Raw genomic sequence first — 144,179 nt, forward strand, 5'->3', positions numbered from 1 at the left:
GTTTGTTGTATCATCCAAATTGAAGAAGGAATAACACCTCTTAAATGAAAATACAGTGTGATTGAAAATTCGTCAGAAGTTAGTTGGTGAGTTTTTAAGTTTTTTTGCGCCAAACAGTTTATGTGGGGAGGGGTATATAAGACTTTTAAATACTAGTACTAGTTGGTGAGTTTTTAAGTGTTATGTTCTAAGACACTGCTTAATTAGTTTTTTTTGGCGATGAGATTTAAGATTTTTGAATACTAGTATAATTTTATTTTGTTTTAGAAAAATATTATTTGTTTCAGAAGGGAAGTGAAATATATAATTAAGTTCTGATGATAAATTTGAAAATGAATAAAACTAATTTGAATAAAAAAAAAAAAACACCTTCAGACTAATTATTCTTGTTGATATATGTTATTGAAAATCAAGGTTTTTTTTTCGTTTTCTGCAAAATCGAAAAAAGTTTGTCCGAAGAAAAATTACCAATGGCACCAACGCAAGATGAATGATCGTTGCCTTATTGTGTGTTTGGCAATTAACTTAATCAAAAGTGTAATTTATGAATTCAATGGAATATAATGTTACTATTTCAGAAACATCTATCTTTTTGGTTATGATACATGTATAATCTATACTGATAATCATTTTTTGTTGAATCTATGCTGGATCGATATGATCACACCATATTTGAAGATGGTGCAGAATTCTAAGCTGAAGACAAATCATGAAACTAATATATGTTTTATGACTTGTAGAAAGTGTATACATATTTTTTTAAATGTATATATATATATATATATATCAATCCATGTCTTGTTGTACGTTTCCTTCTGAGACACAATCTTCAATTTGTTGAAGGCGGTCATTATATGGTAGAGTAGAAAAGAGTAGAATCGAATATATAAATCCCATTTTTATCGTCTTTTGCAAACTTTCGGCCATTACGAAAGGTCGAATAGGTACTAAATAATTTAGATATTTATTGTTTTACACCAAATGTACTCTTCACCTTTTTTAAACATTCATAGTTATACAAACAATATTTATCTTAGTCTCAATTTACAAACGCATTTAAAACCCATTGATTTAATATATAACAAGAATGTGTTCATATAGCATACGAATGTTCACTCCTGACTATCATTTTCTATAATCAGGGGACCGTAAAAACGGGGGAAATCTCTAATTTGGTATTAGAATTTGTAAGATCATACCATAGGAAACATGCGTACTAAGTTTCAATTTGACTGGATTTCAACTTCATCAAATACTACCTCGACCAAAAACTTTAAACTGAAGGGGAACAAACGGAAGGATGGACGGACGGACGGACGGACGGACGCACGGACGCACGGACGAACGGACGAACGCACAGACCAGAAAACATAATGCCCATAAATGGGACATAAAAACCATCCATATAGAACTGAGATTACTATCATGATGACGAATTTCATTTCTTTTTGTATTGTAACATTAACATATCATTGCGTTCTAATCTTTCTGCTTATTCAAAAGATATATGTACCAATATTTTAACATTTAGATGCATTTAATAAACTTAAACACATTATAAACCCCATCTCTGCACTTGTTTGTCATATTGGAGTCTTAATTAAACCATTGTTAGAACTGAGGGGGTCAGACCCATGTCAGACAAGTTTAATTATGATAGTTTTTTTTCAATAAATTTATAATATTGAACTCTTAAAATAGGTTCTATCATTCTATATATTATATTGTATTACATTGTATATAACTGTTTGATTGTATTGCTAGACCCTAATGGTTGTAGAGTCGGAGGTTTTCTCAGGGCACTCCGCTTCCTCCACCAATAAAAACTGCATGGCCGCAACGAAATAGCCTAAATGCGGTGCTTAAAAGTGGCGTTAAGGTGGTACCGAACACTTACACTTAAATCAATTTGGCTTGTTTACTTTTCATAAAATTTTGACAAACATTTACTTTGACCCTCTTAAAAAAATTACACTGGTTATATAGAAGTTTGACAAACACCAATTTTGATCCTTTTACAACACAGCGTAATTAAAACATTTAGCTGACTTTACAGAGTTATCTCCCTGTAGTGTTAGGTGCCACCTTAAAACACCAAAAATCAAATCAATTCAACCTTCTCCGTGTAATTTTGCAATAAAGATTATATCATGACTATAGAAGTCTCAGTATAGAATTATCCTTTTGAAATGCTATTATTTCATTAATTTAAAATCAAGTAATCTGAATACTGAAATGATACCTAACATATGTTTGACAACTGTCATGATTTAAAAAGGATAACATTTTAAGGTGCGAATATCAACTAGAATAGCCAACATCGTAATGCCAACAGTTAAAAACGGTTGTATCACATTGTTGACATCGTTTAATTCACAGCTTTATAGCAGAGCTTAATATATATAAAGCACAATTATTAACCTCAATAAAAATCCCGTAAACCCCCGATTACACTATGCTACCGGATATATTTCTTATAAAACGTTCTCAACTAATTTTGTTTATACAGGGATAGAAACATTTTTAAACCTCCCACTTCACAATTTTTCAAACCGATCCTTTTGCAAATCCTTTTTTTTGCAGATTTTTATTTTATAATTTTATCATTCTGCGATTTTTTGGGGCAAAAATTTATTATTTTATGCAACTTTAAAAAATTCGATTTTTTTAGATTATCTGCCGAGTATTTTTGTACAGATAAAATATTTATGGGACTCATGACAAATTTTATATTTTGGTTATATTTAAACTTTTTTTTTTTTTTTTTTAGAATTATTTTGAAATCTAGCAAAATGATTTTATATAGCCAGATGGGGTGGGTGATACTTGTACCTAAACCCGGATAATAATCTAATCAAATATTATTAACAATCTCGGGAGGGGCTACTTCAGTCCCTTCCACGTAGGCATTATGTGCCCCACCCTTTTTCATATGTATTCATGTACTTATGACTTTATATAACCAGCAACTTTATAATATTATTAAACATATTATAAAAATTACAGAACCGTTTATCCTTTGTAATATGATGCTCCAAAATGACATATTGCAGCGACTCTTACATAGTAAATATTTTGTTTATACCTTGCTTGATATTTCATATTTCATATTGTTATTTTATTCGCTGTTTTTATGTATAAAATCAAAAGAGAGTAAGATGAGCAGTAGAATATTAAACACATACTACATACATGTAACAGGATTAAAAGTTTGTAATTGCGCCAGACAAAAGACTCGTTGGTGAACCTACAGTTACACGGTTTTATACAACAATTTGTAATAAGAGAACACATTCGTGCTTAGTTTAAACTTTTATAATGATAAGTTTATAATTACCAACTGATTTTATAACTTTTTACTTCAATGCGAAGTTGAAAAACTGGCTTAAAGTATCGTGATGTCGGAAGCAAACTTTAAGGTACCTCGTAAAAATGTAATATGTATACTTTAAGGTACCTCGTAAGCATGTAATATGTATACATATTGTTTATTTTTTAATTACGCACTGATTTCATAACACTCGAAGTGTTACGAAGTGGCTTATACATGTAAAATTGAGAATGGAAATGGTGAACTTGTCAAAAAGACATGAAGGAGAGTAACATTTTGTATGTTCAGTATTTTTTCAAAAAAGTTTTCAATAAATTTGTTTTTTATCAAATTTTAATGAAAATTTCTTTGCGCTATTTTTAAATGTGTACTTAAACTAATTTTTTTTGTCTTGCATAGCTGACAGTTTGGTGAATTATTCGTATATGATATTCGATTCTTCAAGCCAATACTTAAGTTAATTATAGAATTACTTGACTGTGGCATTCCCTATTAACAAATAAAAGTAGAATGCATATTGCTTGTTTTGTAGAGAACAAAATCATCGGAATGTCTTTTTCAATGCACTTCATAAATATGCTAGCGTTCAGTAATCTCGAGTTGAAGATCCTATAAGATCATCTAATTTGCATTGATTTCATTAATAGGATTAGTTTGTACAATGAAAATGATCTAAGACTTGAAACCTAGTATAAACGAGAACGTTACAGACGTGTAGTACTCAATATCGAATGTGCAACATTTCGTTAAATGCATATCAGCTGAGGACCACTTCCAGGTGCGAGATTTTCTAGCTGCGGTGAAGACCCATTGGTGGCCTGTTGTCTGCTCTTTGGTCGTGTTTTTTTTTACTCTTTGACATATTCCCATTTTCAATTTTCAATTTTATATCACAAGATAACGTTAAATTAATAATAAAGTTCATATATAAATGGAGCTCCGATCCAGAAGGGTACCTCTTTTGGTAATAAGCTCACTATTGAAATTTTCGCAGGTCACCAGATTGCGTTAACGCAAATTTAAGATGGCAATATTACCTCTACTTAACGCCTAAAGGTCGCAATATTGCCTCTTCCTAACGCCCAACTATCGCAATATTGCTTGTAACTAACGCCAAACGGTCGCAATATTGCTGTAACTAACGCCCAACGGTTGCAATATTGCCTCTTCCTAATGCCCAAAGGTCACAATATTGCCTCTTCCTAACGCCCAACGGTCGCAATATTGCCTCTTCCTAACGTCCAAAGGTCGCAATATTGCCTCTTCCTAACGTCCAAAGTTCGCAATATTGCTTCTAACTAACGTCCAAAGTTCGCAATATTGCCTCTTACTAACGCCCAAAGATCGCAATATTGCCTGTAACTAACGCCCAAAGGTCGCAATATTGCCTCTTCCTAACGCCCAACGGTCGCAATATTGCCTCTTCCTAACGTCCACAGTTCGCAATATTGCCTCTACCTAACGCCCAACGGTCGAAATATTGCCTCTTCCTAACGCCAAAAGGTCGCAATATTGCCTTATTCCTAACGGCCAAAGGTCGCAATATTGCCTCTTCCTAACGCCAAAAGGTCGCAATATTGCATCTTCTTAACGTCCAAAGGTCGCAATATTGCCTCTTCCTAACGCCCAAAAATCGCAATATTGCCTCTTCCTAACGCCCAACGGTCGCAATATTGCCTCTTCCTAACTTCCAAAGTTCGCAATATTGTCTCTACCTAACGACCAAAGGTCGCAATATTGCCTGTAACTAACGCCCAACGGTCGCAATATTGCCTCTTCTTAACGTCCAAAGTTCGCAATATTGCCTCTTTCTAACGCCCAAAGGTCGCAATATTGCCTGTAACTAACGCCCAAAGGTCGCAATATTGTCAACCTAACATCCAACAGTCGAATACAGTTTTTTACCATGTTGGAATCTCACAGATGCAGAACAGGTGAGGATCCAGTCATTTTAAAATGGGGTTCCAACAATATATTCCCCTCTCAAAAGCATTGTTCGTCAAAAAGGGAGGGTTCCAAACTCCGGAACATCAACTCACTGGATCCGCCACTGCGAAAGATGTACACAGTCGAATAAAACGGAGTGTAGTCTATGTCTAACTAGTCTTGTCCCTTCTTCTTCGTTATTTTTTTTCTTTCATCATTATTTTTTAGGAATAGTCATTAGAATAGCTTTCATTTGGCTTCATATTTTCACGCTTGAATGATTTCTGAAATTTGATAATTAATAGATACAAAGAAATATCAATATCAGTGGGAGTTGTGAATCTTAACGTTAAACACAAGTCTCGTTGCAGCGTTCTCGACTCAAGTACATCCGAGAGGTCATGAGTACGTGAAAAGACCAACAATTTCAAGTAAAACTTGCATTTTCTGATTCTCTGCTAGCCTGCTTAAAGCGTCCGAGTCGGGTGAAATGTCTTTCTGTGGAATGTTATCTTGTGAGGTAGCTTGATGATAATTTGACTCAGTCTGTCTATCTAGTGCATACATTTTTTTTTTAATATCTCAATAACTTGGTACTTCCCGTTAAATGTATCATTTATTTCTCTCATAATTTAGAACTGTAGACTAGTCAAAGGAAAGTGCTGCGTATTAAGACTGATATAATCACTATCTTCAGGGACAAATCCAGGGTGTCCTGGAGTCAGAACCCCCTTTATTGACGATCAGTGCTTTTGAATGAAGACATACGAATGTACCCCCTCCCCCACACACACTTTACCCTGGGTTGGAATGATAATGGTTGGATCGATCCGACCTTGTTCTTCCACGTGTTTGAATAATAAACACGACGTGTCTATTTTGCTTAAATAAGGTTCAGTAAGAATATTTTAAAAGCTGACAAAGCACATTTTGTTTGTCGTATTATTTTTGAATTTTTAATTGGAAAACTTATATATCTTAATTGTGAATGTTTGTTGCGTATAACTATCCTTTCCTAGATTAAAAATGCATCATTCTGTTTGATCAATTAAACATATCAAACATAGACCTGAGTCTGCAACGATCCTTGTCGTGCATACATTAATTATTGTAATAAAAATGTTCCGTTTGATTTAGCGAAACATTTAAATTTCATTTTGCAACTCCAAGCATTAACTTATTTGACGTGTCAGCTACCCACGTACACGGTTTCCATACCTCAATGTAATTACAGGGGTCTCCTCGGTAGCCAAGTGGAACTGTTGTACTATACATAGACATCTGATTGTACTTATGTAAAGATATTTTCAATATTACATGTAACTTGTACGCATTTTATTAAATGATCTCATTGTTTTGTGTTTTCCGTCGCTGTTTCGCATCTACTTTTAATTAATTTCTGAGGTATAGATAAATAAATCGACGAGTAAAAAATGCCATTATCTTATATCCCAAAAGCATGATTGACAGGAACATATTATTTGAAAACTTCTAATAAGTAGTATAGAATTAAGATACCGACATGAACATGTAAATGATAAACATTAACAAAAACACTGAATACAAGGGACGTACACGACGGTATCGTCATCTCTAGCAGTTAGTGCTTTGGTACTGACATAATGTATAACATACTGTCTAGTACCTTGATGAAGATTTTAATTAAACTTGGGGCGTCAAATCATTCCGGCACAGATGACCATATCTGTTCTGTTCATTATGTTTATATCCCTTTGGCCAAACAACGTGTCTTGGCTTTCAAAGTTTTAGCTTTGCCGGACTATTCCCGATAAAGGTACACAAAGAAAAGTTACATGTCCATATCTTAAACGTCACTACCATTTAACATTTATTATTTCATGTGGTGATGTTTTTCGCCACTCGATCGTCTATAAAACATCTATTGTCGACCCGTAATTTACTGACATATTCAATCGAGCGACAAGAATTTTATAAATGTGTCACCGACAAAAAAGGTATTCAATCATATTACATTGTAGCTAAGACAATGCAGGTGTCTCATGTTTTTGTGAAACATAAAAATCAAAAAGAAAAGAAAATATTTTCTTCAAAATGCATGATATATTTGCCACTGTACGTTATTTAGACATGATTGCAACATTCACCAAAGTTGAACGGTGTTAGCAAATACACATTTTAATATAAACGAATAATATATGCATATATATCCCGATTTCTTACGATTAGTTTATTTGATTAGTTGCTGTCTCTTACCCCACATCTCCTTTTATTTGTGTGATTATTGCATATTATTCTAAATAACTGCCTCGATCGATTGTCATCAACTATTCTTTGAATTAGCTAGCTAGACGTAGTCTAAGACTAGATCTTCCATGTATATATAGGAACTATTATGACAAAAAAGGACCTAACATTAAAGAAGTATGCGCTAATCCTTTTAAGGTCAACCTAAGAGGGTTAAAACGTTAGCGTCTAAATATTTTCTAGATTTTTGAAGGAAGGATTAAAAATGAAATTATAGCAAACCCGAATAATTTTCTACTAAACAATAAAATGTTAAAACGAGTTACTAGTAACACATAACTCAGGTTGTTTGTAGAAAAGATATCTTATTTCTGTTTAAAATATATCTCAGTTCTAGATAGAGAAAATAATCCTGATGTAATGGAGTTTTAGGAAGACAAAGATATATCACAAACCACTTTAGAAATTATTAGTTTGTTTAACATAAACAGATAAATAAGAATATCACGTAAGTGACTACCTCATCTATCATTGATTGTACATTTCCTTCGTTAATACTCATTTGTCTGTTTGTATTTACTACATACAGTATATCGAACAAATAGGTCATTTTTTTTCCTTTGCAAAATTACTATTTTGACTGAATTTAATATGCAGCGTTTAAAAATACCATTGAAAGCTCTTTATTTGGTTATGAATAAGTGTGTGCGGACTTTGCGGACTTTTTGTGTTACGACGTAAATATAGGTTTTGAATTTTACATAAGAATATTGAAATCAGGAAACCGACGAGACAGGATGTATAGGCCTACACATTAATTTTGTATGAAGTTTCTCCACAAACATCAAACAAAAAGTATATATAAAATTATATAATTTCTTGGAATATTCAGTGTCTCTGACATGTATGAATATGTAATCGTGCCACTCCAACACACACGTCAGTACAGTACAAGTTCAAAGTGACTGCGTGACTGTTGACGTAAACTTATAAATAATGAATTAGGAAAGTTTTAAAGCCACTCGTTCATTTCAAATATATTCAATTTGTTTTATTTTATCAAACTTGAACTAAATTAAAACTCAAATACACGAAACACCAGAGACGAGGTAGTTTTCTTCAAAAATGATTTTTTTTTATAGCCGATCATATGGTGTAAGTTTTTTTCATTGTTGAAGGCCGTACGGTTGCCTTTATAATTGCTTACATTTCATAAGAACTTTTGTGGATAGTTGTCATATTGGCAATCATACCACATCTCGGCTTATTTTTATAATTATAAGTGCACGTCTGTAAATGTTTAGTAGGCCTATACTCGATTTTTTTCCCATTTTGGTATAATAATGTTTATAAGTGTCTTATAAACATTTCCATTCCCAAAATATTTATTTTTAATAAAAAGCAATAAAAACATTTTTATAATCTTTATTTCTTTAGAATTCGTGATAATTTTAACCCCAAAATCTACTATGTTTTCTTATCAAAAAGTGATAAAATGTTGCAATTTTATCAAGATCCCTTTTTAAATTTTACATATAAATACTCATAAAATCATTTCAATAGTTATAATAACACCTATTGTTCTTATAAACACATCTATTGAAATATTTTTGTTGGCATTCAAGGAATATGTAACATATAAAATCATGTTGGGATTCGAGGAAGACACCCTCATAACCACGTTCTCTATCGTTTGCCGTATTTATCGCCAAAGAAATCCAAAATTATATCACGTGACAGCACAGCTACACTGGATACTTTAATTAGTACCAAGCTATTTTTACAGTTTATATATTTTGTTGTTTATTCTTATAACATTGAACCTTTTAACAGTTTGGTTCAGTGAATGAAAATTGGATTAACTAATTAATTTAATTCAGTTCCGTACATTAATTTACGAATCAAAGACGGTGAAGATTCGTATCCATTGATACGTTGTATTGGAAAAAGAAGTTTAATGCATTTGAATTACTTTTGATCAGTTACTTAAGATCTTGCAATTAATTGCAAAAAGAGACACATTGAACATGGGCTCCGGGGAAATTATGGCGTCAAAGACTAAGACGTATAAAGAGTAAAGGCTTCAAATGTAATTAACGATTGTCTACCCTGGATTCCATGTCTAACGTTCTTATTATCCCGTTGACAGATTTTTTTTATTCTAATGTTTGATGATTTGTTAGTAATATATGGATTTATTAATTAGTAGCATGACATTGTCAATCACGCATTCTTTCATATAAGTGGGTACCAAATAGAATTCAGCAAAACATAAGGTTTTTTTTAAAAACATTTTCTTAGGAATAAAACGCTTCAACTCTCAATCTATTAAGCAAAACACATGGTTTTCAAAATTTTCTGAGACATAAACAAATTTATTAATATGATTAGAATCTAGATCATGTGTCCACGCTTTGACAAAAATTGTTTCTGTGCTGGTAATTTTAAAATCATCCAATGAAATATTCGCCTCCGAATTCTGAAGTTGTGTATCATTATGTCAAACCCTGAAGGTTTTTACAAGGAGAAAGTTCCTTATAGGGTTGTCAGATCTCTGTTTTATAGGGTTGTCAGATCTCTGTTTTTAAAGCGTGCACGCGGTATATTTATTTCCACCATTATTGGTATCTAGCTCCTCGAGTTTTAAACGAGGGGCATTTAGGACGAAACCCCCTCTGAAATACTCTTGGACATACTACATGTTAGAATAATATAAATACTATATTGAATGATTAATATTTAGTTTGGATATAATGCCCTTGTTCATAGGAATGAAATGTAAAGTAAAAAAAGTGATAAATACATGTACATCAATGAGACAGCAACCAAACAACACGATAAAAGAAACATAAAACCCATCTAGTTGTCAACTAACAAACTAGTGTAACCGGAAAGCTCCATAATTTATTTTGTTTTTAAATTTAACCATCCGTAGTCTTAGAATCGGGGTATGATTCAGTAGAAAGAGTTGGTAGATGGTGATTAAATCCAAGCCTTTCTCGAAGATCTTTTGCAAAACAAATGTCTTATACAAAGTTATTGCCGTCAGTAATTGAATATCCTTCGAGGGTAGGACTGTTGCACATGATCTTATGCTACCAAAAAGTAAAATAAAAAAAAATACTGACCTCCAAGGAAAATTCAAAACGGAAAGCCACTTATCAGAAGCAAAATCAAATGCTAAAACACATGAAACGAATAGACAACAACTGTCATATCCCGGAACTCCTTAACGGCTTAACGCAAAATAGTCCGATACGACATGTAAAATAAAATAAAAACAAAAACACAAGGCACAAGGCACAGATTTAAAAGTACTCACAAGTCATGAAAAAAGGAAATCTAATTTACACTAATAAATAAAGTATCTCAGAATTGAGTATCAATTAGTACACATCCGACGGATTTAGTGAAAAGACGTCAGTAACTGTCTGATAAACGCACGACCTTTTGAAATGGCTTATCTCCTTATTTTTAAGGAACTTCCTTTAGCACGAAATGATCCAAATACGGAATCAATACAATATGATAAAAAGAAAACTACGGGCGAGTGTCTAACTTGGAGGCCATTACATTGAGGTCATTGCATATCTATGCCCTTAATGTTGAAAACACTCCTATTCTGATTTTTCTTTTTCTGACGGGTTAAATGGCATCTCCTTTACTTGTGGGACGTAATTTAAGGCCACCGACAGGAAATAATTGTCCATATCCCATATGAAGCTCAAATGACAAGTATGTTTTACTGGACTTCACTTAAATCAACATTAATCACAATAGCTGATTTTTTTTGTTTTTTTTTCCTCATGGGATATGGGCTCATATACCCTGTCAATTTAATGATTGGCGGGATATTTCACTCAAGTATAATATATGTATTATTTACTCTCCTCCAATCGTGTTTAATTAGAATTGATCTGATGTGTGTATATCATGTGTTTAAAAGCTCCATCTGAACTTCTATTTGAAAAATGAGTTTACAGAATTTCAGAAGATTTCAGTAACACAGTCTCTCCATTAGCGTGGGTCGATTTAAGATTGGAGTTATATGTAAATATGGTTTTTTTTCCTAATTTTTTGTAAAATGCATTAAAATAATTCTGTGTTAAAATGCGTTCGTTAACCTTTTATTTGTTTAAAAGGCAACCGCAAACTTTTCGGATAAATCATTGTTTTACAATTTCAGATCTTTAAGCATCTGGGTGACACTATTGGTGGTTCTGTAGACTCCAGTTACAAAGCGTGCTGCTCTTCTCTGCACTATTTCTTATTCTCTGATGTTTTTCTGAGTTATTTGGTCCCAAATAATACAAGCATACTCCGTGTGGTACAAATGTATCACATTGTGCCTAGATCTTATTTGGACATGAGCTGATATTGCTTCTCAAGAAATAATTGATGTTATTGGCTCTCTTAGTTACTGTACCTAAATGGTAGTTCCATGATAAGTTGTGGCTGATATTAAGGCCTAGGCCTGAGTACGATTATCGCACTCGAAAGTTATGACCGTAAGATGTTTTTTTACTTAATGATTCACAAAAACAAATAAAAAAGAGTCAATATAATTTGCAATACTTCAATCTGTATATTTATTCTTACTCAAAGATCATCCAATAAGAATAATTGCAATATTTGACAAATTAACGTAAGATGTCGTTTTTATGAAGACTGATAATTGACGCAGTTATGAATATTGATTTTGGTGGTAAACAGTGGCATCATAACATGCCCATATAATTGGAATGGCGATATTAAGTAGATGTCTTTATGATTTGTATTGCAAAATAACAAACTTGTTCCTTTTAATTAAATAAGTTTTTATGCACAAATTTAAAACAATTAAAACTTAAGCTTTATATTATCGAAAATGTTGCTACAAATTAAACAGAGATGAAAGGAAGTGTCAGAAGTGTTTACAGACATCCGAATAACAAAATTATTAAAAATAATGGATGAAAATTAATTAATGACTTGAGTATGACACTTTTAAGTGTACCCTTTTCTTTTAAATCTAAAACAGCAAAAGCAAACAAATATAGTAACATAATTGCTCTCTTTGTTTCTTTGCGAGTCTGAGCGACGTATTTAATTTTGTACTACAAGTATATTAAAAATGTATTCAAACGAACATCTTATAAAGGACGGGTAAATATTTTCATTAAATCGTCTTAATATCCATCTTGTATCCTTCACAAAATCTGATTGTAGAACATGTCATATGTATCTAATGCTATTATCGTGCGTTCGTTTCGTTTCTTTAATAACCCTTGAGTTTGAGCGTTCCTGATGAAAGGAACTCAAGACAAGCGCTCCGAACATACCAAATTTATAGACAAGACAAATCCCTATAAAAGAGTAAGAGAGACTGATGCCTCGTTCACACGGACATTTAATTCGAATCGAATGCAAATCGAATTCGCTAATCGCGTTCACACACTCTTCTTTTTTAATTCGAATTGATTCGAATTGGCTAATTCGAATTACCCAATTCGAATTAGAAATACATTTTTGTTAATACGAATTAAAAGTTAACGTCGTTTGGACAGAAAAGCGAATTTGACGCGCATTGTAATTCGAATTAGAATTGACGTTAGGGCGTAAAACGTTTCGAATGCGAATTAAACTAATTCGAATTAGTTAATGCGAATCGAATTCGAATTACGTGTGAACTCAGCATAATTTAAACACATTTGCATACAAGAAATGTATACAAATGTACAAGTACTAAACCTACATCGACATATACAAAAGGTAAACAAACAGCTTATACATGATATATAAAGCCACTCTAAAAAAACTAATGAGAAAATGATTAAAACATATTGACATAACAGTAATGTACAAATGTATATACAACACTTTTCTTTTTGATAGTATATCGTGGGGTGATATGGCAGAATTGATTTTGAAAGGGAAAAAATTACAAAGTTTCATTTTTATCATCATCAAGTCGTATAGGCTTGAGATTAATTTGAGAATCCAAAATGCTTAATTGTTTGTAAACTTACACTCCCTTCCGGAGCACATGAAATTACCCATCAGTTTTTGGTGTGGTTCGTGTTGCTTAGTTCATTCGTCTTCTTTATCGTGTCTAACTGCATGTGTACTATTTGTTTTCTGTTAATCTTTTTCTTTTTAGCCATGGCGTTATCTATTTTTTTTTTATCTATGAGCATCCCTCTGGTATCTTTCGCTCCTCTTCTTGTGTTCGTGTTGCTTAATTATTCTTTGGTTTTATATGTTGTGTCATGTGTACTATTGTTTGTCTGCTTGTCTTTTTCATTTTTAGCCGTGGCGTTGTCAGTTTATTTTCGATTTATGAGTTTGACCGTCCCTCTGGTATCTTTCGTCCCTCTTTTACACAACTGATTTAGCCGAAAAATTCCTTTAAATGATAATGTTATAGATTTAGAAACTGAAAATTCATAAAAGAAATACCAAAACCAAAACCCTGGTTTTATGATGAATGATATCCTCGTTCAATTCGTTACATCCAAGATATTCGATATTGACGTGGTATTCATTTGTTTTCGATCGCTGTACATTAATAAACAATATTGTTTCTATATGAAATGAATTTCCCCATTATCCAATCACGGTTGATTAAACAAAGTCACATGATTTGTAATGGCGGTGTAGACATCAGAGTGGAACTCTAAGCTTTCTAAGATTATTATAGACGTTCATTAACTCATAATGTTTAATCAAGCGAGGAAATATAATTAAATGTGACAGTGTAATAAACTAACATCGGGTTTGCTTGTTTTGATGCTGTTATAGGGAAGTACCTTTTGTATATAAGTTTGCGTATACTGTCATATTCTGTTCACAAAACTTGCTGGTTACAAACTTTCTCTGATAATGACGTAAATGATGATGCCATTTCATACAGAATTTCCCATTGCTAGATTTTGTTTTATTAACTTCACGGCCTTCTTTCTGTTTAGGTTAAAATTAATTTGTGTTGTGTTACCTCGCTTAAAACACAATTTCTCAAGTTGCGAAAGAGCCTGTACATGTACATTACAAGCAACATATATATATACATTTATTGTAAGATGGTTATGAAAATTACAGTTCAAAGGAATAAAATACATGAATGACATCTAGTCTAAGAAATTTCAGAGACAAAAAAGACGTAAATTATGCTGCCATTTCAGACAGAATTTGAATTCCCCATTACAAGTACCTTAAATTTTATTAACATCACCATGACAACAGACAAACAACAGTCCGCAAAAGATCCTTAAGGTGGAACCTAACACTACAGGGAGATAACTCTGTAAAATCAGCTAGACGTTTTAATTACGTTGTGTTGTTAAAGGAATATTAAGCTTCTCAATGATCAAAATAAGTGTTTGTCAAACAGCTATATTACCAGTGTAATTTTTCTGATAAAACGGTTGGTTCAAATTTTTTAAAGTTTTTATATTTTTGTCAAAGGGTCAAAGTACATACTTTGTCAAAATTTCAAGAAAATCAAGAAAATTAAACGAGCCAAATTAAGTTTAGTTAAAGTGTTGGTACCACCTTGATAGAAAATCATGAATGAGCAAGAAGAACCAAACACAAAATCCCGTGTGATTCCGTGAGACCCGGAAGTGTAATCAGATCGACACTGAAAGCATATCATACAATATGTCAAGCTCAAAATCTTGTCAAAGAAAACAAACAAACTCGACCCCTATCAGCTTTTGAGAGGTCGCTGCATAATATAATTCATTCTAAGTAATATTTTACCAAACGTACAAATTTGTGCTTATTAATTTTTTTTATGAAAAAGTCTGTCCTTTACAAACTGAAAAGAATAAAAACATTAATAAAAAATGACACCCAAAAAATAAATGCGAAAACAAATTACTTGCGTTCGAAGCACTTTTTTTTTTTATGTACAATGTATCTTTTTTTTGAAATGCTCCAATGTTGAATGTTGAGCCTAAACATTTGAAAGCCAAGGATAAATTTATAAAAAGACATGAGGATCAAAATGCATATTACCAAAGTGGAATTTGAAATATAGCTACATTCTTCTGCGGTCAATTTTGTCTGAGGGAGTTGGAAATATAATTTCTTACTAATTTCTTAACTCAAAAAGTTTAGTAAAACACGTTATTTAACAAATAATAAAGGCAAGCTTTATTCTATAAGTAATAAGTACATGATATATCAGGTTTTCGGAACTATCTTGGACCTAAGTGCATTTTGCACTAACACTTACACTTAATATTCTGTAACTATACTGTTCCTTTTGTTTGAGGATTTGAAAATTGAGAAAATCATTAAATTATTGGTTCGTTAAAGAACAGAGAAGGGTTTCTGTTTAACGTATAAAGGCTAATTTCCTTCCATATCAACAGATATTTAACCCCACATGGAAACCTTACATTAACCAAGAGTATGTTTATTAACGAGTGCTCGAAGGAAAACCAAGGAGCAATAGAATTGTTCAGTCAGCTATAATTTGAATATTAAAGTGTTATTTTCTTCTTAATAACCATTCTGGATTTGTATGTTTTCTGTAATCTATACGATGAAACCATTTGTATTAGCAAACACTGTTATCGCTTTTTTTAATTGCATAATATAATTATAAATTAAAAAAACAAACAGGACAAAAAGAACGAGGATGAATGATAAATTCGTTTTTTGTAATACATTTTATTTTAATGCCTTCCAAAATTATCGCCTTCGTCTATTGCCCCTAACACAATTGTTTGTGACAATAAGTGATACGAGTGACGTAATTAATGTAATATTGACCGGTCAATAATCTTAAATAAATATACATGTTTTACACCTAGCGTGATTAAGCTGAATTGGTTAATTATCGTGTAATCAATATAATTAAATCTTTGCTTTATCATGAAATATGTACGCAATAATCTAATCGTGCCACGATCCAAGGATCCAAAACACTCAAGAACATATATGACATATTATTTTTCACAGTTTAGTCCACTTCTACGATTGTAATTAAATGATTTGTTAAATTTTTCACCTTGCGTTGTTTATTTCACCCTAACTGTTGGCTTATTTCCTACGACAGGATAAGCAGCTGCTAACATTGACAGATGATTGGATAAAGTAACAGGTAACCAACCAATCAATAGTCGTTCTCGACAGCTATACTTCTGCTCAGTGCACGTTCCCTTTTTGTTACGTTGACAGATTTAAATGATTCTCGTCACTTGAACGTTTTCGTGGGCTGTGATGTGAATTGTATATTTGATGGTTCCATTAGAAGTAACTTCCTTTCTCTAGATGCATTATGGTATAGAATAACGGTCCTTGGATATCATCAGTGTTGTTTTATTGCTATTTTTTCTTGCAAAGTTAAGGAATCCATTTACAGATCTACAGGTACGTTTTTGATTTAAGCATTCGATTTAAATGTTTAATTTTAAGTTTGAAAAATCAGAATAACTTCATTTATTTAATGATGTTTTAAAAATTTTCAATAGATAAATGTTTTTTTTTAATATCATAAACATTGAAAAAGAAAAAATGAAAACTAGTTTATGAGTTTGTTGTTGAGATACAAAAAAATGAAGAAAAAATTAGCGGAAAAAAATGTTTCTTGATTTTTGTATTGATGAAAACTGGGTTAAAATGAATTAAAAATAACAAGGACTTTGAAAATACTTCACTTGCAGTTTATTTGAAAGTGTGTTTTAAAAAGTTAGTAAGAAACATTTGGTTTGTTCGGGAGGATGTTCAAATGCATATCGTAGGTGAACGCCAGAAAAATTACAAAATGCATATAAGTAAAATATGAAAACGTAAAAGGAATCATCGGTATTAAATTTAAGTAAACTTTTTGGTTCTTCTTTCTATCTTAAATGATAAGCACCGAAATTCGTATCCTTCGTTTTTTCCCCGAATTTTAAATGTGGCGGTGATTTGTTTTCTCTGTTTTATTTTGAACGTTTATCAAACTTTTGATTTCCTACCAAGGACACTTAGCTTGGTGTACAGAATAATTCTTTTACAAGTGGAAAATGTGTTAAAAAGTATTACGATGTATTTATAAAAATTTGCTATCTTAATTAACACGCATTTTCAGACTGTTTCTTATTCCATCTTTGTGTCACTTAAAATTAGATAAAAAAAATCTTAATAGCAAAACTGAGAAATATTTGATGTCTGCAAACCCATACGATTACAGTTACTGCTGACAAAATGGCATAACAAAATCATAGAATTAGTTAACTAATACAATTAATCTAAATCGACATTGAATGTATTATTTATCAACAAAAATCCACTTATTGGAAAAACAGATTCTCTTATAGTTCAACACTACCAATGACTCAAGATGTTATGTTTGGGAAAAAAGGGGGAGGGAGGCTTCTGAGAATTAGGAGCTACCGGGCCGTTTTTTGACAAACAATTAGCTGTAATTTTACATATTGATTATACTTTTGTTCTGTTTAATATGGGGGTACGGGGTCTACCCCATCTGAATCAGCGACTGTTCTTGTTGGAGATCGTTTAAAAAAAAAAGTATTCTCCGTCTCTATTTTTCCGTAGGTGCTGTCTATGATTTTTTTTATTCCCTTGGTATTTTCGTAATCTATTCTACATTTATGACAGAATTATTCAAATGAAATAAAAATCATGACCCCCAAATGCATTAATTGCTTTTGAATGATTTCCGAATATCACCTCCTCGGAAGCTATCTGGAGACGCTGTCAAACTCCAGCGTAATGATGATTGTTCGATTACCGTTTTCACACGATGATCGATTGACAAACATTGTGACACTGGTGGCACTTTTATGCAACCAAAATAGTTGCTCATGGTAATCTCCTCTTTTACATACTAGGCTAATGTTAACCACACTTGGTATGAGGTGTCACCTTCAAATGGTCCTCTTTACGATTTCATCATCTTTGGAACCTACTTTCTTATTATCCGTTACAAAACTTGACAAAATATAAGCTTTGATTGTCCCGTTTATGTCACATGGTCACTATTAATCAAATTTGATAAAAAAAAAATTAAAAAAAATCGGCGTAGGAAATGTGTTTAAGCCACAAGTCACATCATTGCATGCCAACATTCATTGGTCTAACACAGAGTCAGTATGCATGGGCTGTTATCCATTGAGAACAAATTTTATAAAAAAAATAATACATTTAAGGTGGTACCTAACACTACAGGGAGATAACTCTGTAAAGTCAGCTAAACGTTTTAATTACGTTGTGTTGTGAAAGAAATATTAAACTTCTCATTAATCAAAATTATTGTTTGTCAAACTGCTATAATACTAGTAACCAGTGTATTCTTGCTGACAAAATGGTTGGTTAAAATTTTTTGCATACTTTGACAACTTTTTGTGAAAATTAAACGAGCCAAATTAATTTTAGTGAAAGTGTTGGGTACCACCTTAAGTAAATTTAAAATCTGAAAAAAAAACACCCATCACATAATATAAATTGTTATTTAAAATTTAATTACTTTTCACATATAAAAGAAACAATACTGCAGTAGAACAAATTTAAAACATTAAAATCACTGATTTATGTCATTATTCAACAGATTTTATAAAGAAATACCAACTTTTAACATTTAAAGAATTGTATCGCTGTAAGTTTGAAAGAATAAATCAACAATGTCATTACTATTGAAATATTTTGTTACGAATTTCTTGATATATAATATCTATACGTCAAGTGGATGACGAGTTGTTGTGGTTCAGATTGTATTTCTTTCAATCTTCTATTTTTTGCCTCTTCATAATCTCAAGGACAAAAGTTGTACCCTAAAATTAAAATAACGTGTACGTCATTGGTTGAAATTCTATTATTTTGGACGTTTTAGACCAATCACAACATTTTGGTGTACGCTTTTGAAAATATTGCCCAGCATGAGGTAGACTCCGAAACGGAAAGTTACCGATTTGTTTCTATGTCTTTGCAATACGCATGGAAAGGTTTTCCTGTGTCTTTACAATTTTTAATGCAGGATCACTTTTATTTTAATTTACGTTAGCTGTTTTAACAATTCTCATATCATAACATACTTTTTAGCATACTCCGTAATACAATATAAATATACATATATGAACTTTTCAAAATGCTGAGGGTGTATACCACAGGCCTGATAGACAATATCAACTTGCTTTGAATAAACAGGGAATCGATTTCTCCTACCTAAGAGTTGCTTCCTCTTTGCAAACAAATCTAATATTGAAAACTGTTAATGTCTGTAATTTAGAAATGAACTTTTTAGCCGAAAAAAACCCAAACATTTGTTACACATTAGTATAAATAACAGTGTGGCATGCTTATTTAGAATACCGACCGTGCGAGGGCTGTATAGCCAGTCAAGGTTGTTTAACACTGCCATCATCATTTTGGAAATTTAATAAAATGCAAGATGTTGTCTGTAAAGTCGGATCAATACATTGCATTTGTACTTGCATATTACCTACATACAAATGGTCATTAACACGGTGTCATTTAAGTGATATGATATAATACAAGTTTTAATCAAGTTTTTGTCTGCTTTAAAGAGTTTTCTAGACAAATTTTTCTCAGACATTAAATAAAATTGAAATGTTAACCTCAAAACAGAAAGATTAAAGCTTTGGTTTACAACTGTAATTTGCATATTACCTACATCTGGAATTGTCATTTAAGTGTTATGATATAATATAAGTATAAATCGAACTTTTTTCTCCTTTGAAGAATTTTCGAGACAAGTTTTTCTCTTACTTTAAATAAATTTGAAATGTTAACATTACAACGGGGAGATTAAGCTTTGGTTTGTTGGGAAATTTCGCGTGCCACGTAACGGAAGATGTATTGCAAATCACGGATCAGACAATCTTAAGACAAGGAAACAATTAATTGGTTTTAAATATCCAAAAAAAACAAGAAGACAAGTAGTAAGATTACAATTTTGTTTTACGTTTGAACTTAGTGCTTTATGTCGAGATTGATTGCGAGGGAAGATGAATTTGTTTTCTTCGTTTAGTAATATTAAAAGTTTGATACTAAACATCTTTATGTGGTCGATTCAATGAAGTGACGACCCACATTTAATGTTAGATTATAAAGCAATCTTGTAAAACTGGGGGAGTAGACCAGCGGATTTGTATAGTTAAATTCTACTGTACATGTCCTTGACGGAACAGAGGTTGAGAAATATAATGATTTAAGACCAAAACTTATTCGAATTGTCCATTTTCTAAAAAAAGAAATATAAATTAATACCATCGATGATTTTATTCAAAATGGATTTAACTTATTGAGAATAACAGCAATTTGTTTAAGAAGATGATGATTTGTTTTCGTTTCAATCCAATTGTAAAAGAAACAATAATCAGCGTCGATTTTTCAAAATAACAAAATTCGTGTTTCTGTTTTGCAGTGAAAAAAAAATCACGGTTTTTTTAAATTAAATATGAGAAAATAGCTGTCCTAAAGGAAAACATATAATGGTTTACTTTTTATAAATTGTTACTTGGAAGGAGAGTTGTCTCATTGGCACTCATACCACATCTTCCTGTATCTAAGGCTGACTACATAATATGTTCTTGCTGAAGTCTACTATATATAGCTATATTATAGAGACATTTTTATATTTGAAAAATCTATTTACAAGGGAATCTAATTTGTTTAAATATATTCTTTTTAATATAATATAGTTTTTACGTATTTTAAATTCTACAGAAGAATAATTGTAGAAGTATATGTCACAGATAGGAAATCGATCATAGTTCATGAAGAAGTCATCGCCTAAAGTCCTCTTTGTGCTAATTATATAAAATTTATTATTTATATGATGAAAATACACATTAACGCTAGACTACGAAGCAGTCATACTTTCCTTCCCTCTTTCTGTTTCATCTTAGTTTTTGTTTTAAAAAAAAACCCGACCACACGCTTGGAACGTACATTACCTAACACTACAGGGAGATAACTCTGTAAAGTCAGCTAAACGTTTTAATTACATTGTGTTGTAAAAAGAATATTAGCTTCTCAGTGATCAAAATTGGTGTTTCTCAAACTGCTATATAACCAGTGTAACTTTTCTGGTTCAAATTTTTTGAAATTTTTATAGTTTTGTGAAAGGGTCAAAGTAAATACTTAAATACTTTGACAACATTTTATGAAAGTCAAACGAGCGAAATTAATTTTAGTGAAAGTGTTGGGTACCACCTTAAACTATAATTTTACACTGTTTTCCACCCTTCGAAAATATTAAAGAGTCACCATAGCAAAACGTGTGTGTGATGTGACAGTTTGCTGTCTTAGAAAACACATGCACTTTTCAAAGACGATTTAGACAGTTATTGTAAATAGGGTACATGCACATAATTTTTAATACATTAATACCTAGATTTTAATGCAGTACAGTAATTATCGCAGAAGACTTTCATGTCTACATGTATAGATACACAGTCCAACCTGTTCTAATAGACTACTTTGTTTGTCTGTAGGGAGAGCAAAAAAGTGGTCACTTAAGAAAGGTGATCTTTTAATACAGGTTCAAATTATATAAAATGTACTACAGAGGGATATATAATTGGTGGTCTTTAAGCACAGGTTTTGTCTACTACACGTGGACTGTAATTAAGAAGATGTGGTATGAGTGCCAATGGGACAATTCTCCATCCAAGACACAAATTGTAAAGAGTTAACCATTGTAATGCAAAGTTCGGTCTTCAACACGAAGCTTTGGCTCATACCGAGCAGCAAGCTAGGAAGGGCCTTGTTCATGTCTATACATGTATATACGTCACAAGACTTTCATGTCTACATATATATATATATTATATATGTGACCAATAATTTATAAAATAGTTTTGAACTGACACGTGTCACATCTCTCTTCAAAACAAGTTAAAGACACTTAAAATTCAGTAAATAAATTAATAATTATGTAATATGCTCTTAAACTTCGTTATTTCAAATTTTCAATAAAATAGCAATTGAAGCGAAAATAACAAAAGAACACAATTCACTAAACTTTTTTGAAATATAATGTTTTTTGAACATCGTCGCTAATTAAACTTCATACTTAATTGAATAACATTGCAAGAACCTTATACTTAAGGAGGCATTTCTACGTTTTCTCTGGTGTAGTGTTGTTTCACAACATCGTAACTGATTAGAAGATTGTGTGTATCATTTTCTATTGAAATATTGTTCTGAACACTGTAGCTGATTAACCGATAGGATGTATCAATTTCTGTTGCAGATTCAGATTCAATATTTTATTAAAGTCTCACTACTTGCAATACATAAATATACAGTACATACAGAGTATATACACAATATAAAATAGACAATACACAAATATAAATTACAAGTACCATTCTATTAAGAATTATGAGAGACTATAAAACCATTTCTATATAAAACTAGTTAAAATACATACGATTATTAAAATCATTTCATTTTAAGAATATAAAAAGGTATTTCTTCTACTTAAAATATCAAAGCAGGTTTTGGCAACCATATCATAACAATTAATGTTTTTAAATAAATAAACAAATTTATCACCATCAGACAAATCATTAAAATCTACATTATATTTCATAGCTTCGCTATATAAACAAAAGCGCAAATCTGCATATAAAGGACATGATTGTATTACATGTTTTTCGTCTTCTATGTTATCATGACATATAAAACACACTCTTTCGTCTACATTTTTATTTTCATACCGCCCTGTTTCAATTCTCAACGGAGCTACTCCGCATCTAAATTTAGCAAAAGCACTTCTATATCTATAAGATAATGTTTTAGATAAATATAATTCACTACCATAACTGTCTTTAAACAATTTATAAGTCCGCAATTTTTTACAAACATCTTGTGTTAATATTCTATTTTGCCAATTTTCTATAAACTTATCAAGTAAAAATTCTTCTATCTGCATAATATTTTGTTTACACAGTACATTATTTAAATCAGTATACAAATCTAAATTACATTCTTTAAACTTAAACATAATCCTAAAACACCAATTTCTTCTCTTATTAAGAGCATTTCTATAACACCATTTTAAAATTCTATAATTGAATCTATCTGTGCACATTATGTTACATCTAGCCCAGTGTCGAAAAACACAAGTCCACTGCTTAACACTTGGAGGTCTCCAGCCCATATCCCCTTGAATTGCATCGTTTGGGGTATATTTACCCACACCCATAAAAGACCTGATAGCTCTGTTCTGGACAGCATTTATACATGAAAAATCTCTGGTGCCCCAAATGGCTGCACCATAACTTATTACTGGCCAGACCAGGCTATCAAATAATTTAGTAAATGTACTGTACTGGAAACCTCCATGGGCCTTACTCTTTACAATAATCAAACTTAATTTCCTGTTCGCTGATTTGGCTACGGCTTTAGCCATTACATCATAATTTAAAAATTCAGTTAATAGTAAACCCAGATATTGATAGCTTTGTACAATACATATCTGCTTATCATTAAATAAAAACACTGTTGTTGTCTGCTGTACAGAAGGATTTCTAAAGTGTACAATTTTAGTTTTCTCGTGATTAACATTTAATAACTTATTTTTACACCATATATTTAAAACATCTAAGAATAATTGCAAATCGCTTTCATTCTCTGCAATCAGTACAATGTCGTCTGCATATAACAAAATGCCAACTTTTTCACCATCAATATCAATACCAATATCTAATGCTTTAATATTTGTAACTAAGCTGTTTATAAAAATATTGAATAAAATTGGCGACAAAACACAGCCTTGTTTTAGGCCTGAATTTACACTAAACCATTCAGTCATATGCCCATTTAATTTAATAGCACATTCAACTTGAGAATAAATAGCTTTTATAACACACAAAAAATGTTTACTTATACCAAGATCATTAAGATCATTAAACAATAAATTTCTATTAACTGTGTCATATGCCTTTTTAAAATCTACAAACACTGTAAACGTAGATAATTTTCGTAATTTTCTGGTTTCAATAATCGATGTTAGCGTACTCAAATGGTCAATAGTACTTCTACCCCCCCGAAATCCGTTTTGCTCATCGTGTAAAATATTTTTAGTTTCTAACCAAGATACTATTCTATTATTTAAAATGCTACAAAATAATTTATAGCTACATGATGACAATGTAATGCCCCGATATGAAAAAGGATCCCTAGTGTCTGTTGTAGAACACTTAGGTATAGGTGTTATTATCCCTTTACTCCACATGGAGGGGATTTTACCAAATTTAAAACACTTATTAAATAAATTATGTAAAACATTTAAAAGTAAATCATTTCTATATAATTCTATAGGTATCAAATCAATACCTGGCGCTTTGCCATTTTTTGCTTTAATCAATACATTTAAAACTTCGTCCATAGTAATTTCACAATCTAAAAAATCATCTGAATTATTATTTGTTATACTTTCATTAGGCAAGTTATCTTTATCTTTACAATTCAGTAAATTATCAAAAGAAATTTTCCATTTATTCAAAACAACATCAGTATCAGTACAAATTGAACCGTCATCGTGTAACAATAAAGATGTTGCAATAAAGATCTCTAAGTTTTAGGAATAAATTTAAATTGTGACTGTGTTCGTGTATAGGAATTAAACATGCTTCAAAATTAACATACGGCTTCTTCAGCTACAATGTATCACATACACAAACGACAGAAGCAGTATACTGTCATATTTTAAAGTTTAATGTTAAAGTAAGAAATAAAATTGAGAATGGAAATGGGGAATTTGTCAAAGAGACAACAACCTGTCCGACCATAGAAAAAACAACAGCAGAAGGTCACCAACAGGTATTCAATGTAGCCAGAAATTCACGCACCTGGAGGCGTCCTTCAGCTGGCCCCTAAACAAATATATACTACTTCAGTGATAATGAACGACATACTAATTTCCAAATTGTACACAAGAAACTAAAATTAAAATAATACAAGACTAAAAAAGGCTAGAAGCCTGTCAAAATATAAATATGCCACACCGTATTATATGATTGATCGATTGGTTACGTTTAACGCCACTTCAAACAGTCTTTGCTATATCTATGCCACCAGTTTTCGTTGGTGCAAAAAAACCAGCGTACCAAAAATTCGACAGACAAACTGGCAATCCTTTAGAGACAATTTAGATCGGAGTCAAATGCTCGAGATCCGAACTGACCTTAGTAGTGTTTATTTTTTTTGCATTTAGACACTATCGTGTTGCAGAATATTCATTTCACCCTGTCTTTTACAAATTTATTTATTCTCAGCTCTTACCAGGCCATCATATTAATTTTCATAACTCCCCTCCCTAACAATAATTGTCGTTCATAAACCTGAAAGTTTAAATAGAATGCCAAGAAATACAACCTTAGACTAGAATCCTCTGATGAACTGATATAAGGATTTGGAATTTTTTTAATCATCTCTTTAAAAAAAAAAAAACCCATGGCTGTTGCATATGTTAAAAGACAAGAATCTGATACAAATGTATCTTTTTGTAAACAAAATATCGTATCAGGGTCCATTATCATTATTTGTATTATATTTGTTTTTTTTTCAAAGAAAATACATTCTTCACTTTGATATATAAAGCCGTTTGATTTTTAAATCCCGAGAAGTTATAGTAATTGAGTTTCTTTTGTTGATCAGAATAGTGTCTACACACGATATTTGTCCACAATAAATTGTATATTCTGCCATTCATTATGTTTTTGTTATGCCTGTGTACCATTGTTTCAAAAATGGCTATATCAAAATAAATCATATAAATGATATAAAGATAATGAGACATGGTATGATTTTAAATGAACCATATATCCACAGAGACCAAAGGCCGGGGATTTTAACAACTACAGGATTGTCGTATGTCTTTTAACAATGAAGGTTGAAAAAATATGAGAAAAAATCAAAAGAAAAAGCTCACGGAATTTTGAGTGAAATTAAATACAAGTTGGAAAATTCATATATTTGAAACTGCGTTTACATAACTGTAAGCACTAATTCTTTTGTGGAATAATTTCATCAAAACTTTTATGTTTCATATGACAAGACTTTCATAGAAAAACTTTAAAACTTGACATTTTAACATGTCTTAGTTTTAGACAAGAACGCATAGCCCTTTATTGCGTGAAACACAATTATCCCACTCAGTGGTGTTGCAATCTTTCCAAAAAAAATAATCGTCTGTAAACTGGACACCATTTTCCTCAACATCGATACACCGGAAATAGAATAACCGAAAACGAGGTCGGTAGCGCGTATTTTCATACTTAATTTTGATCAATTGATGGGTAGCAATTAGCAAAATTCTATTAAAGGAATAACATCTCCTGTTTGACTTATTTTCAATTTTTACTTGTGGATACGAAATTAAAACTTATAAATAGTCAATATTTTCAAACTATAGAAGAATGCATTGTTGTCTTATTTTTGACATTTAATTTATTATACAAGAAATGTCGTTAGAAAATAAAACATTTGTAATTATTCAATATCCGATGCTAATTATATAATTGCAGTTTTTTTTACAATCTGTTGACGTATCATATAAAGAAACTTGATACTTTAATTTTAATAAAATATTGTAATTAGTAAAGATAATGTCGGAACTGAAATATGAATACATTAATCAAGATTTACTCCGCGTTTAAAAAGACCGCCAGACTCTATAATCAAACTCAATAGAAAACATGTCAAACAATAACGTGGGTTTAGACACGTAAAGAGTTGTCTACCCCCGTCACACTCTTATTTTTCCAACTTCCGCAATTTACCTCAAGGCCTTAGTGGCCAAGTGGTATGCGCAGTCGAACTACTTTATCGTATCACAAGCGATCCAACGCAGTCTTACGTTGTGAGTTCTAATCCCGCATGGGTGTCGTTTACTCTCTCTGGCACTCCGGCTTCCTCAACCAATGAAAATGCATGACCGCCACGAAATAGCACAAAAGTGTTCTAAGTGGCGTTAAACACCAATCAATAATGTTCCTAACATTGTCTATGGTTACTTATGTCACGCTATATTACTTATTTTGTTATTTGTAGAAGTCAGTGTTCATGGCACATCATGGATAGTTTCTGGTCAATTGAGACAGTTACGAATTAAATATTTTTTATGTTTTTTTATGTTGCTGACGTTTATTTGAAACCGTATCGTCTTTTATTCGTTTTCATCCTTATTATTGATACTCATCTGCCTAAATTTTATTGCTAAATCTGCGGTTTTTGTTTACTGAAAACTCTGTCCTGTCTTCTTCTCAAATTCCATTTTATCCCCTTCCCCTGAAAATCAAATGGCAGCTCCATTAAATTCTGCCTCCTTCTACTAATCTTTAAATCTGAATGTTATCGTTTTGTCGAATCTCTAAATTTTTGTTTCTATTTATAGATGTTCATGCAAGTATTGTCAGATAAGCTTAATTACATTTTGCTATCCTTCCCTCAAACGAGACATTCCAAACCATTACATATGCGAAGATTGTTTGTAAGTGTGAAATTTCAAACTGTAATTGTTTTAAATAAATGTATTCAATTACGCAAATATTTCAAGCGTGACAACATTTATCCTTTATTTATTTAAAGAAATTATAGTTATCATATTTACATTGGTTTTATTGGGATCGGAGAAGAATCTTTGTTTTACCAAATGTGAGGGTGGTTGTAGCTTTTAAAAAGTGTTATTTATTTTTATGTGAAACTTGATAACTTTAGTGAGGTTTCTACACCATATAAACTGTTTTCTTCTGATATAGAGAGAGGATTGGTTTAACGTATTTTTTCAAAACAAAAGAGGCAAACGTGACTAAAAGACATGAAAAATAAACAAGAAGCATTCTAAAAATAACGTTTTCTAGAGATAAGATTACATTTTAAAGTAAATGAACAAGTTTTATTCAGAATATATCTTACCAGTTATATGATTTTATCAACTATAATAAATGTAACGAAGTGAAGAAAAAGCAACGGGCCAATCAAAAACTATAAGTTGATATAATGAATAAAACAAGAAAAAAGGAGGAACAACCGACAAACAGCAACACTACATAAAACACGAAAAATTGAACGATACACACCTAACCAAAAGCTAGAAATGATCCTAAACGCTCTGGAAATTATACAACTCAGAAACTGTTCTGCTGTTTGAAAAATATGTATGATATAGGCCATACGGGGACCTATAATTGTTAGTGTATGTGTCATTTTGGCCTCTTGTCGACAGTTGTCTCATTGGCAATCCTACCACAACTTCTTTTGTATATGAACTAACTTGAAGCATTATATAGATTTTTAACAACATTACAACCAACGGTATATGTAAACTACGATGTAACTTTATTTTGTATAATTCTGTATTCACGATCCTATTGCAGGACATTTCTGATTTAATTCGTTTTAAACACTTCAGTTATTTTTTTTTCTTCTATTTTATAGGTTTTTATTTCCACCCTATAGAAAAGACATGAACCTGAACGGAATCCAAATAGTATTAGTGTTTGTATCTGCCTTTGTTGTAAGCAAAGCAATGTTTCTCCCATCCGAAGACGACGACCTGCAATCGGATAATATAGAGACCGGAAATGAATATAGGGGAGGTGATATATCTCTACAAAAACGACGGGGCCTTTCAGTCAGGGGTGACTTAAGAGCTCTTGCACGCATGCTCAGATTTCAACAAAACAAACGACGCCAAAGTCAAACAAGTGTTGTTCTTCCGTCGCATACACAATTAATAGATCTTGGTAAAAGAAATGATTTAACTGTAGCAGACGATGAGGAAAATAGAATCAAACGTCTTCAAGATGCTTTTAACTCAGTGGTCAAACGCCAGAGATTGTCAATTAACGGTGCACTCCATTCTTTATCGGATATGTTAGCATCCAGTGGGAGAACTCGACTAAGTGAGGAAGTGTCTTCTAATAAAAACAGGCTCCTGAACCTTGGAAGAAAATAATTCAGACTTATTTATATATGAGATTTATAATAATTTAAGAAAATACTAAGTTCATTCATTTGGAATTTCGTCTACATTTTAATACACAAACTCAATTTATGCAATTAAAAGCTTACATTCATGGTTTAGTAATACAGAATTAAACAGTCCAGACTATATTACTTCTTAAAACCAATTTGATGGTATAAAGACAGCGTTGTAAACATCATTGCACATGCAAGATTTTGTGCAAGAAATTTTTCAAGGACAGACGCAATAGAATGATTATCATTTTCTTTATCTATAATTCTGATAAATTTTCTCAACTGTTTTGATGTTCCAGTTTTATAGACATTTTACCTTCAAATTTTTAAGATATTTACAATGCGCAATAAAAAAGAGTTATGAAATTTTGATAAAGCTTTTTTCCTGTTTTCTATCAGAGCTGAGAAATGGAGAAAATTAAAACAATGGTTAAATCAACCATGTAGTTTATAATCTTTTAAAGTATTTTAAAACATTGATCTTAGATATTTCAAATGTTATTAAATTTCTAAGAATGAAAAGAAATGTAATTAAAAGAAAATTAAGTATAGATTTTTTTTAGATTATCGTACTATTCATTGTCGTGCCATTGTAATAATTATAGGAAATTGAAATGTTTTTTCCTAGAAAATAAATAAACTGAATGACAAATATCCGTCAATTCACATAGATGAGATATTTTATTGAAACTGAAGGGAAGTGTCCGAAAATGTGAAATAACTTGTTACTAAATCAGATCGAACATATAATCTAAAATATTTATTTATTTACAGCCTTTCATAAATAAGTAATTAATGTGTGATTATTGGCTAATAATCTGACATTTAACATTTGGAGGATCTTATTTGTTTTATACAAATGAATAAAAGGAGGATTGTGTCGATGAGACAATATTAAACACAACGGCACGAAAAACTAAGAAGTCAAGTAGAGGTCAACATACAATCTACACCACGTGATACGTGTCTTCACGCGTAATATGCGTCTACACAATAAGCTTCAAACAAGCCTTCTACAACAGAAGCACCAATTCTAAATCTCTTTTTTCTTCTTCAGATAACGCCATATTTCACTTTAAAATATTATGTTGTTCCATACAGAATTACTAGTCTAAACAACAAGATTAAAGTAAGCCTCCTTTTTTCATCAGTTACTGCCATATGATATTTCACATTAAAATATCATGTTGTTCGAACTTCCTGAAAGAAAGAATACACGTTTTTCTATTATGCTTAAAGAAATGTATTTTTTTCAGGAAAACCCAGTGGTTCCTAAAGGGATAGATATAGTTTAGATTATACATGTTTGATGTTGCAAACTCCTCTTACGAAAGAATACACCCACCTCATTTGAACCTTGATTGATAGTTGTCTCCTTTGCAATATAATACCACACGTCTTTATTTTTATATAATAAATTTCGTCTAACGTATGTTTTGCATATTTTTCAAGCATTTTCGATGGCTAAAGAAGGAAAGCTAGTAATAAATTCTTGTATAAACCAACAAGGAAAGTGAGAAAAAGAACAGTTAACGTAGCCTTTTGTAAAACGATCTCATATCACATTACAACTTATAATAGTTATATATACCGTGCTTCGAACGAGTACGAAGTAAGTCGCATGTAAGCTTGCGATGAAACCCCGTACTGAATAAGGGACTGGTAAAAGATTAACAATGGTGTTGAAGTGTAAAAAGAGACAGAGGGAAAATGGGTAAAATGAAATATATACATATATATAAAAGTGAACACGCCTCAATTTAGATCCTCACTTATCAATTTCACAATGAATGTTTGTTGCTATAATCCAAGATATAGTCCTACCCTTGGGTCTGTTTTTGAGATACAAATGTCTAAAAAAATAAGGTCTGCTTAGGAAAAGATATCTGGTTTTTTTTCGAACGAAGTATATGTGAAGAGAAGAGTGTTTAACTGAATTAGAAATGTACTAAAAATAATAAATAGATATGTACTATTCAAATTCACTTTGAAATAAAGAACAACCTTTTCATTTTGTACAATCTTTATAAACATTTACATGATTCTGCTGTCACATTATTTTTCGTAACTTATTTTGTTATAAATGAGGACGTTAGTTTTCTCAATCGAAATATTTCATATTTGGGCATTTCAAAGCCGACCACATGGTATGGGTTTATCTCATTGCCGTACTGTTGACTATCAGTATTTACACCCATTAACTTGGTACTTAGTTGGATAGTTGTCTCATTGGCACTCATATCATATCTCTTTATTTTTATATTATTTAATTGAAGAACGCAAGGCACTTAACGGTATCGCAAAATACTGGTGATAATAACGTAACGTCGGAAATATAGCAAAAAGCTGTCTTATTTTCTTGTTTTTTACGTAACGTTTTTCTAATGTGATTTCTAATGTGTAAGCATTGATTCATTCAGGTTTTTTTTCATGGGAATATTTTTTTTCAGTAAAGATATTCATGTATATTTTATTTAACGAAAAATGTATATATATATATATATATATAAACGCCTAAAAAAGTGTACACAACAACTCCAAATACAAAAAAAGGTAACTATAAATGTAATTATTTATATATATATATATATATATTTTATATTTTTTAATTATAAGCAGAGCCACGTTGAATCATTTCATTTGAATCGGAAAGGTCTACTAAAATATTTTATGAGTGGCTAAACAACTGTACAGTGCATGATGTTTTATAATTTAATTCTTATTTCAATCCAAATTGTCCAATACAGAAAGAATGTCTAGATGGGTGTCCTCTGAAATAGTTATACGATAAGAGGCATCTACATCAGCAAGTATGTATAGCAGAGATTTCGTCGGTACCAAAGCAGTCTTTGTCTTTAAAAGTTTATATTTTAACGGATCATTGTCACTGATTTTGTCATAATAATGACCCCGGAAAACCTCGAATCCAGGGGGATATGTAGCACCCCAGCTGTCACTCTGCTGAATTCAATACGTGTGAACCTTTGGAAATTTTCATTAGATAATAGAACAGATATGTCCGCCTGTCTTTTTATAAATCCCCCCGCGGCATCTTGAGGCCCTTTTGCATGGCTTGTTTCAAAGAAATTTCTATGGAATGTTTTATATCCGAAATCAGGGATGGCAGTAGATAAACTTCCTAAACAGTGCCGCGATTTATATTGGCTAGAACAACCGTCTGTGAATTCATGCATATGATCAACTGTGTATGATATTGAATCTAAATATTCCTTAACTTTCTTTTGGACATATTTTGTAAAATCATTATCATGTTGCAGGTCCGGGGAAATTACGAAAAAATGTTCCGTAATTATTTCCGGAAATTCTTCTGTACTGTCTACACCATCGTATTCTAAAATGGCGTGTCGGTGCATGACGGTTACATGAATGCTGAATTCAGTTCTTTGGAAGTAATTGGATTGGATTTCTTCTTTCTCGACACAGCGATAATTTTCCGAATAATCGTGGATGCATATGCAATGATTGACTGGCAAGTTCTGAACAAGACTTTTAAGTTGATTGCTTTGCCAGTTTGATCGGTGCTGGTGAGCGGGGAAAGTTTCGAGAAGCTTTTTTAAATTGAGAAACATTTCGTTTACGCTAGTTTTCTTTTTTATCAGGGTCAGTCGGCGCCTTACATTTTTACCCTTCGATTTTTCAGTTATATATTCATATTTTTGCCATTCAACAGTTGAAGACGACTGTGATTCGTTGGGTGAAAGTTTGAAATTACCAACTCCGCAAAGGCTACATTTTCGGTCAAGACAATTTTTTCTATAAAATCCATTTACTTTTGGACATAGCGTAATATGTATAAGGTCTGACATTTTCTCAAATACGGGATAGTCACTTTCTTGCGAATCGGTTTCCCTGTCACACGATTTTCTGAACTTCATACATGCTTTGAAAACAAGGTTTGCTTCCACGTGATATCTACAACAGCATGTATTTCTATCTTTTTCAGATGCAGGTCTTACGAAAAACGGTCGAAGTTTCTCAAATGCTCTTTGTCCAATTTTAATTTCCGGATATTTGGCGACAAAATCTAAATACGCATCAGTTTGTGTTTTTTCCAGCACGTGTGTCATATGCGAAGTATATAAGTTTGGTCCCAATCGTTCTCTTTTGATATCGGATTTGTTGCCGGTCGGGTGTGATATGCCATCAGAGAGCCAAAAGTTATAAACTGTTTTCTTTGTTTCTTCTGAAATGGAATCTTTTCTTGTTTTCTGTTGCGTAAGAGCCCATGCAGACGATTCACTTTTAAGAATTCTAGACCTAATACGCTGGCCTCCAGCAACCCTTCTTGCTGGCAAACCTAAATTTTTACACAGTTTAATTTTACCTCTCGAGTTTGCTAAATTTTCCCCGCTGATTGATGCAGTAACAGAATTCATTACCGAACGTGCATTCTAAGATCGCTTTAATTTTGTAGATTTTATTATTTCTTGAATATCTGCAACGACGGCCATTTCAACTGGCGAAACTGAATGTTTCAGATTAGCTATTGTTGGCGATCGAGGGGATCTGCGGGCCAAATAAGTCGATATAACTGCGCATCGTTTAGATGGAGATTTTGGTAAACCTTCTTTAAATTTTCTTAGGGCTCTGGCCTTTTCCATTCTGTTTTTGAAAACATTTGAACCTTCTGGTACAACAAGTGACATTGATGAAAGTTCTACATTTTTTTTACCTCTGTGTTTACGGACATTCATTTTATTTTTCAGTTTTCTTTCATTTATTTTCTTAGATTTCTCCCTTTGTTCTCTCTTTTTTCTTGCATTAATCGTTTGACTATATGTTTTTGTCTCGCTCTCTTTATTCTTGTACAACTTTCCATAAGATTTTCTACTCGTTTCATTTTTCTGAAGCCTTTTTCGTTCTCTGTTCCTAATAAGTATTTCCTTAGCCGAAAGTTTACTTTTTTTTCTGTTATTCATATTTCTGAAAGCATATTTATATTTGAATGTACACAAAATTTTGGTCTGATTTTTTTAAGTCCGATTATTTTAATTGACTGTTGGTTTATAAATACATTCAATAATTGAATATGAGTCTTTTTTGTCTCGTGTTTTATTTTTTTGGAACTAATCATTCTCCTGAAACACCAGAGATCATTTCGGTTGTTTGAAGGGATTGGTGCCTCTTGTTTTGTCTACGAAAATTATCTAATATGGTAACTCTTCTTTTAGATTGTTTCAGAACTTCCTAAAGTCAAATAATTTTTTACGAATTTTAATATAGAATAATATTTTTATTTCATTAAGGGAGCAACCATTTGATTTTAATGGGGGGGGGGGGGGGGGATGAAAAATTTTGTCCGGCATTGTTTTTAGTTGTTATCTCGGTCCTGCCTTTTTATTTTCACTATATTTGGTCCTGCCTTTTTTTACAAGTTTATCCTGGGTTTGTTTGCCAAAAATTGCTCATCCTGCCCTTTTAACCCCACCGCAGTTCGCGCCTGTCCTAAGTCAGGTACCTATAGCTTTTGTTAGTCTTTTATATTTTTTTACTTTTAGTTCATCTCTGTGTTTCGAAGTGAAGAGTGGCGTCCATTTTCTTGATCTAGTATACATTAGGATTTCGGGGCCTACTCAAGACCTCCTCTGGGTGCGGGATTTCTCGCATGTTGAAGACCCATTGGTGGCCTTGAGCTGTTTTCTACGTTTTGGTCGGGTTGTTATCTCTTTGACATATTCCCCGTTTCCATTCTTATTCATTATTTTTTTACTCGAAACTCCTGTCTGCCTTTTTTTACACTCAAAACCCCTGTCCTCCCTCTTTTTCAAATTTCATTCTAACCCCCCCCCCCCTTAAAAATCAAATGGAAGCTCCCTAAGGCAAAAACATGCCCATATCGTTTCATGTTTGAAGATCGATTCTTTACAAGTTCTTCTTATAATTTCTTTTGCGTATTGACTCTGTGTGAAATATGACGTTTCATTATTTTTCGACGTTTTTTGTCTCATTGGACATTTTTTCTGATTTTTCTTTTCTTTATTTGCGAAAAGGATAAAATATAAAAACAGCCAGTATTTATATTATCATGTTCAGTATTTGTTGTAATTTTTGAAATCTGTATCAGTATTTTTCTTCTGATTTAATCGCGATACATCGTAGATCCCGAAATCGTCAAAATGGAATATTTGTTTGGATTTCAGATGATACGGGACATTTTTTCTGATTATAAATTTTTTCAATAGTTTTTTTTTAAAACAAGTAAACTCAAAAAGTTTGGTACCAATTTAAACAGAAATGTTTGTAATTTATATATTATAAATATAAACGATATCCTTTTAAAATTACCTTCAGTATATGAATTTGATCTTCAAAGTTTGCAGTTGGAGTCTAGATTATTTGTCACCATTACAAGATCAAAAAGTTGCTATGACGTCATTTTTCTACATGTATGACGTCATATATGTAAGTAAAATTATGTAATTCAAAACTTTACATATGGTTCTTAATTCCTTCCAAATGAGAACTACCTTTGGCTACTCAATCCATATTTCATTCTCAAAAATGTTTGGAGATCTCAATGTTCAATGTTACGCATTACACGGCAAAATTGCCTATTTCATAAAATTTCGCGCTTCAAATCGAAACCTATTCGTGAAAAAAATATCATGAAAAACAGATATTTTGTTGCCATTAGATTGGGTAACGAAAATTATTTAGCGATTCTGCAAATTGTTGCGTCCTAAACGGACAGTTAGCCTTTTCGCCGATTTTTCTCGAATCACCTTCAAATTGTCACCAGTCAGTATCTTGCGCGACGTCTAATATGTCAGCTTTACAAAGATATAAACGGTTCTATAGCACATCTTCTTCCAGTAAGCGGCCACCGTCAACTGGTTGACTATTCTGCCACATTTATGGAGTGCGCGCATGTATAAAACTTTTAAATTTAACAAAAACAAACACTAGATGAATTTTATATACAAGTGCAAATAAAAACATGTCAATTTAATTACTGACGGAGCTGAGCCTTGAAAGATTCAGGACTCGGGGCATAGACCTTACAGTTGGGCAAGGTGTTCCACTCTCATATTGTTCTAGGATAGAACGACTCCTTCCGAACTGTAGTTTTGCATGATGCAATTCTGAATGCTTTTTTGTTGTTATTCCTGGAAGGACATATATGACATCACGAGATATCGCTAGCCTACAATAAAATAAGGTTCATAGAAAATATGTTAACTTCTTATATAACTGTTTCCACCATAATCATTGGTGTTATACATTTCATCAATCAACTTTTAAAAAAGGAACATACATTTTTAAAATTTGCATAACAGGTTTTACTTGATGTATGTATGTATTTTGATGCCATGGCAATTGTTCTAAGAAAGTAAGCAAGGGTAGCAAGTTTTAAAGTACATGTAAGTCATAGATTTATTATGGATATTTATTTATCACCGACTATGACCTTTTAATAGAATGTCTGATACTACTAGCAGTAGACAGATAACATTTCAATCCAAGTTTAATCCTCACCCATGGGAGGTAAAAGTAATATTTTGTAATTGAGTGAAGTCTCCTTTTTTCTTTTCTCTCTCACTAAAAGTAAATCTTGGTACTACTGCTATTTTTGTAAAAGTGGTCGTTGACTTAGTAATGTGGGTGAATGATTTCAAATAATTCTACTTTAAGAAAAGACAACACGGATTTTGACTAGAATGTGTGATATCTCGATGTTCAATGCGGCATACAAACAATTCGCTCACCAACATGTAGCATCAAAGTCAGAATAGTTACAATACGAAAGTAGCATTATTTCAAACGTACTGAAGACCTTAAACTGAATAGTAAAAAGAGATTCGGAATGATTGCCAATAAGACAACTCTTCACAAGAGACCAAAATGACACTAGGTCAGCGTACAACCTTCCATAATGTTCAAAGCCCATACTGCACAGCCAGCTTCAATAGGCCCCGAAATGAAAAGTTTTAAAACAGTACAAACAAGAAAACTAACGACATCAATAATGTACACACAATGAACGAAAACAAAATATATAGCATGGCAATAAAGCACAACCACTGAATTACAGGAGCCTGATTTGGGACGGCACATACATACAGAATGTGGGTGGTTTAAGCATAATGTGAGTGGGATCCTCACTCTACCCCTATCATGGGACAGTGGTGTAACAGTAAGAAAGAACTATAAACATCCGTTGTAAAAGGCTTAACTGGTCAGATTTCTCGTTTTATATTATATATATTTTATACCGTTGGGTTTCCCGTTTGAAGTCATTTTTTGGGGCGACCGCCTTTTAGAGCTTGCTGTTCGGTGTAAGCCGCAAGGCTGCGTGTTGAAGACCGTACTTGACCTATAATGACTTACTCTTTATATTGTGACTTGGATGGATAGTTGTCTCATTGGCACTTATACCACATCTTCCTATATCTAAACACTAAAAGCATGACAAGCTTTCTGAGTACCATCTTTATAAATCATAATACGACCAACCTAACAAGTGTACACGGCGCGCGATTCTGGTACTAGTACATGTATCACCTTCATCATGCGTGATGGCGACATAACAAATACGACACTGTTGCCACATTTGAGACACGACTTTTATTTATGTCTGGTATCAAGAAGTGATCAAAACAAAATTTAAATATTCTGACGCGAGACATACTTTAGCAAATCGCTTGTATACATTTGTAGCGGGCTGCTTGATATATATAAAAAAACTACACATGTTGCGTGATGACAGTACATTTACATAACATGATTTGTATAATGGTATGTACAACATTTATCAGGTGACGTCATATCAAATAAAAGTTGAAATTTAAGACAGAAAACAATTTGGAACATTAATATAATAAAATCTACACAGAACAACCAAAACAGCAAAATATTGTAATGTTTGTCTATAAAGGAACTGCAACCTTAGTTGTATGCATTGGAACGTAAGTGTGACAGATGACCCGGATGTGGTCTACCATTCGTCATAACTCGGTCGATTCCGTACCTCATCTCAGGATAGAAGGAGAGTAGCTGAATCACCCGATCAAAAAGTATTTTTAGCCAAAAAAGTCATATACGACATTTTAGAAGCCCAGCGACGATACACTGTTCTTCTTTTCTCGATAATGACATAACGGATACAACGAACAGGGTCCCCGCGTGGAGTAAGACATTTTTACCTATTCCGAGAAACCTCTTTTTAATAGGTTCTCATTTCTTATTATTATAGTGTAGATTGTACGTGTATTGTTTGGTGGTTTATTTTTACCGTTCTTTAAGGCATGGTGCTTTCTGTTTTCACGAGTTGACGGTTTTATGGTGGCCTCGTTTTTTCTCCTCCTTCTTTTTAAATATCTATTGAAGGGGTTTCTGCGTTGTGGTCGGGTTGTTGTCTCTTTGACACATACCAAAATTTCATTCTCAGATCCATTCAAAATAAAGTTTCAACATTAAAAAAAATGCCCAATACATAGATAAATAAAACGAATGAATGCTTAAATTTATCAAGAACCTGACAATACATTTTAAGCTGTGTCAACATCCGTAATAGATACAGACAATTAATAAAGAATGTATTGCATTCCTTAAAGGCTTGTCTATGCCCACAAAAACAAGCTAATAAGAAGAATAAATATATTTGAGCTGTTAAAAACATTAAGAAAAAGCCATACGAGGGATGTATTTTTTGTATGATTATAGAAATCGTATATCCAGATAATTTTGAAGACGAGGTTGTATTACAACATAGTACGTGCTGCTATTGGGAATTTTATACTTTTAAAAAAAATAAAATTATAGATCGTTTATTGGAAAAGTTAAAATCCTTTGTTTTCAGTCGTATCGCTTAACATTTATACTTATAGAGTGCATTTTGTTATCATTACACTGACTTAATATTTGAATATTACCAATTGTGCTATTTTTGACATCCTATTATTTAAGATCAGGCAACCGAAACAAGAAGAGCTCTTACAATGAGTAAAAAAAGCATGTACTTGTGCAAAAAAAAAAACCCTCCTCAAACTTACACTGATCTTCATACTAATTAAAATTCCTGTGTCCACGCAATACATATATCTTTAAGGACCTGGCAACACTTAGTTTTTTTTCTGATCTGGTAATTTTATATCAGCAAATGAAATTTGAGTCTCCACTCTATTCAAGACATTGCGGCAAACCGGAAGTCAAGACCTGGATGTCTTTAATACAAAACGTAGATTCGGAAGGGTTGTCAGATCACTGTATGTGACGTGTGAACACGGAATCTGTATTTCAATCAGATTGACTGATCAGTTGTTGTATTTCATGAATTAATGGTGCATTCAATTGTGTTCCGCACCACACTGGTCAAAACGTACAATCAATCACGGACGCATTTTCGTATAAGATTGTCTTTGTTTAAAACCGTTATCCAGTTAACGATTTTTATATCTTTTATATTCATTTTTCTTATAATTTAGAATTGTATGATTCTTTTTGTTATTTTATTGAGGTGTAAAACAACCTTCAGTTGGACAATACCTCACTTTGTGCTGAAAAAGTGAAATAACAAAAATATCGAAAACTTGCTCTGGCTTGAAAGAAATTCATGGAAAGATGACAACACCTCTAGTTATTGCACTTTTTGGTGTAATTATCGAGCTCTATCAAACAGATTATGCGTATTCCGTATTTAATAATATCCTTTTCCATTACCTTCTTAAACTGACAAACACGTTCTCATAAAAAAGTTGATTTGTCTCCCGTTGATCGTGTTTATTAACAAGTGTATCTACATTAAGTTTAGTCATTTACTTCAACAAACAAGGGACCCTAATCCTGGCTCAGTATTAGAAATATGACCACTCAGGCGGTTCTCCAACTGGCAGTTTAAACCCTAACATAGTTGGACATCTGTTTGTCTAGCTGTGCGGGATGCAGTAGTATGCAGTCACGTCGGTCATAGTGGGGACGTTAAATTATATGTCTCCTGAAGGAATCATTGTAACTACTCATTAAAGGGGTTCGTAGACCAGTGGCTTGTTTTACAATAAACCCAAGTCTTATTCAAGTTTTATTAAAACATACGATTCTATCTAATCAAAAGTTCGAAACTGTCGACTGCAAGATTGCGGAAACAGTTCATTATAAGGCCAAACTAATTTCCTTCAATGTTATTTTTACCTTATTATTGTTATTGCAATATATTCTCTTGATTTAATAGACTACTTTCGAGTTCATCCGTCACCGGAAAAAACTCGTCAATTATACGCGCCTTTATCACCGTCATTTGTGCGTTTAGGGGCGTGGTCACTTCCATTCCAATGTTGAGCGAGTTGTTGGAAAGCTATAATTCTATGTTGTACGAATTATTCGGCAAATTGAATTCTCAAAATTGACAACCAGCACTGCTGTCATTAGGGAATTGTCAATAAGTACCTACAGAACAACCATTATTTCTAGTTTATCCTACACAATGACGACCACTAAGACGCTTGATAAACGTGGATAGTGCAGGAATACAGGCGACCCCTTCTATCTGGTAAATGACGTCATAAAGGTGCGTATAATTGACGAGTTTTTTTCCGGTGACGGATGAACTCGAAAGTGGTCTATTATCTAAGATGAAATATTATCATACATTTATTTATACCAATACAGTGACGGGACGGTTACGGATGATCTGTTATATATAGATTCTTACATTGATACCAGTGGATTATCGGATTTATCCAATCGAGATAGTTAAATTATCAATTTTAAAGTTCGAGCCGCCTCGGCGAGTACTTTAAAATTAATAATTTAACTATCGAGATTGGATAAATCCGATAATCCACGAGTAACTATGTAAGAATCTGTTTCTCTAATGATTAAAAAGACATTTTCTTTTTTTTGTTTAGCGAAAATCCCATTCGAGTGCCTTTCACATTGCACGAAGTTGTCAATTTCATTAACACCTGTTATCATATTTTGGTTCATCCAGTCAGCCAAAAAGGTCATGACCCTTAAAATCATCCAATGATCTTCTGAGATCACCAGCAACCACACGTTGATTAAATTTTTATATACAATGGGTTCGAAAAGGGATAAATTTCCATAGAATTAGAGAAATATAGATTCTTACATTGATACCAGTGGATTATCTGATTTATCCAATCGAGATAGTTAAATTATCAATTTTAAAGTTCGAGCCGCCTCCGATAATCCACGAGTAACTATGTAAGAATCTGTTTCTCTAATGATTAAAAAGACATTTTCTTTTTTTGTTTAGCGAAAATCCCCTTCGAGTGCCTTTCACATTGCACGAAGTTGTCAATTTCATTAACACCTGTTATCATATTTTGGTTCATCCAGTCAGCCAAAAAGGTCATGACCCTTAAAATCATCCAATGATCTTCTGAGATCACCAGCAACCACACGTTGATTAAATTTTTATATACAATGGGTTCGAAAAGGGATAAATTTCCATAGAATTAGAGAAACATTAATATACAATAAATGACAGAGTCGTAGTTCCGTCGGCTGATATCTTTTTGTGCCAAAAATGAAATCATTTGCAACAAAACTTTTTTGCACAATGCCACTTCTGCGTCAATTTGGGTCCATGAACAAAATATCTTTTGTAGACGAAACGCGCGTCTGGCTTATATACAAAATTCAATCCTGGTATGTATGATGAGTTTATTTATTTACATATCCTTTATATGCATGACAAAACTGTACAGATAAAAATAATATAAATTTACTCTGCAAGTAGTCCATTGGATCAATAAATAATATTTGTGTAAATGTGGAAATAAGCAATGTCTGCCCAATAAATGTCAAATTCTTATTATTACGCAGATAGGGTCTGTGTCCAGTTTAAAAATTAGAATAAAAATAAAAATTGCAAATGGGAACAATTTTTAAAATCCCCAGATTTGGTGGGGTTAGTGTTGCTTAGTCTTTAGTTTTGTTTGTTGTGTTTTGTCTACTATAATTTGTCTGTTTTGTTTTTGTATCTTTGAGCCATGGCGTCATTTTTTCCCGATCTATGTGTTTGAATGTCCCTCTGGTATCTTTCGCTCCTCTCATAATGTTGTAACTAAAAACATTGATGCTCTTAATACAATTTCACTTTTTCGTATCCATGAAGTGTATCAAAATAAAGAGTAGCATTACTATTGTGAAAAAACGTTAAGCCACAAAACAAATATTTTGGATCGATCAATAACCATAGATCTAAGTTGTTAAAATCATTTGAACAATATTATTGTTGTGCAGCAAAGATTAATCTCCTTTTATGTCATTTTCTATGTGTACACGTACATACTGGATTGCTTTAAATGCTTCTTTATTTTTGATGCCTGCATCTCACTATTAGGGTGCTCTAATGCCACATTAAATATGTTCTATAGAAATATTGTATATCATAGCTGGTATAAGCTTTAGCTGGTCCGGTGCTAATATCATTTGTAAAGATTTATGCTCTACAGCATGCAATCTAAACCGTGTGTAGATACCTTTGGACAGTGCTCAAGATGGTTGTGAATAAGGCCGAGGCTTAAAAAATGGTTGTAAATAAAGTTAAAAGTATTAAATTTAAAAGTCATAAATTGATAAAGAGAAAATAAATCTAGGATACAAACTAAACCTGAGGGTAACACTTCAACTATAAGAGAAACATAGCTTAACAACACTGAAAGGCACAACAAAAAAAAAAAACCCAACCTGCCAACATACGTTAAAACGAACTATTTAATATCAACTTCCATATTCGAAAGTAAATCGTATGAGGTCAACATTATCGATGATCGTAAAACAAATTAAACGATCTTATTATATGACTATAAATTTTCTGTTTTCTCATTGGCTAAAAGCATAGAAAATCCTCTTTGATAAAACATTATATTCACCGCGGCAAAAATCACGAGAGGTTAATATAAGATTTGGAACAGCGTCCGTGTACCTAAATATAGAAACGGGGAATTCTTGTTAGCTATTTAAGGGATGTATAAATAAAATGGTTTGTTAATTGAACGACCGAATAAATATCAACCAACCAGCGCTCTCGACATAAAATCGTTTCGATCTCACAGACGACAGTTACATGTTTCTGGCAACAAAGTATGGCTGGAGCAGCAGAAGTAGCTACTGAAAAACGCTTTTCATCGTTAAATAATGAGGAAACTAAGAATATTTTGATAGAAAAATACTCGCCGATCAACAGATTCTAGCGTGAGGACATTTAAATCTTATTTACGAGAGAAAAATCTACCTGAAGATTTCGAGAATTTGCCATCTAGTTTTTTATTCTGTTGTATTCAATACTGTCATGATTGATAAACATTTAATGTTTTGTTCTTTAAAAATTGAAATGCTACAATTTGCTTCTAGTTTTAATTATGCAGACTTAAATATGCCTAAAAATCAAATCCCAAGCATAAAATAAAAACAGTCTAGGCAAAATACCATCTAACCAAGGATATATTTCACAATCTAAAAATATTAAAATGACACTGAGAACTAAAGAGACATATAATAAAGCAATTGTTGACTTTTGATGAGGTGGATACAATGATTTATCAACCCCAGAGATGCGATATTCACCTCGACCGTTGACCTTGGTGAATATCACATCTCTGGGGTTGATAAATCATTGTATCCACCTCATCAAAAGTCAATAATTGTATAATAGTATTTTTAGGATTGCCTAATATTCCTTAAAATTCTACATAGCAAACAGCTGCTCAAAAGAAGATCATGGATCTCTTTCATGCATAAAAAAACTTTGAATCCCTGTCAAGGTTTGGCTATAGTTTAAGTACTCTTCGGTTCTTTAATTTCATCATTTGTACTGGTTTTTAGATTTTGACTCGAATTTCGCTAGCAACACAAGTTGTTGCAATGTACATCTGGACCAATGAAATTGCAAATTTTAATTTTTAGTATAAGTTTGGTTTGTCTCTCCTGTGAAAAAAGTCGCGAAAGCGAGACAGCAATCATACATTGTGACGTCGTAGTGACCATTTAAATTAAGCATGCATATGCGATTGATATTTTTTATCGATATATAATAACTCTGTCAAACCTTCATGGATTTTACGGAATTTGAACATATTATAAACGGGAGTTTTCTGTGTTATAATAACTCAAAGACGGATTACCGATACTTTAATAAACTTTATTAGCAAGGTCCGGACAGTACCAAACCTAACCTTAAACCGACCTCAAAATACATACAAAAGTATATAAAAAATAGTTTCTACAGAAAATGATCAGTGTCCAATGGATTAACTTCTTAGCGTCAAGGGGTTTCCATTTCGATAAAATTCTTTTAAACCATAGAATTAATCAAACACAAAGAAATATAAAAAAAGTAAGATAAACGGATTAACAAGTTGAAAATTAAAAAAAAATATTGGTTCTGTTTTTGTTACTTTCACTGTTGAAAGGATTGAGTTTATAGTTGTCAAATATATACTTGCTGCTAATTTTTAGCTTTCATTTTAGAAACTTGTAACGATTTTAAACATTCATGTATTGTGTATCGAAATTTGAAGAAGAAATTCCCTCGATCATTATCAAGAGAGCGTTCGAAGAAAAAAATGAATTTTAGAAAATATTTTTCCGACGTAGTCGGTATAGTTTCAGTTTGTGCCCTTTTAACTTAAGGACGCTTAACTATGGCAACAGAATACGGATGCTCGAAAAACTTTTCTGTGATTGGACAAAATGCTGTCATGGTGGGTGATTTGGTTGTGTTTGAAAAAACGTCTCGGTAATTATATCGTGATGGAAAGCAAGTAGAAAAACTATAACTATTTGAATTAGATCTTACAAAGATTTAAATTTTTATGAAAATATTTGTTTTTCTTAGAGCTCTCTGCATCACTAACAGCTGTTTATTCGGGACAATTATATGATTTTTTTAATGTAAACTTTGTTGTACGAACGTACATGACTTTAAAACGCACCTACGCATGTGAGATTTCCGCGGGGTTTTGGTGAATGTAAACAGAAAGATACGAGGACCTTAAGTCATTGTTCTTCTGATGGTTATCATAATGATAGTTTTAAACATATACTCAAATTCAAGTACGTTGGATATCTTTTTGAAAGATTGTTCTTGTTTTGTTTTGTAAACTGACTCATATTTTTCGAGGTCAATATTGTATTCCTGGTGCAGGTGGATCCTTAAGGGAAATTTGAACAAACAGGGGTTTGACAGTGTTGTTTCTTTTTTATTCACCCTTGTATTTTTATTGACTTATATATGCAATAGTAGTATACCGCTGTTCAAAATTCACAAATCAATTGAGGAAAAAAATCGGGATATAAACTAAAACTGAGGGAAGCACATCAAATATAAGAGGAGAACTGCGACACACCACTTAAATGTAACACACACAGAAACGAAATAATAAAATATAACACTGGCAATATTCCTGACTTGGAACCGGACATTTTAAGAAAAAAATTGTGGGTTGAACCTGCTTTTATAGCAATGTTAAATATAACATTGAAATGACATCATTACTTGACAGGACCTGAATACAAATAGATGGGAGAACACATATGACAGAGAAACACACGAATAATAGCTATCAAAAGGTACTCGTTTTATAATTTAATACACCAGACGTGTGTTTCGTCTACACGATACTAGCCAGTGACGCGCAGATGAAAAAGATCGAAAGCCAAAACAAATACAAAGCTGAAGAGCATTGAGGACCAAAAAGTTCCAAAAAGTTGTGCCTTATAGGGCAAAACGTATATCAAATCTGTTATGAATGTATTGTAAACTAGTTTGGAAACCCTTCTTTTGATTCGTTAAATTGTATTGTTTTTATGTTGGTTGAAACTGAGCCAATCTAGACTGACAACGCAATTAATCATAGCGATCTATATAAGGAAATGCCTGCAGTTGATTTCTAATCATTTGATGTATTTGATGTTTTGATTTCAACATTTGAATAGAGACTTTTCGATTTGAATTTTCATTTGGACTTCAGTATTATTTTACTCTCTTCTACGTATTTTAGTAGCGAAAATCTTATATTTTATTTTGATTATTTAATTTGTGTGGTACTGTAAAATCTTCAATCTAACATTAAGTACAAACAGTTAAAGTCATTCTATTCCCTCATATTGTAGAATCTGAACTGGTACCCTTTATGAAATTACAGCTAACATGCATTTTTATTTTTTATCTCATAATTATCTGTATTGAAAACATATTCAACAACCTAAATAAAATAATATATACTTTTGAATACAATCAGACAGGTCATCATTCATTTATATTACTTTATTTACATGCACTCACATAATATATAAATGCCGTCTTTTGTCTCCTGATCCACGCAATTGTCATATAACTTGATTTTGTTATCTCAATAAACTGTTGTTTGAAATACCCGCGCCAATATAACTTAATTGTTTACAGGAAGTTGTTATCATGTGACCATATTTACCTTCCTTGATGTGGCGACGGTTTCCTTTTGAAACCATTTGACGACCATTTCACGATTCGTAAGGTACGATTATCAATATATAATACATTTTAAATCATTCTACTCTTAATGTGACTGTCGTTTCCATAGTTTCTTTATCATACTAGTGTGTATTATAACATGTATAAGTTTTACACGAAACGGAATGCCACGAACATTACACACCCAATTAAAGTAATAAAACCTCAAATCAAAAAAAAATTAATGCATATGTTTTTTTTATAACTCAATGGACAGTTATCATTATATAACTTATGTACATATACTTTTTTGTAAAGAAAATTCTTTGATTTATTCATATTTAGAAGAAGTTTACTTTATTTGAATTGCTTAATTCCTTCCAGGAAGCAATTCCCCCGACATATTTCCCGTATGCAAAGTGACCTCAGTGTGACCCATCTCGTAAAAATCCGGTGACCACAATACGCATGGATGTCCTTAAAATAAACTATTATCTGAACAGACTTGGGGTAGTTGTAATCGTTAATCAGCTGTAATTGATTACATTTTTTCAAGTAATCATTGTAATCATTAATCAGCCAAAAATCTGATTACATGTAGTTTAATTTAATCAATTACTTTTCAAAATGCCCTGTAATCCTGATTACATTTTGATTACATTCTGATTACAATGCAAACAATCTTGAGCTGTGTTTATGGTCAATAAATGAACCTTTTTGTTATTTTTATTTAATAGATATTTAACAAGTTAAGATAGTTTGGTTTACTTTATCAAGCATGTTAATTGATTTGTAGTCTTCAGTAAAAAATAAACTGTTACAATATTAAAAGTCATCATTAGCCTAAGAAGGCCTTAGTAAAAATTATTGTACATATATTCACAATTTATAACAGATGTACATATATATATTTATTAAAAAAACTGTTAAGTTTAGGCAAAATTATATTTTCTGTAACCCTGAATTATAATCTTTTGTTAATAATGTGATTATTGTTAACTTTGAATTGACAGGTAGGACACCAATTAAGATTTGTTTTGATTCCAATTTCTGATTAGGTATAGCTGTAGGACAATATATGATAAAGATTACTCAGACATGTGGAAATTACTCTAATCATGCTAATTAGCACAAACTAAATTAAAAGTTGGACAAATATCTTGTTTAAAATAAGCAAATTTTCGTATGTACTTAGACTGGACATGTAAAATGCATCAACTTATAGTACTTATATTTTGTTTCAACAATTCTTTTAAATTTTTACATATTTTTTATCTGGTAACTTTATTTCATCCATATATTAACTTCCAAAAACTGCACCTTGACATACATATAAAGTCTGGCAGAGGTCAGAAGATTAACAGCAAACTCTTTATAAAGGCTTTAAGTCATATTCAATTGAAGTCAAAATTATTCAGAGATCAATGATAATAAAGTCAAAGTGTAATGGGTGAAATAATGTTCATGTATTTCTGTACTTAACTTTTGTGGGTAATTAAATAGATGAAGTTGGAAGTTATCATTTTGATATATATATATCTATATAAATCGTTTCTAAAAAATACTAAAGTAATATTAAACGTTATTCAAAATATATATATATATTTTAATTCATTGTAACCAGATGTAATCATGATTACTTTGCCAATGTAATCATTAATTAAATCAGATACGTTCAGAAATGATGTAATCATGAATTTAATTTAATCGTACAAATGACAAAGTAATTGTAATTTAATCAATTACTTTGAAAGTAATTGGACCCATCTCTGTATCTGAATTTACATGTTAAACACGTGCTCAATTTCCGTGCTTTTTTGTTGATTTTTTGTCGATTGTTGACAAACAGGTGACAATCGTTAAACTCGGCTTCAAAACACGAACTTTAATTACCTGCCATATTTTCACAACAACACTGGCCGATTGAAAAAAAAATGACGATTATACGATATTTACACGAAAAAAATGATAAATTCGTGCACAGAAGACTAAGTTTACGTTGTTTGTACGCATTGGTTCAAGAATTGGAAGATCATTATTTTTCACCGGTCACTCGTTTCTTATGACTTTAACTCGTATGTGTTCAAAGATCTAGATTTTCCACAGGTCAGGAATAACCACCAATTGGTGGATTATACCTCAATCGACGTACAATCTACTAATTGACATATAATGGTATAGACCAATTGGTGTATAAATCTTGTTTTTTTTAAAACAAATTATTCCACCAAAATGGAGCATTGTCTTCTTAAACAATTTTATGGTATGAAAACTTGTCGAACATTCCTAGTTTAGTATTGTAACATAACATATTGCATTTAATCAATAATTATATTTGAACCTATTGTCATCTTGTCAAATCTTGATTGTCAAATTTACCTGTAATCACCTGTCAGTGGACATCATTACTGTCTGCAGTCATGTGATCATGAGTACAACTCCACAGGTGAATGGAGCTCTTTGTTAATACTTTAATTTCATTATCAAAAGTAAAACATGGTCAATAGAAAATGTTTCAACAAAAGAATTGTTGTACACATGCATTCTTCTCAATCAATGCCGCAGGCTTTGACATAACTGAAACTTTCAGAGGACTCAATAAGGGTCATGAAATAGGTGGCAGGTTGCACAATCATGCTCCTATCTCACACTAGCATTTAATTACAAAAAAATGCATTAGACATCAATTTGTCTATACCAATATACCTCATTAGGTGGGGGTATACGTCAATTGAGGTAAAATCCACCAATTGGTGGTTATTCCTGCCCTGTTCTATAGCTATTCTGTACTATAACAAGTTAATATGATATTTACCAATTATCTATAAGTATCTATTTCACTTCAGAAAGAATCAATTGGTCACCCACAAGCCCTTATTTTGCAAAATTGCCATTTCAAAAGACTGATATATAAACTCTTAAACATTATAAACTTATTAATTTTATACATATGAAAAACACGTTGATATGAAAGGGCAACTCTATGAACTTATGTTACACCAAGTTAGTTTTCTGAAGATAGAGATACCAAGCCTTATAATGATCACAGATTATTACACATATGTTCCTTTTGTCGTAACTACAATCCACTTCCCTTTTCACTAAGAATGTGACCTACCGAATTAGTCTTCTTACCGTTTTTTTTTAACATGAGCAACACGACGGGTACCACATGAGGAACAGGATCTGCTTATCCTTCTTGAGCACCTGATATCATCATTTACTCCAGGTTTGGTGGGGTTCGAATTGCTTAATATATAGTTTTCTATGTTGTGTCTTTTGTGCTATTATTGTCTGTTTGTCTTTTCATTTTTAGCCCTAGTGTTTATTTCCGATATAGGTTTGACTGTCCCTCTGGTATCTTTCGACCCTCCTTTATGTATTAAAATAGACAGATCGGTCGTACAACAAAAATACCGAATCTAAAGTACTTACTGCTTTCGTTTTTTAATCAAGTTGGAATGTTAACATCTTATTAAGACTATTTTCATTTAAGACACACACAATGTGTAGCTTGCAAAACAATGCATGGCATCGGATTTATACTTTATAATAAAATTAAAAAAATGGCCAGAATTTTCTTCTTAGATGGACTTGTTTCGAAAATTTTACCTTCTTATATAAAGAAATCTCTTTATACAGTGTTGACTTGTAAATCAAAATACGATGATTGTGTGCATTTTCAGACAAGAAAGCCAACAGAATAAACAATCAATGCGTGAACCTATTCGAATCGAACTTTTTTTATAGCTAATTTAAGGTTTATGTACCGTTCTGTAGCCATTTTCGTACGAACCTCTAAACTTCAATTGTATCAGAACTAAAGATATAATGAATAATAGAGATAGGCCATCTTGTACATATTCCAAGGGGAAACTTGATGCAAAGCATTATTTTTTTCTGTTCCATTGCATTTAATAGAAAAAGGGGACTTTGTGGCAAATAAATCAAGATTTTTATAGAAAATCCACAGCCTTTATCCTTGTACTCTCATATTTGGCAATTTGATGACTGATAGATATAGGATTATTGCATGCAGTGCTAGCATTGATTTCTTTAAAACAAGTTTATAAATGTAGTTATTGGTTAAAACAAATATGAATATGACCCAAATCAAGTACACCTTTTAGGGTGCGCTCGACTTTAGTGACTCAGCACGAGGTGTTTTGGAATTTACAGGTTGCTGAGAACTTTTTGTAAAATATAAACACTAGCACATCATAGAAAATCAAGTGAGTAATTTATGTTTCAAATTTTATAACAAAAATCACTGTATTAAAGGCTGTGTATTTTCTATAAAAATCTTGATTTATTTTCCACAAAGTCCTCTTTTTCTGTTAAATGCAATGAAACAGTAAACAATAATGCTTTGCATTACCCTTCTGTAGACATTTTTGTACGAATTTTTCAAACATCAATTGTATCAAAACAACAGATATAATGAATAATAGAGATAGGCCATTTAGTACATATTCCAAGGGGAAACTTGATGCAAAGCATTATTATTTACTGTTGCATTGCATTTAAGGTTCGTGTGGACCCTATGGATAAAATGGCCGTATTTTCACATCAAAGTTTTTTCTGAGTACAGGCAAATTATGTGCATCTGGAAAAGTTTTAAGGCATAGCATGCCCTAGATAAATAGAATTCAAATGCATTGTATGATTTAGAAAATTCACAACTTAACTGGATTTTGCCGTACACTTTTTTTCGTCTCTGTAGAAGATGATAAAATTAACAAACAGTTGAGTTTACCTTGATATGGTCCACTCATCTAATGTCCATGTCAATTAAACTTTAATTTTTACCTGAGGGGAAGTTTCAAACCTGTTTCCCAACTTAGTTTATTTTGTCGTTTTCTTACGTTCTGGAGAAATGAAAAAAAGTGCACGGCAAAATCCGGGTAAGTTTGTATTTTCTAAAGCATAAAACATATTTAAAATTCATTTATCTAGGGCATGGTATGCCTGAAATTTTTTACAGATGCACAGTTTTGTCTGTACTCAGAGTAAATTTTGAGGTGAAAATACGGTCATTTTAGCCATAAGGTCCACATGAACCTTAAAAGAAAAAGAGTACTTTGTGGCAAATAAATCAAGATTTTTATAGAACTTCCACAGCCTTTAATACAGAGATTTTTGGATAAAAATTTGAAAAATAGATTACTCACTTGCTTTTGTATGATGTGCTACTGTTTATTTTTTGCAAAAAGTTCTAAGCAACCTGTGAATTCCAAAATACCTTGTGCTAAATCACTAAAGTCGAGCTCACCTTAAAAGGTGCACTTGATGTGGTCCATATTTTTATTTGTTCTAACCAATAACTACATTTATAAACTTGTTTTAAGGAAATCAATGCTAGCACTGCATGCGAAAATCCTATATCTATCATTGTCTATCGGTCATCCAATTGCCAAATATGATAGAACAAGGATAAAGGCTTTGGATTTTTTATAAAATTTCCCTATGTTTAGCATTGAAGCAACACAAGGGTACATAATCCTTAACTGTAGATACTTTATACACAAATAATTTGTTTATTTGAAACTATCGGATAATATTTATAATTGAGATATAGAGTTGCTACACAAGTCTTCATATTAATCCTACAATTTTAATGCGGTTTTTATCGGGTTATATAACTACATATTTCACATACTAGATAATCTACTACTTAATAATTATTTTTACAAAATACACTTTTTTTGGCATTTGACTTATAATAGCATCAACAGTACTAGGTGCGCTGTACATATGCGCATTTTGATCATGAATGTCTGTTCAGTGATAAACGAGGCTAGATATTTGAAAGTTCAAAATCTGATTAAACAAATCAAAAGCTAAAAACATACAAAAAGTGCAAGGAAATCGGACCTTGCATGAGGGTGAGATATATTCGTTATTTAAAATTAATTTCCAAAATATGAAACAACGCAACTCAACACTTTAATATCTGTGTGTAAATATCGCTTGCTTCTTGAATTGTCGGGTTTTACCTTTTTTTACTTGCAGTACATTAGCCGAGTTACGTACTTAGGTTAAGCAATCAAATGAGCGGTCCTAATTTCTCTTCAAAATGCGTTTTTCGATAATTATTGTCCATTAAGTGATGATATAAGCCAACATATTTTTACTTCAAAGGTTACTAATTAAAAAAAAACAAAAACGAAGAGCTTATAAATGAAAAATAATAATTTGTGCGGCCAACCGTAAAAGTAATTTGAGCTATAAATAACATAAATAAGGAAGTAATGACTGCAGATCTATGCATTATTTGTGTTGATAAATCTGTTTTGCAAACATCATAACATTTTAATTGTTTTTAATCACTTTGGCATCCACCTATGATCTCGATTACTACTTCGTCTCCGAATCTATTATATATACATATTAACTTATTTTGGTTATTGGGCATTATAGATCGTAGACTGCAACTTAAGATTTCTAAAAGTTTGTATGTCGGAAAAAGCACAAAGTTGTCTTCTTTTTACAAAACATATGTGGACTTTGTAGCCTGAAATGTTAACTTATGAAAAAAAATCCCCCTTTCCCTAGCATTTCGGCTTTTGAAATATATATCAATTTAAAAAATGGTTTATTTTATTTTGACTAAAAATTATGATATTGAAAGAAAATTTAATATTTAGCAAAATATAATCTACGTCTTTTTGTCTTAACAATAGCTCTTCATTTTCAATGAGTATCGGCCGAAGGGAAACCACTCAAACAAAAATAAATCGCTAATAATCGGACAATAATGGAAATGCCCAATAAGATATTTTGAATTACCCACAAATATGAACGTAGATAAAAATGGTTTTCCAGTTTGAGACGGAATCGGGAGATTTAAAAAAAAAAAGAATTCGGTAACAAGGTGTAATTTGAAAGCAACTTTATTTTATTATTTCAAAAAGTAATATGATATATTTTGCAATTTCCTGTTCTTTTACCGTATGTAAGCATACGGGTTTTTAAAAAAGTACTGAGACGAAGACATTGAAACGTTGTCAATTTAGATGATAATATCAGAATATCTATTCATTGACGACATTGTAGCCAAGTGATGCATTAACTAAAATGAATGCCAATGAATAGCATACAATGTATAAAATCGCTAGTTGATTACATATTTAACAACATGCATCATGAAAAATCTACAGAAATCAATTTTGCAATAAATAACCACAGGCTTTAGCAATGAAGTTGTCCTTGGTAATGCGTAGCTCCAGCACCCGAGGCTTTAATTTTTTTTTATTAACGACTTGACATAAGCCGATCGAATAAATGACAAGCCAGGCATAATAATATGTAATGTTGATGAAATGATTTTTTTATATCATATACTCATTTTTTCTGTAAAGTTTGCACACCTGGTTTTATCTCACATTTGTAAATTTCAATTACTTATTTTATAGTATGGCGAGTAATTGGACTGTTTGTGGTGTATGTGATTTCCGAAAAGTCAACAAAGCATCAGTCGTGTGGTGTTCAGAATGTGACGAGGGACTTTGTGACGAGTGTAGAGCGCACCATGATGCTTCAAAATCAACAAGGAACCATGACACTATTACCATTACAGAATATCAGAAGCTACCATCAAATGTGTTAGAGATAACACAAACATGTCAAAAACACAAAGAACACTATCAAACATTCTGCAAGAAACATGACTGCCCGTGTTGTAGAAGATGTGTTATAGAGACTCATAATGATTGTAATGATTTGACAGCAATAGAGGACATCGTCAAAAATGTCAAGTCATCGAATGCGTGGTTAGAGATAGAGCAAATATTGGTCCAAATGTTGAAAAATGTACAAAGAATTCGTAACGATCGCACAGAAAATTTAAAATGTCTACAGGATCAGAGGGTAGATATTGAACGTGATATAAACCAAACCCGGAAAATGATCAACGACCACTTAGACAAAATACAGGACAAAATAATTAAAGAATTATATGCTAATGAAGAAAATGAAAGCAAGAGAATAAAGCTGTTGTTGTGTGAGATTGAAGACATTGAAAAGGGAATTTCTGACCTCCAAGGTAACCAAACTAACATAAGGCTACATGCATCAGAACTACAAACATTTTTAGTTTTAAAGCACATTGAAAAAGAGGCTTCGGATAAAGAAGAATGTATTCGATCTGTCCTTAAAAGCGAGGACATGAAGTTAAAAACCCTGTCTTTAGAGATTAACAAAGAAATACAGAATATTTGTCGGACTGAAAGTTTTGGGTCAGTTGGTGTTGAGTCAGATTTGTGCAAAGTTGTTATTAGTGAAAACAAATGCAAACAAGCTCAAATTATGGTACCTTTTTCAACATCAAAATGCGTGGATGATCTCAAAATAACAAAACAAATACAAATTAACTTACCTTCTGTTAGATTAATAAGAGGTTGCAAACTTTTACCAAGTGGAAAGATGATGTTTTCTGATTATTACGGTAACAAAATAATCGCGTCGAATAACAACGGTTTGCACGATTTTACAATCGCACTAGATTTTGAACCATGTGATATTGCGTTTATTGAATCAGAAAATGCCATTGCCGTTACCGGAGGTAATTCTAAAAAGTTTATTCAAATTATTGACCTAAAAAGCAAAAAGATAATGAGATCTATAAAAACTTCTGCATATCCATTTGGTATAACACTGAATAAAAATGCCCTTGTATACTGTAAGATAGACAATGGCATAATGGAAATTCAATTGAAAAGTGATTCCGAAAAGACGATCGTTTGCCTTGAAATGCCAGCATTTTCTTATGTTGCGGTGCATGATGACAATATTTATTATACAAATAGAGACATCAATACTGTATCATGCTATGAAATCCTTGGAAACTTAAAATGGACTTTCAAGGATGAGAAACGTCTGCAATATCCGCAGGGTATATCTGTAGACAGCAATGGAAACGTGTATGTTGTCAGTAGGCATACACACAGCGTTGTCATCATAACCCCTGATGGAAAGCGTTGCAGAACAATTTTATCTTCTAGTGATGGCCTTCATATTCCGCGTGCATTGCATTTCGAACCAACAAGTAACAAGTTATTAGTTGCAAATGAAACTAAGTTCGCGTTTTTATTTGATGTTTCTTAGAACAACTACTGTGAACTTTTAACACTGAACCTATTTGTTTTATCTTTTTATGTTATTATATATTACACATAACTATATTCAGCCTATTATTAACTGTCTGGAATATATGTAAATAGACAAATTAAGAAAACAGTCAATGCATTTGATTATTTCGTGAAGAGGTGTTTTAATTAGAAGATTTACTAATCGATTACTCGTTGGATTTACCGAGAGATACTCGAATACTCGCTCGGTAAAACATAAATAAAAGGGAAAAACAAAATTATACCCATGTTCTGTATTGTGGAACGTTGTCTTATGATCGTAAATTCTCAACAATGTTACCAATAACTAAAAAATAGTTGGAAAATTTAATACCATAAGTAATAGCTCATTTACTATTTGTACTAATTATGTAAACTGGTAATAATCTAATCAAGTAATTAATCAATATCTATAGATAAATTATTACTCAAAATTAATTTTATTAGTAACTTACAGTCTTGCTGATGGAAATATATTCTCTGACGGTACAGAGATGAGGGAGGGACTAAGATTAGTTAAAAGTGTAAGCTTGGAAAAATGCTCGTGTTCATATATCCGACACGTACTTCTTTTAGGAGAAATTTTTAATGATAGTTAAACGGGAAGCGCTCTCAATTAAAATATTTTTTGTTTAACCTTTAGAAAGCAACAACATTATAACACAAACCGATTAGTCGAGTATCATTTTGATAATCGATACTCGGTACTACCGAGCAATACTCGAGTACTCGAGAATTCGTTGACATCCATAGTTTTAATTAAATGATAGCTCTTAAATCTAGTATTACATGTATCGTATGAAATTGTGTAACTAATTGAAAAATAACATGAATAATGGCACAACACAATAAAAACACCTAACTATTTTTTTTTATCTACATAAAACATAGTTTTGAACAAATATATAACACTTGAGGATTATAAATGATAAAACCCAAAACAAGGGATCAGGTCTTATATCCTTCAACCTTAAATTTATCCTAAGAGTTGCCACTGGTGGAAATTAATTTTAATTGAATCCGGTGTCCATCCGTTATACATACAGTTGTAATTTATAGAGATTGACCAACAAACTATAACACCGGTTTAATATAGATTATAGAAAATAATATTTGAATTAAGTTAATCTCATTTGAAAAGTCTGTATACATTGCTGATATGTTAAAGAAGTTGTTTTCTCGTTCGAGTGCATACCCTGTATACCTTCATAAACTCGTTACATCTTTTTATCCTCGAAAAGTGACTTATAAAAAATAAAAATAACCAACTCCGAGAAAAATTCAAAACGGAAAGTCCCCAAATCAAATGGCAAAATCAGAAGCTCAGTCACATCTAACGAATAGAAAACATTTTGACTTACATTGACTTAGTACTAGCATTTTCTCATGTAGAAAACTGTGAAATAATCCTGGTTGAACAGCTTACTAAATCCCTCTAGAATAAAATTATATATATTGACAACGATGAATGAAAAAACCAAACAGACATAAAAATTGTCATCATTCATATTCATGCAACGAACGTCTTCCTGCTGATCACAAAATTTTACTTATTTTCCGGGTTATAATTAGAGCAGCTGAGAACACTTCTAATGTTTGGTCAATCTTTAATGTATATGTTGTTTATTGTGAACTGTTGTTTTTATTTTCGTCTTTTTTCGTTCTTTGCCGTACAGTATTCATTTTGTTGTTTACTAATGAGTTGGAATATACTTTGGTTTCTGTTGTCTCTCTCTTGTAGGGTAAAATATTCAACTTTAAATTTATTATAAAACAACTGCATATCTACTCCTGCACTATATAGTGGATGTTTACTTATTTCTTAACAGAAATGCATGGTAAAAACTTCGATGTTATTTCAATATTCAGTGGCGGATCCAGAAAGATGGTTGTGAATAAGGCCAATGCTTCAAAATTGGTTGTAAATAAAGCTAAAAGTAGTCAAGCGCGGTTTAAAGTTATACGTTATAAGTTGATTAAGAGAAAATAAATTTGGGATACAAACTAAACCTGAGGGTAACACTTCAACTATAAGAGAAACATAGCTTAACAACATTGAAAGGCACAACAAAAATCAACCCGCCAAAATACGTATAATCGAACTATTTGATATCAACTGCCTTAAACCAAAGTAAATCGTATGAGGTCAACATTGTCGATGATCGTAATACAAATTAAACGATCAAAGTAATTTTAGATTTGCCTAATTGTCCTTAAAATTCTATCGAGCAAACAGCTGCTAGAAAGAAGATCATGGATCTCTTTCATGCAAAAAAAGCTTTGATTCCCTGTCAAGGTTTCTCTATAGTTTAAGTATTCTTCGATTCTTTAATGTCATCATTTGTACTGGTAATTAGATTTTGACTCGAATTTCGCTAGCGACACAAGTTGTCGCAATGTACATCTGGACCAATGAAATTGCTACTTTTAATTTAAGTATAAGTTTGGTTTATCTATCCTGTGAAAAAAAGTCGCGAAAGCGAGACAGCAATGATACATTTTGTCGTCATAGTGACCATTTAAATTAAGCATGCATATGCGGTTGATAATTTTTAACGATATATAACTATGTCAAACCTTCATGGATTTTACGAAATTTGAACATATTATAAACGGGAGTTTTCCGTGTTATAATAACATGAATAACTCAAAGAGGGATACTTTAAACTTTATTAGCTAGGTCCGGACAGTACCAGACCTAACCTAAACCGACCTCAAAATAACATACAAAAGTATAAAAAAAATAGTTTCTGCAGAAAAGGATTAGTGTCCAATGGATTAACTTATTTGCGTCGAGAGGTTTCCATTTCGACTAACATCTTTTAAACAATAGAATTAATCAAACACAAAGAAATATAAAAATTAAGATAAACGGATTAACAAATTGTCACTAAAGCACTTAAAATATTTTGTCTTAATTTTATTTATTTCTTATACTCATTTTTCGAAATCTTTCTGGTTATATTAGTATCATGTTGAAAATTCAAAAAATATATTGGTTCTGTTTTCGTTAATTTCACTGTTGAAAGGATTGAGTTTATCGCTGTCAAATATATACTTGTTTCTAATTTATAGCTTTCATTCTGCAAACTTGTAACGATCTTAAACATTCATGTATTGTGTATCTGAATTTGAAGAAGAAATTTCCTCGATCATTATCAAGAATTATTTAAAGTTTAGGAGAATTTTTTTTTTTGGTAAACTGACTCATATTTTTGAGGTCAACATTGTATTCCTGGTGCAGGTGGGTCCTTAAGTGAAATTTGAACAAACAGGGGGTTGGACAGTGTTGTTTCTTTTTTATTCATCCTTGTATTTTTTATTGACTTATATAGGCAATAGTAGTAATAGTACATGTACGGCTGTTCAAAATTCGTAAATCAATTGAGGAAAAAAATCCGGACTACAAACTGGAGGTTGGCACATCAAATATAAGAGGAGAACTGCGACACACCACTTAAATGTAACACACAAAGAAACAAAATAATAAAATATAACAATGTCAATATTCCTGACTAGGAACCGGATATTTTAAGAAAAAAAAATATGGGTTGAACCTGGTTTTGTGTATAGCCAAACCTCCTGATTTTATAGCAATGCTAAATATAACATTGAAATGATATCATTACTTGACAGAACTTCAATACAAACAGATGGGAGAACAAATAGGACAGAGAAACACACGAATAATAGCTATCAAAAGGTACCCGTTTTATGATTTAATACACCAGACGTGCATTTCGTCTACACAAGACTAGACAGTGACGCTCAGATAAAAAAGTTCGAAAGCCAAAACAAATACAAAGCTGAAGAGCATTGAGGACCAAAAAGTTCCAAAAGGTTGTGCCTTATAGGGCTAAGGTTTTCTGCCTGGGATAAGAACATTGAGGTTTAGCAAGCTACAAAACCAGGTTTTACTCATAATTTTATACGGCAATGCCTTTACTAAGTCATGATTATTGTCGACTATTTTCACTAGACCCATTGATTGATAGTGTTTGAATTAGTCAGTTTTTACTAACATCTGCGTTTTGAGTTTACAAGTTTTTATTGGAGTTCGATATATAAGTCAACATGTTTTGCACGTTGACACCGACATTACCGATAGTAGGCGAGATAAAACGGCCAATATAAAAGTTGATAAATTCAATATAGAAAAAACGAATAAATATAGAATGCCGACTGCGTGTTGAGGAGGAAAATCTGTTATTAATGTATTGTAACCTAGTTTTGAAACCCTTCTTTTGATTCGTTAAATTATTTAGTTGTTATGTTGGTTGGAACTGAGCCAATGTAGAATGACAAAGCAATTATTCATACCGATCTACATAAGGAAATGCCTGCATCAAGGCAGGAACTGGACAGTTGATTTCTATTCATTTGATGTATTTGAGGTTTTGATTTCAACATTTGAATAGAGACTTTTCGATTTGAATTTTCATTTGGACTTCAGTATTATTTTACTCTCTTCTACGCATTTTAGTAGCGAAAATCTTAGCATAAATTTCATAAAACCTTATATTTTATTTTGATTATTTAATTTGTGTGGTATTGTAAAATCTACAATTTAGCATTTAGTGCAAACAGTTACTATATTTGCTGCTTAATTAACAGTTCGTTAAGGTAATTATATTCCCTCAGTTTGTAGAATCTGAACTGGTATCCTTTATGAAATTACAGCTACTATTATTATTAATATAAATATCTGTATTGAAAACATATTTCGCAAACTTAAATATAACCCTAAATAAAATGATATATACTATTAAATACAATCAGACAGGTCATCATACGTTTATATTACTTTATTTACATGCACATTCCCCATTTCCATTCTCAATTTTACTCACATAATATATAAATGTCGTCTTTTGTCTCCTGATCTATGAAATTAGCATATAACTCGATTTTGTTATCTCAATAAACTGTTGTTTGAAATACCCGCGCCAATATAACTTAATTGTTTACAGGAAGTTGTTATCATGTGACCATATTTATCTTCCTTGTTGTGGCGACGGTTTCTTTTTGAAACCATTTTGACGACCATTTCATGATTCGTAAGGTACGATAATCAATATATAATCCATTTTAATCATTCTACTGTTAAATGTGACTGTCTTTACCATATTTTCTTCATCATACCAGTGTGTATTGTAAGTTTTACACGAAACAGAATGCCACGTACATTACACACTCATTTAACTCGTATGTGTTCAGAGAAGTAGATTTCCATAGCTAATCTGTACTATAGCTAGTTAATATGATATTTACCAATTATTTATAAGTATTTATTTCACTTCAGAAAGAATCAATGGGTCACCCACATGCCCTTATTTTGCAAAATTGCCATTTTAAAAGACTGATATATAACCACTTAAACATTATAAACCTATTAATTTTATACGTAATATGAGGAAGGCGTTACCTTAAATGCCAGCTTTATACTAAGACAATGTCCTATGTATTGATGGTTGTTTGTTGTTTAACATCCAGTGGCAAATATTTGATGCATGTTCAGAACGAATGTCGAAGGCTACATTAACGTATTGTTTATGTTTAAAAGAAAGTTCAGATGGAAAATGTTTAGGGAACAAACATAGAACTTGAAAAGGCATGAGGGGTTATGCTATTTTTCCTGAAAAAATATTCTGATTCCAAAATTGATGAATAAAAAATCTGTTCAAGCATAGGACAAAAAAATTATTTTGAATCCAGATCTTTACCAAAAATGATTTTATCTATCAGGTATGCAAAATAAATTTAACTTTTATATATCTAAAAACATAAAAATCTTCCCAAACCGCACATATGTCAGTTTGTACACAGTATTTTTTTAGGTGATAATTATTATTAAGGTCATATTTGCCAATTTGACTGTTATGATAAACCTTAATACTAGTGTTAAATTTTGACTGAATAATTTTAATTGATATCGCTGAAGGGTTTGGGTAATAAAAATCTGACTCGAATAAAAACCATTTGTATTTCTGATCATCTCAAGTTTGTGAGTTCTACATAAATATCATGTACTATTAAATTCTGAGTCGGTTTTAGGCCATAGCTATTATATTTTTAGTTTTACGAAATTTTTTGAAAAAAACCAATGGGTAGGAGGACGAAAAAAAAAAAACAAAAAAAACTGCTGCTGCTGATTTTTTTTTTAATACCAACCGTCAATATCAAAATTATTTTTTTTTATTTCACCAGGAGATTTTCTACTAGTGTAACAACTATTTTTTCTTTTCTTGACAAAGTTTGAATTGAAAATCCATGTGCAACAGCTTACTAAATCACCAAGAGCATAAATTTAGATTCTTTCATGCAGTTATGAACTTTTTTTGCATGAAAAACACTGGGTCGGAGGAGAAAAAAAAATAAAAATCAATATTTTTAATTTTATTTTTTTTCCAATTTGGCAAAAATTAGGGTAGGAGGGTTCGTAAAACTAAGAATAAAAAACTACAGCCCAATATGGTTTTATGCCCTTTCTTGCATATATTTGTTTTTGTTTATACATGTACATGATGTAGCTTACTTTTCAAGTTCTTATATGACAGCAAAATAAAATTGAGAATGGAAATGGGAAATACAAGCATGGCAAAAATTTGCTTTCCAGTAATGCTTTTAATCATGTCATAGTTGTTTTCAAGAAGACACATTTGGTTTTAGACAATAACTTGAGTATAAGATAATGGATCTCCATGAAATTTCACTAGGAGGTTCAATACACAAAAGGAAGATTAGAATTGATTTTGGGGTTATGGTACATTATTATTGGGGGTATTTTATTTTTTTATTTTGGGATTTTCTTCCAAAAGTTACCTTATTTACATTGATTATACTTATCTAGTATATATATAGATACAACAAATACTGATTTGACAGGAGATGCACTTAAAATAGGGTGTTTTTAATATTTTATCTCTAATTTGTGTATTTTTCCTATGATATGTACTTCTTGATAATGTCTCTGTGAGTATCAAGATAAAGAAAATATATTTGGTAAGTATATATTCACAATTGACATGCGCCAGTGCGAGGCAAAAAGGATCTTCTTTCATTTTAATTCCAAATATTGCACAAGATTTTTTTCTCTCACAAAAACACATGAGTGGTAAATAAAACACTTGTCATTGTTTGACACTTTCAGCAATAAAGATTTAGTTTAGCCTGTTTAAATGTTTCACTGATTGTATGAAAATTATAACAGAAAATGTACAAAACTCTTGATAAAATTGCATTATCTGCAGATTTATTGATAACTTTCCTCAAGATATATTCACAAGGACATATAACTAACATGTTGTATTGAAATTGAAAGGGGGTTCCAGGGGTCAGAACCCCCCTTTTTTTGGCCAATCAATGCATTTGAATGGGCCCCCCTCCCCCTTTTGTCCTGTGTTGGGAACCCCCCCTTTTTAAAAATTGCTGGATCCGCCCCTGTATTGTCCATGCTATTCTGATCTGAGTTTTTATTCATACATACATGTACATGTATACTGGCATGGCTGGTGCTGTTTCAAGTTGTCTTCTTTTTCGGTTTCTTCAGAAGTATTTGTTTAACCTGTTCGGTCACTATGAAGTGTTACAATTCTTATTTAGACGCAACACATAAATAGTGACCAAAAAGGTACTGCTTTCACATGAGAAGCTACAAGAAAAATTAAATGTACACATTTTCAATATTTTTGTAGGACTTATTATCATATGAAATTAAGGAGATATGTAGTTAGAGACTTCTGCTGAATAGAAATATTTGGGTCTACCTGCTACCTGTTTTCAAATTAGTCCATATTGAAGTTTAAAGGATCCAAAATTAAAACATGTTTGATTTCAACTGACAAAAAAAATTGTGGTATTTAGGGACAACATCAAAAGTTTAATGTAGGATAAAAAACTTAATTCAGCTAGTTTTATTTACTGACCCCCCATCCCCCCTCTTAACTTAATTTGGTAAAAATTGATTGACCCATATGAATATATGTAAAATCAATGTAGGTTAAACAAAACTTGCAGCAAGTTTAACCCCCCACCCCCAAACTATTTGAATTCAGTTTTTTATCCTTCATTGATCTTTTGATGTTGACTCCCTTATATGCTCAATATACATATGCGGTCGTATCAGGCTGTGCATGGCAAAGCATTTTATTGCCTTTAAGTTTGTACTTTTTTGTTTGTTTTGGTCATACAAAATAAATTTGCAGTTCTGTTGTGAAGTTGCTAACATGAAAGTACACAAATTGCATCTATATTGTGAGTTTTTTTCACCAACTTTTTCTATGAACCAGACAAAAGTTTATTTTGTGCTTATTTTTTAGAATATTCTTGTTTACAATATAGTTGCACGGTCACCAATTTAATTTTGAGTTATAAAGGGATCTATGTGACATAATCATTGAAAAGATTTGTTGAGAGTTTGCCAAAGGAAGTTATGAAAATAAATTTGTAGCTGTGAAGTTGCTAACATGAGAGTACCCAAATTGCACATTTATTGTTAGTTTTTTAACCAACTTAAAAAAAACAACCAGACAGATTGTGAATTATGGGGGGGGGGGGGGGGTAATCATTAGTTTTGAATTAGTCTGTGGGTTTCATGACTTACCGTGATCAACAGTATAACCAACGTCATTATCACTGTTCTTTGGTATGGGGAATTATGTGGCAGGTGAACATAAGTAGTCATGGTCAACCACAACCGGTGCACTGGAGTCTAACCCGCATGCCGCATGGCCATTATAAAAAAAAATCCGAAATGTATTACTTGCAGAGTTTTTTACTGTGTTCCCATGACTGGACGGAACTTTTACACTAAATATGTTATCGTTTACTATGATTTTGTGACTTTTAAATGCAGTACCTGTTATTATTTAGGTGACTTGATTTGACCTCACTGATAATGACATGTTGTAGCAGACGAAACATGGCGTCAGATGTTGTTGTCCTAACTTCGGTAATTTCCGTGGTACGATAAAATTTAAATAAACTACAAAAGTTACCAAAATTTCTGAATTCTTGTTTTTGCAAACAAATAAAAATTCATGACGTAATTAACATCGAAATTATTCCGATCCGTCCCGTTTTTTCAAGATCGCGTTGAAACGAGAATTATGGCAGCCATTAAAAAAAAATAATCGTACGAGATTTAACGAGAGTGACGAAACTTTTCAGATGGGTCGTCTAGCAAGAGTTATCGTTCTTTGTCCCAAAACGATGCTTCTACCATAAGTGCCAGCATAGCTGGCATATGAAAAACACGTTGATATGAAAGGGCAACTCTATGAACTTATTTTACACTAAGTTGGTTTTCTGAAGGTAGACATACATAGCCTTATAATGATCACAGATTATGACACATATGTTTCTTTTTTCGTAACTACAATCCACTTCCCTTATCACTACGAATGTGACCTACCGAATTAGACTTCTTACCGGGTTTTGTTAACATGAGCAACACGACGGGTGCCACATGAGGAACAGGATCTGCTTATCCTTCTGGAGCACCTGATATCACCATTCCCCTCAGTTTGGTTGGGGTTCGTGTTGCTTAATAATTAGTTTTCTATGTTGTGTCTTTTGTGCTATTATTTGTCTGTTTGTCTTTTTATTTAAAGCAATGTTTTTTTTTCGATATATGAGTTTGACTGTCCCTCGGGTATCTTTCGACCCTCCTTTATGTACTAAAATAGACAGATCGGTCGTACAACAAAAATACCGAATTCCAAAGTACTTACTGCTTTCGTTTTTTAATCAAGTTGGAATGTTAACAGCTTATTAAGACTTTTTTCAGTTAAGACACACACAATCTGTAGCTTGCAAAACAATGCATGGCATCGAATTTAAACTTTATATAAAAATTTAAAAATGGCCTGAATTTTGTTCTTAGATGGACTTATTTCGAAAAATTTACTTTCTTATATAAAGAAATCTCTTTATACAGTTTTGGCTCGTAAATCAGAATACGATTATTGTGTGCATTTTCAAACATGAAAGCCAACAGAAAAACGATCAATGCGTGAAACTATTCGAATCGAACTTTTAGTATAGCTAATTTAAGACAATTCTTAACTGTAGTTATTTTATACACAAACAATTTATTTATTTGAAATTGTTGGATAATATTTTTAATTGAGATCTAGAACTGCTACACCAGTCTTGATAAACAAAAATATATCAATCCTACAATTTTAATGCGTTTTTTATCGGGTTATATAACTACATATTTTACATAGATAATCTACTACTTAAGTATTTTTACAAAATAAACTCTTTTTGGCATATGACTTATAATAGCATCAACAGTATTAAGTGCGCTGTACAGATGTGCATTTCGACCATGAATGTTTGATGAACGAGGCTAATTATTTGAAAATTCAAAATCTTATTAAACAAATTAAAAGCTAAAAAAATACAAAAAGAACAGAAAGTGCAAGGAATTCAGACCTTGCATTAGGGAGATGTATATTCGTTATGTAAAATGAATTTCCAAAATTTGAAACAACGCAACTCAACACTTCAATATTTGTGTGTAAATATCACTTGCCTTTTGTCGGGTTTTACCTTTTTTTGACTCGCAGTCCATTAGCCGAGTTACATACTTAGGCTTAGCAATAATATTTGCGGTGCTAATTTCTCTTTAAGATGCGTATTTCGTTCATTATTGTCCACTGAGTGATGAACTAAGACAAAACATTTTTTAATTCAAAAGTTAATTCTAAAGTTACTACAGAAACGAAGAGCTTATAAATGAAAAATAATACTTCGTGCGGCCAAAGCTGTACAAATAATTTGAGCTATAAATAACATGAATAAAGAAGTAATGACTGCATAATTATTCATTATTTGTGTTGATAAATCTGTTTTCATCATTGTTTTTGCAAACATAATAACAATTTTTTTGTTTAAATAACTTTGGCCACCACCATTATCTCGATAATTACCGTGTCTACAAATCTATCATACATATTGACTCCTTTTGGTTATTGGACATTATAGATTGTAGTCTGTAGCTTAAGATTTCTTAAAGTTTATATGTCGGAAAAAGCACAAAGTTGTCATCGTTTGACAATACATATGTGGACTTTGGACTTTGGAGCCTACGATGTTCACTTATTAAAAATAACCCTTTTCCCCTTACATTTCGGCTTTTAAAATAGATCAATTTAAGAACCTTTCTTTTTTAATTATATTAATTTGATTTATATATTTATTATATTGAAATAAAATGTAATATTTGGCAAAATATGAACCACGTCTGTTGGTCTTAACACTAGCTCTTCATTTTCAAAGAGTGTCGCCCTAAGAGAAACTACTCAAACAATTAAATCGCTAATAAGCGGACAATAAAGGAAATGCCCAATAACATATTTTGAATTACCCACAAATATGAACGTAGATAAAATTTCCCAGTTTAAGACAGAATCGGGTGATTTTAAAAAAAGAATTCGGAATCAAGGTGTAACTTGAAATTATTGTTTGTCTGTTTGTCATTTTTAGGCATGGCGTTGTCAGTTTGTTTTTGATTTATGAGTTTGACTGTCCCTCTGGTATCTTTTGTGCCTCTCTTGAAAGCAACTTTATTTTATGATTTAAAACGTTATATATCATGTCGTTTAGCGTATGTAAGGTAACCATACAGCTCTTTCAAAAAAAGTCTTAGACGAAGGAAAGTCAACGTGGGCAATTTACATAATAAGGTCAGAAGTTCTATTCATTGACGACATTATAGCCAAGTGATGTAATTAACTAAACTGAATGCCGGCAAATAGTATACAATGATAACATAGCTAGTTGATTACATATTTAACAAAAAACATCATGAATAATCTACAGAAATCCATTTTGCAATAAACAACCACAGGTCTAAACAAAACACGCATGGAGTTGTCCGTGGTAATGCGTGGCTTCAACACCCGTGCTCTGGTTTTTAAAAGACGTGTCATTAGATGATTGAATTCCGCGAAATATGACAAGACAGGCATACTCATTTGTAAAGTTGATCACATGATAACATATATTATATTCAAATTTTTCTGTAGAGTTTGCACATCTGCAGTGTCATCCATTTGTAATATTCTAAACTCATTTGTTTTGTAGTATGGCGAGTAATTGGACTGTTTGTGGTGTATGCAATTTCGTAAACATCAACAAAGCATCAATAGTATGGTGTTCAGAATGTGACGAGGGACTTTGTGGCGAGTGTAGTGAACAACATGGAGCCGTAAAATCATCTAGAAACCATAGCGTTATATCTGTCACAGAGTACCAGAAATTACCATCCAATGTATTAGAAATTGCAAAAACATGTCAAAAACATGAAAAACAATATCAAATATTCTGTAAGAAACATGATTGCCCGTGTTGTAGACGATGTGTTATAGAGACACACAATGAGTGTATAGATTTGATAGCAATAGATGACATCGTCCAAAATGTCAAGTCATCGAGTGCATTTTTCGATGTAGAACAAACGCTGGTCCAAATGTTGGAAAATGTCCGAAGAATTCGTAATGACCGCACGGAAAATTTAAAATGTCTTTTGGATCAAAGAGTAAAGATTGAACGTGATATAAAACAAACCCGGAAAATGATCAACGACCACTTAGACAAAATACAGGACAAAATAATTAAAGAATTATATGCTAATGAAGAAAATGAAAGTAAGAGAATAAAGCTGTTGTTGTGTGAGATTGAAGGCATTGAAAAGGGAATTTCTGACCTCCAAGGTAACCAAAATAACATGAGGCAACATGCATCAGAACTTCAAACATTTTTAGTATTAAAGCACATTGAAAAGGAGGTTTTTGATAAAGCAGAATGCATTCAGTCTGTCCTTAAGAACGAGGACATGAAGATAAAAACACTGGCTTTGGAGGTTAACAAAGACGTACACAACATTTACATGGCTGATTGTTTTGGGTCCGTTAGTGTTGATTCAAAATCGTGCAAAGTTGTTATTGACAGTAACAAAAACAAAGAAGCTCAGATGATGATACCTAGTTTAATTTCCAAATGCTTAGATGATATCAAACTAAGCAACAAAATGCAAATTGATTTGCAATCTGCTGGAGGTGTTACAGGTTGCGCAATTCTACCAAATGGCAAGATGATGTTCTGTGATTATAATAATCGAAATTTAATTGCGTTGAAAAGCAACGGTATGCATGAGTTTAACATTCGGCTAGATATTCGGGCATTTGATTTAACATATTTTGAAAGAGAAAATTCCATTGCCGTTACAAGTGGCTTTAATTCAAATGTTATTCACATTATTGACCCTAACAGTAGAACAATCAAGAGAACTATACAAAGTAGTGTAAATCCATATGGTATAACACTGAATAAAACTGTCCTGGTATACTGTAAGTTAGGTAAAGGAATAATGGAAGTTCAACTGAATGGTGAATCAGAAAAGGCGCTTGTTAGCTTTAGTGTGTCACACTATTCGTATGTTGCAGTGCATGGTGACAATATCTATCATACAAATACAGACACCTGTTCTGTAACATGCTATGATATCCTTGGAAATCTAAAATGGGAATTTAAGGATACACAAATTCTGCAAAGTCCACAGGGTATATCTGTAGACAACAATGGAAACGTGTATGTGGCCAGTATGCATAACAACAGCGTTGTCATTATTTCCCCTGATGGAAAGTGTTGCAGAACAATATTGTCCTCTCGTGATGGCCTTAGTAATCCATGTGCATTGCATTTCGAACCAACAAGTAACAAGTTGTTAGTTGCCAATGAATACAAGATCGCATTTCTATTTGATGTTTCCTAAAACAACTATTGTGAATTTTTAACTCTGAACCTATTTGTTATATATTTGTATGTTACTATATTATGTATATACAGATAATTATATCCAGATTAGTATGAACCGTCTGGAATATATGTAAATAGTTAAATGAGGTAAAAAAGATTTAAGGCCTTTCTCTTTTTAATAAAAAGTTTTTTTTTAAATTAACTGAAAGCTCATTTATCTAGTATAATTATGTATTGTATGAAATTATGTAATAAATTGAAAAAAAATATAACAAAACTTTTTAGGATATTTTGGTTCTCAATGCATTCAACTTCGTACTTTATTTTACTTTGTTAACTTGATTCGAACGTCACTGTTCAGTCTTTTGTAGACGAAACCTGCGTCTGGCGCAAATACAAAATTTCTGAGAACAATATGCAATTTGAAAAACTAAACTCATTCTTGTATCTACAAACACATAGATTTGTACAAATAAATAACACTTGAAGATTATAAATGACACAAGTGATCAGGTCTATTAATATCTATCAGTCGTCAATTTCTCCTTAGAGTTGCCACTGAAGGAAAAGTAAGAGATAACTCTATTGTATTTGAAGCTTTATGAACGTCCATCGGTAGTTTTACTGTCGCAAATTTAGTTTACCTGGCGACGCTCTTCAACTTTGTACCCTATTTGGCCTTTTAAACATTTTTTTATTCGAGCGTCACTGATGAGTCTTTTTTAGACGAAACTCGCGTCTGGTGTAAATATAAAATTTTGATCCTGGTATCTATGATGAGTTTATTTGTTGTCGACTAGTGAGATGGAATATACTTTGGTAATTGTGGTCTCTCTCTTGTAGGGTAAAATTGCCTACTATACCACCAAAAAAATGCATATCTACTCCTGCATTATATAGTGGATGTTTACTTATTTCTTTACAGAGATGTATTTTAAAAACTTATATGTTATTGCAAATACAATAGTTTCAAATAATGCATCTATAGAGAGAGAAAACATAGTCATCTCATTTGATATGCGTAGTATTGTCTTACAATGTTTATTGTCTCTTACATAAACTTTTCCTGATGTATAACATGCATAACATGTATCAGCTGCAGTGATATCGAATTTGAATACCCGCGCTATAATTACTTTATCGTGCTTGTAAGTCGTTTGCATCTGACTTTGTTGGCGTCATTCCTTCCTCTAGCTCTTTTGGTGACGGTTATTTTTTAAAATGTTGACGATTGGAAGACTTATTTTTTGTTATAACAATAATATTTAACAAATTCATTTAATTCATTCTAACGCAACATTCGGCTGTCTTAATTTTTTATTATTATAAAAAAAACACTTGTGTTTGACACGATGTATATATTCGTTTAAGAGTTTATACAACATTCATTATTTTTCAATGATTATATACATTATGGAAATTAAAGTATCTAGTGGTATTACTCCTTGACAACTGTATTTGATTTATACTTTTATTGTCTTTAGTCAATATGTTTTAATATACTTTAAATATGTATTAGATCATCAGCGGTTTTAACTACTAGTACAATACATCGATGTATCGAAATTTGTATATAATTATTGTAAATATAATCAAATATGTTCAATAAGAACAGAAAGGATATTGTGCAGTTGTGTCAGTACCATTCAAGAACCATATCATTGAAAATCACAAAGTGTATATTAAACATTTTAAATATTCATATCAATTGTTTTGCGATAACTTTTTTTGTTTTATTTTTTGATAGGTTCTTTTACAAAAAATGTTTTATCTGGTATAAGGTTTTTGATTGTGTAACATTCTGGCCAAGATCATCAATGAAAATACCTAAATATTCGAAACACGTGACTGCTTCTGTAATAACGGGATCATGAATGTTTAAGGGCAAAATCAAGCTTTCAATTATTTAATATATGGCAACCAAGCATCCTAACTGATAAAGCTAATCCACAAAATATGGGGTGTTATGAAAATATAACAAAGTAAAGAAATTGTTACAGAAATTGTAAATAAGCCATGTGATATTGCGTCCATTAAAAAAAATACCATTGCCATGACGAGTTTAAAAGTGATTGACATCATTGACATGAACAGTAGATAAATAAAGAGATCAATAAAAACAAGTTCAGAGATACATGATATATATGGAACACCTTCAGGCATAGATTACCCAAGCCGTTTTTGGCACAACCTTTTGGAATTTAAAATCCTCAATGTTATTCAACTTTCTACTTGTCTGGCTTCAAAACAATTTTGATATGAGCATCACTGATGAGTCTTATGTAGATGAAACGCGCGTCTGGCGTACTAAATTATAATTCTGGTACCTTTGACATGTTTGATAACTAATTAAAAGAGAATGCCAGCTGTTATTGGTTGGTTCGTAGCCAATGTGGTTTCTGCATATTTTAACATTTTTTAACGAACTTGCCTGATTTTTTCCCTACTATCGGTGCCTCAAATACAATGATATTTGTCATTTTGGATATTCCGTTTTCACCCTCACAAGCATCTTCTCGCCATAAACTTGCAAATATGACGTTAGATAACAAAAGCGAGCTAACGCGTATAAGTAGATGTCTAATTCCCGCTGTCCTGTGATAATATCCACTTAAACTCAACATTACGCATTTTTAAAACATGTTTATGAAATACAGCCTACAAGTAAGAAAAAAAACCATTTATATGTACCTGTACAGAGAATTCCAATCCAAATGTCTTCTGTGTACTAAAAAGTAATTAAAAAGACACATAATGTTATGTAGGGTATTTGCGAAAAACAGTCTTGGAACAGAATTTCAATCTCCTTGGGACTCTGGAAGTTTCACAGTCGCTTGACTGGTATTTTTCGCAAATACCCTTTGTTTGGTATAAAATTGGTTTGCAACTTATGAAAAATTACTATCTCTCAATTTTGTGTAAATGAATATATAAAAACATGGTTGCCTAACTTTCTTGGTAATATAGAAAGCGAAAACACCGACCGACACTCATCTTTACGGAAGAAGAGGAAATAGTAAATCTAAATCACCAGCCAATTGAGTGCTCATAACAAAATCGGTCAAATTCGTGTATGGTATTATACTGTACAGGACTAATTTGTTTGCGAAATACTTCAAACTTTTCTCACAAAGAGTAAAACGACGGATACCGTTCAAAAAGCAGAGTCTTCGTATTATCACAGATTACTGAGCTATCAAATAATAATATGAGGCAGGCATAACCTGTGAATGGGGACGAAGTCTGTATGTATTATTTTTTTCATTCAAAATGTTAATAATAGAAAAACGAAATACCGTGCGTAACGTTCCCGATTTTGGTTCTGTTGTTAGGGAATTAGCTGTGACGTTCTTTAAGTTATGACGTCATATTCGATGTAAACAAAAGAAACGCTTTCATCAGGTAACGTTTTTTTTCCATATCAAACAATTATTAAAATTGAATTTGTATTAAGATCCAATGTTATATTTTACTAGACTGATAAATAAAAAAAAAAATCAAAGTCTCATGCAAACAAGACAGTTATCTGCGCAAATACGAGGAAAACCGGAACAGGAAGTAGATCTGAAAAAAAAAGTTAACGATTTTGAGTTCATTAGTACAATGAAAAATTCGGGAAATTTTCCCGATTTTTTTTTTTTTTTTTTTATTGATTTTTCTACCGTAATTGGGGTCTTCGTCCCCATATTACATATATATTTATTTAGGTATGAGAAAAACCCTCAATTCAATTACCAATATCATAATGGCATAATTTAAAGTCAACAAATAAAAATAGAATAAATGTTTTTATGAGTGACTGTCGGTATATTTCTGCAAATGCCTCTTGGTATATATATTTCTTAAGATATGATTATAAAATTTATTTCATTTCTCAATATCATAATGGCATATGTTTCAGTAAAATTAAAATGAAAACAAAATGTGAATGGCATAAAAATTAAATTCTAATGCAATTTGGATGTAACGATTTTTTTCATTGGCTAAAAGTTGCCGTCAAATCAACAGTTGACCTGGCGTAACTAAGGAGGGACCCGCCATTTTGAATTGATGAATCAACAAATGTTCGATTACTACTATATAATCGAAAATAAAACAACACCTACCTCGAATTCGCCTTTTTAATGTAATTTTATCCAAATATGAAGCGTACAGGTAACGTAATAACGCCCAGTTTGTAAGTTTCATTTGTATGACGTCACGTTTACCCATGACGTCTTTGTGCCAAAATCATTCATGAAGTTTCGCGGATTTTTTTTATTTGACATATTTAGACATTTTTTTCACTTTTTATCGTAATTTTCTTTTTGTAATGCATTAGAATCGGAATAACAGTACTGTAGTTGAAGAGTTGCCACCGTCAATTTTGATTTGACGATTGCAAATCTCCGTTTTACTGTCTCCGCTACGCGTCGCCAGTAAAACTGCAGTTGTGACCGTCAAATCTACAATTGACGGTGGCAACTCTTCAACTACAGTACTGTTATTCCTTAAGTAGTGTTCTGATTATCATACAGTTAAAATAAGTTGAACATATAATGGTGATATCCACAACTCTTAACTTAAGTAAATTGACAATGTCATGGCAATACAGGAAACGTTTACAGAACAGTGCAGTATACATAAAACTATACAGACTGTGTGAAACAAACTTCTTAAAAAAATTCGTGAGTGATCTCAGTTTCCTAGGATCTAAATTATGATTGGAATTTTGTGAGAAATCTCCCAAAAGATTAACATGATGATATTGAAATAAGACATCAGATTAAAGTTATTTAAAACCTGACTTAATAAACGTTTTACTCGTCTCTTATTTTTTTAAACTGTATTGTATTACTTAAACGTTTGCAACAATTTGGCAAGAATCGACAATTTGTAAAATACTCAAAACAAACCTTAAATGTATCTAGTTTGCGCATGCTCTCATAACGAACTGCAATGTTTTATGTAATTTTTATCAATTTTTGACCCAATAAACCCGCAGAGAATAACACGAATACTCAGCTGTTAAATATAGTTTATATATAAATAAACATAGTATCTTGATGACAGGACAGTTAAATACATTCATTCAACGCCTATCATCATGGGTAAATGACGGAAACTATTTAAATGTAAAAAAAAATATTGATAGGTCAGACGCACTCAATTCAGATCAGAAATATATAATCTTTGATATCTGTTAAATTGTTATACTACATATTATGTTATCAAATGCGTTATCTATTGTTAAGAGAATCCATTATGGGGTGGATACAAAATTAATCAAGGATTGTCGAAGTTGTCGAAATTGCAAAGTAAAGGTATGTGGATTACGTTGTTTGCAAATCAACTTTGCAAATTTACACTTAACGGCTCTTAATTTAGGGAAAACGGTACTTTTACATTTTCCCTGTATTACGTTAACCCAAGGCAGGTAAAGGAAGTCAAATAAGGATGTAAGGGTACAATATATTTTCTTATTTTTCTATGAATAATTGCGGTGTGTATATTAACAATATCAAAATCTATTGAAATACTTTCTAGGGGATTATTTTCAAAGACTTCCAAAATTTCATAAATTAGGTGCACAAAAATAAACAAGCTTCGTTAAAAATTGGTCATGATACAATTTGGCCTTTATTTTTGAAATAGAATAATAAAGTACTGACACCACACATAACTTTTTTATCCAGGTTTTATTATATAAAAAAAGTGGTAAATTAAGAAAATGTTATAATTAGTAGTGTCACCTATGACAGAATAAATAGTACCGTTCTCCCTTAACATGTAAGTTATAATTATAATAGGAGAATAAAATATACTGGCCAGAGATGTAAATACAACGATACTGTTCATATGCTATAGAAATTAATGTTTTAGAGTTGTTTATTGAATAATACTTGCATGTAAAATTAATAAAGATAGGATCAGTTGTTTTAATATCAAAGTAATATTTAGTTGTGTCATACATATTATTTGCATCTTATTTCAATCTAAAAATGCAGAGTTTATTGAAATACCAGATCTTGTAACATATGTACGTGTTCTAAATGTTTACACATAGTTATATCTTTAAATTGCTGGTAAAAAAATCAATAAGTCGATAGAAAGGAGATTAATTTTGATTGTCATCAATTTGTAATTTTGCAAGGCATCTATTGAGAATTTTCAAGGCATCAATTGAGAATTTATTCGATGCAACTTATTTACACTTGAAAATAGTCTGAAATGGCCTTTATTTGTACTCAACTATACTGATTTGTAATCGACCAGTCTGAATAGGTCTACAACAAATTGATCTTTATTTCGAATATAGTCTTATCTTGTATAACTTGACCTTTATTCGACGTAGTTTTAACCATTCTGGATGAGTTCTGAACCATATTCGATCTAGTCTGACAAATACTTGACCTAGTCTGAACCTTATTGACCAAGTCTTTTAGTTTACCAACCTTGAAAAATCTCCAAAATTAACCTAAATATATCCTTAAACCTCTATAACTTTTTTGTATTTTCATCGTGGTTGCTCAAAATTGTATGGCATTGTAAATTTTAAAAATTAGTGCAAACAGTAACTATTTGCTAATTATTTGACAATTGCTAACCATCAGTCTAGTTCCGTACACAATCTGAACAGGATTGTTTTTTAAATTACACATAGCGTACATGCAGTTTATCCGTATCTCATTAACATCTGTATACAAATCATTTGTCAAAAATTGAAATGGAACACTATGATGATTTTGTTTAAATTCAGGCAATTCATTTTTTTGTATTTAGATTTTTTTATGTGTGCTCACATATATAAATGTCGTATAATCTCGTTTTATCAATGAAATTTGTATGCGACTTTTTTTTTATAACAAGAAACCTATGTTTGAAATACCCGCGTTATTTTAACTTTATTTCGCTCAGAAAGTAGTTATCGTTTACGTGTTAACCTCCTTGTTCTTGGCAACGGTTTCCTTTTGAAACAATTTTGACTATTTCATGAATCGTCAGGTATATAACTAAATACATAATTCATTTTAGTCATTCTGCTGTAAAATGTGTGTGTCTTACCATATGTGCTAAGCAAACAAGTGTGTATTGTAAGTTTGATACGGAAATGAATTACGCATACATCACACACAGTTGCCATATCTAATCTGTACTATAACTAGCTAATATATTAACAACTCAAAAATAGCCATTTTTAAAGACTGACATACAACTACTTTAACATAATTTATTTCATACATATAAAGAACTCATTGATATATATACATACAACAAAGTCAATTCACAAAAATACGGGACTCCAAGGATAATTCAATACGGAAATTCAATAATCTAATGGAAATATCAAAAACCGAAACACATCAAACAAATGGATAACAATTGTCATAATCCTGACATTTCTAAGGCGTTTCACTCAACTTATTTTACACTTTAAGGGTTTGTAAAGTAGACGCATCCGGTCATTTAATGATCGAATTGACTTTGATGTACTAAAAAAAGCAGATCGGTCATATCACAAAAATACAGAACTTCAAATAACTCCCTTCTTTCAGTTTGATAAAATTGAAATGGTAACAGCTTATTTAGCTTTTTGCCAGTTAAAGGACACCCAATATTTACCTTGCGAATACACATGCATGCATGTTCTCGAATTTTAACTATATCGTAACTTTGATCCTGAGTGTGTTTGCATTTATTTGTATATATTCCTGTGATGTAATTTTGCCATTTTAACGGTATATTTAACATTGTCATAACAGTGCGATTTTTGACTAGCCACAAAATTAGACGTAACCCATCATTTTGTCTTAAATTGTCCTGAAACTATTTATTGATGTAGGAATATTGAAGTTATTAGGTCTTTCCACTTTTCTGTGGAAAGACCTATTGTTTTTCTTCTGATTATTTTTTTTTTTTTTTTTTTCTTCCGCCTAATTTTGTTCTTGCGATAAACATTTGTTTCGCAATATGTCGCTTAGATATTTGGTATATGATATCGAACAGTTTATGCGCTTCTGAAATTTACCCTGCGTAAACGAATACTTTACTTTGTAGGAGTTATCTCCCCAAACACTGTTTTCCTTGTTAGCGCAACTCCTTCGCAACCGTAAAGTATTATGACAAATTTATTTTACAAAATTGCTCGTTATATCCTTCGCATGATTTGTCACGTTTTGACCGAAGCGATATGAACGCTCCATATGAGAGTTATTTCCCCTTATGCATTTGATATAAGTGATATGCATTTCTATCTTGTAAACCATAAGTGCTAGAGATCTAGGATCTTTTGATTTCAAGTCCTTGGTCCAAAAAAATGAAAATTAGGTACAGGTCAAAGGTCAAGGTCATATTCTAATCATTGAATTTGGCTTATTATCTCTTATTTCCAGAAACTGATTAAGATAACGACTAATTATTTTACCTAAATTGTTTGTTGCGACATGTCGTTACACGTAAATTTTGATTGCAAGGGTACGTTGAACGTAAAAGTTTGTTTTCTCCCCTCTTGTATTAAAAAATATGCGTATGGTGATATAACTCATTAACCAAATATAAATAAGACTTATAGTCTTTTGATTTGATTTCCTTGGTTTGTGACCATAGTTTGGTCATAGGTTAATAGGACGTTCTAGATTTTGACCTTCTCTTTAAATTCATATAAATACATCATAAAGCCATAGGAACTAATATTATTAAGTGATTTTTACTATATCAATATAAAAATAGATCTTTACTAGTGGAAAGACCTTCAATTGTTCTCTGAACAATTGGTTTTTAATTGTCTAATAGTTTGTTTCAATCGATGTATGTTGCATTGTCAATTTTTATTTGTTGCACTTCAGTGTTTCTGTTGTTTCTTAGTTCTCCTCTTATATTTGATGTGTTTCCCTCGGTATTTTTTTGTAACCTGGATTTGTTTTCTTTCAATTGATGGATGACTACTGAACAGTGGTAAACTACTGTTGCCAAATATTTAAGAACCTTTTTTTATTTTTGTATATTATGATAAGGATGAAAGAATAGGCAATATTTGATCAAAATTAGCCACAACCTTTGCTTTTAACACTGGGTTTTAATTGTCAATGAATATCACCCAAGGGAAACCCCTCAAAAATGGAATTCGGAAACACATTTTTACGTGAAATAAACTCATCACAGATATCAGGACTGAATTTTGTATATACGCCAGACGCGCGTTTCGTCTACAAAAGACTCATCAGCCACTTTATTTTATTATTTGTAAGCGTTATGTGATAATTTTACAATTAAGCATAAATTCAACAATATGTTATTAAATATCGTCTTGGACGACGGAACATAAACGTCAGCAATTTGCAAAACTAGGTCAGTTGTCGCATTCATTGACGACATTGAGGCCAAGAGATGCATTTACTGCCAGTGAAAAGCATGTATGCAATGATTTAATTATTAAATAGTACATATCTAATAACAAACATCATGGATAATCTGTAAAAATTAATTCTGCACCTAGAACAACAACGGGACAAAACAAAACACGCATAAAGTTGTCCGTGGTAGTAAATGGAACCAACACATGCGGCATATTATTTAAACGACCCGTCATTAGCCAATCGAAATCAGCATACTATGACTAGCCGATCATAATCATCCAAATTATTTTTTCATCATATTCACATTTTGTCTGTGAAAATACAACTACAGTGTCATCAATTTGTAAATTCTAAACTTACTTTTTTTTGTAGAATGGCGAGTAATTGGAATGTTTGTGGTGTATGCGATTTCCGAAGCATCAACAAAGCATCAGTAGTGTGGTGTTCAGAATGTGACGAGGGACTTTGTGGCGAGTGTAGAGAACACCATGATGCATCAAAATCAACAATGAACCATGGCATTATTTCCATAACAGAATACCAAAGGCTACCTTCAAATGTGTTAGCGATAACACAAACATGTCATAAACACATAGAACAATATCAAACATTCTGTAAGAAACATGATTGCCCGTGTTGTAGAAGATGTGTGATAGAGACGCATAATGATTGTAAAGATCTAACAGCAATAGATGACATCGTCCAAAATGTCAAGTCATCGAACGCAATTTTAGAGGTAGAGCAAACGCTGGTCCAAATGTTGGAAACTGTACGCAGAATTCGTAATGACCGCTCGGAAAATTTAAAATGTATTCAGGATCAAAGAGTAAAGATTGAACGTCATATAAAACAAACCCGGAAAATGATCAACGACCATTTGGACAAAGTCCAAGAGAGTATAATGAAAGAATTATATTCCAAAGAGGAAAATGAAAGCAAGAGAATTAAGCAGTTGTTGTCTGTGATTGAGGACATTGAAAAGGGGATTTCTAACCTAAAGGTTAACCTAAATACCATCAAACTAAATGCATCCGATTTACAAACATTTTTAGCATTAAAGCACATTGAAAAAGAAGTTTCAGACAAAGAAGAATGCATTTATTCCGCCCTTGATGGCGAGGGAAGCAAGAATATAACTCTTTCTTTGCTTATCAATAAAGAAAACCGAAATATTTGCAGAGCTGCTTGTTTTGGGTCCATCAGTGTTGAGTCAAAGTCGTGTAAAGTTGTTATTGGCAGTAACAAAAGCAAACAGGCTCAGATGATCGTACCCATTTCATTTTCCAAATGCATTGATGATGTCATTCTAAGCAAGAAACTGCAAATAAATTTGAAACCTGCCGGATTTATTAAAGGTTGTGCAATTCTGCAAAATGGGAAGATGATGTTATGTGATTATAATAATGGAAATTTATTTGGGTCGAAAAGCAACGGTACGCATGAGTTTGACATTCGGCTAGATACATGCGCATTTGATTTTGCATATTTTGAAAAACTAAACGCCGTTTCCGTTACCGATGGTTTTTATGGAGATGGTATTCACTTTATTAATCCTTCTAGCAGGAGGATCAAGAGATCTATACGAACTAGTGGTGATTCATATGGGATTGCTGTTAATGGAAATGCCTTGGTATACTGCAAGTCAGGCACAGGAATAATGGAAATTAAATGGGATGGTAAATCAGAAAAGGCACTAGTTCAATTTAATATGCCACACTATTCGTATGTTGCAGTGCATGGTGACAATATTTATTATATAAATAAAGACAACCATTCTGTAACATGCTACAATATCCATGGAAATCCAAAATGGGAATTCAGGGATGCACAAAATTTGCGATATCCACAAGGTATATCTATAGACAGCGATGGAAACGTGTATGTTGCCAGTATGGATACAAGCAGTTTGGTTATCATTACCCCTGATGGAAAGCGTTGCAGAACGATATTGTCCTCTCGTGATGGCCTAAGTAGACCACATGCATTGCATTTCGAACCAACAAGTAACAAATTGTTAGTTGCCAATGAAAAGCAAGATCGCATTTCTATTTGATGTTTCATAAAACAACTATTGTAAATTTGTATTCGGAACCTATTTGTTATATATTTGTAGAATACTATATATGATGTATATACATATAATTATATTCAGACTATAGTCGCCGTCAGCTAAAATTCGTTGCGGTTATCGGTTTAAATAATCGAAACTATCAATCGCGTTCACTCGAGATATAGGTTTTATCATTCCATTCATAAATCGCGAAAAGAAAACCACTACTGACCTACCTTTTAAGTGATCACACTGTAATAATCCTGACCTTCACATTTTCCAGAATGTTTTACATTGTAATTCCGCCATCTTCGTTTCTATGAGGATCATTTGTTTACATGTGAAATTCGTCACTTACGCAGTTTCCTGAAATGTTCTTTTCATTGATGTGATGCGGTTTCCCTCGTTTTATGCAAATGTTATGAAATGGAACTCTACGGAAACACTTCCGGGAAAACAATGGCGGATTCCACCATTCAAAATACTGTGGATTCATTTATTTTCGTGGGTACCAATTTTCGTGGTTTGAGGGAAACTTACATATTCGTGGATATTTAATTTCGTGGTTTCGGCAAAGTTTACATTCATTTCTTAACAAATTTTGTATTGCGTTGAACATTTGAATTCGTGGTTCTACTGTACCCATGAAATCCACGAAAATTGGTATCCAACGAATATTAATGAATCCACAGTAGTCTTGGAAAATGTGAAGGTCAGGATTATCACAGTGCAATCACTTAAAAGGTAGGTCAGTAGTGGTTTTTCTTTTCGCGATTTATGAATGGAATGTAAAAAACTATATCTCGAGTGAACGTGGTTGATAGTTTAGATTATTTTTACCGATAACCGCTACGAATTTCAGCTGACGGCGACTATGGTATGCACCGTCTAGAATATATGTAAATAGTTAAATGAGGTAAAAAAGAGTCAAAGCATTTCTGTATTTAATGAAACTTTTTTTTTTAAATTAATTGAAAGCTCATTGATCTATATCTATATAATTATGTATTGTATGACATTATGTAATAAATTGAAAATAAAATTGACAAACTTTTTTGGATATTTTGGTCCTCATTGCATTCAACTTCGTACTTTATTCGGCTTTGTTAACTTGATTCGAACGTCACTGTTAAGTCTTTTAGACAAAACCTGCGTCTGGCGAAAATACAAAATTTCTAAGAACAATATAAAATTAGAAAAATTTACTCATTTTTGCATCTTCAGAAACATAGATTTGTACAAATAAATAACACTTGAAGATTTTAAATGCCACAAGTGATCAGGTCTATAAATATCTATCAGTCGTTAATTCCTCTTATTGTTGCCACTGAAGGAGAATTAATTTTAAATGGGTCCGTTACACATACAGTGGTAGACTATTGAAGATAGATCGACCAACAAGTTTTAACAACTGTGAAATATAGATTATAAAAATTGTATTTGATTTAGATTGACTGCATTTGATATGTCTGTATATATTGATCAACTGTTAAAGAGGTTCTTGTCCCATTCGAGAAGAAAGACTTAGCAGTGCATAGAGAGCATACTTTCAATACCACTTCCCGTCGTCTTCTTCTCGAAACGTAACGAATATTAACAAAAATACCGAACTACAAGGAAAATTCAAAACACAGAAGGTCAAATGACAAAACGAAAAGCCCAATTACTTCCTACGAATGGAAAACAACTGGAAAATTCATGACTTCGTACCGGCATTTTCAGATGTAGAAAATGGTTGATTAAACCTGGTTTTACAGCTAGCCAAACCTCTCACTTGAATGACAGTCGCATACGATTCAATTACACCGACAAGGCGGAGTGAACAAAACAAACAGATAAAAATATTAATGATGGCATGCTTATGGGAACGAAATGTGCGACACTCTTTTCTGATCACAAAATCTAACTTTTCGATTTTGAGTATCACCACGGATGTCAAGCAGGATCTGCTTTCCCTCTCCAGAACAGCTGAGAGCACTCCTAGTGTTTGATCAATCTTAATTGTAAATGTTGAGAACTGTGGTTTGTCTTTTCGTTGTTTTTCGTTCTTTGCCATACAATATTCATTTTGTCCGGCGTAATATAAAATTTTATGATGAGTTTATTTGCCACCACTGGGTCAATGCCACTGCTGGTGGAGATTTATTTTCCATAAGGTATCACCAGCCTAGTTGTCAGCACTTCTGTGTTGACATTAGTTATCATTGATTTGTTCATGATAATATATTAACTGTAAACAAAACTTTGAATTTTTGGGAAACTAAGGCTTTCCTATCTCAGGAATAGATTACCTTCCCTGTATTAAAACTTTTAGGAATTTTTCGTCCTCAATGCTCTTCAACTTTGTACTCTATTTGGCCTTTTAAACATTTTTTGATTCGAGCGTCACTGATGAGTCTCTTTTAGACGAAATGTGCGTCTAGCGTTAATATAAAATTATGATCCTGGTATCTATGATGAGTTCATTTGTTGTTGACTAATGAGTTGGAATATACTTTGGTAACTGTCGTCTCTCTCTTGTAGGGTGAAATATTATATTATATAAAAAAAAATGCATAGGCTTATTAAGAAGGGATACAGTTACGATACTGTTGTCAGGTCATTAAAGATTGCATATTTTGGCGTTAATATTGATTCCCTTATAGGGTCTTTGCATCGGAACTAAATGTGTAAAATTTAGAAATTAGTATGGCGTTCTTTATCACTGAACTAGTATATATTTGTTATGGGGCCAGCTGAAGGACGCCTCCAGGTGCGAGAGTTTCTCGCTACATTGCAGACCTGTTGGTGACCTTCTACTGTTTTTTCTTTTTCTTTGGTCGGGTTATTGTCTCTTTGACACATTCCCCATTTCCCTTCTCAATTTAATATCTACTCCTACCCTTTATAGTGGATGTTTACCTATTTCTTTACAGAGATGTATTTTAAAAACTTATATGTTATTGCAAATATAATAGTTTCAAATAATGCATCTATAGAGAGAGAAAACATAGTCATCTCATTTGATATGCATAGTATTGTCTTACAATGTGTATTGTCTCATACATAAACTTTTCCTGATGTATAACATGTATAACATGTATCAGGTGAAATGATATCAAATTTGAAAACCCGCGCTATAATTACTTTATCGTGCTTGGAAGTCGTTTGCATCTGACTTTGTTGGCGTCATTCCTTCCTCTAGTTCTTTTGGTGACGGTAACTTTTTTAAATGTTGACGATTGGAAGACTTGTTTTTGGTTAAAACAATAATATTTAACAAATTCATTTAATTCATTCTAACGCAACATTCGGCTGTCTTAATTTTTATTATTATAAAAAAACACTTGTGTTTGACACCATGTATATATATATGTTTAAGAGTTAATACAACATTCATTATTTTTCTATGATTATATACATTATGGAAATTAAAGCATCTAGTGGTATAAATTTTGACAACTGTATTTGATTTATACTTGTATTGTCTTAAGTCACTATGTTTTTATATACTTTAAATATGAATAAGCTCATCAGCGGTTTTAAATACTAGTACAATACATCGATGTATCGAAATTTGTATATAATTATTGCAAATATAATCAAATATGTTCAATAAGAACAGAAAGGATATTGTGCAGTTGTGTCAGTACCATTCAAGAACCATATCATTGAAAAACACAAAGTGTATATTAAACATTTTAAATATTCATATCAATTGTTTTGCGATAACTTTTTTTGTTTTATTTTTTGATAGGTTCTTTTACAAAAAATGTTTCATCTGGTATAAGGTTTTTGATTGTGTAACATTCTGGCCAAGATCATCAATGAAAATACCTAAATATTCGAAACACGTGACTGCTACTGTAATAACGGGATCATGAATGTTTAAGGGCAAAATCAAGCTTTCAATTATTTAATATATGGCAACCAAGCATCCTAACTGATAAAGCTAATCCACAAAATATGGGGTGTTATGAAAATATAACAAAGTAAAGAAATTGTTACAGAAATTGTAAATAAGCCATGTGATATTGCGTCCATTAAAAAAAATACCATTGCCATGACGAGTTTAAAAGTGATTGACATCATTGACATGAACAGTAGATAAATAAAGAGATCAATAAAAACAAGTTCAGATATACATGATATATATGGAACACCTTCAGGCATAGATTACCCAAGCCGTTTTTGGCACAACCTTTTGGAATTTAAAATCCTCAATGTTATTCAACTTTCTACTTGTCTGGCTTCAAAACAATTTTGATATGAGCATCACTGATGAGTCTTATGTAGATGAAACGTGCGTCTGGCGTACTAAATTATAATTCTGGTAGCTTTGACATGTTTGATAACTTATTAAAAGAGAATGCCAGCTGTTATTGGTTGGTACGTAGCCAATGTGGTTTCTGCATATTTTAACATTTTTTAACGAACTTGCCTGATTTTTTCCCTACTATCGGTGCCTCAAATACAATGATATTTGTCATTTTGGATATTCCGTTTTCACCCTCACAAGCATCTTCTCGCCATAAACTTGCAAAAATGACGTTAGATAACAAAAGCGAGCTAACGCGTATAAGTAGATGTCTAATTCCCGCTGTCCTGTGATAATATCAACTTAAACTCAACATTACGCATTTTTAAAACATGTTTATGAAATACAGCCTAAAAGTAAGAAAAAAAACCATGTATATGTACCTGTACAGAGAGTTCCAATCCAAATGTCTTCTGTGTACTAAAAAGTAATTAAAAAGACACATAATGTTATGTAGGGTATTTGCGAAAAACAGTCTTGGAACAGAATTTCAATCTCCTTGGGACTCTGGAAGTTACACAGTCGCTCGACTGGTATTTTTCGCAAATACCCTTTGTTTGGTATAAAATTGGTTTGCAACTTATGAAAAATTACTATCTCTCAATTTTGTGTAAATGAATATATAAAAACATGGTTGCCTAACTTTCTTGGTAATATAGAAAGCGAAAACACCGACCAACAATCATCTTTACGGAAGAAGAGGAAATTGTAAATCTAAATCTCCAGCCAATTGAGTGCTCATAACAAAATCGGTCAAATTCGTGTATGGTATTATACTGTACAGGACTAATTTGTTTGCGAAATACATCAAACTTTTCTCACAAAGAGTAAAACGACGGATACCTTTCAAAAAGCAGAGTCTGCGTATTATCACAGATTACTGAGCTATCAAATAATAATATGAGGCAGGCATAACCTGTGAATGGGGACGAAGTCTGTATGTATTATTTTTTCATTCAAAATGTTGATAAAAGAAAAACGAAATACCGTGCGTAACGTTCCCGATTTTGGTTCTGTTGTTAGGGAATTTGCTGTGACGTTCTTTAAGTTATGACGTCATATTCGATGTAAACAAAAGAAACGCTTTCATCAGGTAACGTTTTTTTCCATATCAAACAATTATTAAAATTAATTTGTATTGAGATCTAATGTTATATTTTACTAGACTGATAAATAAAAAAAAAATCAAAGTCTCATGCAAACAAGACAGTTATCTGCGCAAATACGAGGAAAACCGGAACAGGAAGTAGATCTGAAGAAAAAAAAGTTAACGATTTTGAGTTCATAAGTACAATGAAAAATTCGGGAAATTTTCCCGATTTTTTTTTTTTTTTTTTTATTGATTTTTCTACCGTAATTGGGGACTTCGTCCCCATATTACATATATATTTATTTCGATATGAGCAAAACCCTCAATTCAATTACCAATATCATAATGGCATATTTTAAAGTCAACAAATAAAAATAGAATAAATGTTTTTATGAGTGACTGTCGGTATATTTCTGCAAATGCCTCTTGGTATATATATTTCTTAAGATATGATTATAAAATTTATTTCATTTCTCAATATCATAATGGCATATGTTTCAGTAAAATTAAAATGAAAACAAAATGTGAATGGCATACAAATTAAATTCTAATGCAATTTGGATGTAACGATTTTTTTCATTGGCTAAAAGTTGCCGTCAAATCAACAGTTGACCTGGCGTAACTAAGGAGGGACCCGCCATTTTGAATTGATGAATCAACAAATGTTCGATTACTACTATATAATCAAAAATAAAACAACACCTACCTCGAATTCGCCTTTTTAATGTAATTTTATCCGAATATGAAGCGTACAGGTAACGTAATAACGCCCAGTTTGTAAGTTTCATTTGTATGACGTCACGTTTACCCATGACGTCTTTGTGCCAAAATCATTCATGAAGTTTCGCGGATTTTTTTTTATTTGACATATTTAGACATTTTTTTCACTTTTTATCGTATTTTTTTCTTTTTGTAATGCATTAGAATCGGAATAACAGTACTGTAGTTGAAGAGTTGCCACCGTCAATTTTGATTTGACGATTGCAAATCTCCGTTTTACTGTCTCCGCGACGCGTCGCCAGTAAAACTGCAGTTGTGACCGTCAAATCTACAATTGACGGTGGCAACTCTTCAACTACAGTACTGTTATTCCTTAAGTAGTGTTCTGATTATCATACAGTTAAAATAAGTTGAACATATAATGGTGATATCCACAACTCTTAACTTAAGTAAATTGACAATGTCATGGCAATACAGGAAACGTTTACAGAACAGTGCAGTATACATAAAACTATACAGACTGTGTGAAACAAACTTCTTAAAAAAATTCGTGAGTGATCTCAGTTTCCTAGGATCTAAATTATGATTGGAATTTTGTGAGAAATCTCCCAAAAGATTAACATGATGATATTGAAATAAGACATCAGATTAAAGTTATTTAAAACCTGACTTAATAAACGTTTTACTCGTCTCTTATTTTTTTAAACTGTATTGTATTACTTAAACGTTTGCAACAATTTGGAAAGAATCGACAATTTGTAAAATACTCAAAACAAACCTTAAATGTATCTAGTTTGTGCATGCTCTCATAACGAACTGCAATGTTTCATGTAATTTTTATCAATTTTTGACCCAATAAACCCGCAGAGAATAACACGAATACTCAGCTGTTAAATATAGTTTATATATAAATAAACATAGTATCTTGATGACAGGACAGTTAAATACATTCATTCAACGCCTATCATCATGGGTAAATGTATGTGGATTACGTTGTTTGCAAATCAACTTTGCAAATTTACACTTAACGGCTCTTAATTAAGGGAAAACGGTACTTTTACATTTTCCCTGTATTACGTTAACACAAGGCAGGTAAAAGAAGTCAAATTATGATGTAAGGGTACAATATATTTTCTTATTTTTCTATGAATAATTGCAGTGTGTATATTAACAATATCAAAATCTATTGAAATACTTTCGAGGGGATTATTTTCAAAGACTTCCAAAATTTCATAAATTTGGTGCACAATGACGGTGGGTATGGGTAAAATAAACAAGCTTCGTTAAAACTTGGTCATGATACTATTTGGCCTTTATTTTTGAAATAGAATAATAAAGTACTGACACCACACATAACTTTTTTATCCAGGTTTTATTATATAAAAAAGTGGTAAATTAAGAAAATGTTATAACTAGTAGTGTCACCTATGACAGAATAAATAGTACCGTTCTCCCTTAACATGTAAGTTATAATTATAATAGGAGAATAAAATATACTGGCCAGAGATGTAAATACAACGATACTGTTCATATGCTATAGAAATTAATGTTTTAGAGTTGTTTATTGAATAATACTTGCATGTAAAATTAATAAAGATAGGATCAGTTGTTTTAATATCAAAGTAATATTTAGTTGTGTCATACATATTATTTGCATCTTATTTTAATCTAAAAATGCAGAGTTTATTGAAATACCAGATCTTGTAACATATGTACCTGTTCTTAATGTTTACACATAGTTATATCTTTAAATTGCTGGTAAAAAAATCAATAAGTCGATAGAAGGGAGGTTAATTTTGATTGTCATCAATTTGGAATTTTTCAAGGCATCTATTGAGAATTTTCAAGGCATCAATTGAGAATTTATTCGATGCAACTTATTTATACTTGAAAATAGTCTGAAATGGCCTTTATGTGTACTCAACTTTACTGATTTGTAATCGACCAGTCTGAATAGGTGTACAACAAATTGATCTTTATTTCGAATATAGTCTTATCTTGTATAACTTGACCTTTATTCGACGTAGTTTTAACCATTCTGGATGAGTTCTGAACCCTATTCGATCTAGTCTGACAAATACTTGACCTAGTCTGAACCTTATTGACCAAGTCTTTTAGTTTACCAACCTTGAAAAATCTCCAAAATTAACCTAAATATATCCTTAAACCTCTATAACTTTTTTGTATTTTCCTCGTGGTTGCTCAAAATTGTATGGCATTGTAAATTTTAAAAATTAGTGCAAATAGTAACTATTTGCTAATTATTTGACAATTGCTAACCATCATTCTAGTTCCGTATACAATCTGAACAGGATTGTTTTTTAAATTACACATAGCGTACATGCAGTTTATCCGTATCTCATTAACATCTGTATACAAATCATTTGTCAAAAATTGAAATGGAACACTATGATGATTTTGTTTAAATTCAGGCAATTCATTTTTATTGTATTTAGATTTTTTTACGTGTGCTCACATATATAAATGTCGTATAATCTCGTTTTATCAATGCAATTTGTATGCGACTTTTTTTTTATAACAAGAAACCTATGTTTGAAATACCCGCGTTATTTTAACTTTATTTCGCTCAGAAAGTAGTTATCGTTTACGTGTTAACCTTCCTTGTTGTTGGCAACGGTTTCCTTTTGAAACACTTTTGACTATTTCATGAATCGTCAGGTATATTACTAAATACATAATTCATTTTAGTCATTCTGCTGTAAAATGTGTGTGTCTTACCATATGTGCTAAGCAAACAAGTGTGTATTGAAAGTTTGATACGGAAATGAATTACGCATACATCACACACACTTTTTTATTTCTATGTGGTTAGAGATCTAGAGTTACCATATCTAATATGTACTATAACTAGCTAATATATTATTTTTTAATTACCTTTAATTATATTTTCACTACGGAATTATAATTCAATAAGTCCCCCTTATGCCTTATTGATATTTTTATTTCAACAACTCAAAAATAGCCATTTTTAAAGACTGACATACAACTACTTTAACATAATTTATTTCATACATATAAAGAACTCATTGATATATATACATACAACAAAGTCAATTCCCAAAAATACGGGACTCCAAGGATAATTCAATACGGAAATTCAATAATCTAATGGAAATATCAAAAACCGAAACACATCAAACAAATGGATAACAATTGTCATAATCCTATCATTTCTAAGGTGTTTCACTCAACTTATTTTACACTTTAAGGGTTTGTAAAGTAGACGCATCCGGTCATTTAATGATCGAATTGACTTTGATGTACTAAAAAAAGCAGATCGGTCATATCACAAAAATACAGAACTTCAAAGAACTCCCTTCTTTCAGTTTGATAAAATTGAAATGGTAACAGCTTATTTAGCTTTTTGCCAGTTAAAGGACACCCAATATTTACCTTGCGAATACACATGCATGCATGTTCTCGAATTTTAACTATATCGTAACTTTGATCCTGAGTGTGTTTGTATTTATTTGTATATATTCCTGTGATGTAATTTTGCCATTTTAACGGTATATTTAACATTGTCATAACAGTGCGATTTTTGACTAGCCACAAAATTAGACGTAACCCATCATTTTGTCTTAAAGTGTCCTGAAACTATTTATTGATGTAGAAATATTGAAGTTATTGTCTAATAGTTTGTTTCAATCGATGTATGTTGCATTGTCAATTTTTATTTGTTGCACTTCAGTGTTTCTGTTGTTTCGTAGTTCTCCTCTTATATTTGATGTGTTTCCCTCGGTATTTTTTTGTAACCTGGATTTGTTTTCTTTTAATTGATGGATGACTACTGAACAGTGGTATACTACTGTTGCCAAATATTTAAGAACCTTTTTTTATTTTTGTATATTATGATAAGGATGAAAGAATAGGCAATATTTGATCAAAATTAGCCACAACCTTTGCTTTAAAAACTGGGTTTTAATTGTCAATGAATATCACCCAAGGGAAACCCCTCAAAAATGGAATTCGGAAACACATTTTTACGTGAAATAAACTCATCACAGATATCGGGACTGAATTTTGTATATACGCCAGACATGCGTTTCGTCTACAAAAGACTCATCAGCCACTTTATTTTATTATTTGTAAGCGTTCTGTGATAATTTTACAATTAAGCATGTATTCAACAATATGTTATTGACAGGTATTAAAATATCGTCTTGGACGACGCAACATAAACTTAGGCAATTTGCAAAACTAGGTCAGTTGTCGCATTCATTGACGACATTGAGGCCAAGAGATGCATTTACTGCCAGTGAAAAGCATGTATGCAATGATCTAATTATTAAATAGTACATATCTTATAACAAACATCATGGATAATTTGTAAAAATTAATTCTGCACCTAGAACAACAACGGGACAAAACAAAACACGCATAAAGTTGTCCGTGGTAGTAAATGGAACCAACACATGCAGCATATTATTTAAACGACCCGTCATTAGCCAATCGAAATCAGCATACTATGACAAGCCGATCATAATCATCCAAATGATTTTTTCATCATATTTACATTTTGTCTGTGAAGTTACAACTACAGTGTCATCAATTTGTAAATTCTAAACTTACTTTTTTTTGTAGAAAAACCACTACTGACCTACCTTTTAAGTGATCACACTGTAATAATCCTGACCTTCACATTTTCCAGAATGTTTTACATTGTAATTCCACCATCTTCGTTTCTATGAGGATCATTTGTTTACATGTGAAATTCGTCACTTGCGCAGTTTCCTGAAATGTTCTTTTCATTGATGTGATGCGGTTTCCTTCGTTTTATGCAAATGTTATGAAATGGAACTCCACGGAAACACTTACGGGTAAAACAATGGCGGATTCCACCATTCAAAATATTAGTAGTCTTGGAAAATGTGAAGGTCAGTATTATCACAGTGCAATCACTTAAAAGGTAGGTCAGTAGTGGTTTTTCTTTTCGCGATTTATGAATGGAATGTAAAAAACTATATCTCGAGTGAACGTGGTTGATAGTTTAGATTATTTTTACCGATAACCGCTACGAATTTCAGCTGACGGCGACTATGGTATGCACCGTCTAGAATATATGTAAATAGTTAAATGAGGTAAAAAAGAGTCAAGGCATTTCTCTATTTAATAAAAGTTTTTTTTTTTAAATTAATTGAAAGCTCATTGATCTAGATCTATATAATTATGTATTGTATGAAATTATGTAATAAAATTGACAAACTTTTTAGGATATTTTGGTCCTCATTGCATTCAACTTCGTACTTTATTTGGCTTTGTTAACTTGATTCGAACGTCACTGTTAAGTCTTTTAGACAAAACCTGCGTCTGGCGAAAATACAAAATTTGTATGCAATTAGAAAAATTTACTCATTTTTGCATCTTCAGAAACATAGATTTGTACAAATAAATAACACTTGAAGATTTTAAATGACACAAGTGATCAGGTCTATAAATATGTATCAATCGTCAATTTTTCCTTGGAGTAGCCTCTGAAAGAAAATTAATTTTAAATGGGTCCGTTAAACATACAGTGGTAGACTATTGAAGATAGATCGACCAACAAGTTTTAACAACTGTGAAATATATATTATAAAATTTTGATTAAGATTGACTGCAGAAAGGCTTATAGTTGGAGATATTATGGACATAATTGTGCAAATCGTGATACAAGCATGAAATTTGGTATAAAGGTTGACTAAATGGTACTTATAAAAAATCCGCTGCTGGCCAGAAAAAATAATCATTTTTTCAAGATGGCCACCACACATTTGGAAAATGACGTCATAACAAATTAGCCAATATTTGTTAATCCTTTGAAAGGTGTGTTATATGTAAAATCCATTGTAAGTTTTGATAAAAAGAAAATGACAGTTCATAAATAACGACTAGACAATACATTAATGAAACGTAAGGTGACTTCCGGTTTCAAAATGTCGGCTGACGAGTCAAAAATTTCGTTTTTTTTACTTTCAAGCAATTTTACTAGGGATTTGAATCCTTGAATTATGTGTCATGTATAATTCAATGTAAGATATGATAAAACGTGAAAAACAGCTCCTGAGTACGACAAAACAACACATAAGAAGAAAAATAGTGGTTTCCGGTTCCAAATTAGATGTAAATACGTATTTTTTTTTATAATAATCTTCATCAACTTAACAAGTAATAACACAAGCATGAAATATAAGTATGAAATATGGTATACAGGTGGACTAAACGATAATTAAAAGAAATCAGGTGCTGGCCTTCAAAAATTTCCATCTTTCAAGATGGCCACCGATCATTTTGCAAATGGCATCATATCCAATTGTAAATCTTTGAAAGTTGTGTTATAGGTATAATCCAATGTAAGGTTTTATTAAGCGTAAATTACAGTTCCTAAAGTACGGAAAAACAACACATAATTGACAAAAAAGAGAGATTTCCGGTTTCAAAATGGCGGCAAAATTTTTGAAAATGTATATTTTTATCATTTTCATCAACTTAACAAGTGATATCACATTCTTTGTTAAGATTAAATGCCTAGTTTTGTTAGAAAAAAACAGGTTGGTTATCTTAAAATTATCGGACAGTAGCCAATAACAAAACTCGTTCAAGGCAGGACAGAACGGTAGCATTTACAGTCACCAACACAACTGGATTTTTCGCCTCCTCATTCCAAAAGTTCCCGACAGGAGGATGCAACTTTAACGGTAGCCGGAGAAGTCCTCGATTTTGTTCTGTCATCCAACCCCAGTGTTCATGAATTGGTACATAAATCGAGCTGAGCCCAAACTTATCCTCCTTGATACGCTGCTCTTTGGATGTGCTCCGAAAAAAATACTCTTGAAGGTGGAACTACATCACAATGCCGCTGCTTCCTGGGTAAAAATTTACATCGTGCCTCGTTAAAAGCAAATAGTGATGTTGTTCTGTCATACATGATGCAAACAAATGCTTCTTTTATGTCCTTGTATGTGTCTTTATACTTCAACAAAGAAATAAGTACGTCCCTTACATGTTGAAATACTTCCTATGTCATCCAAACTGACTTTTTCCCTTAGTGTCACATGCACTGAATGTATGAATGAAAGGAAGAGTAGCTACACTAGGACCAAACGCATTTGATATATCAAGTACAGGAAGCCATCAAAAGTCTTCATTCCTGCCAAAACCTATTCACAGTTTGTTCCACCATATTTTTGGAGTGCTGCAATTTTTAATACTACTACATCTGTGTCGGTGCTACCTTAAATTACCGTCCTACAACAATTTTCATTATCAGGCCGAACATGGACAACATTCGTATATCTGCTTCTCCATGCTTACAAGCGGTAGCTGGAAAGTATCCTTATTAGTCTCTACAGAAGCATTTCTGTCGGCAAGACACTTGAAAACTTTTGTTTCGCTGTCATCTTCATAGAGAAAACTACTCCAGAACCCAACTTTTGTCTTCTGACATCTAGCCTTTCAATGATTCATTTAGTAAATCTAACACAATATCTACTCTTGAATACTTTTCGACGTAAGATTTTATTTACGGCCGTATAACACAATTGCAAAATCATCCAATATTGATTCCCTACATGGTGGCTGGAATTAAACATTGCTGCTCTATCAACGATAAATGCCTCAGAATTTGGATCTGGAAATTACAAAATGTTTCAAGTTTATCCATTTGCACCGATTTAATACCACTGTTTACAATGACATTCGAAGACAAAAACGGAAAAGCAGTTTGTCTTTATGGATTAAGAAATATTCCAAATCAATTTGTCCACTGCGACATAAAATAAAAGTCTAGAAAAGATATCTAAGAGCTCTAGCTTTTTATTTTTACAAAAACGTTTACAGATTTATTTTACCGACATAATAGGAGTTGTTCTTTTTAATCTGGTTATAAGAAACCGGTTCTCCTTCGTTTTGTATTTGCTTCATACAATCTTCAAAGTATTTGCATTTGATCTTTTTAAAGAAACCCTTGTGTGATCATTAAGTCGTTCATCTATTATAGAATGCCTCAAACCACAAGATCTTGCAAATTTAGCTGATAGTCTACTGACTTCTGGTCTAGCTACCATCAATATGTCTAAATGAGGTCTTCGGTTGAACCTATGACAACACATCGCCCTTTACAATTGCATTATTCTGTTTTTGTCTGATCAATTGTGTTATAAGAAAAATATTTCAAAATCAATTGCCACCAGTGGGTGACTTAAGAGAAGGGAAGCCATATCTCGGAGAAGGTCGGTCGCGATCGAGAATATGTTCCACGATCAAGACCTAAATGAATACAGTATCATGCTTTATATGGCCTGTTTGTACAAAATCTGACTTATGAAATAAGCATACTACCAAATTCACAAGAAGTTCTTATTTTATAATTGAACGCCAGGAATTGAACTGTGGTAGAGATGACTATATTTTCTTACGCCAGTCTATCAAATCATTGAACGTCACAGAGTCATGATATGATTATAATTTCTGTGTTTAGCTTTCTTAAGCCGATATATACCTTTCAAGCTAAAACACATAGAGTTATCTGATGCGCGTGTCTAGTCCTAGGTACATTTGAACCGAAATACAAGAATATGCCGTTCTAGGTGTTGCAATAATGGTTTTAGTGAGGACACATCTATCTTCACGTAATATATCACCCAGAATTTTATAACAAGTCATTTCAATGTGAAATCCACCTTACATGACGATAAACTTATCTTCTCTGTACAAATCAGGCAATTCCCACTGAATATCCATAACCAAAAGTGGCTGATCTGCCGTTACTATTGATGTTTTTTTCTCGTTTTAACCACATTTTCCATCTTATCCATCAACTACCTGATCATTGCAACTGAATTGGCTTGTTTTTAAACAGTGGCATCATAGATTTTACACTTACTTGCTTTTTAGAGTAATGAGATGAACTACGATTTATACCAGTTTGCCCTGGTAATGCATACAAATCACTCATTATGTCTATAAAAAGTTTGCCCATGCGCAAAATGGTTAAATCATGTGTGTCATAACCTTGAAAAATGTTATCAAACCAAATCATTATATCATTGAAAATCCCAAATCACTTATTTTATAGTAAATAGTTAAAATATTTTTTAATGAATTTTGTTACATTTTCGCGCATGCACAAACCCTGTATGTGTCAAATACTCATGTCTAGTGCATTATTCAAATGTAAAGAAGGTAGCTACCAAACCTGACAGCTGTTTTTCACTAAAAGAAGGTAAACGAAAAGTTTTCCAGAAAAAATCAGTATTTTCAAACTGAAAAAACAGCCATTTTGGAAAACGGCGGTGGCCATCTTGAAAAATGATTTTATTTAATGGCCAGCAGTTGTTTCTTTAAAAGTATATAATAAGGATGCTTTGTGGTAATTTTCATGCTTGTATCATCATTTGCACAATTCCCTCGATTTTGCCTGCTAATATCTTCCACTATTAGAAGTGCATAGAGGGCATACTTTCAAAACCACTTTCCGTCGTCTTCTCCTCGAAACGAAACGAAACGCAAATTAACAAAAATACTGAACTACAAGGAAAATTCAAAACGGAAAGTCAAATGACAGAACTAAAAGTCCAATTACATCTAACGAATGGAAAACAACTAGAAAATCCCTGACTTCGTACCGGCATTTTCAGATGTAGAAAATGGTGGATTAAACCTGGTTTTAAAGCCAAAACCTTTCAAGTGAATGACAGTCGCTTACGATTCAGTTACATCGACAACGAGGAGTGAATAAAACAAACAGACATAAACATTAATGTCGGCATGCTTATGGGAACAAAATGTGCGCCACTCTTTGCTGATCACAAAATTTAACTTTTTTATCTTATTTACTGAGTAACACTACGGATGTAAAGCAGGGCTAATTAGTTCTTTATCTGTTATAAGTTTTTTTTTGAGTGTCGAATATTCTGGCCAAGATCATCCCTGTAAATACCTAAACATTCGAAACACGTGTCTGCTACTGCAATAACAGGATCGATAATGTTTTAGAGCAAAATCAAGCTTTTCATTAAACAACACATTGCAGCCCAGCATCTTAGGTGATAAAGCTTAACCACGAAATGTGTGGGGTCTGGGTGTAATCGGAACATATAACAAAGTAAAGAACTTGTTAATATATAGAAATGGTAAATAAGCTTTGTGATATGGCGTACATTGAAAAAGAAATACCATTGCCGTAACGAGTTTAAAAGTGATTGACATCATTAACACGAACAGTAGATAAATAAAATGATCAATAAAAACAAATTCAGATATATATTGAACACCTCAAAGCAAAGATTACCTACTCGGCAAAACCTTTTTGGAATTTTAAATCTTCAATGCTCTTCAACTTTGTGCTTGTTTGGCTTCATAACAAGTTTGGGGTATGAGCGTCACTGATGTGTCTTATGAAGACGAAACGCGCGTCTGGCGTACTAAATTGTAATCCTGGTACCTTTTACAACTACTTTAATGAGAATTCCAGCTTTTGATTGGTTGTGTTTTCTGCATCTTCTAACATTTTTAAATGAATTTGGCTGTTTTATCACCACTACCGGTGAATATGCCTAAAATACAATGGTATTTATCATTTGGGATGTTCCCTTTTCACCCTCGCAATCATCTTCCTGCCAAAAACTTTCAGATATGACGTTACTTTACAAAAGCGAGCTAACGCGTATAAGTAGATGTTTAGTTCCCGATGTTCTATGATAATATTTACTTAAACTCAGCATTATGAATCATGTTTATGAATAACAGCCTACAAGTAAGAAAAAAAAACCATTTATCTGTACCTGTACAGAGAGTTCTTAACCAAATCTATTTTGTACATTAAAAAATAATTTAACAGATACAAAATGTTATGAAGGGTTATTTGCGAAAAAAGTCTTGGAACAGAATTTCCATCGCCTTGCGACTGGGGAAATTTCACAGTCCCTTTGTGTAAATGAATATAAAAACTTGGTTTAATGTTTAGTTTACTAATTATTGAGAAATAATTTACGTTAACTTACTGTAAACAGTATAATTAAACTTTCAATTTCCTAAATTTCTTTGTTATATTTCATTAGGGAGCGAAAACACCGACCGACATTCATGTTAACGGATGAAGAGGAAATAGTAAATCTTAATCTCCAGCCAATTGAGTGCTCATAACAAAATCGGTCAAATTCGTGGATGGTTTTATAATATTCCGGATTATAAAATACTTTAAACTTTTCTCACAAAGAGTAAAACTACGGGTGTCTCTCAAAAAGCAGAGTCTGAGTATTACCACAGATTACTTTAACCACCAAAGAGTTTTGAGGGGGATTTGTTTGTTCAATCTTTCGTTTTGTATGTAGTATTGTTTGCTGAGGTTGTTCAGTCATTGTCATTGATGTTGCCTTGGCATTGTCCGATTATATGTACTTTAGTTTGACTTACCCTCGGTATCTTTCCTTAGATGTCTCTCGTTGTTTTATGATGTCGGCGTCTGATAGATGTATCTACTTATATGTAGAATTTTGCAGAAAACTTTGGACTCGTGAAATCGAAAAATCATAACGAATTATAACGCATCAAAGTGTTACAAATCTATCAAACAACATTACATATATATTTATTCAGATATGAGCAAAACCTTAAATTCAATTATCAATATTATAATGGCATATTGTACAGTCAACACGTAAAAGTAGAATAAATGTTTTGTGAGTGACCGTCGGTATCTTTCTTTAAATACCTCTTGTTATATATATTTCTTTAGATATGATCATAATGGCACATGTTTTAGTAAAATGAAAAAAAAATAATGTTAATGGCATAGAAATTAAAGTTATGTTCTAATTTTCAAACAGTTTAAGGAAGTTGAACATATAAAGGTGATATTCACAACTCTAAACTTTAGTAAATTAGCAAACGCGAAAAGTTTACAGATCAGTGCAGTATACATAAAACTATACAGACTGTGTAAAACAAACTTCTTAAAAAAAATTGTGAGTGATCTCAGTTTTCTAGGATCTTAAAGGAGAAATATCTTTAAAGCTTAAAATGATGACATTGAAATAAAACATCAGATTAAAGTTATTTGAAACCTGACTAAATAAACGTTTTACTCGTCTCTTATTTTATTTAACTGCATTGTATTACTTAAACGTTTGCAACAATTTGGAAAGAATCGACAATTTGTAAAATACTCAAAACAAACCTTAAATATATCTAGCTTGCGCATGCTCTCATAACGAACTGCAATGTTTTATGTACTTTTTATCATCCCCCCCCCCCCCCCCCATAAAACCGCAGAGAATAACACGAATATTCAGCTGTTAAATATAGTTTATATATAAATAAACATAATATATTGATGACAGGGACAGTTGAATACATTCAACGCCTATCATCATGGTTAAAGGACGGAAAATATTTAAATGTAAAAAAATATTGATAGGTCAGACGCACTCAATTCAGATAACAAATATATAATCGTTTGATATCTGTTAAATTGTGATACTACAAATTATGTTATCAAATACGTTATCTAATGTCAAGAGAATCCATTGTGGGGCGGATATAAAATTAATCAAGGATTGTCGAAGTTGTCGAAATTGCAAAGTAAAGGTACGTGGATTACGTTGTTTGCAAATCACTTAACGGCACTTAATTAAGGGAAAATGGTACTTTTACATTTTTCCTGTATTAGGTAGGACTTTTGTAAAATAAGTTAAATTAGGAGCTGTGATCGGATGTAAGGGTACAATAAAATTTCTTATATTTCTGAGTAATTGCAGTGTGTATATTTACAATATAAATTTTGAAATATATTGAAATATTTTTCTGGGGGATTATTTTCAAAGGCTTCCAACATAAACACGCTTTGTTAGAAATTGGTCATGATACCATTTGGCTTCATTTTTTTTAAATAGAATAATAAAGTATGAACAGCACACATATCTGTTTTATCCAAGTTTTTATTATAAAAAGTGGTAAATTTAGAAAATGTTATAATTAGTACTGTCGCCTATGACAGAATGAATAGTACCGGTTCCCCTTAACATGTAAGTTATAAGTATAATAAGAGAACCAAATATACTGGCCGAAGATTGAATATAACGATACTGGTCCTATGCTATAGAAATACTGCTTTAGATTTGTTTATTGAATAACACTTGCATGAAAAATTAATAAAGATAGGATCAGTTGTTTTAATATCAAAGTAATATTTAGTGGTGTCATACATATTATTTGCATCTTATTTTAATCTAAAAATGCAGAGTTTATTGAATTATCAGATTTTGTAACATGTTTACGTATAATCATATGTTTTAATTGCAAGTCTTTGTATGAATCAGGCAAATTGAATTTACAAAATTTTCAAAACCTGTTTGGAAAAATCTAACTGACCTAACGGTCATATTTTGAAGGTACGCTTATCCTGATTTGAAATGGTTGGTTTTTCGTTTCTGGGTGTCTGTTAATTCGAAATTTATCAAAAAAAATGGTTAGAATGATAGCAAATTACGGATTTGTTTCCTTCAAATTTTAATTTCTTGTGCATCATTACATATTATGAACTTGAAGTTATGTACAGTTACGGGGGTTTTTGCTTGTCTTCTTGTCACAAAACCTGATTCCTATGTAGATCAGCACTGTAATGATAAAATAATGCAATATGTATAAGAAATAAATCAATTCAACAAAAGTAATCAATGCTTTAATCTCACAAATCGATAAGCACCAGGCAAACAAGGTTACAAACATTTTTGCGACTGCCCCAAATCCGGAGCTTCTGACGTATGTAAGTCTTGTATTGTTTTCAATTTTATTTCCGAGTTAAATATGACGTCCATTGTCTTTTGGCTAATATACACTTCCGGGGGCGAAAGTTTCACGCTACGTTGAATACCCATGTGTCGCCTTAGGCTGTTGTCTGCTCTTTGGTCTCTTTGGCACATTCCCCTTTCTAAATTTTAAAAAGACACACAAAAAATCCTTTCGATAAAAATATAAGATTCAAAGTTACAGGTATGCCAACTACTAACCAGTTCTAAACGCCTTGTTTTTACATCCAGAAATGAAAATACAGAATGATATATTTTATCAAATTGTCAACAATTCAGAACAGGGAAGCCCCAGAAATGCTACTATACGAATACCATTGGCTGTTCTAATTTAGTACAATGTATAGTAACATGGTACATGTATGTTAAGCATTAAATCATTCCAATATTCATACAATTCTGAAATTCTTCCTGCTCGACCGACCTTTATGGACCTCACTATTTGACTACTTGTCATTTAATTCTCGTACTGATTAGCAATCAAGAAACTATTCAAACAAATAAATAACAATTGTCATGTGTCTGAAATTTCTAATGCTTTTCACACGACTTATTTTTCACTAATAAGGTTTTGTAAAGTTGACGCATCCAGTCAGATTAATAATCGAATTGACTTTTATGTTATAAAATAGGCAGATCGGTCACATCATAAAAATACAGAACTTCAAAGAACTCACTATATTCAGTTTGATAAAGTTGAATAGTAACAGCTTATTTAGACTATTTTCTGTTAAAGCACACACAGTGTTTACCTTGCAAATACATGCATTGCCTCGAATTTAAACTTTATTAAAAGTTGGTCCTGGGTGTGCTTGCATTTATTTGTACTGTATTCCTGTAATGTTATGTTGCGTTGCCATTTTAACAGCATATTTTACGTTGTCATAAAAATGCGATGTTGGACTAGCCACAAAGGTAGATGAAACCTACCATTTTGTCTTAAATTTTCCTGTAACTATTTATTGATGAAGGAATACTGAAGTTGTTATCTAATAGCTCGTTGCATTGTCGATTTTTATTTGTTGCTCTTCAGTGTTTCTGATGGTTCATAGTTCTCTCCTTATATTCGATGTGTTTTCCTTGCTTTAAAAGTTGTAACCCGGATTTGTTTTATCTCAATTAATGGTTGAATACTGAACAGCGGTATACTACTGTTGCCCTTTATTTAAAAACCTTTGTATTTTTGTATATTATGATCAGGTTTAAAGAATAGGCAATTTTTGATAAAATTGGACCACAACCTTTTGCTTTTAACACTAGCTCTTAATTGACAATGCATGTCACCCAAGGAAGACCCCTCGAACAAATAAATCTCGTATTAGAGATGACCAGAATATTGACGAACGAACCAATTTCGATGAACGAACGTATTAGAACCGGTAATATGTTTGAATTGTATTCGGATGCAATCACGATAATAAAGAGAAATGCATCATATACACCAATTTCAAATGGCTTTTATGATTTATCGATAAAAGACGTATACAAAAGAGGGACGAAAGACACCAAAGGGACAGTCAAACTCGTAAATCTAAAACAAACTGACAACGCCATGGCTAAAAATGAAAAAGACAAACAGAAAAACAATAGTACACATGACACAACATAGAAAACTAAAGAATAAACAACACGAACCCCACCAAAAACTAGGGGTGATCTCAGGTGCTCCGGAAGGGTAAGCAGATCCTGCTCCACATGCGGCACCCGTCGTGTTGCTTATGTGATTACAAATCCGGTAAATAGTCTAATTCGGTAGGTCAAATTCATGAAAGGGAAGGGGATTGTAGTTACGACGTAAGGAACATATCCGATATCATTTGTGAAACGGTTATTCCATAACGGTCAACCAACTCGTGATGGCGTCCGTAAAATTTACGAAGGGATGATTTCAACTTCACCATTTGGAACTCTTGGTTTAATAGCTTCCTTGTGAGCAGTAACCCTCTATCAAGAAAATCATGATAGGAAATGCAAGCACGGGAATATCGTATTAATTGGGAGATATATACCCCGTATGCAGGTGCTGCTGGAATGTTGCTACTAAGAAATGGAAAGTTCACAATTGGAAAGCTGAAATCATCTCTTTTGTCGTAAAGTTTTGTCTTCAACCGACCCTCATTGTCAATTTCTAGATGTAAGTCAAGATATGAAGCCGACTTAACTGTATCTGTAGTATCCTTTATCTCCAATTCGATGGGATAGATGCGATACAAGTGTTACTTATGTTACGATATCATATAGTTGTCTACTATTGTTGAACGCATGAGGAAATGTACATCACGCACAGGAGTGCACTGACTTTTCTATAGTCATACAGATATGAATGCACTGAAATTTTTTTATTAAAAAAGTATGTAAATGTGATGTTGTGAGATTGTTTCTGTCTTTTTAATTGGGTATTAAAGTTTTATATGTAATCTTATTGATCAGTTTATATATAAAAACCTGTTAATTTTTTTTAAAAGGAGGATTGGTTGGGGCTAGTATGTTAAAAAAAGAGGGACGAAAGATACCAAAGGGACAGTCAAACTCATAAATCTAAAACAAACTGACAACGCCATGGCTAAAAATGAAAAAGACAAACAGAAAAACAATAGTACACATGACACAACACAGATAAATGTTGTCCTGCATTTGTTTTGGTGTAATCTCTCTCCTTTTTGTTTTTAAATCTATTCGGTCCTGCCTTTTTATATAAGTTTGCCCTGTGAACTGGTGATCAGATTGCATACAAGGCTTACTTGGTCCTCTTACAATGCAAATGACAACATTGAAGATCACTTTCAAACCCTCACAACAAATTTATAGGATACATGCAGATACTTATATATATATAATTGAGAAAGGAAAAGGGGAATGTGTCAAATCGACAACAACCCGACTGTAGAACAGACAACAGCCGAAGGCAACCAACGGGTCTTCAAAGTAGCGAGAGACTCCCGCACCCGGAGGCGTCCTTCAACTGGCCCCTTAAAAATAACTATACAAGTTCAGTGATAATGGACGTCATACTAAACCCCGAACATCCACAAGAAACTAAAATAAAAAATCCTGACCAATAGCGTTTGTGAGGTAGACCCCCCCCCCCTTTTGTTCTTTTTATATATTTTTTTTGTAATTCTTATTGATTTGAATATCAGATTTTCCATGTTTTTACAAATTACCTATCACAATTCCGTATGTTACGCTTAACAACTAGTGCTTCCAATGTGAGTTATTATTGCAAAAAAAAATATATGTCTCAAATGTTTTTTATCTTTCTATCTGTAGGACTAGGCTACTTCGAAAGGAGGGTAGTATACCTTACATAATAATGACTTCATTGTTAAGCTAACAAGCAAGCTAACCAAAGAGTCTACCGTTACCTACTCACTCAATGCAATCGGTTGTAATTCTGTTAATTAATCACAATACTTAAACTAATCAAAATAGTCCCTTGAAATTGCAAGCCTTATTGTGATTTCCTGACATATTCTCCTTTCAACATTAGGCAAAATCTAGACCACTGTTACAAAATAAAATCAGCAAAAATTATTTTCAAATAAAATTTAGAATGGAAATGGGGAATGTGTCAAAAAGACAGCAACCCGACCAAAGACCAGATAACAGCCTAAGGCCACCAAAGGTCTTCAACTCCGCGAGAAATCCCGCATTCGGAGGTGGGCATCAGCTGGCCCCTCAATAAAATTATGCACTAGTTCATCGAAAATGAACGTCATACTAGACTCCAACACATAGAAATGAACTAAAATTAAAAAACGACTAACAAATGCGTGAAAAAAATATACCCATTGATTTAGTGTTGAGAAAAAAAGTGAGGTTTGTCCTAAATTGTCGATTTTCACATAAAGCCATAGCAGTTGGACAAATGTCACAAAATGTGATTGTCTCAAGAATAACAAAACCAACATTTCAAAATGATGTTTTATTTATATTGTGATTATTTTATTTTTTTATGCCAGAATGTGATAACCAGCCAGTTGAAACGTACTTTAGGTCCATCTGTGTGCGTGGGTTAGATGATTCGGTCCAATTCTTCCTGAGTTATATCCCTTAGTACTCAAATATTGGACCCACACTTGTAAGCACCTCCTATAATGTGGTATAATAGATAATAGCAGTCTGTAAACTCATTTATATTCGTATAAATGCAATCATAATGAATAAACTATTCAAATGAACGGAAAATGTAATAACCATAAGAGATGCAGTTTGATTTTCAAAAGTATCAATACACTTGTAATAAACTTCAATATCTATTTTGGTAGCATACTCTTTTTACGACATGCAAAATATTGAAAAAAAATATTAAGGAACTTATTCCTTTTTTAAAATTTTATCAGGGTTCCTTGTAATCAGCCTAATCTGGCTTGTATGGAGGCATAAGCCAACGAAAATAGAAAAATAGAAAAATAAGAAAACAAGAATTAAAATTAAAAATAAATCATATCAATATGCTAAACATTGATATCTATGCTTTTACCTTTTTATACCCCCCCCCCAAAAAAAAAAACCCAAACAAACTTTTTGGACCTCAAATTTTTAACCAGAGTCTTGAATATCGAGTGCACCTCTTTATTTTATTATTTGAAATCGTTATATAATGATTTTACAATTTAACATTTCTTTTATCGCATGTTATTTACAGGCATTAAAATATAGTCTTGGACGACGGAACATCAACATTCATTGATTACATTGTAGCCAAGAGATGCATTTGCTAAAATTAATGCCAGTGAAAAGCATATATACAATGATTAAACTGTTAGCTAAGTGCATATTTAATAACAAACATCATGGGTAATCTATAGAAATTAATTTTGCACATAGAACATCAACGTGACAAAACAAAACATGCATGAAGTTGTTCGTGGTAGTGAGTGGCACCAACACCTGCGGAATAGTTTTTGAACGACCTGTCATTAGCCAATCAAAATCCGAGAACTATTACAAGCCGATCATACTCATCCAAATGCTTTTTTTTTTATCATATTCACATTTTGTCTGTGAGGTTACAACTACAATGTCATCCATTAGTAAAATTCAAGACTCATTTGTTTTGTAGAATGGCTAGCTATTGGACTGTTTGTGGTGTATGTAATTTCCGAAAGGTCAACACAGCATCAGTAGTGTGGTGTTCGGAATGTGACGAGGGACTATGCGGCGAGTGTATAGGTCACCATGGTGCATCAAAATCAACAAGGAACCATGCCACTATTTCCATTACAGAATACCAAAAGCTACCTCCAAATGTCTTATCGATAACACAAACATGCCAAAAACACACAGAACAATATCAAACATTCTGTAAGAAACATGATTGCCCTTGCTGTAGGAGATGTGTGATAGAGACGCATAATGAGTGTAAAGATTTGAAGGCAATTGATGACATCGTTCATGATATAAAATCATCAAATGCTTTTCTTGAGGTAGAACACATCTTGGCCGAAATGTTGGAAAATGTACGAAAAATTTGTGAAGACCGCACAGAAAACTTAAAATGGCTGCAGGATCAGAGAGTAAAGATTGCACATGATATAAACCAAACCCGAAAAAAGATCAACGACCACTTAGACAAAATACAAGACAAAATAATTAAAGAATTATATGCTAATGAGGAAAATGAAAGCAAGAAGATTAAGCAGTTAATGTCTGAGATTGAACAGATTGGAGAAGATATTGCTGACCTACAGGTTAAGCAAAATAACATAAGGCAACACGCATCAGAACTACAATCATTTTTAGCATTGAAGTACATTGAAATAGAGGTTTCTGATAAAGCAGAATGTATTCAATCCGTCCTTAAGAACGAAGACATGAAGATAAAAGCCCTATCTTTTGAGGTAAACAAAGAAGTACAAAACATTTGCAGAATTCAAAATTTTGGGTTTGTGAGTGTTCAGTCAAAGTCGTGCAAAGTTGTTATTGACATTAACAAAAACAAAGAAGCTCAATTGATCGTACCTATTTTAATTTCCAAAAGCATTGATGATATCAAACTAAGCAACAAAATGCTTATTGATTTGCAATCTGCTGGATGTGTTAGACATGTTAGCGCAATTCTACCAAATGGCAAGATGATGTTCTGTGATTATAATAATGGAAATTTAATTGGGTTGAAAAGCAACGGTACGCATGAGTTTGAAATTCAGCTAGATACTCTCGCAATTGATTTAGCATATTTTGAAAGAGAAAATTCCATTGCTGTTACCAGTGGCAATGGTTCAAATGCTATTCACATTATTGACCCTATCAGCAGAACGATCAAGAGAACTATACAAAGTAGTGAATATCCATTTGGTATAGCCATGAATAAAAATGTCCTGGTATACTGTAAGTCAGGTAAAGGAATAATGGAAGTTCAATTGAATGGTGCATCAGAAAAGGCACTTCTTTGCTTTAGTATGCCACCCTATTCGTATGTTGCATGTGCATGGTGACAATATTTATTATACAAATACATGCAGGCATTCTGTAACATGCTATGATATCCTTGGACATTCAAAATGGACATTTAATAATAAACAAAATCTGCAATATCCTCAGGGTATATCTGTAGACAACAATGGAAACGTGTATGTGGCCAGTAGGGATACAAACAGCGTTGTCATCATTACGCCTGATGGAAAGCATTGGAAGACAATATTGTCCTCTCGTGATGGCCTTAATTCTCCGCGTGCAATATATTTCGAACCATCAAGTAACACGTTATTAGTTGCAAATCAAACTAAATTTGCATTTCTATTTGATGATTCCTAAAATAACTTCTGTGAACTTTTAACACAAAACCTTTTTGTTTAAGAAATTATTCATGAGAGTTTAAATTATTTCGATTCTTATAGAACAAATACAGAAATTCCTTTGTATCGAAGCGCTTTAGATGGAGGCAAATATTTGCCATTTCATAAATAAACTCACTATTAAATTGGAGTTAAAGAACGGAGCAAACTGAATCAGTGACATGCTTAAACTACATGTATTTATAATAACGTATTTAAATTTTTGACATTTTACAGCTACCTAAACCTTTCAGTGGTTTGACAGTCGCATAAAATTTTATGATATTGACAACGAGGTGTGAATAGAACAAATAGCCATGGACATTGTCGGTTTTCTTATGTGCGCCTCTCCTTGCTAATCACAACATTTCAATTATTATCAGGATTAAACTTACTGAGTAACACAACGGATGTAAAGCAAGTTCTACTTTTCCGTCCAGAGTATCTGATACCACTTCTAGTGTTTGATATCTTTAATGTCTGTCGTCTCTCTCTGGTAGGGTAAAATATTATACTTCTAGTGTTTGGTCAATCTATGTTGTTCATGTTGTTGTTTTGGCTGTTGTTTGTCTTTTCGTCTTTTATTTTGTTCTGCATACCTTAATCATTTTTGTTGTTGACCAATGAGTTGGAATATACCTTTAATATCTGTCGTCTCTCTCTTGTCGGATAAAATATTATACTGTACCACAAATAAACTGGATATCTTCTCCTGCACTAGATAGTGGATGTTTACTTATTTCTTGACAGTAATGCATGGTAAAAACTTCAAAGATATTTCAAATGTGATTCAGAGAGTGTATTTATCATGTCTATAGAGAAAACACCTAGGCATCTTCATTTGATATACATAGTATTAATATTGTTTCATTCATGAACTTCTCCTGACGTATTACATGTATTAGCTACAGTGATAACATATTGGAATACCCGTGCTATAATAACGTTATCGTGTTTAGGAAGTAGTTAGCATGTGCCTCTCTTGCATTCCTTTCTTCCTCAAGCTCTTGTGAGGGTTGCTATGAACATATAATATTATTATAAAGAACTTGTAACAGAAAATGTAAATAAACAATGTGATATTGCGTACATTGAAAAAAAAAATTAGTTATTATCAAGTAAATATAAATAAAAATTAGTCTTTCCCCTAAGGTCGGATGGTTGTAATGCACTGTCTGCGAACATTCATTTTTGATGCTACAGTGCCTATAAATGGAAAATACCATTGTCGAACGTGGACCCAAGCATTCGAAAACATCTTTTTACGGCTTCACAAGTGTTAACTATGAGAGAGCCGTGGTGAAGTGGTTAGTGCATCGGACTACTAGCACAAAGGTTCCTGGTTCGATTCCCGTTTGGGATGAAAATTTCAGGAACTCAATTTTCGGCTCTCCCTTGACACCATTTGCGAGTATGGTCTTGGGGAAACGATGATAATCCGTCGGGAGGGGACGATAAATGGCTGACCTGTGTTAAGGGAGAGCTATATCTCTTGCACGTTAAAGACACCCTTGTAGATTTCGAAAAAAGAGTAGGCTAATGCCGCTACAAGGCAGCACTCGCACCCGCAAAGTGGAAAGGGATTAATATAAGTTGCAAAACTTGTTTCCCAATCCACTATAAATAAATAAGTTTAAACTAAGTGTTAACAATTTATCGTTACGTCTCCTCAACGATATAACGTGAGTTGAACTCCCAAACAAAACCTCAAACTCTACAAATATGCCTTTAAATTGCAAGACACGTTTCCAATGTCTAGAATTATGCATTACTTTGAATACAATTAAGTTCAACAAAACAATGTGAATATAGTACAAATCATAAAATATCCAATTGTAAAACTTAAGGTCAGTTAGCATATGTTGTAAGGATTAGGTAAGCGTTAATTAAAACTGTAATTATAATTGCGATCAATGCTAGCCTAAATATCGTAAAGTAAAATTTAGTTCGGTCTATTTGTTGTATCATGCTTCTTACAAGAGGTCTCTCATCATGCCAAGTACGCAATAAAAGGTTAACAAAAAGCAAGAAACAAAAGAAAATATACAGAATACTGAACCAGTTGATCAAATCTGAGTACTGTTCAGCAATATTCAGTTAAGCAATACTGAACTCAATTCATTTGTCCCATATGCACTTTTTTACTAATTGTAATGCGTCATCTCACTATACATGCTACATTCATAGAAATTAGTAACGCAATATGGTAATTTAAGATGGAACCAGTTCTAAAAGAAGGAACACCAGGTGAGGTCACAAAGCAGGGATTTCTTCTTAAGATATTCTAATAATCTCACCCGTGTTAATTGTATGTAATTTTTTGTTATACATGTTATAGTATAAAAAGTATTACACAGATAAGGAAGTATTTTTTTTTCAAATGAGAAAAATAGCGAATAAGGTGACAAATACAATAGGGAGCATAAGGGTTCAAAGGTATAGAGAAAGGTGGATAATTAGGCAAATAATATAGAATAGAGAAATAAAAGAATACCGAAATGCAGAACCCTGTCCAGAATACCGAAATGCAGAACCCTGTCCAGAATACCGAAATGCAGAACCCTGTCCAGAATACCGAAATGAAGAACCCTGTCCTGAATACAGAAATGAAGAACCCTGCCCAGAATACAGAAATGAAGAACCCTGCCCACAATACAGAAATGAAGAACCCTGCCCAGAATACAGAAATGAAGAACCCTGCCCAGAATACAGAAATGAAAAACCCTTCCCAGAATACAGAAATGAAAAACCCTTCCCAGAATACAGAAATGAAGAACCCTGCCCAGAATACAGAAATGAAGAACCCTGTCCAGAAGACAGAAATGAAAAACCCTTCCCAGAATACAGAAATGAAAACTTCCCAGAATACAGAAATGAAAAACCCTTCCCAGAATACAGAAATAAAGAACCCTGTCCAGAATGCAGAAATAAAGAACCATGCCAAGAATCCAGACTGATTATATTAAAAACCTGTATAAATTGTTACATAAATATTGACCAAGATTCTGGAACACGAATATATCTGAATTCTCCCATATTTTTGGCTTTTCATTCGGTAATAAGCATTGTCAGCATAATCATAATCAAACCAGCATAATTCGATTAATATGATTAATCTGTCTGCCTTTTTCATGATTTTTCTCGTCTGTATTACATCGAAGCTTTTCACATCTTTTAATGTGCATAAGATCTTTAAAGTAGTTCCTTGCAACAAAATTGTCTCTTTATGCTGTTATATACGTACGTAACTGTTCATTTAACACTGCAAACTTATTCTGGTGATCTATCTGAAAGATAACAGTAAATTGATTTAATAAATACTATTATCAGTTTTTTCCACTCAATTGAGCCACCTTTAGAATTCTAAGGACACTACATAAGAAAAACTGGAATTCTGACAATTTTAGGGAGGTTTCTCTAACATAACTATACATGTCAAATTTCAACCACCATATTATGATTTTAAAAGATGTACATAGAAAATAAAAAAGATGAAGTGAATGTACATGAAATAAAATCAAGCAAAACCAAAATATAAAGATAATATCATCAATAAACCGAGCCTTTATTCCTTCTCCCCATCTCAATAGTTCAACGGCTTGTGACTGCATAATCTATAAGTAGAAGTGGCAGATATACTGCAAAATATATCATTTATTCTGATATCACCTAAGTTGGACAAAGGTATACAGAAAAACACATTAGTTTACATTACATTACATATAAGTACATTTGTTGAGGAAGCATTAAATATGAGTTTTTTTACAACGGTATGATCAGTATAGCCGACAGGTTAACATCAGAGAGAATCCAGTTTGCCATTTATAATTCTAATAAATTGGCACAATTTTCGGAGTTTCGATTTCTGTTTTTGGTTCATAATAGTATTAAATTTCATAACATTACAGGACGAGGAGCTGTATGCCACCGGGTCCAAGAAAAATGTTGTTTGTTCTAAAGTCACCATGGTAGGAAAAAGAAGCATCTCAGACAATCTTGGGTATAAAGTTCTAGGTAAAAATTAATTCTAACAAATGTTTGGAAAAATTACCCAGTTCCAATGATGAATTTCATTCCCGAACTAGATCACATGATTCTATCTGGTACTGTGATGGTATGTGCTGAAATTTACTGTCTATCATATTGAACATATTTCCTGATCGAACTTATTAAGTGGAAGTTGGTAGTCAAGATTATTTGAGGAGACAAATCGTTCACTACCAAGTTGAACAAAGAACTAATTTGAAGAGACTTTTTTCAAATGGCAATATTTCTAGCCAAAACTGCTTGATCAGAGTGTTCTGTCCTATTTAATGTACTTGAAGAAAAGGTTTATAATTTTATCAGACAGTTGGACACAATGAAGTTGGGCAGCGAAAAAAAAGAATGCTTACCGCATAACAAAAACGACAGGGTGAAACTGAAAAGAGATATGAAGAAATGAACGTCAATACGTATTTGGAGAGGGGCGATGTAATTTCCTTAAAAAATATATATGCCCTATCCTCTGAATATACCCCAAAAAGTTTCTGTCCTCTTTGAAATATCTACTTAAAATTATATGTCCGTTGTGTCTTATGTGCTGTTATTTGTCTGTATATTATTGACTGTCCCTCTGGTATCTTCCGTTCCTCTTTTATTATTGTGAACGAAAATGATTAAAAATATTAATTATAATCGAGACTAACAGTAACGCTTATTTTCTATTGTATGTCTTCACAATACACGTGTATTGATTACTCTATGTTTTGATTATTTGTAACATAGAAATACATTATTTGTTTTTATTAAACTTGAGTGTATTGTGCAACGTGCATGTATCGTCCCTTATATGTGCGTGTCTTCAGATTTGTGTAAATAAAAATAAATGTTTGTTTTAATTTTGTCCAGTGAATGACTTATTATAGTAAGTTCGCCGATTACAAAAACGAGTCCAGTTTGCAGTGGACATTTTTGAAACGACGATGAATGAAAACAAATTTGAACTAAACAAAATTTTACTTGGCTATATTCATAAAAAAGAAGCATTGTCATCTGTGACTCATGCAGAATTGTTTTCACCACCAAACTTTTCAATGTATATATATTGATTTGGTTCGATTTTAGGTGTTTTAACGCCACTATAAGGCACCGTATTTAGGCTATTTCGAGGCGGTTAGTTTTTGATTGGTGTAGGAAGCCGACGTTTCCGTAGAAAACCACCGAATTCGATAAAAAAAAACTGACAATCCTTGTCAATTAAGATTTAATTCGAGTGCACACACACAAGCAGGATTCGAACTCAGGACCTCAGTGTTGACTGGCTAACGATTACAGTTGTAACTCCTTAGACAACTCAATTTTTTTTTCTTTTCGGAGAGGTCGCCTTGAATATTATAGAACTGATATCTTGGATGCATGATTTTTGTTTTAGTAGTTAGACGCTTTAAACTATTAGTCAACTGCAAGTACCCTCAGATATGGTCATAGTGTATCTTTTTTGTTTGAATGTACAACTACCTGGCCCCGTCAACTAGGATTTTTGTCCATATAATGAGTTAAGCCTTTTTAAAGTGTTTTTTTATAGTAAGTTTCTTATGTTGTACTGTTATACCGCTTTCCAATGTTAGGGGGAGGGTTTGTATCCCGCTTACATGTTCATCCCCGCCATAGTAAGTACGCCTGTGCCGGTCCAAAGTCAGGAACCTGGAACTCTGTGGTTGCCGTTTGTTTATGCGTAACATATTTGTTTTTCGTTATATTTTTTTATTTGAATAAGGCCGTTGGATTTCTCGTTTGAATGGTTTTTCATTGTTATTTCGGGGCCTTTAATAGCTGACTATGCGGTATGGGCTAGTCATTGATGAAGGTAGTACGGTGACCTATAGATGTTAATTTCTGTGTCATGTTGGTATCTTGTGGAGAGTATTGATCCAAAAAAAGTAATACATATGTCGGAAACTGTAGTCAACTACCAATTATGGACACTTTTGAGATAATTGATAATAAATTCCAATATCTTGCTATTTGCTTGTTTCCTTCATATTCCATGCATTAATTAAATGTTGAAATAAATAAAATTCTAACTTAATACTATGATTTCAAAATGAAAATTTTTAAATACCTTTTAAATAGCGCGCTTCTCTTTAATGAATAGTTTGCGCATACCATGGTACATTTTCAAAATGATCAATTATCTTGCATGTATTTTCCTTATATTTTATATGAAATTAAATTAAAAGTAGTGTTCTAGTTATCATACTTTATAAGAAGTTGAGCATATAAAGGTGATATTCAAAACTCTCAACTTAAGTTAATAAGACAATTTCATGACAATACACGAAAAATCGCTAGCAGACCAAACAAGATTACAAAACAGTACCCCTTAAGAAATTGAAAGTAATTTTAGTATCATAGTATCTTAGTTATGTTTGGATTTTAGTAACAAATCTCTAAAAAGCTTCAATTAGTAACATCAAGATAAGATATTTGATAAAAGTTATTAAAAACCTGACAAAAAATATTTTACTTGTCACTTATTTAAACTGTATTGTATTTCTTAAACGTATGGAACAATTTAACAAATTTCAACAATTTTCAAAAACGATCAAAACAGATCTAAAAGGTATCTAGTTTGCTCCTTCTCTCATAAATAACAGTAATGTTTTTATGTTATTTTTGTTTTTGTTTATTCCAACAAAAACCACAGAGAAAAACACGTGTATTGAGCTGTCTAATAAAATTTATTAGTATATTGTTTTTAAAAAACGCAGACAACCTGGTGTGCAGATACAATTGAAGTCATACATCTATTGCCTATAATTATGGCCAAATATAAGGATAAGATTAAAAAGGTCGTGAGGTCAGATGCACTCAAATCAGATCACAAAACTATAATCTATTATGATATCTTTTAAATTATTAAATTTTCATACTACATGTAATGATATCAAATACGTTATATAATAATAAAAGTATCCATTATGGGGCGGATACAAAAATAGTCCTCATTTCCATTCTCAATTTTATATATTACTTTAAAAAGATAAATAAAAAATCCGTTCGGTTAAAAGTATAATTCAATCATTCATCAGTATCTAAACACCTTGTTTTTACACCAGGAAATAAAAGTACAGAATGATTTATTTAAGGTATAAAATCACTAATTTAGGCCCGGTCTGAAAGAACATACAAGAAAGTAGTAGATATTTTAAACAAAAAAGTTCTTACGCATAGCTGTATCTTTGTCAATAGTGGGAATATTTGAGTAGTTTTGTATCAAATAAAAGTTTGGTTGACTTGGGCTCACTGTACCTGGTTGAATGTTTAACTTAAATAATGAAAAAGGATATGAAATTTCAATAGAAGGGCATATTTGGCCTGTGGTTCATATCAGAAGTTTCTGTTTTTGTACTATTAAACTTCCGGGAAACAGTACGATCTAGAATGCAATTAATGGTATGTTGATTCTTGCAGCATATGTGAGAATAAGGTACAGTTTTGACATGAAATAACTACCACTTTATTTGAACTTAAGACAACGTAGCCAATAATGCCTGCAATTACAGAATTTAACCTAGAAAGCAATGGGGCTATGCATTAGTAGTGTTATACCCTTATAAAATCGTAAATAAATTCCGAACAGGGAAACAAAAAATCACAAATGCTAAAATACGATTAATTTACCAAAGGACATTCTAAAATAAAGTTTTTTAAAACAACCAAAGTTTGAATTAACATTTCGTATACTGACATGATGGCGTTTGATGAAGATTCCTGGGTTATTGTTATTGCCAAAAGAAAAATAGATCAAATGTAAAACCAGGGTCAGTTTTGCTAGGATATTGGTTTCTTTTCAAAATATTTTTTTTTAAAAATCCGACGAACTGCAGTATGTAAAACTATTTATAAAATGTCTTATTTCAATTCAATCATGTATCATAGAAATCTATAAGTGTCGTTTGAAATCCAAATATCATTTTGAAGAAATGATCACTATCCATGTTTGTTAGCTTTTTGGTCATGAATGTTTGTCTCTGATATTTAATTAACTGTGCATTTGTATTCAGATATCGCAGATCAAATTTATTCGTTCATTGTGTAATCATACGTTTTTTGATTGAGTTAAGTCTGCCAATTGATATTTTATCGTGTGTTTTTCTATGTTGTGATGTTATGCTATTGTTTCAGAAAAAGGGAGACGGTTTGGATCCATTAAAACGTTTAATCCCGCCTCAAATATTTGCACCTGTCCTAAGTCAGGAATCTGATGTACAGTAGTTGTCGTTTGTTTATGTTATATTTACGTGTTTCTCGTTTCTCGTTTTGTTTATATAGATTATATCGTTGGTTTTCCCGTTTGAATGGTTTTACGCTAGTAATTTTGGGGCCCTTTATAGCTTGTTGTTCGGTGTGAGCCAAGGCTCCGGGTTAAAGGCCGTACTTTAACCTATAATTGTTTACTTTTTAAATTGTTATTTGGATGGAGAGTTGTCTCATTGGCACTCATACCACATCTTCCTATATCAATTTGTTAACAACATTAGTAGATGTTTTTGTGTCCTGGTAAATTGTTCCTTTTAAAAGTTTTGGATTCTCATAATTTCTATGTATACCTTTTGGACTAGTTTGAATCTCGGTCTATTTCTGTAATTTATTCTTACATACTTTTGATTTTTTAACCCTGTATGCGTACATTGCCTATGTAAATTTTAAAATTGTTTGTATGCACATTGAACGACAAATTTATGTGACGTATATAATTTTTCTGACGTCAAACACTCAAATCAATCCATGTGTTCGTAGATAGTAGATGTTTTTGTGTCCTGTTAAATTGTTCCTTTTAAAAGTTTTGGATCTCATTAATTCTATGTATAACTTTTGGACTTGTTTGAATCTCGGTCTATTTCTGTAATTTATTCTCGGTCTATTTCTGTAATTTATTCTCGGTCTATTTCTGTAATTTATTCTTACATACTTTTGATTTTTTAACCCTGTATGCGTACGTACATTGCCTATGTAAATTTTAAAATTGTTTGTATGCACATTGAACGACAAATTTATGTGACGTATATAATTTTTCTAACGTCAGACACTCAAATCAATCCATGTGTTCGTAGATAGTAGATGTTTTTGTGTCCTGTTAAATTGTTCCTTTTAAAATTGTTAAACGATGATGACTGATGTACCCATATTTTGACTATTTTATTAATTGTGACTGTTTATTTAACGCATCATGTAAATGTAGCGGAATTTGATGAGACTGTTATTAAAGTGAGAGGGTTAGCGCTACAGAACCAGGTTTAATCCACCATTTTCTACATTTGAAAATGCCTGTACCAAGTCAGGAATATGACAGTTCTTGTCCATTCGTTTTTGATGCGTTTTGTTTTTTGATTTTGCCATGTGATTATGGACTTTTCAAATTGATTTTCCTCTGAGTTCAGTATTTTTGTGATTTTACTTTTTACATCAGTCTGTAGTAGTCAAATTAACACTGTTGTTTATTAAGAGTTTTATTTTACAACTACCCTTCAAATATAATGTTTCATCAATCTATCGTCATTGCTTATACGAGAATTGAAACCATATTTTGTTTGGAACGCCAAATTTTGTTTTGCGAGACAAAATGCTAATTCTTATCAAAATACACTTTGTTTCACTATGGCAGCACATATAACTGCAATTCATCCCGGTTGGCGACTTTTAATGTACCTCGCTTTTTTACTACTTATTTACTACCGTCCTGAATATGCATCAAGCACTTGATATTTATTGAGCAAAGAGCAATCAGCAGTCGATCGAAGAATACCTCGTTCTTGCAATTTAAGCAATGCATTTGCTGGTGCAGGTGGTAGGTTTATTTACGACAATGTCAGAACTATCAAACGAAATATTATGATAAATATCTACATTGTCCTGTTATGTGCTTTTTTCCACAGTTGAAAGCATATGCCAACTTTAACATTTTAATTTTGTAGTATGGCTAGTAATTGGATTATGTGTGACGTTTGTGACCTCCCGACCATAAAGCTATCCTCTGTTGTGTGGTGTTCAGAATGTGCCGAGGGACTTTGTGGCGAGTATAGAGAGCAACACGGTGTATCAAAATCGCCCAGGAACCATGGCACTCTTTCAATTACAGAATATCAGAAGATACCATCAAATGTGTCAGAGATATGTCATACATGCCAAAAACACAAAGAACACTATCAAACATATCGTACCAAACATGATTGCCCGTGTTATAGACAGGATAGAAACGCATAATGATTGTAAAGATTCAATAGCAATAAATGACATCGTTCCAAATTTTTAGTCACTTGGTGTAGAGTCAAAGTCGTTCGAAGTTGACGGATACAATAATAAACAAGCTCAGATTATTGGACCTGTGATTTCCAAATGCATTGATGATATTAAACTAAGCAATAAAATGGAAATTGATTTGAAATCTTCTAGTGGTTTAAGCGGTTGCACAATTCTACCAAACGGAAAAATGATGTTTTGTGATTACAATAATAGAAGAATAATCGCGTTGAATAGCGACGGTTCGGAAGAGTTTGAAATCGTGCTTGATACATTCACATTTGATATAGCATATATTGAAGCAGAAAATACCATTGCCGTAACCAAATGTTATTCTGAAGAGGTTATTTACATTATTGACCTCGATAGGAAAACGGTGAAGAGAGAAATATACACTAATGAAGATTCATATGGTATAACACTGAATAAAAATGCCCTTGTCTACTGTGGAAAAGGCAAAGGGATAATGGAGATTCAATTGAGTGGTCAATCAAAAAAGGCACTTGTGCGTCTTAATATGCCATCTTTTTCGTATGTTGCAGTGTATGGTGACAATATTTATTATACAAATAAAGACAACCATTCTGTAACATGCTACGATATCCATGGCAATCTAAAATGGGAATTTAAGGATGCACAAAATCTGCGATTTCCACAGGGTATAACTGTAGACAGCAATGGAAACGTGTATGTTGCCAGTATGAATACAAGCAGTGTGGTTATCATTACCCCTGATGGATAGCGATGCAGGACAATAGTGTCCTCTTGTGATGGCCTTCGAAGTCCATTTGTATTGCATTTCGAACCAACAAGTAACAAGTTATTAGTTGCAAATGAATCTAAGACCGCATTTCTATTTGATGTTTCCTGAAACAGCTACTGTGAACTTTTACTCTTAACCTATATCCACATAATTATATTTAGATTATCATTAATTCTCTGGAATATACGTAAAGAGTCAAATTAAGAGAAATATTCAGGGCATTTCTGTTTTCATTAAAAGGTGTTGTTATTAATATTCAATAGTGTATTTGATTGAAAAAGTATGACACAAATAACTCAATGCAATTATAAAAGTCTACGAAATCATACACTACAAACTGCACAGATTCTGAATTGACCAGTTTTTGTGCTCGACCAGTAAAATCGAGCACACATTTTACTCGACTAGTCTCAATATTGTCTCGACTGGACGTAACTGTACCTAAGTGTACTCGACTAGGTGTCGACTTTACTTAATTAGTCTGAAATGGTCTTGACCAAGGCTCGACCTGTCTCGACCTGTCTTGACTAGTCTCGACTCAGTCTGAACCAGTCCCGACCTGTCTCGACTAGTCTCGACTCAGTCTGAACCAGTCTCGACCTGTCTCGACTAGTCTTGACCTTCAAATTTAGTTTTGACTGGTATAAAGAAGCCCATCTAAATAAATTAAATATTGATCTTACAAAACTCAAGCTTATTAGGTAGTTTGATTACTGGCTATGAAATAAAAAAAAACTTTTTTTACAATAGGTAAAAATAAAAATTATTATATAAATTCAGATAGGCATCTTTAAATTTTCTAATAACTTTTTCAAATCAACTTGGATTTTCATCAAACTATGCACCTATCTAAGATATATATCAAGCTTACTGAATCCCATTTCATTTACTTTTTTGTTGTAAAGCTATGAAATTTAAGAATTAAAGTCATCTCGGTAAAAAAAAGCTAGGATTTGCAATTTGGACAAAATAGAGATATGCATCTTTAATTTTTTTAATAACTTTTTCAAGTCAACTTGGATTGTCATCAAACTATGCAGCTATCTTAGATGTATATCAAGCTTACTGAATCCCATTTCATTTACTTTTTTGTTGTACTGTTGTAAAATTCAAGAATTAAAGTAATGTTGGTAAAAAAAAAGCTAGAATTTGCAATTCGGACAAAATAGAGATAGTACACTTTAATTTCTTTAATAACTTTTTCAAATCAACTTGGATTTTGATCAAACTAGGCAGCTATCTTAGATACATATCAAGCTTCTTGAATCCCAGGTTATTTAGATTTTATTTGTATTGCTGTAAAATTTAAGAATCAACATATTCTAGGTAAAAAAGCTAGGATTTTCAGTTTTGACAAAATAGAGATAGTACACTTTAATTTTTTCATAACTTTTTGAAATCAACTAATCAACAAATGTGTAACACTAGAGGATTATATTGAACAAAACACAAAACTGGTGAGCTTTGATTATATATACCAATTAATTCTCTGGAATACACGTAAAGAGTCAAATTAAGAGAAATATTCAGGGCATTTCTGTTTTCATTAAAAGGTGTTGTTATTAATATTCAATAGTGTATTTGATTGAAAAAGTATGACACAAATAACTCAATGCAATTATAAAAGTCTACGAAATCATACACTACAAACTGCACAGATTCTGAATTGACCAGTTTTTGTGCTCGACCAGTAAAATCGAGCACACATTTTACTCGACTAGTCTCAATATTGTCTCGACTGGACGTAACTGTACCTAAGTGTACTCGACTAGGTGTCGACTTTACTTAATTAGTCTGAAATGGTCTTGACCAAGGCTCGACCTGTCTCGACCTGTCTTGACTAGTCTCGACTCAGTCTGAACCAGTCCCGACCTGTCTCGACTAGTCTCGACTCAGTCTGAACCAGTCTCGACCTGTCTCGACTAGTCTTGACCTTCAAATTTAGTTTTGACTGGTATAAAGAAGCCCATCTAAATAAATTAAATATTGATCTTACAAAACTCAAGCTTATTAGGTAGTTTGATTACTGGCTATGAAATAAAAAAAAACTTTTTTTACAATAGGTAAAAATAAAAATTATTATATAAATTCAGATAGGCATCTTTAAATTTTCTAATAACTTTTTCAAATCAACTTGGATTTTCATCAAACTATGCACCTATCTAAGATATATATCAAGCTTACTGAATCCCATTTCATTTACTTTTTTGTTGTAAAGCTATGAAATTTAAGAATTAAAGTCATCTCGGTAAAAAAAGCTAGGATTTGCAATTTGGACAAAATAGAGATATGCATCTTTAATTTTTTTAATAACTTTTTCAAGTCAACTTGGATTGTCATCAAACTATGCAGCTATCTTAGATGTATATCAAGCTTACTGAATCCCATTTCATTTACTTTTTTGTTGTACTGTTGTAAAATTCAAGAATTAAAGTAATGTTGGTAAAAAAAAGCTAGAATTTGCAATTCGGACAAAATAGAGATAGTACACTTTAATTTCTTTAATAACTTTTTCAAATCAACTTGGATTTTGATCAAACTAGGCAGCTATCTTAGATACATATCAAGCTTCTTGAATTATCTTGTTATTTAGATTTGATTTGTATTGCTGTAAAATTTAAGAATCAACATATTCTAGGTAAAAAAGCTAGGATTTTCAGTTTTGACAAAATAGAGATAGTACACTTTAATTTTTTCATAACTTTTTGAAATCAACTAATCAACAAATGTGTAACACTAGAGGATTATATTGAACAAAACCCAAAACTGGTGAGCTTTGATTATACATGTATATACCAATTAATTCTCTGGAATACACGTAAAGAGTCAAATTAAGAGAAATATTCAGGGCATTTCTGTTTTCATTAAAAGGTGTTGTTATTAATATGCAATAGTGTAATTGATTGAAAAAATATGACACAAATAACTCAATGCAATTATAAAAGTCTACGAAATCATAGTTTTAAACAAATATGTAACACTTGAGGATTATATTGAACAAAACACAAAACTGGCGAGCTTTGACTATATCCACCAACCTTAAATGTATCCTGAAAGTTTGCAGTAGTGGAGAACTTATTTAAATTGAATTCGGTATACATCCGTTATACAGACAGCTGTAGACTTATTAGGAGACAAAACATCATTTATTTGACAAACAAATTATAACATATGTTTTATATAGATTATAGAAAAAATATATTTGAATTAGGTAAACCTCATTTTAAAAGGTTGTATATACTGATGATATTTGAAAGAGGCTCTGGTTCCATACATGCTTATCAGTGCACACAACATTGTACTTTCATAACATCCCGATTTCCGTTCCTCGAAAGTGACTTTCCAAAAGTTAAATAACAAAAATAATGAGCTCCCTGTCATATCCAAAACGGTAAGTCCCTAATAAAATGTCAAGTTTAAAAGCCCAATCATATCGAACGAATGGAAAACATACTCATGACTAAGTGCATGAATTTTTGTATGTACATGATTTAGAAGTAGTGAATTAAACCTTGTTTTACAGCTAGCTCAACCTCTTATTTGTATGTAATTTAATTAGGATGCGAGCTTTAAAGTTATTGAGAAACACCATGTGAAGCAGTATCTGCTTTTCCGTCGGATCAGCTGACATCACCTCTAGTGTTCGGTCAGTATCTTTGTTTTATAAAAATGTTGTTTTGATTTTCGGAGAACCTGATTTTACTTCCGGCTTTAAGTAAAGTTCGTGTTATTTCTTGATATTATTTATAACTGTTGATATAAATGTCCTTTGGTTTTGTGAGTTTTTGTTTACTCCTTGGTTTTGATTGGTATTGTCTTCGTCGTTTTTCCGTTTCTGTCATGTTGTTGTTTTTGTTCTAATTAGTTAGAATATCATTTGGTATCTCTCTCTCTCTCTCTCCTTATACACAACAAAAATTGATGTTTTTTTTTTGTAAAATAAAAAATCAAACCATTATATTATAATACTTTTTTCTGGCAAGTTGTATTACATTTCGTTGGTTTTACATTGGTTTGCAACTTATAAAAACTATTGTCGGTAAAGAAACAGAAGATGAATATCCTCAATTTTGTGTAAATGGATTACAAAAACGTGTTTTTTAATTGTATTATTGATTGAAAAGCAATTTACGTTGTTGTTCAATCTTATTGTATCAACATGTTATTTATAAACGAAATTGTAGTGTAAAGAAAATACTCTTTGTTTTATTCTTACTTTGACATTGTTACCACGAAGACGTAAATTTTAAACATTCTCTTCAGCCGCCATTCCAGTAACAATATCTATGTATCAAGATTTCAATAGAAACTATTGTTTTTCTGTTTGTCTTTTTATTTTTAGCCATGGCGTTGTCAGTTTATTTTAGATTGACGAGTTTGACTGTCCCTTTGGTATCTTTCGTCCCCCTTTTAGTAAATTATTAACCATCAGGCACAGATTGAAAGAATAATCGACGAACTCAGGGGACGACAATGAGTCATTTAAAGAGTATTTTTTATGAATTTATCACCTGCTGTAAATATATATGCTGTTATAAATACATCTACAAATTGTTCTGATAAACAGATGTAGTTATCCATGATATGAAGACATTTTGAATAGCTAAGAAGTCGTTTCCTTTGTGAAGCTTTATTTGGAAAAAACGGATTGTTACTTGGTTCATCGTTATCGTTGTACATTATCAATAGCAATAATTACTTTGAGATCACGATACCTAGATGCATCTTTAAAACAGTAATGTGACCTTTCTTTGTTTCAATTTTTTTGTCAATAAAGTTTGCATACGCTTTCTACTTGTTTCTTTTGATAAAATAATAAAATTACTATTTTGTTATCATAAATATGGGTTTCTAGTTCATATTTTCTCTAATTTACCGTATTATTTATCGTGGTTTGTGTAGAAAACAACTCATCATAGATACCAGGACTAAATTTATTATATACGCCAGACGCGCATTTCGTCTACAAAAGACTCATCAGCGACGCTCGAATCCAAACATTAAAGGCCAAATAAAGTACGAAGTTGAAAAGCATTGAGGGCCAAAATTCATAAAAGGTTTGCCAAATACAGCTAATTAAGGTAATATATGCCTGAGGTATAAAAGCCTTGGTATTTCAAAAAAATCAAAAATTTGTTACGCAAGAAATTAATAACGTGTTGTTTTCAATATTTAACAGTAAATTAATAAATATGACCATTTCAATGATAACTGGTTATGTATAGTGCATATCTCCTACATGTATGCCAAATAAACCACAGTACAACAATTATTATTATTGCATGACACTAAAAAATTACACATGTTCGCAAAAAGTTTTGTTTTACAAGTGCTTTTATTTGATTCTACTTAAAAACAGCAAACATAATATGATACAATAACGCAGACAGTCAAAATCAGCCTCAATATACTTACCTGTAACAAGTATATAAGACCAATGTTCGGTGAAGTCTGAACAGTTTGGTCGTGTTAGTGTCTGACATAGACAATGCAAAAAACATTTGTACTAAATATCCCGACATTTGAAAACAATTTCCTTAAAAAAACATTACATGGCTACCATTTCTTTCAGTAAAAATCATTTCCCTTTAAAAAGACGGGGACATTTATTTCTTAGTTTTGCAAGTTGCAAATGTTTTAACTAATCGTGAACCTTCTTTTTTAAGTGTAATGCAATTATATAATTTATCTAATGGATGGGTAAGTGATTCCTTTATTTTTTATTAATGTTATTCAAGAAATTATTCATGGTTACAAGGGCTCAATTATTTGTAATGCTTTTTCCATAGGACCCAAGTGGTATTGAAAAATTTATTTCTTGAAGAATAAACAAACTAGAAAAAATGGGTAGCAGTTCCTGAGACAAGCGATGACAGCCTTTTATTACAGAAAAAAAATATATGGTTATGCGGCAAAAAGTGCCCTAAAATGCAGTAGTTATAAAAGCTTCCTAATTCCGCACTAAATTGAAAAGGCTAATGTTGAATGGCTACTCCGTTAATAAAAAAATTCTTTCTTCTACACATTGTGAATTATGAATTTAATTTTCACCAATTTTGAAACCTAAATGGATAGGCTTTCAAATAAAAAAATAATTCCAACTCGCATCATCCAATCAGGAGCTTCAAAGAGTACCATTTTGGGGTAAAACAAGTTACCGGATGAATGTAAACAAATAATTGCGCTCTTGTAAAGTACCTCATGGAAGCCATAAATCTTTGGTTGCCTTGGCCGTGATATTAGAATTCTATCCTGAGAGTTAAGGAAAATTAAGGTCCAGGGGCCGGTAACAAGAAGCTTTCGTATGTCTTACGAACGTCTAAAGGGCGTCTTAAGATTTAAGAATGTAACATGACCCTACCTCAGACCTATCTTAGAATGATTGACAGCCCTTAATGTTTTGAAAACGTGCATGATTTAAGAACGATTCTTACGTCTACCTTAAAGCATTCTTACTAATTCCGGTAACACAAAATCATTCTTAAATTTTGGTCAGTTATTAAGTGTTTTTAAAACGAACTTAGCAACTTAGGGGTGTACCAAGAACAATTCGCAATTTCTTCACTTGACATTTTTTCCTGCCTGACTGCTCTTAGCTGTACATTCATTTGTTAATATTAGAACAAGTTGCTTAAAATAAGTTAATACGTCAACCTTAGAACTTTTTTTATTTTAATTATTAATTCATCTGAATAGGAAATTACATATCAGTGTTTTCTTGGCCATGTATGTGGAGGATGGTAGTTTCTCTCTTTTTGTAAATCATTACAATTTTGGCTTGTTGAGAGAAGTGTTAAATATAAAGCAAGGAGAAATTTGTGACCTTTTTTCAATTTGAAACCAAGAGTTCCAAATGGTGAATTTTAAATCATCACTTCTTAAATTTTACCGAAGCCATCATGAGTTGGTTGATTTATTATTTACCGGCTTTGTAATATGATGAACAACACGATGGGCGCCACACCTGGAGTAGGATTTGTTTACCCTTCCGAATCATCTAAAATCATCTTCAGTTTTTAGTGGGTTGGGTGTTGTTGTATACCTGTTTTTTTAATTTTTGCCTATTGTGTCTTTTTTGTTCACGCATCGTTATCAATATCATGAAATTTGACAAGACTGCCATACAAGTGAGATGTACAGCTCTCTAAACCAGGTTCAATCCATCATTTTTTACATTTTGAAAATGCCTGTAACAAGTCATGAATATGACAAGTGTCGTCCAATCGTTTAATGTGTTTAATCATTTGATTTTGCCATTTGGTTAAAGACACATTTCCGTTTTGAATATTCCTCGGAATTAAGTATTTTTGTGATTTTATTTTTTTGTAAGAAGGCTTTTAAAATGTGAAAAAAATTTGATTTAATGTGAAAAAATATAAGAAGATGTGTGAGAATGCCAATGAGACAACTCTCCATCCAAATTATAAAAGTAAACCATTCTAGTAGTGATTTGATCGAACTGAACGGTAGGATAGAAAAATAAGCCTAAGTCATTTGAGACTCGTCATTTATACTCGATTCAAACCCTACCATTGGCCTGGTGAATAATAGGGCCCTCAAAAGGATTGTCCTGAGACAAGCACATTTTTATTAAGATAATAATGTTCTATAAGCAGTAAAAATAATTTCATGTTTGAAGCGGCGCCAATTTTTAATACTTTTATCAAAAAAGGACCGGAAGAATAATGGTGGTCTGCGGCCAGAATTGTTTTCCTTAGGTTAAATGGGTAGTTGATTGTTATGCGCATTTGATAGTTCATTAAAACGTTTCTATGATTCATTTAAGGTGATTCTAATTTCTTTGCGAGGAACCAAAAACGGAGACACCAGAAAATTATTAGGAACTCGTAACTTGAAAACTATTACGATGCAACTTAAGGGAGAAATAAGAGCGACCTACGAACAACCTGAGGGAGCTTCGATTTACACTCTTTGAGTGATCTTAGAATCATCTTATCTTCCCCTTAATTCAATACTCACGACTTCTCTTAATAAAATTTCTTGTTACCGGCCCCAGGCCATGTGTTTATTACCAACAAATAGTTGGCTTCCAACATTTATTTCTTTTTAAATACTAGTAGACAAATACTAGTACAGTAAATTAAAAACTGAAGTGAGTGTGGGCATGTCGTATGTGTGGCTGTTCTTTTCAACCTCTGTGAGATAAAGTTGAGCTTATTCCAATAAATCGTTAGTTTAAACATATTTATCTATAGTGGATTGGGAAACACGTTTTGCAACTTATATTAATCTTTTTCTCTTTGAGGGTGCGAGTGCTGCCAATAACTTGTTAGATTGCATGAATTATTTCTTGAATAACCGCTCAGAAATATGTTTTCAGTTCTTGTAATTCGCAACCCTAATAGGTACCTTGTTTATAATTGAATAAAATATCAAGGAAATCATCTTATGTGTGTTTCGTTGACATGCGCAAGGCGTTCGACCCATTGAACATTATTTATTATGGTACAAGCTACAGAGGGCTGGTGTACGAGGAAAATACTTAACCGCCGTTCAATCACTTTATAACGATTTAAGATGTACTGTTCGTGTTAATGACAACCTAAGCCCGTGGTTCGAAGTAGAGGCTGGTGTGAAACAGGGCTGTATTTTGTCACCCACACTTTTTTCTGTGTACATAAACGATTTGACTGAAAACTCTCTAAACTGTGGCGTGAATGTAGATGACTTCAATTTGAGTATTCTCTTGTACGCAGACGATATTGCATTAAAAGCACCAGATGAGAACAGTTTACAAAGTATGCTAAATGTGGTGACCGATAAGTGTTCAGAGAGGAAATTGTGTATCAACATTAATAAGACTAAGATTGTTAATTTTCTACCACAATCCTGCAGTAAATCAAACTTTATATTCCAATGTTCTGATAAAGTAACCGATTATAGTGACAGCTACAAGTATCTTGGAGTTTGGTTTGATGAACATTAGACTTTTAAAAAAAACGCAAAAAAAATTGTCAAAGGCTGGTAGTCGTGCGTTAGGAACGATATTTTCAAAAGAAGTAGACACAGGAGGTATGACGCATAAAGTATATACCAAACTATACTCCTCTACAGTAGAACCGATACTGATGTACGGAAGCGGTATTTGAGGCAGAAAGGAGTTCAATTGTATCACTGTCGTCCAAAAATAGAGCTTTTAAATACTTTCTTCCTATCGGAAAACATACATAAATATAGCGACAAGAGGTGATATGGGATGGACATCGTGTTGGACTAAACAACGCATACACTTTTGTCGACTTCTGTGCAAACTTTCACGTACTAATAAAACTAGAAAATCGTATAAAATCTGCAAGTGGATTTCACGTCGAAAAAAAGGATGGAGTATCGAAGTTGATAAGACCATTAATCGGTTGTATGTTAAAGATACGGTTAATGACTTATCTTTATCAACAAAATGTGCCATACGATTGGTTAGTGATAAACCTGTCGATCTTGACAATACAGAGTGGTACACAGAACATTTTAATGATAGATACAACACGCGAAATGGGAACAAGCTTCGGACATTTCGTATGTACGAAAACTCTGTGAACACTGAAACATACGTTAAATTAAACATTTGTAGAATGGAAAGACGAACTATGGCCCTTTTCCGCTCAGGCTCTCTTCCTCTCGCAATTGATGTAGGGAGATACTCCAGACCGCCTATTCCTACAGAGGAACGATTATGTGTATTGTGTGATTCTAGAGCAATTGAAGATGAAAAACATTTCCTACTGGAATGTCCTTTGTATAGGAGTAATACCACCATTGATTTCCCCTATTAGTCTTTGTTAAATTTGCACTTTTCAAAAAATTGTGCAGAATTTATCTTTGTTTCAAATAAAGAAATACTTGGCATGAGTAAAGTTTTATCCTGTCCAGTTCTATAGAAAAAGTTTCACATAACATTTCATTGCATATAAGAAAAAAACCATCATTGGAAGTTTACAAATCAAATTTCTCCCCTTATTCTATCTGTGTACAAGGTTTGGTCACCATGTAACCTCAAGATTACAAAATTTTCTATAGAAATCACAAATAAAAAATAATGGTGTTTTGAAATACCCAAGACATATGTTTATTACACATAAATAGTTTTACTGCGATAAAATGTAGGATTAATTACCTACAACGGTCAAATTCAAAGGAATATTTGTTTTTTAGACCTACCATGATTTGGTGGTATTACGCCTATAGTGATCAAAGATATGAATTATTTTACGAATGTTGTAAACACATTACGAATTTTGACAATCTGAACATTAATGACAAATTTCTCTAAGTATTATGAATGGCACTGAAATCCAGCATCATTTTTGTATTTTTTACCCGCAGAAAATTATTTTTTTAATGATTCAACTTCTTTTTGTTATGCCTAATTTATACAAATTAAAGGGTTTTATTTTTTATTTTATATTTTATAAATAGTTAAATTTTCATTTTATTTATTAGACAATGGGATTCATGAACTGATATTCAATTATATATGGAAATCTTTGAGAATTTTATCATTTTTGTGAAATGAGTATATGTTTTATTTAAAACTAATTATTAGAGGTTCAAGCTCAGGATTATTTATTTGTGGAAAAAACGTATATCATTTTTGATATTCTATTTTTACGCTATTTTAATTTGTAAATATGTAACTGGTATAACAGTGTCTCGTAAGTAAGTTTTTGGCTGGATGTTGGTTGTATTATTATGTATGTTCATTGTGTATGAATTATTTTTATTGCAATCAATAGGTGACACTTCAATAAACAAATTATTTATTTATTTATTTATTGAATACGTGAAACGCGTACGCGCGTTTCATCATCATGTTACTCATCAGTGACGCTCAGATACATTTGCTATTTATATTTTAAATTTTATCTTTTTAAATTATCGTCAATTCCAAAGAAGACATTTCTTAACTAGGAGTTCTCATGTTGACTTGATGAAATCGGTAAATGTGTGAATAATAAAATAGAATAGAAATTAAAACAACACCCACCTTAAACTTAAACACATTTTAATGCACTATAATTGAAATTTCGATGGATAATGACAGCGTTGTATGACATGTTTTGAAATGACTAAAATCAGATGATACTTCAGATTAGAAAACAAACGTTTTTTTTTTTAAACTATATGGCTAATTTGCATTACAAAACTTTAGAACATATACTTTATCTGTAGAAAATTCTTTTATTTGTTCTCATTTAGAAGAAATGTACTTTAATTTTCTAAACGGTTTGCTTCCTGCTAACATTTTGCCGACATTACGTATGCAGTTACCTCGGTGTGACCTAAGTGAAATATGTTTTTCACGATTCTACGAAATGTATGCGTATTGTTTTTTTAATCGTGCACTGAAGTCTAGTTCGTGATATATGCATGCATTGGTTCAAGAATTGGATTCATTTTATTTTTTAACAGTTACTCGTTTTATATGACTTTAAACGCATAAAACGATGAATCTTTTGGAATTTTATTTCATTTTGATTTTTTGTGCATGTTATTTAGATTAAGCATCAGACTAAGAACATAAGTTCGATCGGTATTTGTTTTATCATTTGCAATTTTTAAAGCAATAAATAAGGCATAGCTTGTGCTAATAGTTTATATATAATACATTTAGATTGAGGTTTACTGTAACCTTCATTACTATGTTTATCTCTACTAAGTATAGATATATCAGGAATTTTATCCAGGTATTGTTTACAAAACGAAAGAAGCACGTCAAATTACAATAATCGTTTAAGCCAAATACATAAAAAGTATTTAAATACAAAAGATACATCTTGGATATTCCTCAACAAAAAGATTGCCTGTACAATAAAGATACTTTGCTTCATCAACAAAATTTAATTATGTAAGCCATTTTGAAACAAAATTATGGAAACGTTATCTTCATGCATATATGAGACGGTTAACGTAACCATTTTCTTTAAAACTTGCATGTCATGCAAAAGACCGTCGGTGATTTGAGTAAGTCGCCATTTATGTATATCGAATAGAACATTAAGGACATTATTGCGATACCACTGTTGACGCAAAACAATCAAATCAGGCATCCTGAATTTATGAAATAAGTTCAACTCTGATACATCAGGCCTTGAATGGTTATATAACCCCACGGAATCCACACACAACTAGACAACGTACCATACACCACATACAAATACCATACCATGTAGAGCATTTTCAATACATCTCAGGTCATTAACAATAGTACCTTTTCTTTTTCCCATCTAAAAAATACAAAAATTTGACAATGTAGATATGAAAGAATTCTATCTTTTATGTAAAATAAAAAGAACTTGCCTTTCTTTTTCCATGATTTTTTAAATCAATGTTTCTTTTTTTGTTACGTCATTCTGAATGAGATGAAACGAGCCACAAGTTGATTACATAACTTAAAGATAATCAACGAATCGTAAAAACTATAATTTAATAGAAATAATCTCAATTATCTTATGCTGTTTTGTTTTGTCTCTTTCTGATGTAATAATCTTAAATGTGTTCAGACACTAAACTTATTATTTGAAAAACCCGCGCTTTTGTAACTTTATGTTCAGGAAGTAGTTCAATATAGTTATCATGTGACCATGTTTACCTTCCTTCTTCGTGTTCTTACGACAACAGTCGCATTGTTAATGACCTTAGACGACTGATTGGCAATTATAAAGGTATTATAATCTTCAAGTAAATCTGTAAAGTTTAATGTCATTTTGTTTACACCTAATATAAAACCCCTTTTGAATCGATTGACACGTAGTGTAACATACACAACATTATAATCCATTACATGTGTATGTGTCTGGATGTACCTCGAGGTGTGTACAGCTAGTGTTGTAACTAACGTGTTCTCAAACTACATGTAGGTTAAAGTCGTTATACATTATCTATATATTTTGTATGATTAAATAAAATTATATAGTTTATTATGAATGTCCAAACATAAAAAGCCGCATCAACGGTTACAATAACCATGATTGCGTTGTATTTGTATCTCAGTAGCATGGGTTCGAATCCCGGCGAGGGAAAGCAAATTTACACATCTAACTTTGTTGGGTTGATGATTAGACGAGTTGTAAATCATAATGTACAGTCTGCTGGTGATCCTATGGATATTTCGAGTTGTCACTGGTTCAGACGTACTTATAAAAGTATTATACATCTATTTGTTCATTTAATCAAAATCTTTTATTTTGATACATATAAGATAATGATGAATATGAGAGGACATGAAGATTCATGAAAGGTGGGGGATTTTTTTTCTGAGACGAGTGCCTGTGGGGATACAGGAGACTGGGGAGAGAAACGGTAGTTTTCATTCTTTCTTTAAAAGTATGTTTTGAGAATCTTTCTCCAATGCAGGAGCACCTCAATTGAGGAGTAATTATCCACTAAAATAAAAGTTAATGTATCTGAAAACTTTAAATGCGACATTTAGTATATGATGTAGTCTTCCATTTAAAACAAAATTTTGTATACTAACATAATCAAAAATATAAGATATTAAAAATGTTTTATTTTGTAGAACTTTGAAAATTTTTTTGTTCATGAAATTTACAAATGTATCAAAATATAGGATCTGGAAACAAGCTTAACACAGATTATATCAATCAAATTGGTTCTTATAAGTTCATATATCCCTGTGATGAGATTTGTAACCGGGAACTTTATTAATGGAAATTTAAAACTGAATAATTATTCAGTCCTCACTTTCTTGTGAAAAAAAATACTGTCACAAAACCTGCAGAATGACTCTAGCCTGCAGTTTAGTGGTACACAATTAAAATATCAAAAAATATTGTAGAAGATGTTAAATGATCAGTTGAATTTGAGATAATTTACTTTTAACTTTAATTAAATGTTTTGATTGAGAAGGTGCAGATCACTTCCATTGGTCCAAATTGACTCTATGATGAATTCTTAACTGAGGAAATAAAATTACATTAAACAATGATGTATTTCAATATTGTCAACCTTTCTACATAATCTAGCCTTTTTTGTCGAGCCTTCGACTTTAGTCGAAAAAGCGAGACTAAGGGATCCTACATTCCGTCGTCGTCGGCGTCGTCGGCGGCGGCGTCCACAAATATTCACTCTGTAGTTAAAGTTTTTGAAGTTTTAATAACTTTCTTAAACTATGCTGTATTTCTACAATACTTAGACAGAAGCTTGTTTATGATCATAAGATAGTATCCAGATGTAAATTTTGTAAAAAAATAAATCCATTTTTTCCGTATTTTACTTTTAAATGGACTTAGTTTTTCTGCGGGGTAACATTACATTCACTCTGTGGTTAAAGTTTTTAAAATTTTAAAAACTTTCTTAAACTATCCTGGGTTTGTACCAATCTTTGACAGAAGCTTGTTTATAATCATTAGATAGTATCCAGTAGTAAATTTTGTAAAAACATAACTCCATTTTTTCTGTATTTTACTTTTAAATGGACTTCTATTTTCTTCAAGTTAACATTACATACAGTCTGCAGTTAAAGTTTTCAAAACATTTATTATATTCATTTAACTATCATAGATTTTTACCAAACTTGGACAGAAGCTTCTTACAATCATAAGATAGTATCAAGAGGAATATTTTTATTGATTTTTTCCTCATTTTTGTTAAGCCTGCGATTTACAGCAAAAGTAGGCGAGACACTGGGTTCCGCGGAACCCTTACAAATTTTGTTTTGTTCAATCTTTGTAAATAGGCTATCAAAAGATGCATCCCCCCCCCAAAAAAAAAGAAACAATGACCGTCGTTCCCCTCAGAGCTGTTCAACTCTTTGATTGTCAGTTTTCATTTTGAACAAGCTCTCCAAATGCTTGGGTTCTTTAGCTTTCAAATACTAGGCTTTTAGCGTTCCAAATCAAAATTAATCAAGAACAGCATTTTGGACGAATGAAATTTTTTTTTTTTTTTTTTTTTTAAATAATTAATTAGGTTACAAGTACTTAATAAAATTGTTAAAACAGATATTTTAGACATATTCTCACTTTCTTCAAACGCTTTGAGTACACAACCATGGTAAACTTTGAGCATATTGTTTGGGCTCTTCCGAAAACATACTCCTACGTCATACGATTTTTATGAATGAGCTTCACGACGTCATTGAATGAAGACGGAATAATATATAAGCTTTTTATGGGAAAATGCACAGTTGTGAACAAGAGTGCACACGCTAAAATATCTCTCCTTCTCAACTAATCAATGATATTATGTTGATAGTACTAAACATAATCTTAATTACAGCTGTCACATAAACATAACACTAATTAAGAAAACTAAACATTGACCAATGAACCATGAAAATGAGGCCACGGTCAGATGAACCATACCAGGCAGCATGTACAGCTAACAATTCTTCCATACAACGACTATATTTGACCTATTGCTTAACGTTTACGAAAAACAAAACAAAATACAAAAACTAAACACTGAGTAATGAACCTTGAGGTCAAGGTCAGACAACATCTTCGAGGTCAGACAAAACCTAAGCGACTAACATAAATCATAAAATATTTCTATACACCAAATACAGTTGTCCTATTGGATATAGTATTAGAAAAAAACAACAACTAAAAACTTTAACTTTGAACACTAAACCATGGCAATGAGGTCATGGTCAGATAACTACTGTTAAGTAGACATGTTCGCCTTACAATGATTTCTTACACCAAATATAGTAGACCTTTTGCATATACAGTATACGAAAAATAGACAAAAACACAAAAACTTCACTATGACCGCTGAACTATGAAAATGGGGTCAAGGTCACATGATACCTGTCAGTGGGACATATACACCTTACAGTCCTTCCATACACTGAATATACTATCCAAATTGTTTATAGTATCTGAGATATGGATTTGACCACCAAAATAAAATTAGGTCGAGGTCAAGTTAAAAGTGTCTGACAGTTATGAGGACGATGCTTTGTTCGCAGATACCAAATATAGTTATCCTACTACTTATAATAAGAGAGAATTTAACATAACAAAGCTTCTTAACCATTTAAATGAGGTCAAGTACATTAACGGAAACTTCGTAACATGAGGCATCTCTATACAAAGTATGAATCATGCAGGTCTTCGTCCTTCTAAAATATAAAGCTTTTAAGAAGTTAGCTAACGTTGTCGCCGCTGCCGCCATCTCTATTCCTATGTATAGCTTTCTGCGACAAAAGTCGCAGGCTCGACAAAAACGAAGATCAACATATAAAATATTTAGCATAAGAGCCAATTCGTAAACAGAACAGTATAGATTAAAACCCCCATGATTTTATTTAATTCATGTCATGTCCCACAAGGTTCCATATATATACAGTTTTAGAGAGTTTAATAAGTGACAGTTTAAACAAAACAGTAAATCTTGAACATGTTTTCTTTACCATTGGTTACCTTAAGATTTTACTAAATTCTAATATAGATACCAAGATTTGTTTTTTTTTTTAAAGTTTTTAATACTAACAAGATAAATATTTTATAAAGCAGGTGTACTTTTCCTCTTCGACACGATCCAATTGGTTACGCCAAATCAGGTAATCTGGTTCCAAAATGTTTAATATTTGAAAACAATTTAAAGTAATTGTAAGCAATAATTTTAAAAAGGAAGAATTTTACTACATGATCATACTTCATGTCGACATAAAAATAGTGACAAATGGTTTTATCCACGGGGATGACCGTCGATCAGCAGTTGATTAACTCAGTGGTTGTAAAGAAAAAAATTACCATAGCACAATAACACACCTACGAAGATGAATAAGTACAACGCACTGTGTGCGTTGTTATTGAAATTATAACTACGAGTTCTATAATCGGTTCTGTATGTCATGTGTTTTACATTCTTACTTTTCGTGCTTCATCTCATATTTAACTTCTTTGTTTATGGTCTTTTCTTGGGTACTGTTACACCATTGTCCTATGCTGAGCGCTCAGACACATGTTTAACCCAACCACATGTGTGTGCCTGTTCCAAACCAGGAGTCTGTTATTCAATGGTTGACGCGCGTTAGACCGCATTTGTTTTATTTGTTTTTCGTTTATTGTCACCAAACAGACCTTTGTGTGCATTGTTGAATACCGTCACATGACTAATAATTACTCAAATCCATGTTATTTTGAGACTTGTCCAATTGGCAAGCACACCACATTTCTTTATTTTATTTAAATTTATAACAGAGCATTTGTTTAACAGTTTGTTATTTAATGAGCTTATACCTTTATATCCCTTTTTGCGGTTCTTAATACCACTGTAGGGTGTTGGTTATAGTTGAAAATGTAAGAACTATCAAATTAAAAACATCTAATCATAATAAAGATTTCTAGGTTCATAATTTACTCGTGGTGACATGTTTTCATAGAGTTAAAGCACGTGCAAATTAAACGATATGTTTATTTTGTAGTATGGCTAGTAATTGGACTGTGTGTGGTGTCTGTGACTTCCGGAACATTCAAAAAACGTCCGTTGTGTGGTGTTCTGAATGTGACGAGGGACTTTGTGACGAATGTAAAGAACATCATAGTGCTGTAAAATCATCCCGAAACCACAGAGTTATCCCAGTCACTGAGTACAAGAAACTACCGTTGAACGTATTAGAAATTACACAAACATGTCAAAAACACAAAGAGCAATATCAAATATTCTGTAAGAAACATGATTGCCCGTGCTGTAGAAGATGTGTCATAGAGACGCATAATGAATGTAAAGATTTGACGGCAATTGACGACATCATCCATGATATTAAATCATCAAATGCATTTCTTGAGTTAGAAAGACAGCTATCGGAATTATTAGAGAATTTCAAAAGAGTCAAAAGTGATCGTATTAAAAATTTAAAAAACATTAAGGAAGAGAGAGATATGATTGCACATGATATCGAGCAAACCCGTAATAAGATAAACGAGTATCTAGATAAGATACAAGATAATCTGTTTAAGGAACTTGATTTTACTGAAGAAAACGAAGGCAAGAAAATTAAGCAGTTGTTGTCTTCCATTGAAGAGAATGAAAGAGAGATTACTGATTTACAAGTTTATCTTACTAATATTAAGCAACATGCATCAAACCTTCAAGCATTCTTAGCAATGAAGCACATTGAAAAACAGGTGGCTGACAAAGAAAAATCTATCGAGTTTATTGTTCGAAGCGAAGACATGAAGACAAAGACCCTTTCTTATGTGGTTAATGAAAATGTGCAGAATTTGACGGAAATTCAAAATTTGGGGTCCATTATTGTTGATTCAAAATCATGCGAAGTTGTTTTAACAGGAAACAAAAAACAACAAGCTCAGATGACTGTACCTTATACAGAATCCAAAAACATTGATGATATCAAAGTTAAAAAAGTAATGAAAATTAGTTTGCAGAGTAAGGTTATTAGAGGATGTGCAATTCTTCCAAATGGAAAAATGATGTTTTGTTTTGAAGATGTTAAGAAAATAGTAGCATTTAATAGCAATGGTACGAATGATTTTGAAATCAACCTGGATATACAACCATTCGATTTGGCGTATATTGAAGCAGACAATACCGTTGCTGTGACCAGTGGTGCCTTTGTTGAACGGATTATTCATATCATTGACCTGAACAGTAAAAGCATTAAGAAATCTATCAAATCTACATTATTTCCTTATTATGGGATAGCATTAAGACAAAATGCCATTGTTTTACTGTGAGGAAAACAACGGGATAATAGAAATGCAACTAAACGATTTATCAAAAAAGACACTAGTTAGCCTCAGAATGCAATCGTTTTCTTATGTTGCAGTGCATGAAGATAAACTATATTATACAAATAGAAAACGACATACGGTGACATGTTACGACATTCGCGGTAATCTCAAGTGGAAGTTTAGGGATAAAACAAATCTTCAATATCCACAGGGTATATCTATAGATTGTAATGGAAACGTGTATGTGGCCTGTAGACATTCTCACGTCGTTGTCGTAATTAGCCCTGATGGGAAATATTCTAGAAAAATAGCATTGGCTAGTGATGGCCTGAGTGGTCCACGTGCATTGCATTTTGGACGAAAAAATAATCAGCTTTTAGTTGCAAATGGCTCCAACAGTGCATTTCTGTATAGTATTTTCTTAAACTAGTGCTATAAGAATCAACTTCAGTGGCCATGTTTTTATATTTCGCAGTCTATATAAATAACCTGATTTTATTTTAACAAGGGTATACTAGCCATTACTTATTGTACCGAAACACATATAATGTAGAAAAATAACTTTAAAGAAAAACAGAAGATAAATGATTAGGGTCTTATTTTGCCAAATGAACAACATGAACAACAAAACGTTTCAACAATTTGTGGATCGTTAATAAATTTTCAAATATAAGTACAAAATATCAGCATTAAATGTACATGTTTCAATGTACGATTGATCATTTATTTTACCCCATACTGATATAACGTAAAGGACCTAACCCGTTATCCACCCGGCAGTCCAACAGTACGTCAGTCCCAATTTTGCTTTCTTAACTCCTCTGACACCACACGACAGGATTTCCTGAACCTTTGTAGATGACATAAATATACTACATTTGCATATCATAGGGAAATAATGATTCATATTTTTTTTTAGAATCATAGGAGTTATGCCTCTTTAAATTGGGTCCACAATATACTATTGAAACAGTTTTTCATCGCATACAATCAATTTGTTTAATTTTTTGGTGTGCAGTTAATGCAATTTGTAATATTTTTTTTGACTGATTACATGCATTATTTGTTTCATTAAATCGTTGTTGTTTAGTTAAAAGATCTACGTTTTAAAAATAAGCCGAGATGATCATCTACTAAATATCAATTAATGTATATATATATATATATATATAAACAAGTCTAAATTGAAAACTACGTTCAAACCTATGATTGCGTTGGATAAAAACCGCAACTTTTATACGTGTGCATGTAAAACAAATTTCGTTGTAGAAGGGTCTAAATACTGCAGAAACAACATTTTCCAAAAGACCAAAACAGTGAAAAAGTATATTTAAACAAAACGCGTTTGACTAACAGGTCGAACAACTGATGTTCTTTAACCCTGCTGACTGCCATTGGCGATTGCCAAATAAAATTGATCACGAGATGTTACAAAATGGATCTTAATATAAATTTAATACTAAACAGAAAACAATGAACTTGTGAACAAGATGTTATGCCACAAACACAAGGCGTCAATATTTTTTTGTACACCAGATCTAGATTTCGACAATATATGTCTCTTCAGTGATGTTAGGGATCGAAACGGTATTTGGAAGGCCATATAATTTACCCTCAATTTAAGATTGACTCTTGAATTTTAAGAGTCAATATAGGATGAACGGATCATATAAACTGGACGGAAAATATGATACAAGCCCAAACGATAAAATATAAACAAGTCTTAATTGAAAACTACGTTCAAAACTATGATTGCGTTGGATAAAAACCGCAACTTTTATACGTGTGCATGTAAAACAAATTTCGTTGTAGAAGGGTCTAAATACTGCACAAACAACATTTTTTTAAAAGACCAAAACAGTGAAAAAGTATATTTAAACAAAACGCATTTGACTAACAGGTCGAACAACTGATGTTCTTTAACCCTGCTGACTGCCATTGGCGATTGCCAAATAAAATTGATCAAGAGATGTTACAAAATGGATCTTAATATAAATATAATACTAAACAGAAAACAATGAACTTGTGAACAAGATGTTATGCCACAAACACAAGGCGTCAATATTTTTTTGTACACCAGATCTAGATTTCGACAATATATGTCTCTTCAGTGATGTTAGGAATCGAAACGGTATTTGGAAGGCCATATAATTTACCCTCAATTTAAGATTGAATCTTGAATTTTAAGAGTCAATATAGGATGAACGGATCATATAAACTGGACGGAAAATATGATACAAGCCCAAACGATAAAATATAAACAAGTCTAAATTGAAAACTACGTTCAAAACTATGATTGCGTCGGATAAAAACCGCAACTTTTATACGTGTGCATGTAAAACAAATTTCGTTGTAGAAGGGTCTAAATACTGCACAAACAACATTTTCCAAAAGACCAAAACAGTGAAAAAGTATATTTAAACAAAACGCATTTGACTAACAGGTCGAACAACTGATGTTCTTTAACCCTGCTGACTGCCATTGGTATATATATAAGCATATATAGACATCAACAATGAGCAAAATATACCATTATCGACGACCCCGACATAACACATTGTGTAGTAGTCATTGCAAACGGGAAAACCAACTAACCGATAAATGTGCAAAACAACAAATAAAAACAAACATGGACGACAATTAAATCATGTTAGATGCATGACTGCAGGCAAACATAAAATTTCAACATGTCCAAGGGGTATCCTGGAACAGTGGTGCAACAGATGAATAAACGAATTCGGACAAACTATAAAATAAATAGATGGGTTCGATGAACATGAATAACTCTGCTCGAAAAGAAACTTGAAACCACTTTAAGGAATGGCAAAAGGAACGTATTTTAAGCCGAGAGGAACGAAATCTAAATGGAATTTCGGCACATACTCGCAAAACATAACCGATTGTAATCTCGATCGTAACTCATTATATTAGACTCGTATACTGAAAACCGTCTCAAAATGCAAGATATGTAAGGCGTTTAGAATAAAAGCCTATGCAATTGATCGTTGTTGAATGAACGAATAATTGATAACGGACAAGGATAAAAAAACGGTGCTGACTACCAAGTGACGGTTCCATAACACAGTAAGAGAAAAACCACTTTGAACAGGCACATATACAATGTGGCGGTTTATGCATTTTTAAGGTCTCCAAACGACAAGTTTTCCTCTAATCTTGGACATTGTTGTTACACCCATCATAAGAACAAACTTTAAAAAGTAGAAAAGTTTTCAATTTATTAGAATCATACAAGTCACAACAACACCTAACAAAAGATAACAATTACCGATCTGAGAGTATTCGAAGTTACAGAAATCAAGCTCCAAGCAAATAACAATACGACTGTGAAACTGTATATTAATTTAGTACTTTCCTAATTTATTGATAAGAAAATCTTTTTCAGTACCAATGAAAACAATATTCAAAATTCTTACATTGTTAAATCGATAAGCATGCATGGACCATTTCTTAATCTACATCATCTACCGAGATCTGAAAGTAACATCATCGTATAAAAAGGATGTGGTTTTTCATTAGAAGTATACTGGTTCAACTAAAATTCCAAATGCAATAGTTGTATTTGTAATAGAATTTTGTAAAAGGTTTTCATGGAGGGAGGTAATGGAGAACCTGAGTATTCAAATATTCTGCGGTAGCACTAAGTATCGAATACAAAAACTATACTTGACAACATGTTGTTTTTTTTTAATATTTCTGTCTTCTTTATATCAAATTTGTCTTCTTGAGAACTTCTTTTGGGTAATTAAATAGCCATCATTTAATAATCATACTCGTAAATAAAATATACAGTCTCCAAAGTGTATGCTGAATTGTTTTTGTAAATGCCTGAGAAGATAAGTTACAAATGTAGCTATGGACATGGTACGCTAATATTACTTACAAAATCTAAGGCATTCCGTCATTGTTACCGTCCGAGTAAATGTTTTTATCTGCAAAGCTGTAATTTACAAGGTTGCTAAATTTATGTCGAAATAACAGGTTTTTTACTTTGAATTTTTCGTGTACACAATGTAATGCAGCTTTATTTTGCCGTCGTATAAAAATTATCAACACTGATTTTCAAAATCATCCAAAACATTTCTTATATAAAATATGTTTCATAGAAATCTGTTAAGAATTGTACATGTGAGAGTGCTAACAAGACCAGACATATGCCTTTTTCGTATCAATAGTTTTGATAATATCAATTAATTCATTTTGATTTATGTATATATTTTAAATATAATTATTAGTTTTTTCTTTAAACTGTGGAATAGGGTCATTTTCTTCCTCGAGTTTGGATACCAAACCAAAGTATTTGTTTAACAAGTTGCACTTCTCACTATCCTCGTAAACTATGTCACTGAAATCCTCATCTTTTATTATGTTTTGTAACATATTATTTAGGGGATAATTACCATCAGTCATCATGGTCATAAGCATTCACTAAAAATGAACAAGACTTGATTTTATACTGGACCACCTTTTGTGTATATTCTGTAATCAAATTTTATCAGATAATGATCAACAATAATGTGTGTCAATGATTAATATACTTGATGTTAGTTTTTAAATATAAATTCTACGACTGTATCAAGTATATTATAACATATTTAACTACTGGAGACAGTAAAATTTTCAAATTTAAACGCAAGGCTTGCCCAGTTTTGTAAATGTTTAAAAATTGACTGTAGAGAGTGGATAAATTATATTGTATTTTAAAAAATTTGGTGGTGGAATCTGTTTCTCTAATGTTGTTTCAACGATATGCAGGCTTCTCTAATGTTGTTTAAACAATATGCAGGCAAATTTGTTCCTTCTTTTCAAATGATCTGAAATAAACTGTGATGTCATCAGGTGTTCGCCTTTACTCATGCTGTCACAATAAGAAATTCAGATGAAAAGAAAGAAAAATCGTGGTCATAAATGAATACTGACCAATGAAGAACTGAGATCAAATGAACCACGCATTGATTAAATAAAAATAATCAACATATCAGGATAATCGTGTAAGAGTTAGAGAAATACACATATGTATCATCTCTTCTGCATGACCATGAATAAATAAAGACAATTGATTATACATTTTTTATTATTTTTTTTCAATAAAAAAACAACAAATGAGCAAAGAAATTAACACTTATTATATCTCCAACTTATGAATTGCAATGTATGACACAATTTTTGTAATTAATATTTAATCAAAACAAAAATAGATAGATAAATTGCATATTTATCTATTTACAATAGTATGATTTTTCAAATTGATTTACAAAGGCTGAATGTTTGAAAGTAATTAATTTTTCAAGATAAATCAAACAAAATGTGCATCTTGTTAAAACTAATTGGAAAATACAACATTCAAAAAATAAACGGAGGTAAAATTGTGTGCAGTAAAATGAACCCTGTTTATATGATGAGTTTGAAAGAACTTACGAAAAGCGAAAAATATCAAACATGCAAAATATACTGAAATCCAGGATGGTTGTTGTATGTTATATATAGAACATGTAGAAAAAAGACAGCATCATCTAAAAATTTAATTTTGGATGTAACACGTCTTCTGATTGGCTGACGTTGTTTTGTTATCAGCCCATAGACATAATTTAGTCATGTGACTGCGACATCATCAATGTTTTTTCATGGTTTTCTACAGTTTAAAATGGAATTTAGAATTAAATTATAAGAAATAACTGTAATATTTTTTCTGTCTATTCTAAAACATAAAAAATGTGTTGCACACTGTGAAATAACTTGCTACGCGCATTATTCAATGTGCACCACATTTTAGATGTTATTTTATCATAGACAGAAAAAATACAACAGTTATTCCTTAAATAAAAACCCAGCTTTCTTTACATAGTCATACATGAAGAACAATACAAATGTGTGGTATTTGCCAAAGTATGAATCTGTTTATATATTTTACTCATGGAGTGATTTGCATGCAAAAGCAATTTTTCACAATGCATGATTTAGTACTAGTCACTAATGACTACAATGAGGAATTCTGGTCAAGCACTAGTTTACAATTTCAATTAACACATGAGTAACAAAAGAAATTTCTAATCAAACAAGATTCAAACAAGAACTTGAATGGCTAACTTGGATTGCTTAGCTACACATAATTGAAATAGCAATGTAAATCTATAAAACATTATTGATTATGTCAATTGTTACTGTTCTGTGATCTATCATGTCTACTGTAAATTCATAAAATTATCATGTGCATTTAGTAATGTGATTTTGTCATTTAAGACTTACAATGACACTTATGAAAATATTAAGAAAAATTCTTTGAATTCAGATAAAAACAATCAAAATGAAAGTTTAATTATTGAGATTATAACCCTGTCACATTTTTAGCAATAATTAAAACATTGCAATTATTTCTAAATTTACAATATTCCATTCAGATTTTAAAAGTCTTATAAGCTTTTAAAAGTTGTAACTTGTGTTTAAACAGTAAAAAAGTACAGAACATCAATTTTTAAATCAACATATACACAGTGGCTTGGTCAATTAGATTGAAATTATGTAGCCGTCATGTGACAAGGCAACCATTTTGTATATCTAACATAATAATATACAGGAAATAAAAAGGGCTGATTGATACATTTAATGCTCT

The 144,179-nt window shown here is 32.1% G+C and overlaps 6 protein-coding genes across 6 annotated transcripts; 5 read left to right on the forward strand and 1 right to left on the reverse strand.

The window, feature by feature from the left end:
* Window positions 1-32,301: 32,301 nt before the first annotated feature.
* On the reverse strand, window positions 32,302-36,156 carry LOC134689867 (uncharacterized). The gene is made up of 2 exons (XM_063549836.1): window positions 35,738-36,156; window positions 32,302-34,375 (listed from the first exon to the last, which is right to left on the reverse strand). The coding sequence occupies exon 2, from the start codon at window positions 33,826-33,828 to the stop codon at window positions 32,302-32,304; it is 1,527 nt and encodes a 508-aa protein (XP_063405906.1). The 5' UTR covers window positions 33,829-34,375; window positions 35,738-36,156.
* A 10,688-nt stretch (window positions 36,157-46,844) lies between these two features.
* LOC134689613 (uncharacterized) lies at window positions 46,845-56,032 on the forward strand. The gene is made up of 2 exons (XM_063549584.1): window positions 46,845-46,914; window positions 54,266-56,032. Exon 2 carries the CDS (start codon window positions 54,267-54,269, stop codon window positions 55,953-55,955), a length of 1,689 nt encoding a protein of 562 aa, XP_063405654.1. The 5' UTR covers window positions 46,845-46,914; window position 54,266; the 3' UTR covers window positions 55,956-56,032.
* A 4,944-nt stretch (window positions 56,033-60,976) lies between these two features.
* LOC134690901 (uncharacterized) lies at window positions 60,977-69,936 on the forward strand. The gene is made up of 2 exons (XM_063551062.1): window positions 60,977-61,040; window positions 68,072-69,936. Exon 2 carries the CDS (start codon window positions 68,073-68,075, stop codon window positions 69,759-69,761), a length of 1,689 nt encoding a protein of 562 aa, XP_063407132.1. The 5' UTR covers window positions 60,977-61,040; window position 68,072; the 3' UTR covers window positions 69,762-69,936.
* A 9,517-nt stretch (window positions 69,937-79,453) lies between these two features.
* Window positions 79,454-81,133, forward strand: LOC134689868 (E3 ubiquitin-protein ligase TRIM45-like). Its single transcript, XM_063549837.1, has one exon. The coding sequence runs from the start codon at window positions 79,454-79,456 to the stop codon at window positions 81,131-81,133; it is 1,680 nt and encodes a 559-aa protein (XP_063405907.1).
* A 24,978-nt stretch (window positions 81,134-106,111) lies between these two features.
* LOC134689869 (uncharacterized) lies at window positions 106,112-107,485 on the forward strand. The gene has a single exon (XM_063549838.1). It carries the CDS (start codon window positions 106,112-106,114, stop codon window positions 107,483-107,485), a length of 1,374 nt encoding a protein of 457 aa, XP_063405908.1.
* Window positions 107,486-136,282: 28,797 nt separating this feature from the next.
* On the forward strand, window positions 136,283-137,554 carry LOC134689870 (E3 ubiquitin-protein ligase TRIM71-like). Its single transcript, XM_063549839.1, has one exon. The coding sequence runs from the start codon at window positions 136,283-136,285 to the stop codon at window positions 137,552-137,554; it is 1,272 nt and encodes a 423-aa protein (XP_063405909.1).
* Window positions 137,555-144,179: the final 6,625 nt, after the last annotated feature.

Source organism: Mytilus trossulus, chromosome 11 (assembly GCF_036588685.1).
Source record: "Mytilus trossulus isolate FHL-02 chromosome 11, PNRI_Mtr1.1.1.hap1, whole genome shotgun sequence".
Taxonomy (NCBI): domain Eukaryota; kingdom Metazoa; phylum Mollusca; class Bivalvia; order Mytilida; family Mytilidae; genus Mytilus; species Mytilus trossulus.

Bases quoted from the DNA above. Each gene is read 5' to 3' on its own strand.
- LOC134689867 (XM_063549836.1), bottom strand. From the start codon at position 33,828: ATGAATTCTGTTACTGCATCAATCAGCGGGGAAAATTTAGCAAACTCG.
- LOC134689613 (XM_063549584.1), top strand. From the start codon at position 54,267: ATGGCGAGTAATTGGACTGTTTGTGGTGTATGTGATTTCCGAAAAGTC.
- LOC134690901 (XM_063551062.1), top strand. From the start codon at position 68,073: ATGGCGAGTAATTGGACTGTTTGTGGTGTATGCAATTTCGTAAACATC.
- LOC134689868 (XM_063549837.1), top strand. From the start codon at position 79,454: ATGGCGAGTAATTGGAATGTTTGTGGTGTATGCGATTTCCGAAGCATC.
- LOC134689869 (XM_063549838.1), top strand. From the start codon at position 106,112: ATGGCTAGCTATTGGACTGTTTGTGGTGTATGTAATTTCCGAAAGGTC.
- LOC134689870 (XM_063549839.1), top strand. From the start codon at position 136,283: ATGGCTAGTAATTGGACTGTGTGTGGTGTCTGTGACTTCCGGAACATT.